Source organism: Podarcis pityusensis (genome assembly GCF_964106645.2).
Source record: "Podarcis pityusensis genome assembly, chromosome: 5".
Taxonomy (NCBI): Eukaryota; Metazoa; Chordata; class Lepidosauria; order Squamata; family Lacertidae; genus Podarcis; species Podarcis pityusensis.
The window spans coordinates 22036053-22180231 of record NC_138032.1 but is presented as its reverse complement, the minus strand read 5'-3'; the positions used below and the strand labels follow the sequence as shown (position 1 = coordinate 22180231).

General features: G+C 43.1%; 1 protein-coding gene across 1 annotated transcript; it reads left to right on the top strand.

Annotated features, from left to right (window-relative positions):
* Positions 1-77783: 77783 nt before the first annotated feature.
* MME (membrane metalloendopeptidase) lies at positions 77784-138538 on the top strand. Its single transcript, XM_081007939.1, is given in 24 exon segments — positions 77784-77882; positions 78092-78261; positions 81133-81168; positions 92330-92491; positions 94418-94498; positions 96930-97025; positions 97131-97249; positions 98534-98599; positions 101165-101299; positions 102771-102872; positions 105306-105442; positions 105549-105642; positions 110765-110893; positions 114453-114551; positions 115380-115460; positions 116373-116476; positions 117827-117885; positions 123833-123849; positions 123851-123953; positions 125522-125655; positions 128309-128374; positions 132628-132723; positions 133822-133898; positions 136499-138538. Coding segments are annotated over 23 exon segments (2253 nt in total). The 5' UTR covers positions 77784-77882; positions 78092-78101; the 3' UTR covers positions 136599-138538.
* Positions 138539-144179: the final 5641 nt, after the last annotated feature.

Genomic DNA, 144179 nt, shown 5'->3' with positions numbered 1-144179 from the left:
ATTTTCTTTTTGCTTCATTCAACCTAGTTATGAATCTGGGTTAAGGGGCAGCTTTATCAAAAACTGCACATCGTACAACTGTGCATGGTTTCTTCGTGATGGTGGTTCAGTATGTGCATCTGCCGTGAATCACAGAACACTGTGCCGCTGTATGACTCCCCACCTGCCATGCCACGGCTCCCCTCCAGCCTGGGGAAGCCCCTCAAACCCCTCACAGGTCCTCTGAGACCCACTCCCCAATCACCCCCCCCACAACAGCTGCTGGCTGCACGTTACTGTTGAATGGTTTCTTTAAATGTAAAGGTTCATCATTGTTACACTCGATGTGTATGTCTTTAAGGGGCCAGAGCAAGGGCCAGAGCAAGATAACGAGACCCAGCTTTACAGCTGTGAAACATAGCAGGTGCTGCTGAGTTGTATTGATTAAGCTGTGTCAGCATTTGGGTGTAGTATATAAGGAGCAGCACCTAGCTCTCCCATTACCCTGGGGGATGGGTTGGTGGTTGGGTCTGGTTTGTTGATGTATTTAGTGTAAATGGAGTTTTTGTTTTTCTTATTAAAACCTTGTTTAAGTTATTTTTGAGTCCCTTTTTAATGCATGGTCTCCCCAGCAAGCTCTCTACAGCGCTACCATACTGCAAATAGCCAACAGTTACATGGGGCTGGGCATTGGTGATGGTCAGGGCGGTCTTTAGCAGATGCGGCGCCAGGGTGCAAATATCCACCCAGCGCCCCCAAATTACCACAGATAGTGTTGGGGTGGCCGTAGCTGCACACTGCCAGCCATCCGGGGGGGGGGGGACTCTCCCCCGTGCCACTGCAGGAAAGCGATCCCTGCAGAGGCTTGGGAGTGAAGTAGCGACCCTCCCAAGCCTCCATGGGAGGAGAGCGCAGCTTCCCTCCCAAGCCTCCCTGGGAGGAGAGCAATCCCTGCAGAGGTTTGGGAGGGAAGCTGCGTGCCCGGCAGCCATATGGTTGGTGGGGCTCAGCTGGCAGGAGTGCAGGGAAAGGGGAGGCTGCCAGCAAAGCAACGCAGCTCCCCCACTTGCTGGGGCGTCCCTGAGAGGCTGGTGCCCTGGCGCAACACACCACTAAGCCCTATGGGAAAGATGGCTCTGGCGGCGGTGGCCTCTCTTCTTCCTCCTCCTCGCTCCAGCCTGCTCTCCAGCAGCACCTGCTACAGGCTGCCCAACAGAGGGTGGCAGCAGCCGTGGAGAGGCTTGGGACAAGTGCTGGCTAATTCTCCTTCCTGAGGACACTGGTGTCGGTTCTGGAGGGTGAAGACAGGACATTCTCAGATCCAATCAGAAGCCAGGATGGCTTGTGTAAATCTGGAATGTCCCGCTAAAATCGGGAGAGTTGGAGGGAATGATTTTGTAATCTTTGCTTTTATTTACAAATATACAGGTTGAACCTAGAAATGGAAAGAATAGAATCGTGGGAGAGGAAAGAGAAGAAGAATGTGTCAGAGTGCAAAGATGGGGAAGACAAGGAGGAAGGAGGAAGCAGAAAGATTATGGAAGGCTGCCAGATCACAAACGGAAAATGCTTTTGGAATTTAGGTGGCAAAAGCAGGCTGCCATATTATTGCACTTAAGAGGTTTCATTGTGGAACACCAGCTTGGGACATGGCAGGACCCTATTCTGCCTGCTTAGCATTTTATGTGGCCAGTTCATGGGAGTTGTGGTTTTAAATATACAGTCATACCTCAGATTAAATATGCTTTGAGTTGAGTGCGTTCAAGTTGCGCTCCTCGGCAACCCGGAAGTAACGGAGCGCGTTACTTCCGAGTTTCGCCGCATGCGCAGACGCTCAAAATGACGTCATGTGCATGCGCAGAAGCAGTGAAAAGCGATGCACACATGCGCAGACGTGCCGTCGCTAGTTACGTTTACCTCTAGATGCGAACGGGGCTCCGGAACGGATCCCGTTCGTATCTAGAGGTACCACTGTACTGTAAGTCACCCAGAGTGGCTGGGGAAACCCAGCCAGATGGGCAGGACACAACAACAACAACAACAACAACAACAACAACAACAACAACAACAACCACCCCTCTCATGCTGTAGGTCTCCAGCAAATGGTAATTAGAGGCATTCTGCTTCCGATCCTGGAAGTAGCATAAAGCCACCACAACCAGAATGTGGGTTTCCCATAGGCATTTAGGTGGCTACAGCGATAACAGGATCCTTGGCTAGATGGACCATTGGCCTGATCCAGCAGGCTCTTCTTATGTTCCTATCAGCACAGCACATGGGGAAGGGCTTCCCTCTTTCTTCCCATGCCGTAGTCCCAACAAAGGTCACCCCAGGCATGGCAGTGGGCTTTAGCAGACCTTCAATCTCCAAAGGGTCCTACCCATTACAAACCAACAAGCACCCCCACCTCCAATAGTCTCCCCCCTCTGCTGCCTCCACGGAAGTGGGCTTCATCATTTGGAGTGTCTAAGCCTCAAGGTGTAGAGCCCTTTGACTTTAGATCCATGGGCTTCAGCCTTGTGCATTGAGTAGTAAATCTAGTAAATCCATTTCAGATCTAGTAAATCCATTCCAGGGTCCTAGGCAGTGTTTTAGTGGTGGGTGGTGCCATTTTTTAAAAAAAATGGCAGTTTCCAACACAAAAGACACTTCTGAAAAACTATCTAGTGGAAGATTAGCACTCATTTCCATGTTATTTGCTTCCAGGAAAAGAAATATGTTGGCATGGCAGTTCTGCTAAATCATGGCAGTTCTGCACTGTAATTTCATGTGATGAAATCTGGTAGGCATTCGGGCAGACTGTTCTTTCCAGTCATTTAAAATTTAGTTCAACATGGTAGCAAATTGTTCAGAAAGTCAGAAGTCTGGTCCCATCTTTGTGTTCCCCCTCCCTGCCTATCTATATCTATCATCTATCTATCATCTATTTTATTTCAATGTCAACCTTTGCCTAAAGACCACAGGACAGTTTACAACACTTGGCTTTTTAATTAACACATGACTTTTTATGGTGGATCTTTGGAAAAAGGGGGAGAGGAGAGAGAACTCTTGTGCTCATCGTCTACTTACTGGTTTCCCATAGGCTTCTGGATGGCTACTGTGAGAACAGGATGCTAGACTAGATGGGTCATTGACCTAATCCATCGGGCTATTCTTATGTTCTTATGGTGGAGTCTGAAGACTCCTGGACTCCCCCCCCCCCCCAGTTTGACTGATTCCCTATTTTTAACAACCATTTGTTTATAAATATTCTTATCCATCATAACATCTCAGGTTGCATCAATAGAAAAACAATTATAAAAACAGATAAAGGGTGGAATTCAGTGTCACACTATGATAAATGTGGCATTTCAGCTTGCTGCACACCGTTGAGCCCCCTGACATGTTGGGGGGGGGGGTCACATGGAGGAGGAAAGGGGGAAAACCTTTTCCAAAAGTTGAAGTCCTAGACTTCCACTGACAGGGCTGGTTAGGTGAATCCCGCCCCAAAACAATACAATTATAAAATAGATGGAACAGTTGTTGGATCTTCTGTAAAACACGGGGTGTTGAAGCAGTTGACCAATTTATGCATGTATTTTCAACAGCATTGTGCTAAGAAGCCAATGCCCAAATCCCATTTGTGGTGTTGGAATTCTACCTCTCAGTACAGTGCTTTGAATATTTTATTCATGAATCCTCAAGAACAGATGTTCTTTCTCCTACAGCTCAGGGGGAGCAGAGTTGGGGGAGCTGTTACTATCTCTTGTAGCAAGATGGAAATAAGGGGGGTTTCCAAATCAATGGAACTTCTTTTGCAAGAACACAACAAAAACTCTTTCGACGAAGCAGCCTTTATCCCAGGGGAGGTGACACCCTCAATGGCAGTTGCAGAAGAATCTGCTCTGAATGGCTATAGAAGCATTTTCCAGAGAAATATACTTGAGAAATATATTTCTCATTGCTGCTCCAGAGAAGCGGACACGGAGCAATGGATCCAAACTACAAGAAAGAAGATTCCACCTAAACATTAGGAAGAACTTCCTGACAGTAAGAGCTGTTCGACACTGGAATTTGCTGCCAAGGAGTGTGGTAGAGTCTCCTTCTTTGGAGGTCTTTAAGCAGAGGCTTGACAACCATATGTCAGGAGTGCTCTGATGGTGTTTCCTGCTTGGCAGGGGGTTGGACTCAATGGCCCTTGTGGTCTCTTCCAACTCTATGATTCTATGATTCTATGACTTACCTTTTCTTTCTTATATCATGATTTTGGGTATAAGAGTTTTGCAGAGGTGCACAAGGAAGAGACCTTGTTTACACAAAGGGATCATCAGGCTGTAATCCTGCCCTGCCCCCCCCCCCGCGCATATGAATAGTTCTGACAGTTTGTTGGCTCACAGTCATGCGGAGGAAACATGATAAGTGAATCAGCAGATTATAAACACAACCAACAGCAATTTTTATTGCTTGGAAAAGTGCTGCAGAAATTGTGGCTTTGTTATATCTATGGCCAACTAGTACACACACTATGTTTCTCATGTGTGGTCTGCATGAGCCAGCCATAGAAAGGCCACTATGGTTAAAAAACAGGACTTTTTAAAAAAAATAAAAAAGTGTAATGCAGCAAATTCAATTAATGTAAATTGTGTGCAAGTTGTACATTTCAAAATATTTTATCTCCTGTTGTTTTTAATGCAAATTGCAATAGCCCAGGTTACTAGTCAATACATCCCTGCCTTGATAGCAAGTCAATTGTTTGACTGCTCTTAGACATTTAAAGAAAGGACTGGATATAAAATAAGTAAAATAGAATATTAATACCGTATTTTTTGCACCATAACACTCACTTTTTTCCTCCTAGAAAGTAAGGGGAAATGTCTGTGCGTGTTATGGAGGAAATGCCTATGGGTGGCATGCCTACGGATTTTCCTCCTCTAAAAACTACGTGCGTGTTATGGTCGGGTGCGTGTTATAGAGCGAAAAATACGGTAATTCAAAAACGGGACTAGAGAAATGAGCACTGCTCAGGAGGAGAACTGAGTTAGACACATGTTTGCAAGTCAAACATACCATGTTTCCTCTTCTGAACACATCTCCAAGATCCTTCCAGAAATTGACATCACTGGGGTGAACTGATCCTGGGAAAAGATTTTGGCATTCTGGCCATTGTAAATGTGATGCAACTGATTTAACTTGTTTGTATCAGTTTTATTCATGTGTTGTTTTCATAGTTTTTGCTTTGGTATCATATTGATGCTCTGTTGTATTTTATTGCTTTACTTCAATTCTTATTTTTTCCCCTTGAGTGCCCTCAGAAAGAAAAGGCAGGTGACAGATTTAACAAACATATAAATAATTTTCAGTGTATGAGCTTATAGTTGCCTGTTTAAATGCTGTAAATTCTTAGGAAACTGAGCTGCAAAATGCACACAGTTTAATACATTCATAGACTTATGGTTACATGTGAAAATTGGGCATTGTTACACAGCCTCTAGGCATCTGATTTTAGGGAAACCAGCCCAATAGCCTTGTCTCATTAAGAAATCTGTTTTGGATCAAGCTGCATTAATGGAAAGCACACAAATGAAAGAATTATGATTTCCTTCAGTGGTAAGGAAGCAGCCTTGCAAAATCTTACCACTCTGAAGCTTGCACAACTTTGGAACTTCAATGGACGATACTAAATATATTTCTGAGCACAGATAGTTCATAGGTCATTCCAGTTTTCTCCAGATGTGCAAATGATAAACCAGGCGCAATGAAGATGTCAGTATTTGAATAAAGATGATTACAGGCAGGAAAACCATAACAAATGATCTATTTTATGCTCATCATTGGATTTAGAAGTGGAAAAGTATAGCCCTGTTGTACTAAGAATGGAAGGGGGCATAATTCTTTCAGAGTCTAAAATTAACTTAACTGGACTACTTTTTGGGAGACAGGGGATATAGGAAGCTGCCTCATAGGAAGTCAGGTCATTAATCCATCTAGCTGAGTATTGTCTGCACTGACTGGCAGCAGCTCTCCAGGTTTTCAGACAAGAAATCACTCCCAGCCCTTCCTGTAGATGCCAGAGGTTGAACCTGGGATACTCTACCACTGGGCTATGACCCATGTATGCTTTATCTACATAGGTCCCCATTTACATGCTCAGCTGCTTTGGAGGTCCCTCGCCTTGAGAAAATCAACAGCCCCTTCAGCTGCACTACAGTTGTGCCAACTGTTGCCTCCAGGGGTTAAACATCACATCACGGATGATCTGAGACAATGCAGGGCAAGTTTTGCCATCCTTTGGGGACCTTGTGGGCACATCTGCATACAGGGGGAACTGTTGGGATTGCAGAGTTTTGAGAAATTAAAAAACAAAGTGCGAGACTGGCTTCATTATTATCAGATAATGGAGGCATATCATTTGGACAAGAAAATTGGTTTCCAGGTGGAAAAATCAAAATTAGAAACAGAACTGTTAGAACCCAAAACTAAGATTTTGTCAAAGATGTATAACTTGCTGTTGAAATGGAATACTCAGGATGAAACGGTGAAATCTGCTATGATCAAATGGGCACAAGATGTTGGACATAACATAATGATGGCTGACTGGGAACAGTTACGGACCACAGGTATGAAGTTTACGGCATGTAATGCCTTAAGAGAGAATATTATGAAAATAATATACAGGTGGTACATGACTCCAGTCAAGCTTGCAAAAATTTATCATTTGCCCGATAACAAATGTTGGAAATGTAAAGAAACTGAAGGTACATTCTTTCACCTTTGGTGGACGGGCCCAAGGATTAAGGCTTTCTGGGAGATGATATATAATGAATTGAAAAAGGTATTTAAATATACCTTCTTGAAGAAACCAGAGGCCTTTCTCCTGGGCATAGTCGGTCAATTGGTGCCAAAGAAGGACAGAACTTTTTTTATGTATGCCACAACAGCAGCAAGAATACTCATTGCAAAGTATTGGAAGACACAAGATCTACCCACTCTGGAAGAATGGCAGATGAAGGTGATGGACTATATGGAATTGGCGGAAATGACTGGCAGAATCCGAGACCAGGGAGAAGAGTCGATGGAAGAAGATTGGAAGAAATTTAAGGACTATCTACAGAAATATTGTAAAATTAATGAATGTTAGAATGATGTTATATAGAAATTAAGTGGTTTTCAGCTGTAATACTATAAGGGAATATGAAAAATGGATTATTAATAGGTAAAAATTTAACGTTACAATATTTTAAGATTAAAGATTAGGATAAACAAAGAGGGAAAGGATTTGCTGAACCAGCAAACTGAACTGGAATACAAAAAAGGGAGGCGTGAGGAGGTCTGGGAAATAAGCTAATGAAAAATAAGTAATGGAAAGATTGAGTTGTTTTTAGCCATTTTTATTTTTGTACTTTTTTCTTTTTTTGTTTTTGTTTTGTAACATTTTGAAAATCTTAATAAATATCTTTTTAAAAAAAAGAACTGTTGGGGACACCACACACCCTTGCAATGAAGCTCATACCACAACCAATCCTATTCTCACATGGGAGATGGAGCATGCTTGTTTTCTCCTGCTCTGGAGGGCAGGATGTGAGCCAATGCCTTCAAGTTACAAGAAAGGAGATTCTAACTAAACATCAGGAAGCACTTTCTGATGGTAAGAAGAGAAGAAGAAGAAGAAGAAGAGTAGTAGTAGTAGTAGTAGTAGTAGTAGTTTGGATTTGATATCCTGCTTTATCACTACCTGAAGGAGTCTCAAAGCGTCTCACAATCTCCTTTCCCTTCCTCCCCCACAACAAACACTCTGTGAGGTGAGTGAGGCTGAGAGACTTCAGAGAAGTGTGACTGGCCCAAGGTCACCCAGCAGCTACATGTGGAGGAGCAGGGAAGCGAACCCGGTTCACCAGATTACGAGTCTACTGTTCCTAACCACTACACCACACTGATGTAGCAGTTTGACAATGGATTGGACTCCCTTAGGTGGTTGTGGACTCTCCTTCCTTGGAGGTTTATCAACAGAGGTTGGATGGCCATCTGTCATGGAATGCTTTAGTCTGAGATTCCCTTGGGGGTCCCTTCAAACTCTACAATTCTATGATTTCATGATTCTTTCAAGACTAAGTTCTGTTGGTGGTGGGTACTGTAGGTGCCAAGGAAGGTATCTGTAAGCACATGTGCACATGTACCTTGAAGTGGGGAGTAACTTTGGCAAGTTGCTGTGGTGTGGAAGTAACAAGGCTTGTGCTCATGTTAGCAAGGATGCTACAAACTCCCATCCTCTCTCCTTTCCCACGCCTTTCATCTACCTATCTAGCATGAGTCCTGAAGTATTGCACGTTGGAAGAATTGCAAAATCAGCAGCTTCTGAAAGATGAGGAAGGAGGAGATTGCCTTCCTTCTTATTAATGCCTGCGATCTCAATCATGTCCATGCCGCAACCTCAGTTTTATTATCACTGTGGGACAAAGTGGTGGTGAAAGAGAAATGCCTAACAGAGTCTGACCCTCAAGAATCCTGAAAGCATTATGTCAACTCCCTGGATTCCAGATGGGGTGTGTGTGTGTGTGCGCGCGCGCTAAATGTGAACCGAAAATGGCCTCCTTTGCTTCCATCACGCTACAGATGGGGTCAATAGGGGCAGAACGGTTGATGGAAGTAAATCCCAAGGTAGCGAGATGCTGCTGTATAAAATGATGAGTGCTATTCTGTTATGCCTTATGTAAAGCATATAAATAGAAAATTGGCCACAAGATCTGGCTAAGAGAACACAGATGGAGCTGTCTATACATAAAATGGCAGAGAGCCAAAGAACCAGAAGGGTAATAAGTCCATCCAACTGCTGGATCAGCTGCAGACTGGTACTCAGCTGCCAGCAGAGGAGATAGAGGGCTATAAAGATAGTGCCAGATGACCCAAATGTGATCAATAAAATGGTGATTAAAATCATTCATATTTGGATTCTTGTTCCAGCGACAGCTAAATACATTTTTATGTTGCTGGGCCTTTGATCAGTAGCAGCAGATGCTAATTATACTGTTTGTCAGAGATGAAAATATTGTTGGGGAGACTATTGATACTGCTTTTAGCAATACAATTTTCATTATACAATCACAGACCCAGTAAAAGGAATAAAATCCATACAAATTTTAACATACACCCGGTTAAAATATATGGCACTGGAGCAAACCACTATGCAATTAGATTAACAAAATTTCCTTGAGGGTTTTTGCAGCAAAAAAAAATAAAAATTGGAGAAACCTAGCAACTGTAATGTATGCTTTATCAAAGAGCTATCTGGTACATGGGTCCCTTTAAGAGAAATAGCTATGAATCATATACAATGTGAATGTAGTTCCCTTTCCATCAGAATCGCTAGAATGCAACTTGTCCTGGCTATGCAATTCTTGGTAGATTGAATCCATTATTGTTGTTGTTTAGTCATTTAGTCGTGTCCGACTCTTCGTGACCCCATGGACCAGAGCACGCCAGGCACTCCTGTCTTCCACTGCCTCCCGCAGTTTGGTCAAACTCATGCTGGTAGCTTCGAGAACACTGTCCAACCATCTCGTCCTCTGTTGTCCCCTTCTCCTTGTTCCCTCAATCTTTCCCAATATCAGGGTCTTTTCTGTGGGAATGTTCTGGGGTGCAGGAGAGGATATATTGACTAATTATATCCTTATCCAACTTGTGCTAACAAGTTCCCAAAATATCAGCAGAGTTTATAAACATTCCCCTTTAAGTTCGCAACGGTAACGTGTACACAGGTTCGCTAGAACCTCTGTAATAATTACTCTGGTAATTTCCCCTTTTGTTCCCTCTTAAAATACAAGACACGACACAGTCTTTACAAAAGTATAAAAGAGTTTACTCACGTTCTGTTCACAATATGATCCCAGAAGGCAGACAGCTTAAAAAGGTTACATACATTCAGAATCTATCTTATAGCAAGATAGTCCTTTCCTCCTCTCTTGGCTGAGAGCCAAGAGAGCATCTTTAGATGCTTCCTCATCGAAGGAAAATGGCAGAGAGATAGAGATGGCTGCCTGCCCTGTGCTTTTATCATTTACCTGCACAGGTGAGGCCACACCCACCTCTGGTCACATGCGGAGGAAGTCCGTCCCCAGGAAGTTTACCTGCTTGCTGGACTGACATCCCTCCCCATGTTCTAACATGTACACTCTAGGAATGCTGTCATTGACTGCTCCTGTGTTTACATCCCACATTTTCCAGGGAGTCTTCTCTTCTCATGAAGTGGCCAAAGTATTGGAGCCTCAGCTTCACGATCTGTCCTTCCAGTGAGCACTCAGGGCTGATTTCCTGAAGAATGGATAGGTTTGATCTTCTTGCAGTCCATGGGACTCTCCAGAGTCTCCTCCAGCACCATAATTCAAAAGCATCCATTCTTCGGCGATCAGCCTTCTTTATGGTCCAGCTTTCACTTCCATACATCACTACTGGGAAAACCATAGCTTTTACTATACGGACCTTTGTTGGCAAGGTGATGTCTCTGCTTTTTAAGATGCTATCTAGGTTTGTCATTGCTTTTCTCCCAAGAAGGAGGCGTCTTTTAATTTCGTGGCTGCTGTCACCATCTGCAGTGATCATGGAGCCCAAGAAAGTAAAATCTCTCACTGCCTCCATTTCTTCCCCTTCTATTTGCCAGGAGGTGATGGGCCCAGTGGCCATGATCTTCGTTTTTTTGATGTTGAGCTTCAAATTATATTTTGCGCTCTCCTCTTTCACCCTCATTAAAAGGTTCTTTAATTCCTCCTCACTTTCTGCCATCAATGTTGTGTCATCTGCATATCTGAGGTTGTTGATATTTCTTCCGGCAATCTTAATTCCGGCTAGGGATTCATCCAGCCCAGCCTTTAGCATGATGAATTCTGCATATCAGTTAAATAAGCAAGGAGACAATATATAGCCTTGTCATACTCCTTTCCCAATTTTGAACCAATCAGTTGTTCCATATCCAGTTCTAACTGTAGCTTCTTGTCCCACATAGAGATTTCTAAGGAGACAGATGAGATGATCAGGCACTTCCATTTCTTTAAGAACTTGCCATAGTTTGCTGTGGGCGACACAGTCAAAGGCTTTTGCATAGTCAATGAAGCAGAAGTAGATGTCTTTCTATAACTCTCTAGCTTTCTCTATAATCCAGCACATGTTTGCAATTTGGTCTCTGGTTCCTCTGCCTCTTCTAAATCCAGCTTGCACTTCTGGGAGTTCTCGGTCCACATACTGCTTGGGCCTTCCTTGTAGAATCTTAAGCATAACCTTGCTAGCGTGTGAAATGAGTGCAATTGTGCGGTATTTGGAGCATTCTTTGGCACTTCCCTTCTTTGGGATTGGGATGTAGACTGATCTTCTCCGATCCTCTGTCCACTGCTGAGTTTTCCAAACTTGCTGGCATACTGAGTGTAGCAGCTTAACAGCATCATCTTTTAAAATTTTAAATAGTTCAGCTGGAATACCATCACTTCCACTGGCCTTGTTATTTGCAGTGCTTTCTAAGGCCCATTTGACTTCACTCTCCAGGATGTCTGGCTCAAGGTCAGCAACCACCCTACCTGGGTTCAATGAATCCATTAGGATACTTAAATGTGCTCCACCTGAAACTGAGGGAAATGCAGGTCAGCCCAAGGATTAAAACCCAAAGAGGAACATGTTTGCATCCTTTACTGTTTCCAAACTAGCCTGTGCCTTAATCAGACTCAGTTGGCACTTAAAGAGAGAGAAAAATTGCATTGCATCATTCCTGACATTAATGCCATCCCCGTTCTTTGGTTCCATGTGTATAATAAATGACTTCCACATGTTTCATTTTTAATGAGTACATCAAAGGATTTCATTGTCACAAATAATTACCTTGCTATTACACTGAACAGTTAAAATCTCTACAAATCTGTGAAGTGGGAAGGAGGGAATGGAGGGTCCAGGATGGTAACCCATTAGCACTTCTTTGAGGGCTGGGAATTGGAAACTTCCATGTTTTATTCCATTGGTCTCACATGTATTTCAAAAAATATTGCCTTTGGGGGCAATAAACATTTCATAGGATATTTGTTTTCTTGGAATCACCCCCCCCCCCACACACACAAACAATAAAACTTCCCTGGAACATCTGCAGGAAAAAAATGTGAAGCAGAAGAGAGATCTGAAGAAGTCCTTGGACCTTATTCTGCCTGAGAAGAGCAAACACTCTAGGAGCAGACCTAAATGTAGGTTGAGAGAGGCCCGGGTCTCTTGGCAAGCTGAACACCATTTTCTTTGCTCTCTTCCCTGAATTCTGAATGAATGGAATGAAGGAGGACTTAACCCTTTCTTTCCCTAATGAGGGAAAATACCTTATTTGTAGCTGCTACTTACATTGAGACGACACCATCCCCAGCTGATACTCGCTTCATTATGGAACACCTGCCCGTATAATTCAAAGATGCATTTAGCATTATGTTTAGTTTGGCCCTCAGTGGTAAAGCTGTGGGTAGATTCCATGGTAAAGCTGAACAAATCTCCCTGCCTAAGCCAACAAGTCATTCCACATTTTTTTAGTCCAGGTTCATCATACACGTGATCTTCCCATCACCACCACCCCTCCAGTGACTTATTAAAACAATTCAAAAACAGCAGGACACAAACAAAGAGCTGAAGATGCCCACAGAGCAAATGTCTCTACATTATTTTGATACATTATTTATTCAATTTCTAGGCCACTTTACCACCTGGTTCTCAAAGTGGTTTATACGGAAATCAAAATAATTATAAAAGTGATGATACGAGCAAAACAGCCAAGCCTACGCTGCAGAGGATTCAGAAATGAAAACAGTCTCTTCATCCAATCTGACCTTTTGGAGAATTCCTTCCTAAACCCAAATTTCTTCATTCATCCTGTTCCAGGTCCTTTTGAAAAAAACAACATTCCACTTGTGATCATCTTTTAATGGTCATTTTTTTAATTTTATGATTTTATTTATTTCTAAATAATTCTCTACTATCAAAACACTTTATATATATATATATATGTATATCAAGGTGATGAATGACCTAAAATCAGTAAAATATTACATTAATAAAACAAACAAATTACTGAATTACTCAACTAAGCTGAATCACTTCTCAGGGAAAGTCTGGGTGAACAAAAGTCTTTTTCTGCATGAGATAATGGATACAAAAGCCAAAATCCAACAAATCTTTTGGCAGTATGGGGGCTTGTCTGATATTCACTTAGGTTGTATCCAACTAAGTTCTGCTCTGAATAGATACCTTCAGAAATGCAAGGAATGGCAGTCTGGGAGGCGAATTTCTCAGTGGCCTTCCCTAAATTGTGGGATTCTTTCCCCACAGATTATCTTCACCATTCTATTAGGATAAATTGCTTGGAAAAAATGTGTATACTAGTACATAAATATGTTTATTAGGAGAAATTTGCACTGAAACACCAAAAAAAAAAAAAAAAATAATTCCAGGGAGATATTTTTGGAGATTGCTGCAGAAAGGTGGGTAACTGGATTTATAGGACTGTAATGGTAAAAGAATATGGAAAAATTGGATTTTCAATAGGTCAAAACTTAATGCTATAATATATTAAGATTAAAGATTAGGATAAAATAAGGAGGGAAAGGAATTGCTGAACCAATAAATTGAACTGGAATACAAAAAAGGGAGGCATGAGGAGGTCCGGGAAACAAGTAAATGAAAGATAAGTGATGAAAAGATGGAATTGTTCTTAATTGTTTTTTGTTTTTTTGTATTTTGTATTTTTCTTTTTTCCTATTTTTCTTTTTCTTATCAATGTAATCTTTTTTTGAAACTTTAATAAATATCATTTTTTAAAAAAAATGGAAATGGAGAAAGTGAGAACCAAAATTGACAGCTCCTTCCAACTCTAGCTATGACTCATGATGGACTGCACCACCTCCAGTATCATAGGTAGTCTTCTGGAGAACAACAACTGATAGGACTATTGCATCCATGCCCTCTTTGTGGGTTTCCCACAGGCAACTGAATTGCTGTTGTGGGAAAGAATGCTAGACCACCAGACAGGTCTTTGGTCTGATACAGAAAATTCCTTCTACAGTTCATGTTATATTCTTCTTAGGCAAGCAGTGCTGAACTCTTACTCCCACCCACCAGTTCTTCCCTGCAAATCCCTAATGGACCATTTACATTGGTTTATTTATTTATTTTTAGCTGGGTCGCAAACTGCAAGTAAGCCTACCTGAAGGAAACACTATCCTTGTGGAGCATTTGCAGAAGACAACTGGTGGAAGGCCAAATGCTAACCTGCTATTATGCCAAAGCCTGTTGTGGCAAATGCAGGCTTTGGAATGCACAGTTGCTGATACAACATCTAGTAGTTCTACCCTAAGGCAATATCAACCTTTCCGTTCAAGCTTCATCTGGCTCACTCAAGTCACAATGCATTCCCTCCCCCACCCCACAGCCACAAGAAACTCTGCTATAACTCATGCTATAGCATAATTCTGTCAGCAAGTATATTATAATCCTGCTTTGTGTCCTTGCTAGTCATAGGATTCTTTCACTCTCTGGTGGAATGAAACCAAAACAGCCAGGCAGCTTGCTCACCGGGTGGTCTGGTCTGGTCAATGGGAAATCCTTGCACATAAGATGTCATTTCTCTAATGTAAACCAGATTTCAAGTGACTGGGAATCAGCTCAGAAATATTCCAGTTGTATATATTTTATTTTTATGACAATAATAACAAGGCTGCAGCCTGAAGATGAATGGACAGGGAAGAAAAAGAATGAAATCAATAAATCAATAAATCAATCCATATCGTTCCTGGTGGAAAGGCCACATCTGTTTCAATATTATCTGTACTTGGGGAAAACCTTGGATTTGCTTCTAAATGGAGGCTGTGTGTTATACTAATGACAGGGAACAGGTTGTTAAAACGTTGGTATGCAGCCAAAAGAGTAACCCTATTTTGATTCAATTAGAGCCGAGAAGAAGCAGAATTGTACAAACACAAACTTTGACACAGGTATTTGCTTCTCATTTGATACGAGACTTTGAACGGGGGAGTTTTGAATGCAAACCAGTACCACCTCGTTGAGAACTAGGATGGCTATGTGTACTACTTGACAGAGGACCACCCTCTCTTTAAGGGACTCCTCGGTTTGGAGGGTTGTCTAGTCCAAAAGAAACAATATGAAGGGAGTGCTTTGGAGTTGCCCATCAACAGCTAGAACCTGGACAGCAGACTGAGCTAGTACAGAGGCCATCTGATCAATATTCCACTATTCATCTTCATCGGATGACTCCAGGTTCTAGTTTTCAGAGATGATCCACTATTTCCATGCTGTTTCTAACCATCCCTTGCTCTCTAGCTGATATCTAGGAATATAAATTGACCAAGATTTCCCCCTGCCTTAGTGGGGAAGCAGCAGGTTGGAAACTTCATGTTCCTCTCACAATGATATTGTTACAGGTTTATAAGTGCTAGGATTTATTTGAGGCTGGGGTGTTGGAACCGGGAAATAGCAAGACCCATGTGTATCTAAGGTGTGTGTTAGATGCTGTTAATCCTCTGCTATTAGCATATGTGAAGCATTAATTAACCTAGGCAAGCTTCCTAAATTGTGTATCAGCCACCCCCTTTAATCCTAGGCAATCAACAAATGTGAAATTTCCTTTGCGGTTATAGCCTGGGGGCAACGAGTCATTTAGCACATCGACAAGTGGGGACTCTTAGGAGAGACCAGAGTTTAGATAAAGACAGAGGGTTTGAGTTATGAAACAGAGTTACTAAGCAGGAGGCTGGAGAGAGAGTCAAAAAGCAGGATGTTGGTGTCTGTTTTGAATCCAATGCTGTGGCTGTGGGAGAAGTCAAAACCATTCAGGTTGTATATATGTGTAAATAAACCATATATCATAAAGACACCATATTCTCTGCTGTGCCTCACTATCCTGAAAGAAACACAGACCCTGGTAAGAGCACCTGGTACCCCTGGGATACTGCACTGCTCAGAGATTGGGGTGGCAGGTAACTAGAGTTCCACGCTTGACTAGATACCTTGGTTGTTCTAATGAAGTTGTTCCACCCTAAGACAGCTCCAGCCCTCTGTCTTTTCACCTTGACCTGGCCCACTCAATCACAAATGTGTATCTTTGTTCTTCACCCACCCTCACCCCAACAAAGATTAGAATACTGATTTATGTTCTTTCTAGTCATGTTACGGCAGTGCCGGATTTACATATAAGCTAAACAAGCTATAGTTTAGGGCCCCACTCTCTTGCCCTGCCCCCCCAAAATATACTTCTTCTTAACGGTATTTCAGTTCAACAATTACTTTGATTTAATACATATTTCATTATGTTCAAATGGCTTTAGAAACCTATTAGGTCCATGAATTACCATATAGCATATATTCAACATAAAAAACAGCGACAATTTGTTGTTGACAAAGGACAGCTGGACATATAAAGGGCCCCATTACCTTCAGTAGCTTAGGGCCTCATCAAACCTAAACCCAGCCCTGTGTTACGGACCCAGGTTATAGCGGAATGGAGACTTCTCCTGCTGCAGATCAGACTATTTAATTGCAGCAATTGTGGTCTACTTGCACATTACACAGAAAGGCCATTTTATATTTACTAGCAGAGTTTACAAACCACAAGTTAGAACTCTGAAGGACATCAAAATACTCTAGTTTGTCCATTTTATCCCCCCCCCCCAAGCTTGCATTTATGAGAAAGGAATGCAGCCAGAGGCCTTGTGTATCTCTCCCCCACTGGCGGAACATAAACTGTAAATCAGAAATCCCAGGGAGGCCTTCTTGGTTTCCTCTTGTCCTCCTGTGACTTTATCTCCAACAGCACAAATCCTGTCAATGCCACAGTCGGAGCTATGAGCAGGGCCGTCAAGCATGCAACACTGGAGCAAGCACTTTTACAGGACAATCCTAAACATGTCTAGACAGAAGCAAGCCCCACTGGATTTGGTGGGGCATATTCCCAGCTAGGGACAAAGCAGTTTTGTTTTGTTTTGTTTTGTTTTGTTTTGTTTAAATCCCAAACTGGTGTGAAAATGTAGAGAACAGAACTTTTTTAAAAAGAGAGAGAGAGAAATGGAGAGGAATCTAAATTGACAGGTTCACTCATCTCTACTTCCAGGTACATGGGTAGGATAGCAGCCTTAGTTCATTATCCCTGGCCTTCCCAAGTTATTTAAGAATATGATTTTAAAAAATTAATTAATCCTATTGATGTACTGCTTAATAAAAGAAAATAAAACATCTTAACTTGGTACACAAAATATAAAATATTCATTAAAAACACAGATAATATCAGACTTTAAAAGTACAATGGTACCTCGGGTTACATACACTTCAGGTTACATACGCTTCAAGTTACACACTCTGCTAACCCAGAAATAGTGCTTCAGGTTAAGAACTTTGCTTCAGGATAAGAACAGAAATCGGGCTCCAGCGGCGCAGTGACAGCAGGAGGCCCCCATTAGCTAAAGTGGTGCTTCAGGTTAAGAACAGTTTCAGGTTAAGAACGGACCTCCGGAACGAATTAAGTACTTAACCCGAGGTACCACTGTAAGTAATAAAGGTAAAGGTAAAGGGACCCCTGATCATTAGGTCCAGTCATGGCTGGTGGGTTAAACCACAGAGCCTAGGACTTGCCGATCAGAAGGTCGCCGGTTTGAATCCCCATGATGGGGTGAGCTCCCGTTGCTCGGTCCCTGCTCCTGCCAACCTAGCAGTTCGAAAGCACGTCAAAGTGCAAGTAGATAAATAGGTACCGCTCTGGCGGGAAGGTAAACGGCGTTTCCGTGCGCTGCTCTGGTTCGCCAGAAGTGGCTTAGTCATGCTGGCCACATGACCCGGAAGCTGTATGCAATACAATTATCAAAATATAGATAAAATCAGCAGTTTGAACTGCAGCCTGACAGCCATGCAGTATAGCAGAGATGGTGGACCTCAGGCCTGTCCCCCAGCCGTACATTCCACTGAGACTCACCCCCACAAACCCTGCCGTGCATTCTCCTTGACTGTTTTTGTGGATCGAGAACTTATACAAATGCTTCTTACTTGCCTGTACTGAAGAAAGAGAGGCATGTGAGAGTGTGTGTGAAAATTCTCCTACTGTACAAAAGTAAAATTCACCTTAGTTGCTTTGCCAGACTTTATGTCTATGCCCCACCACAACTGATATGTAACTTCCAGAACGTTGGCCAGGAAAGAATGTGGTGCTCAGCAGAAATGCCAACACCATTTCCAGGGGCTGGTACGCTGTGTGTGAATTGGGTCCCCTGCACACACATTCTGCAATCCAGGAATCACCCCCTTTCTGAATCCCAGGTTTATGTGATCAGAATACATTCTTCTGATTGCTTAGCAGCAGTGATTAGATATCCTTAACAATAGTGCTGCCTGCTGAGCACCAGAGTCTGAAGAGTTGTCTTCACATTTTGTTTTATAACTTTACTTGGAAATGTCCAATTGACTTTCTGGGCATGGGGCCTGAGCCCTGGCCCTCAGGTTGAAAATGCTTACCCTTTCCAGGTGTCTGAGGACCTCTCTCACCCAGATTGTGTGTGTGTACGCACACACACACACACACACACACACACACACACTTTTTCCAGTCATGAGCAAACAACAGGCTTATGAAGCCCCTGGAAGGCCATGCTTTTTATCTGATAAGTTGTATTGGTTAGTCATATATTGGGTAGTCTCATTCTGTCCCATAAATAAGGCTAGCTGGCCCCATATGCCTAAACGGCAACATACAAATAGTTTGGTCATGTGTCCTACTTCACAAAGGGCGGTCCTCTATTTTGAAGGGCTGACAGAGGATAGCGCTCTGTTTGAAAGTGCCCCCTTTTTGAGGGCTGTCTAGTCCACTTCTGGTTAAAAATTAAGAAGCCATAAACAGGGAGATCAGGAGCCTTGAATTCACCCATCAACAATCAGCAGCACCTAGTCAACAGACCGAGGAGACTCACAAATCACTTGGTATCTTTCCCATTACAATGAGATGTATTTTCTACTTATCTTTTAGTGGGGTTGATTTGCTCTTCTGTACATATTACTGCTGAACATCTTAGGTTGTTTTTACTCTTGTTTTTATGTTTCTTTTTGTAAGTTGCTTTGAGTTCACCTTTCTGGAAAAAAGAGCCTTGTTGTTGTTGTTGTTGTTGTTGTTGTTATATTTCTGTTTAAGTTATACTTTTTTCCACATTTGTGTCTATACACATGGAAACATAAAGCCAATTGGCTGTCTCGTTTGTTCCCCTTTTTGGTGATGCAAATCTCTTTTGTTCCCGTTTTTGTGATGCAAATCCTTTTGGTGAAGCCCCCCTACATATGATGAGTATTTTGGGTTTGACCAATGTTTGCATCTCTGACACCTCTAGGAGTGATTATCTAACAACTTTACACAATACTCAGTGGGCACCATCAGACCCGAAATTCTTTTCTCACCCTCATTTTGTGGCTTTCAAAGCACTCCGTTCTATAACCACGACTGAAAAAGTAGACCTACAGGATCATTCTTTATGATTGCAATCTAGCACAAAATTATGTAACTGGGAGCTGGACTGCAGCCAATGCTACACTGCTTTATGCAGTTTCTGTCACTAGGCTTTGAAAGAGTTTTGCATAAATCACTTGAATTTTTAAAAGGAAGGGGATTATGGCTACAACAGTTTCCAAAAGGGTAGCAAAGTCAGTCTGTTGTAGCAAAGCAATCAAGAGTCTCATAGCACTTTAAAGATTAACAAAATTATTATGTCATGAGCTCTTCTGAGCTTTCAGGTGCATAAGGTGTAATTCTAATTTGGGTATGTGTAAAAGGATGAGGTCAGAGGGAAATTAAATGCAAAAAAAAAAAAAAAAAAAGCAGACAGTGGCAATTACCAGAAAACAACATAGCTACAGTGACCAATTAACAAGGCAGGAAAATGATCAATTAACAACACAACATTGGTGGTAATACAACCATACTCATATTGGTCAAAAGCAGTGTGGTTTTAAAAAAAAAAACCCACTGTGTACAGAGATACAGCCATAGAAGAAAGAATTGCCAGATATATTATAATTTAGTGACTTTCCACTGGAGTTTTCCTGTGAGTTCCTATGCCCAAAAATGACCACCTTCATGACAGTTACAGTATGTCCAGGGAGGCTGACATGTTCTCCTGATGATCTCTGGATATGACTATTTCTTTTTTCCCCCATATCATTTTTATTAGTTTTATAATAATACTTTCCATTGCAATATCTCCTCTTATATTATACATTTTGGCTTTTTAGGGCCCTGACTTCCTTCAAACCTTCCTTATGATTTTCTATCTTTCATCTCAAATTTCTGCATTTTCACTATTTAACCACTGCTTTAAAATAAAAAACATTAAAACATCATACATTCTTATTCTTATCTGCAGTGGTTTTTGTATCTTTCCTTACAAAGCTTCTTGCAATCCTACCAACGTATTTGATTGAATACAATTGTCTTTCAAATAATTTACAAATTTGGTCCAGTCCTTGATGAACTTTTGGTCCTGCTGTTCTCGAATTCTTCCCATCATTTTGGCCAGTTCCGCATACTCCATTAGCTTCAATTGCCATTCTTCCTTTGTCGGTAATTCCTCTTGTTTCCACTTCTGTGCTAATAAAATTCTTGCTGCTATTTTTGCAGGTAAAGGTAAAGGGACCCCTGACCATTAGGTCCAGTCGTGACCGACTCTGGGGTTATGGCACTCATCTCGCTTTATTGGCCGAGGGAGCCAGCGTACAGCTTCCGGGTCATGTGGCCAGCATGACTAAGACGCTTCTGACGAGCTAGAGCAGCACACGGAAACTCCATTTACCTTCCCGCTAGAGCGGTACCTATTATACTACTTGCACTTTGACGTGCTTTTGAACTGCTAGGTTGGCAGGAGCAGGGACCGAGCAACGGGAGCTCACCCCGTCGCGGGGATTCGAACTGCCGACCTTCTGATTTGCAAGTCCTAGGCTCTGTGGTCTGTTAATTTCTGTACCTACAATTCCCAGTAGAAACGCTTCTGGTTTTTTAACATATGTATATTTCAACATTTTCTTAATCTCATTATATATCATATCCCAGAAGCCTTTCACTTTCTGGATATGACTATTTCAGAAGCATTTCCTACTGGGACTGACCACAATCCATATATCTGAAAGGAAGGCAATTAAGTTTAGTTTCATTGGTAGCTTGCACATCTTAAAAGTTGAGAGCATTGGACTGGGTGGACCATTGATTTCACCTCATCAAAAGGAGCACCTGAAATCCAGTGAAGGCCTATTTATTAGGGCTATGCCCCTCCAACCTGTCATTCACCAAGCCTATTCCTGCCAGTCTCCTTACTTAAAACCAACCCAGGGGGTGGAACTAGCTGTCAGCTTTATCCCCCTTGTAGATCTCAGCAGAGAGGATGATGGGGATAAAACTAGAATTATATGGCCCTGCCAGTCATTGGCTCTGGCTCCATTTACTGTGGGCCTCCCTCCCTTCTGCCCCACCAGTGCCAATGAGCACCAGCCCCTACTGCTGATAAGCCTTACATTTTACAAAACAGGTATTCTCTGTCTTTGGCATCATATGCTACAATTGCAGCATCATATGTTACAATTACCCCCCCCCCCAAGGGTTCTGCCTGATTTTGCACAAAACCACACCACACACTGCTGTTTTTATTTTATATGGAGAATATATGGAAAGAGATACCTTGACACCAGAGGAGTACATTTCAAAGCACTCCTTGCTGCAGGCATGGCCACCGTGAGCAGGGCCAGATTTAGGTTTAATGAGGCCTTACACTACTGAAGGTAATGGGGCCCTTTATATGTCCAGCTGACCTTTGTCAACAACAAGTTGCCGCTGTTTTTTTGTATTGAATATATGCTAAATGGTAATTTATGGACCTAATAGGTATCTAAAGCCATTTGCACATAACAAAATATGTATTTTATCAAAGGAATTGTTGAACTGAAATACAATTAAGAAGAAGTATATTAATAGTGAAATACAATTAAGAAGAAGTATATTAATAGTGAAATAATTATTAAGCTCTAACTTAATATACCTAATAAACAACATACTTTTATTTTATTTTATATTTTGGAAATGTACATCCATGTGGTTTTTTTCCTTTAAATTTTTTTTGGGGGGGCCCAAGAGAGAGGGGCCCTAAGCTATAGCTTGTTTAGCTTATACGTAAATCCAGCACTGACCATGAGAACAAATTGCTTGACTAGATAGACTAGTCTAATCCTTGGCTTCCTCCTCTGAGGTCAAGAGGATATTAGCCCAAGGGTATTAGCAAGCGGAAGCAACTTCCCTCTCAGCCTCACTCACCTCACAGAGTGTTTGTTGTGGGGGAGGAAGGGAAAGGAGAATGTTAGCCACTTTGAGACTCCTTCGGGTAGTGATAAAGTGGGATATCAAATCCAAACTCTTCTTCAAGCAGAGACAAAATATGCACAACTCCTCCACAAAACACACACAAAGGGGAACGACCATACATATTGTTGCATTCCACTCCAAACTCCAATTGCTGTGAGATTCCAGGGGTTCCAGGTGCTTATTCAGAGTTTGTGTTTGCTTTCGGAAATAAGGCACGGCAGAGACTATGGTGTCTTTAGGATATATGGTTTATTTATGCATATACACAAACTGAGTCTGTGATTGAGGGGTCCACAGCAACAGCTCCCCAAAAGGGTCTTGCTTGTCCCATCATCACAGCCTTGGATTCAAACAGATATCAAACACTGCTCCCTCCCTTTATGTTTTCTCCCAGCTTGCTGCTTTACATCTGGCCCAAATCATGGAAAACTCTAAACTCTGGGTTTGTCCTTCTAACTAACTGCGAGCTGGGAAAGGGGTCCCACCCAAGGCCGGATTTAGGTTTGATGCGGCCCTAAGCTACTGAAGGTAATGGGGCCCTTTATATGTCCAGCTGTCCTTGTCAGCAACGAAGTGTTGCTGTTTTTGTGTTGAATATATGCTATATGATAATTTATGGACCTAATAGGCCCATAAAGGTAAAGGTACCCCTGACCATTACTTCCAGTCACGGATGACTCTGCGGTTGTCCGCTCATCTCGTTCTATAGGCCAAGGGAGCCGGCATGTGGCCAGCATGACTAAGCTGCTTCTGGCGAACCAGAGCAGCGCACGGAAACGCCATTTACCTTCCCGCCGTAGCGGTACCTATTTATCTACTTGCACTTTTTGACATGCTTTCAAACTGCTAGATGGGCAGGAGCAGGGACCGAGCAACGGAAGCTCACCCTGTCGCAGGGATTCGAACCGCTCACCTTCTGATCAGCAAGCCCTAGGCTCTGTGGTTTAGACCACAGTGCCACCCGCCCATACACAACACAAAACCCCGTTGCAGTATGTAGGTTTTATTTTATTTGTTTTTTATCTTATATACTGGAAATGTACATCCAGGTTTTTTTCCCTTTAAATTTTTTTTGGGGGCCCCAAGAGAGTGGAGCTTTAAACTATAGCTTGTTTAGCTTATGCGTGAATCTGGCCCCACCCATTTCCTGTCTCTGCCATCTTACACAGAGTCCCTTTCCTTTGTTTCCCTTAATGGCCCATCACCCAGGCTATCATCTCAACCCAGCAAGATAGCCTGCCTTATATTTTAGCACCTGCTGGATCCAGGAGTTAGAAGGGTCTCTCACACAGCCTCCCCCCTCCCAAACTCATAACAATGTGTTGTTTCTGTACATCCATGTTTAGTGTAGTCTAGTGTGTGTTACTGCTTTTTATTTCAGTTCCAAATGCGTGCTTCTGAAAGAAAGAAACAGACACAGCACCACAAGGAGCCAGCTTTTTGCAACCAGATCATTAATATTAGTATATGCCAAGCCTTGCTCTGAATGTGTGGTCAGCTCATAAATATTACAGGGAGCCCTGGGATGTGCTGTTTTCTCCCAGTGAATTCAATAAACAGGAATCATAGTAAATAGAAGTGTGAGTGTGTGTGTTATATGAGGTCCATAGAACAAAAACGTGTAATTCACCTTCTGGCTGCACTTGAAATGGGGGAAGGGGGAGTCCATAAAAGTGCCTGAACAATTGAGCCAAACTGATGTGATTCCATCATCATCTGTTTTGTTTTGTTTTGTTTTGTTTTGTTTTGTTTTGTTTTGTTTTGTTTTGTTTTGTTTTGTTTTGTTATGTTATGTTTCCCCCTCTTTTCTTTCCAGATATTGATTGATGTTAGGATTCTAAACCTTTCTCGGGAGGTTATGGCACAAGCAATGAGCTAGAAGCCATGCACTCACTAGGCAGCCTTAGGTATGGTGTTCTATGTTGAAGGCATGTTGGCCGTCATTACAGGGCTATTGTGAAATTTGAGATAATGCACAGTATTAAGACATGGGGTTGGCTGAAGAGCAGACCTGCAAACCTTTCTTCTGCCCACTAAATCTGTTTCAAATCATGCTCACTCCATCCACTCACAGGTACCGTATTTTTCGCTCTATGAGACACACTTTTCCCCTCCTAAAAAGTAAGGGGAAATGTGTGTGCATCTTGCGGAGTGAATGCAGGCTGCGCAGCTATCCCTGAAGCCAGGAGAGCAAGAGGGATCGGTGCGTACCGATTCCTCTTGCTCTCCTAGCTTCAGGGATAGCCGCGCGAAGCCTCTTCAGGGCAACGGGAGGAATGCTCCCCCTGCCCTGAAGAGGCTTGGTAGAGCTATCCCAGAAGTCAGAACAACAAGAAGGATTGCTGCTTTCGCTGCACAGCGATCCCTCTTGCTGTTCTGACTTTGCTTTGCTGGAGAGGCGCTGTGCAGAGAGGGGGAGAATATATTTTTTCTTGTTCTCCTCTAAAACTAGGTGCGTCTTATAGAGCAAAAAATATGGTACTTCTCCATCCCAAGGTGGGCATCTTTGTGGAGGGTCATGGAGAAAAGAAGCAGCAGTTAGAAAACACGTTAGAGATCCTGTTCTCCGATGCTTTTCTGAGTTGTCCTCCCCAAAGCTGTTCTTTCTTTCTTTCTTTCTTTCGTTCGTTCTTTCTTTCTCTTTCTTTCTCTTTCTTTCTTTCTTTCTTTCTTTCTTTCTTTCTTTCTTTCTTTCTGTTTTGGAATTCTGTGGCCTGTGTAGTGAGGCCATGAGACCCACCCTAAACATGAGGAACGGCGGGTTATAAAACAAGGAAAGGGGATAAATAAACAAAAATCTTATGTTAATTTCTTGTGTGGAATGTGACTTAGTTTCCGTAAAGGGGTGTAAATGGTCATATTTCAAACGAAAGGAAAGATTGTTAGTAAATCGCCATATTGTGGTATTGTCCTCAGATCTTCAGATTAGAATCCTACGATAATTACACCTTTCGGAGGAGAGTAGTTACACTGCTGCTCATTAAATCTTGTGTGTGCAGCACATCATGCACCAATGCAAACCACAACATAATCAGAAAGAAGAAAATAAGGGGAAAATGCAATTGCCTTCCTCCTTAAACCACTTAATTATGCAGCTGGAATTTTCCATACTGATGAGTCTAGCTCCAAATAAAATATCAACAGACAACCCTAGAATTATACCGAGTCACACCACTGATCCCCCTAGCTCAGTACTGTGTACAGTGACCAGTGCAGATCTCGAGAGGTATCTTTCCCAGCCCTACCAGTGGATGGTGGGGATAAAATCTGAAACCTTCTACATGCAAAGCAGTTGTTCCACCATTGAGCTACAGACCTTGCCTTAAAGGGAAGAATGGAAGGCGAAAGTTGGCTTTGGAATTGCTGTTGGTTAGAGCACATTAAAAAAACACAGATGTCAGCCTCTAATAAAGTTAGAAATACAGTATGTGTCACATGTAAATATGTAAAAAACCCAAAGCTTTTGTCTATAGATGCAAAGGGACCAGGCAGGTATGCAGTATGTAGTTCCTACAAGAGTTCCTGAATGGGCAAGTAGTTATCTCTAGGAAACCCCCTGGTAGGGCATGGATTCATTCATTCATTTAATCCAAGGTTAACGAAATAACTGAAACGTGACTTGAGGAGAAAAGCTGTTACTGAAGCAGCAAAGGGGGGTGGGGTGTCGCTCTCACAAACTGAAAAGGAATTTTAAGTGCTTATTGCACTTTGGAGCAAAGGCCAGAAAAAGACATTTACAACAGCAATATAGACAAAATACTCGGATGAGGAATCCAGCTGCAATGTTCAAGGGATAAGCTGTGATGTAAAATGATAAGGCAGTAGAATTCCTGGACAAGACTGTGAAAGGAAAAAGTCATAGAATTTGCTACCAGTTAGCTCATTCCAATAAAGATGCAAACCATTTTTCTGGCACAAATGTTTATTATTTCCACATTTGAATGTCCAGCTCAAGTACAATTATGATATATAACAATGATCTATAATTTGGAAAATGTTGTGCAACATGGGATCTAGAGCAGGGGGTAATATGACTGTTTCCCCCTTTAGCAGTGAACATTTGTGTGTGCCTATCTTATGTTTTTGCTTAGGTAGAAACACCTTTCTGTTGCTGACTCCAGTCAAGCTCATACATCAAACTTAACATCAGACCCAACTGTTATACCCAAATGGGTTTGTGTGGAGCCATGTGTGTGAACTGGAATTTAAGTGAATGATATATACAGCTGCCCACCTGTTCAGAATGATGGTGGCTGGGGGGGGGGGGGTGTGAACTCATACCTTCAGAACATGAGGAGCTGTCTCAAAAACAAGAAGGCAAAGCAGGGGCCTTGAAATTGCCCATCAACAACTAGTTGCTCAACAGCAGACCTAACAAGAACACACTTCAGCTGATCAGAGTCTTCTCTACTATGGTAAGATGTTTTGTATTGTATTTCTACATTTGCATCAATACATATAAAATAGCTTATGGAAATCACTATGTTCTTACTGGGAGAAGCATCTCCTCATTTTTGGCAAGGCTTAGGCAGATGATAATAATAATAATAATAATAATAATAATAATAATAATAATTTATTTATTTATTTATTATTTATACCCCGCCCATCTGGCTGAGTTTCCCCAGCCACTCTGGGCAGCTTCCAATCAAGTGTTAAAAACAATACAGCATTAAATATTAAAAACTTCCCTAAACAGGGCTGCCATCAGATGTCTTTTAAAGATAAGATAACTGTTTATTTTCTTCACATCTGAGGGGAGATGTGAAGCCTTCACTACCGAGAAGGCTCTCTGTCTGGTTCCCTTTCCCTGTAACCTCACTTCTCGCAATGAGGGAACTGCCAGAAGGCCCTCAGCGCTGGATCTCAGTATCCGTCCCTGCATAAGACTCTTCATTGAATAATTATCAGATTATTATTATTAATCATGCAACATAAATGACTTATGTTTTCACCATGCTCTGTAGACCCTGTCAATTTAAGGCAGGATGCAAATATGGTATGGAAAAGTACCATCTGAGCACTGCTAGTGTTGTAATGGTGACAATGGTTTGAAGAAACCAAGATCGTTCCTCATCATCCCTTTGCAGGTTAATATTTCAACTGTGTAGGCATTGGTTTCCTGGTGCAGTTCAACAGAATTAATTTCCAGTTTTTCATCCATCAAAGTCTTGGTCCACAAGCGCTGGACCAGCAGCGGCAACAGAATCAAAGAGAGCAATGAGGTATTTACAAAAATGCTCAGAACACGAGCCAAACACTTATCATGTGTTCTTGCCAGGTACATGTTCTTTTTTATGTTGATAGATAAAGTGTGAAGACAGCTTGGCCTGCAAGGAGAAAGCTGGTTACCTTATAAGTCAAAGTAAGATATAGTCCTCAGTCAAAACGTCCACATTATGGCCAAATACTTTGTCAGCCAAATACAAGCTTCACAGTCTGTACCAAACCACACAATTTTGAGAGACTTTTTGGAAAAGGCTGCAGGCACGCTGATTGCCATACAACCAAGCCGATTCAAAACAGACTTGTGTATGTAATGGAGATCAAAGCAATATTTGCTTCCCAGAAACATTTAATTTTTTTATTTTTTTCATTTATTTTTAAATCCTATTGCCTCTTCCCCTTCCCTTCTCCCTTTGCATGTCTTTCACAAAGCTGTATACATTTTGTTGTCATTCTGCAACCTCAACAGGTAAAGATAAATGTCCCCTGGACTGTTAAGTCCAGTCAAAGGCAACTATGGGATGCAGCACTAATCTCGCTTTTCAGGCCAAAGGGGGCTGGCGTTTGTCCACAACCTCAATAGCACAGATACACACACATACACTTTCTATTCCAGCATACTAAAAGCCTTGCTGAGTGATTTGCTGGAATCACTGGGTGTGGGAATTTAAAATGGCAATGGGAACAAAGGAAAAGGAAGGGGGATGTAATGGGGAAAAAATGACTTAGATCCTAAGGCTGCAATCCTATAATCACTTACCAGTCGAGCTTACTTCTGAATAGACATGCATAGGATTGTGCTGTGCATTTTTGCTTTCTGAATGGAAGCTCTCTCTGAGAGCCAGTGTGGTGTAGTGGTTAAGAGCGGTAGTCTCGTAATCTGGGGAACCGGCTTTGAGTCTCCGCTCCTCCACATGCAGCTGCTGGGTGACCTTGGGCCAGTCACACTTCTTTGAATTCTCTCAGCCCCACTCACCTCACAGAGTGTTTGTTGTGGGGGAGGAAGGGAAAGGAGAATGTTAGCCGCTTTGAGACTCCTTAAAGGGAGTGAAAGGCGGGATATCAAATCCAAACTCTTCTTCTTCTTCTTCTTCTTCTTCTTCCCAGAAGGCCAGTGCCTGAAGAATGGCAACCTCCAGCAACTTCCCCAAGTGCAATGATACTAAGGCATTCCCAAAAGATAAAAATGCTTTTGAAATAAAGTGATTCCTTCTTTGAGTCAGTCTGCATCATACTCCTGTAAGATTTGTTTTAAATAAATAGTTGTTGGGCAAATCATTAGAAAGTTTTGCCACTGGTGTTGTGCAAAAGTACTCAGAAATCATATAAATGACCAAAATTTGGCAAGAGCAAAACTCTTCAAAAGAATAAACTCCATCCAGTCCTCATATTGTGCTTGTTTAACCTTTGAGGAAAGGAGGAGAAGCAATGTGTGTCTCAAAGCATTTTCTAACTCAGCCCAGTGAGAGATTTTGCCAGCAGAGTTTGACTTACGTCTACTCAATAAAACTAGGCATGGTTTTAAGGTCAGAGTGTAGCACCCTGCTTGTGGTTAATGCTTAGCTGGAATGAAATATTCAACGCAGCAATAGAGAAATTAAAATAATAATTTATTTGTCAGACAAATAAATGAGAGACACAGTGGTATATGGTTACCAAAGCTCTGCCCACTCCAGCCCTGATGGCCAGCACTTATATTTCCTCAGCCCAGCCCCCTTGCTCCTCCTTTGGCTGCCTCTGTCCAATCAGCCTGGTTGAAATTCCTATTGGCTGTTTGCTAGAACCAATCATAAAAGATACACCCATTTCCTATTACCTTTTATGGGAGACAAAGAGCTATATTTCCTTCTATCCATAAATGGCAGACAAGTAGCCATATATCTTACATTTGCCTCGACTAGGCACCTTAATTACCAGATAACCTTTTTGCCCTATTGCCCTATTACCCTATTGCCCCTTCACTTCAAAACAGATGGCTAAAACAGATGGCTCATTAAATTTTATCTTAAACAGAGATCTTGGGTTCACCTTCTCACACACCATCAATGAAATAAGAATCTAACATAAGAATCTAACATTTCTTACTTTCTAAATCCTTTGCATAATTACATTTAAGCCAATATATTTCATACATTAACATATATAGCTTTTTAGAAGGAAAGGAACTTAGTAAAAACCGTTTCCAAATGCAACCCCTTAAATTTACACACCCCTTTCAAGCCAGCTGCTGTTGCTATTAGCTCTTGCCCTTTAACCTTAGGAAGATGTGGCTCGAGTCTGATGGGAGGCACATGGTATTTCTGTTAAACAATAAATCTCACTATTTACCAACTCTTAATTGTGTTTTTGCAGCTTGATTGTATTCTGTAATTTGTATGGTCAATATGACCTCTGCTCCCAGCCTGTAATTTCCTTTTACAACCCTGAGGTACTGCTATAGATCAGGGGGGCCTTGATCAAGAAGATAAACAACTGCCAGAGTACTCAGCCGGCTGCTTTATGTCTGGCATAAAACATACAAACATTTGCAAATATATTTGTTAAGCTCATTTTAAAATGCAGACCTTGATCTGATGCCTCAAGAGAGCATCAGAATCGTCAGCAACTTTTGAAGAACAAATTATTATTAAGACTAGCCTCGGGCCTTAAATTTATTGCCTGGACAGGTTTCAGTTGTTTGCTTTTCAATGGCTTATTTTGATGTGTTCTTCTTCCTTTAAATTCCTGCGTCACCTATGGAACTTTCCTCAGAGAAATACCCTTGTAAATCTTAAGAAGCATTTTTCATGAAAAGCTGGTCTTTGTGTGTCTTACGTAACCCCACAAATGAAGGGTCCTTTTTTGCTGTTGTTAGAACAAAATGCTTCTTGCTCTAGAACACTGGTGCTGTGCTGGTCCTGTGAGCAGGCTCCAAACATCTCTATGGTGCATACCATTGGACAGCAACATACCCTCCAACATTTCTCCAATGAAAATAGGGACATACAATGAAATATACTCGGAGTGGAGAGTGGATTTCATGCTCTTTATTCAGCTCGTAGTGGTGAGGAGGAATGGAAATTCCCCCAGAATGTCGACTTTATATATATTATTTACACAATGGGCCCCATGTGATTGGCTAATTCCGGGATTCTCCAGTAGGCCAATCAGGTTGCGGATTCACTTCCACCTGGAGCTGGATTGGGTGGCTGCTGTGGACCAATCAGACTGCTGCATTCTGGATCCTATTGTTCTAGGACCAATCAGACTGCTGCATTCTGAATCCTATTCAACTCAGTACATAACATACAACAACAACAACTTTATTATTTATATCACACCCACACATCTGACAGGGTTACCTCAATCAGATGGGCCCCTTTCAACATGTATAGAAACATAATAAAACATTAATCATTTTTTTTTTTTAAATTCTCTATAGAGGGCTACCTTCAGATGTCTTCTAAAGGTTGTATAGTTTCTTATCTTCTTGCCTCGGGGGTTGCTAAACTCCACACCCTCCAACATTTCTCCAATGAAAATAGGAATGTCCTAAGCAAAAGCTGGATATTCTGGGATCAAATCAGAAACTGGTATGGCTCCTGCAAATCTGGGACTGTCCCAGGAAAATAGGGACACTTGGAGGGTCTGCAGCAAATATGGTATGATGGTGAATCTCACACCAAGGACTATCTGGGCAGGGCTCCTAGATGCTGAGTAATTAGTTCCTTGGAGACCTTTCTGTGCGTGTAACAAGGGACTAATAAGTTCAAATGTTACTACTACTACTACTGGCAGCGATACTGCATTCACATTTCCCTTTCCTCAATTTGCAGCAGCTAGTGAAGTGAAAACATAGATAGCTCAGGAACATTCCTACCTCTTCCCATAGCATATTACCTGAGTCACAATACCAGGCATATACCTCCAGTCAGCATGACATATCATCGAAGTTTAATCAACAAGGCACATCTCCTTATCAAACAGCCTCTTGAGAACTTCACACACTATCAGTAAGTTGCTGCTGCTGTGGTGTGGTTTTCATGTTTGTTCAGTTTTTCCATCTCCATTAAACTTAACGGGAAAAGGATGAGCATTGAAGAGATTTTACAACCTCAATCAGTTGTCCTCAGGAAGATGGCACAATCTAGGAGCACATATGTTTTTATCTGTATGTCTCTGCCTCACAAAAACATCACACTCCAGGTTCTCATTTGGGAAAGGAATGACTCAGAAGTAATTGTGTAGTGTCTTGTTTCCATTTTGAGAAACTACCTATTTTGCATGTTCTTTTCTTTTCTTTCAAAGAGTTAAATGAAACACAGCTATTCTTTGACATCCTCACTTCTCTAAATGTTGTGATGAAGTTCTCTAGCCAGAAAAATGCATACAAAAATGGATATATTGGGGCGAACTGTGCATTAAAATACATGCATTATTGAGAATAATATATTAGTGGAAAGTGCTTCCAGAAATGTGTCCGTTATTCAAAACTGCATTTAAAAGTGTGTACATTAGGAGAAATTCTCACTGATGAATTTTCATGAAGATTTTTTTGAAAAAGCAAAGAAAATTGCATTGAAAACATGGATAAGTGAATTTAACACTGGAAAAATGAGGAACCCAAACCGACAGGCTATGCCACCCCCAGCAGTCTCATCATTTCAACTTTCACAAAAAATGCTTTTTCATATCAGTTTCAAACGTTAAATATTCAAGCGCAATATTAAGAACAAAGATACCCTATCTGAATTTAAAATTTAGCCCATTTCAATAGTCGTCTGCTTTCTTAAGTACACTTTAAATCTGACGGCCAATCCTTTTTCTACATCTGTGTTATCAGTTTCTGTGGTTTGGTGTTTTGCAAAAGAAAGAAAGAAAGAAAGGGGATGAAGAAAGGGGCTTTATTGTACTTCTGCTCCAACTTTCAGGCATCTACGCTTAAACAGTCACGGAGCCATTACAAAAATCTACTGAAAAGCACAATGGAACAGTGTTGAAGTGAAACCAAATGCTCAAGGGAGCATTTTTCTGCATTATGTTTCCTACTGAAAGGAGAAGCATCTGTACATAAGAGAGAGAGAGAGAGAGAGAGGGAGGGAGAGAGAGAAATGCAACAGCACGTTTGAATACAATACATAATAAAGATGATGGACTTGCAACACAGTGCTGCAGTGTGGAATGTTCCTGTTCACTGATCCAGCCAGCCATGCCCTCATCCACAAGACTCCATTGTATCCTCTCTCCCATCACTTTTTCCATTTTCTTCTCCCAAGAGTCATTCAACATTTCATGGCCACTGAGGACCCTCACTGAGCTGTTTTTGTGGTATCCCATTAGGCGCAGGGGTGTCCAGACTTTTTTCAAAGAGGGCCAGATTTGATGAAGTGGAGGGCCATGAGGGCCAACCAAGGGGCCGACCAATGTTGTTGAGATTTTTTGGCTTGAGGTTGTTGAGCTTTTTTAACTATTTTACCCCAGGGTTGAGCTTTTTTTGAGATTGAAGTTGTTAAGCCTTTTTTAAGGATTTTACCCCAGGAAATAAACTGTTTGTGTGTGGTGTCATCTCGACTACATAAGCAATGGCTCTCCTTCCTGAGCATCAGACATAGAGAGGATGAATATTGCACTGAAAATGGACGTGAGACTCAAGATTGTGTTTACAAGCTTAACAAGCCATGTTTCGCTGTGGTCAGTGGAAATATCTAGTTAAAACACCACGTTTCACATCTTTTGCTGCCGCCCCCCCAAAAGTAAAAACAAACGTGAAGGTGGAGCTCTTGATGGAATTCTTTTTGTCAAATGGAGAGTTATGTCAAAAACACACATACCTAAGGAGGTATTGCAATACAATATTCTGTATATCTTCCTTCCTTGACCAGTCAAACAAATAAGTTCAGGACTGACCTGTAATTTGAACTTGATACATAAAATAGTGTATTGAATGTGCACGACAGCTTTTATTCTGATCTTAATCTTCAATAAAGATATTGCATGACAAAGTTTCTGGCATTTCCAGTCTCCCCTTATTTAGATTCTTAGCAGGCTGTTCTTTTTAAAGTGCCTGAGGCCATCACCTCACCTTACCTCATGAGTGGGCCTACCCTGATATGCACATGTGTCAGCTTCCAGTTTTTTTAGAATGCAAGTTTGTGCATAATCGAAACTCACACAAACTCAATTCTATAATCAAGTTAGCAGAAATGAGAGGAATGGGAGACTGCAGGAAGAGAAATTGTGGCTTGGAATGTACATTGTTTCTGTTCATCACAAAAGAATAGCATGCATGATAATGTAAAAGCGGATGGAAGGCCCCTTTTTCACATGTGGTGGCCTTGTAATAAGGTTAACGCTTACTGGGAAATGATATATAATGAATTGAAAAAGATGTTTAAGATAACATTTGTAAAACGAAAACAAAAACCCAGAAGCTTTTCTCTTGGGAATTATAGGATTAGAACTACCCAAACAGTATAGAAATTTATTTATGTATGCAACTACAGAATGCAAGAATGTTATTTGCCCCAAAGTAGAAGGATGAAGAGGTCCCGACGAAAGAAGATTGGATACAGAAACTAATGGAGTACGCAGAAATGGCGAAACTTACAGGAAGAATAAGAAATCAAGACAACAAACTTTTTAGAAAGGAATGGAAGTGGTTTACTGAGTATTTACAAACAAACTGCAAACAAATCAAGACATTGGCAGGATTATTGTAAAAACCTGCAGTTTAAAATATATATATGAGATATATATGAGAATAGACGATTAAAAGAATAAGTTAAGGCCATTTGGGGTATGCAAGAAAGGATGAAAATAAATATAAGGAACCACAGAAAGAGGGGGAAAGGAGTTGAAATTGAAAATATTAAAACTTGGTAAAATAATTGTTGCAATGTATATAAATGAAAATTATAATTTTATTTAAAAGATAATGTAAAAGCAGATGAGAAAGGTTTTCTGTCAGGTTTTGGTAACTCCTGGCAGGTGGGCTGCTTCACACCAGGAAAACATGGGCAAGCTGATAAGCCATTCACAAGAGGAAACTCTCAAGGATCACCCATTACAGTCAGAGAACCATGCAGTTTCCAAGACTAAAAATAATAATAATAAAAGGCACATGTTCTGCTTTTGAAGTATATTCATACAACAGCTTTTTGAAAACCTTTTCAGTCAATGTGTGTGTGTCTATGTGTGTGTTACCTCATGCTATGGGTAGATAACCAATTCATGTGGTCTGATCTTCACATGGATGCTCTCGGCTACAAAGCAAAACCTTATTCTGAATAACAAGTTTCGTAATAATATCATTTGCCGCACTTCACTGGCACTGATTAAAAACTTAACTCTGCAGATTTCAGCAGGGCCCAGTTGAAATGAAAGGCACAGGATCACAATAACCTTGGCCTTATCTTTAAGATTCATGAGTCTCCCGAACTCTTTTGCTGAGCCTCCTGTGGCTTAATCATCCTTTTGGCTTAGCATAATGACGGTCTTTGGGGGAGGCTGAATGCAAGTGATAATAGTTTAGTACTCAGCCTATGCCTTTTAAGTTAATTACTTGTTTACCTTGGCTGATGCAGATGTTAAATTCATGGTGGGAGTGGGGGGAAAACAATGATCTCTTACTGACATAAACCAAGGCTTTGTGGGCGAAGCAGAAATGACTAATTCAGACCACATGAGGTGAAAGGTCACGTTAGAGCAGATTCGCTGGGTTTGATAGACTTTGCTTCTTACAGAATGTCTTATTTGTCTACAGGGTTTTTTAAAAAAATAAGTAAATACCAAATCTGTACTTGCCCTCTTTATAGCACATTTATTGGAGTCTATTTCCAAAATGGATGGTTGGTTGCGTTGTACAATTCGGATTTGCTAAATGGCACATGATAAGCTGCCTTATGCTGAGTCAAGCTTAGCCAAGATGGATGCCAAGAGGGGGGGACTTGCCTGTTCATCTCCCCTGACCAGAGACAGTTATTCATCATGGTCTGGATGAATAACTACCCCAGAAGGGGTGAGCCAAGATGATGCTGGCCAAGTTTCTAAGAGCTCAACGAAAGCTGAGGAGAGCTTTGACCCCAGAGGGGAGAGTGCAGGAACTGTGGTTGTTGGAACTGTTGGTGTTCCTGAACAAGGTGCAATGGGTGTTGCTGACAGGGGGAGGGAGGAACGGAGTTCTAATTCCCCCACTGATGATGCTACTGGGAAGCATGGAGTAGCATTGAGTGCTGTCCGATGCTACAATTGTGGACAGACTGGGCATCTACAGCGAAACTGTAAGAAGCCGCGCCAGTCAAGAGGAGCAAAGAGCAGCTCTACGAAGCCTGAGGCGTCAGGCAAAAGCCGTACCAAGTGCCAGGTGAAACCTGCAAAGGCTATGATGGCAAAAGGAACCACGCCAGATGTTGGGAACTCGTTCATACTGGACACGGGCGCCACGGTTCATATGTGCCCGCACAGAGGACTATTTTCGACGTTGAGGAAGCAAAGCTTCACTGTGAAACAAGCCAACGGTCAAGAGTTGGACGCAACCGGAATTGGGACTGTGTATCTTGAGAGTCTGAACTTGACTATAAGTGATGTTTACCTGGTTCCAGAACTGAGATTTAATCTGCTGAGCGTGTCGCAGATTGCGAAGAAAGGACTGAAACTGTCCTATGATGCTAAAAGCTGCAAGATCTACAAAGATGGAGAACTGTTTCTTACTGCCAGAGAGAAAGATGGACTGTATTTGTTGACTTTTGATCAAAGTGATTACATGAAATGTAATTCTTCTGTTTCTAACGAAATCTCTCTTGCAGGTGTGACCAGTGTGAGCACCAGGAAGGTGACGAAGAAGGTCGACAGAGCATTTCAGCGGGTGTATGCTGATGTGATTGGTCCTCTAGAACCATCTAGAGGCAGTGCAAAGTATTACCTTTTATGTGTGGATTGTTTCACTAATTATTCTTGGGTTTATATGATGGAGAAACCGCAAGAAACTTTAGAAAAGTTTCAGGAGTTTTGTGACAAGGTTAAAAATATGCATGATGCTAACATTGATTGTCTTTTCACAGATGAGAAGCAAATTTTTCTGTTACAGAAGTTTCAGAAGTTCCTGGATGGAAAAGGGATAGACCACAAAGTTGCAGTCTCGCAAGAAGCGTGGAACAGGGGGGTCTGTGTGAGAGTGAACAAAGAATTGCAAAAGGGGATGAATGCGCAATTGCTGAGTTCACATTTGCCACATGAATATTGGGCCGAATCGCTAGCGTCCTATCTTCATGTGTGGCTGAGAAACGTCTCAACAGAGTTGGGATGTTCTCCTTTTGAGAAGCTGTTCAATAGAAAACCTTCTGTAGCCTATTTTAAGGTTTTCGGGTCTCGTGAGAACAGAAGCTCCAGGTGGAGTAAAGAATGCCAGAGGCATTTTTGTGGGTTATGAAAAGGGTCTCTACAGAGTAATTTTGTCTGAATCTGGTCAGGTGATTCTCACAAAGTTCCTAGAGAGTGCTCCAGAGCAAGAGCGGGTTGTAGAACACACATTTCCCACAGGTGACAATTCAGATGATGATGATGATTTTTCTGATGTCACAGATTACAGTGGTACTGATGATGATGACAGTGATAGCTCAGAGAGTTCAGTTGTAACAGTCATTGAGAGAAAATCTCACACAATGGATAGACCTTCACAGGTGAAGGAAGAACCACTGATAGCTACTGGTTCTCAACAGAATCCAAAGGTTGAACCAGTGAGCACAGAGGATCAGAACCTCATACGCAGGTCTGAGAGAGTTACAAAGGGTGTACCATCAAAGAGGTACTCAAAAGAGTTTGCTAACTTAGCTGTTGCGTGTGCTGCTATTGTTAACAACTCAAAGCAGGTTAAAGCAGTGTCTAAGTCAGAGACAAAGACACAGCAGAGAGTAGCTAGCCAAGGTAATGCAGAAGAACTCATTCCTTGGAAGCCAGACAACCAGAGAGGTACACTGGTGAAACCAGTGGTGGGGAGTTCCAAGGGTGGAACTGAAACAACAGGGGACTGTTATATGTATAACAACTGTTTGTTCTCTTCTCTGGATCATGTTTTGCCAATTGATGCTTTTGGGGGAGGATGTTGGGAAAAAGCACCAAGGCAAAAGCCAGCTCCAGATGGCTGGAATGCAAAACAGCATATTGTGTTTTGTAGATGTACTGTTGGAGAAAAGGTGGAGCCTATTCTCTGTACTGAGCACCGGATGTTAGCTCAGAGTGTCATATGACCTGTACTGGAAGTACAGGGGAGGAGTTGTGACTCTTCTGATGGAGTCTGAAGGGAACAGTCACATTTCTATGTACTGTTGAATGACAGGAATAAAACATGTAGAGAGGACTCCTGTCTGTCTCATTTCCCCTCCCTGGGAGAATGCAGGGAGGGAGGAAGCAGAGGGTGTGTCCTGCTCACGTTTGAGGAGGATCGCCGGGTTTGTTTACCTAGCCTGCCGGGAGTCGCAGACGGACGGTAAACAACAGTATCTCGCTCAATTGCCTCGGGGGAGGCCAGGTACCTCTGCCTGTGGGCTGATGATACCAACAAGAATTGCTACGCCAACCTTTGCCAACCTGGTATGCGCCAGATGTTTCAGATTACCACTCCCATCAGCCCCAGCCAGAACTGGGATAGGAGTTGTAGTTAAAAATAACATCTAGACAATGCCAGGGCCTTTCGTCTGCACTGAAAAGAAAGGATCTTTCCCAGCCACAACTGGAGATATCAAGGATTCTCAACTAGGACATTTTGCTTACAAAACATGCGCTCTACCACTGGTCTACAAGCTCGTCCATGAAAGGCATGGGTACTAATGGCAAGTGAGAGTTATAAGGCCAGAGTCAGCTCTACCAATAGACAGAATAAGGTGGCAATGCTGGTGGTCAAGTAGAAAATTGGGAAGATGCAGTGGACAACAGAACTGTATGTTTTGGGTGGCCTCTCCTGCTGTCCTCAGGTGAAGTGTGCTGAATTTGACTTACGTCTACTCAATAAAACTAGGCATGGTTTAAGGTCAGAGAGCATCAGAATCGTCAGCAACTTTTAAAGAACAAATTATTATTAACACTAGCTCCAGGCTTTAAATTTATTGCCTGGACATGTTTCAGTTGTTTGCTTTTCAATGGCTTATTTTGACATATTCTTCTTCCTTTAAATTCCTGCGTCATCTACAGAACGTTCCTCAGAGAAATATCCTTGTAAATCTTAAGAATCATTTTTCATGAAAAGCTGGTCTTTGTCTGTCTTACGTAACCCCACAAACGAAGGGTCCTTTTTTTTGCTGTTGTTAGAACAAAATGCTTCTTGCTAAATTTAGCAAAAAGTGACGGCATAATGCAAAATTAACGACAGTTGTTCTTTCCGCGTTTTCCAGAAACAGGGACAGGCAGGCCATTTGCCACTAGGCTTGAGAACTGTGCCCAGGACTTCAAAGACAGATAAATGGCCAAGCACCTTGAAGTGTACAGCAGATGGCTGGTGTTCTGCATTTGGTGTGGAATGTAGAGACTGAGTTTGCTGGCTTTACATCCTCTGAGCCAAGGCGCTGATACACAAGAGTATAGGATAAGAGCTCTATATACACTGGTGCTGTGCTGGTCCTGTGAGCAGGCTCCAAACATCCCTATGGTGCATACCATTGGACAACAACATACCCTCCAACATTTCTCCAATGAAAATAGGGATGTACAGCAACAACAACAACAACAACAACAATTTTATTATTTATGCCCCACTCACCCATCTCACTCTGGGCACCTTTCAACATATATAAAAGCACAATAAAACATTAATTTCCTGCTGTCCTCAGGTGAAGTGAAGAACACTCTTCAGCAGCGTTGATGCAAGATTCAGCTGCCAGCCCAGTTAGCTTCTCTACATGTAATAAGGGTGTGTTTGTCTTCTTGTCTTTTGCCTCTGGCTCAGATACCTTGGGTCAGCTGTGATTAAGTACCATTATGCATTACAGCCCTTTCTCCTAGGAGCAATGTAAGAACATACATGCGTAGCCAACAGTTGCAGAAAGAAGGCCAGACAGGCCAAAGCTCAGAATGAGTGAAGGTTTGCATAGATGATAGATACCTGGTTTCTCATTGGGGCAAGATGGGTTGAGCATATTGCACCCATCCTGGCCCAACTAATAAGCTGAAAGGTGTACAGAAGAGGGCAACCAGGATGATCAAGGGTCTAGAAACCGTGCCTTATGAGGAATAGTTGAAGGAGTTAGGTATGTTTAGCCTGGTAAAGAGGACACTGAGTAGAGATATGTTAGGCATCTTCAACTATCTAAAGGGCTGTCACATGGAGGATGGAGCAAGCTTGTTTTCTCCAGCTCCAGAGGGTAGGACCTGAATCAATGGCTGCAAGTTACAAGAAAGGAGATTCTGACTAAACAACAGGAAGAACTTTCTGATGGTAAGAGATATTCAGCAGTGAAACAGACTCCCTTGGGAGGCTGTGGACTCTCCTTCACTGGAGGTTTTTAAGCAGAAGTTGGACGGCCATCTGTCATGGAAGCTTTAGTTGAGATTCCTGCATCGCAGGCGGTTTGGACCACATGACCCCCAGAGTCCCTTCCAATTCTGACATTCCTGTTGCCATACCAGCACCATACTGAACCCCCTGCCCATCCCCTGTCAATAAACAGCAGTGGCACTTGGCATTGGGAAGCCCGGTGTGGGATGCCAGCCTGCCTGCACATCACACTAAACACTGCAAGACAAATTCATGGAGGGTAAGTCTATCAACAGCTTTGTTCTACCTCTATTATCATAGGCAATACGACTATGAATTATACTCTCTGCAAATCAGAAGTGGGGAGAATGCTGTTGGCCTCAGGTCCTGCTTGTGGGCTACTCATGAGAATCTGGCTGGCCACAGTAAGAACAGGATGTTGGACTAGATGGGCCTTTGGCCTGATCCAGTCAGGCTCTTGTGTTTTTTGCCTCTGCCGTTTCTCTGAGATTCAGCTCCACAGTTCACATTATTTCTTCCTTAAAAACCAATGCCCAATTCTCACTCAGCCTAATGAAGTGATATATGTTATCTAAAGCCTTTGTATGCTCATCAAAATACCCTTGAAGAGCGAAATTGGCAGACTGAAAAGAGAATACATCTCAGTGCCATGAGAAAATATTAGTAAAGTGAGATTTTGGTTTGTGGCTCTAGTTTGCTGAAAACAGAGAAATACAGCCGATTTCTCAAGACCAACTCTGACACTTTTTCCATTGCTTCAAAGCAGCCAGAGTGGCAGCGGCGGAGTTAATATGATTGTGGAAGCAGCCCTGGGAAAGGGAGCAGTTTCACATGGTTTTCTCACAGTAAATTATCCCTCCAATCCAAAAACTGACTTCCCCCCTAATTGCAACTTTGGAGAGAGGAATATTCTGATATGGAGAAAGACACGGGGAAAATAGTTAAAAATTCCCCTAGTGCAGTATCCCTTATCAAAGTATGCCTAGTTTTAAGTAAAGAAAATGACATGCACCTTTGTAGTTAAATATGAGGAGGGTAACTTCAAATTCTAACATTAATTTAACTTGGCAGTTATGCCTACTCCCAATGATTTTCTATGACAGTACTTGCAAGTACCACCACCTCTGCTTTTGCTGCCTATGGCAGTCATTTTATCAATCTCTTTTATCAAGATATGACTACTGTCCCCCCTTTTTTTTCAACCAAAGAAACACTACCTACCATATTTGGAAAAGCAGATTGCTAAGGCCCCCATAGCAAAATTCTTCTCTTCCAGCAGCACCTGTAACTTACAAGTTTCCAACAATGTTTGTCTTGGACCCAGTGGTGTAGCGTGGGTTGTCAGCACCCGGGGCAAGGCAAGTAATTGTGCCCCCTAACCCGTGGAGCCAGGTAGGGGCAGAGAGCTGCGAGTGCGAGCGCGCGTGCCCCCCCCAGATGTTGCGCCCGGTGCGGCCGGCCCCCCCTGCACCCCCCACGCTACGCCACTGCTTGGACCATAGACATATTTATTCCCTTCACCGGATCACCCCATATATTCTGTGTAATCATTTCCCTACATTTGGAGAGAGTTCTTATTCTAAAAAACAAATTTGCAGAATTGCATTAGAACTGTATTACAGATTTCACTTGCCAGCTCTGTGATTCACAGAATAATATTTCAAAAATCTACAAAGAAAGCCATTCATTCATAACCCAAAGTGGTATATTCTGATGTTTTATTTATAGCAGCCTCTGAGAATGAATTTATTTGCACTTCAGCAAATCCATTTTTTAAAGGCCATTGTTGCAGATGACAATATATGGGTGATGCCTTGTGCAGTGTAGGGCTGCAATCTGGAGGAATTAGAAGCCTTTCTCATGTGAGACAATGCTAGAGTCATTGATCATATCTTTGAAAAGATGTTGAGCATCAATGAAAGTCACTTCCCGGAAGAGCAGCTTTCTTTCTTTTCATTTTTTAAAGGGGCATTGGAAGAAATACCCCCTGATAAATAGGATATCTCTGAATGCAGTTGGAACAAATTTATCTGAGCAGCTTTCATTTTCAAGGCCAGCCCTATCATTAGGTAGACTGGCATGGCCACTTCAGACAGCTGTTTTGGGGTGTCAGGAAATGACCTTAAATTATTAGCCATTTGATTGATTGATGTTGTGATTCTTAATGCCAGAGAAGGGGAGAAGCACTTGGAAGGCTGCCTAAGGTGTATTTGGATAGCTGAGAACCTTTTTAAATATTTCTTTTACTTTCTCTCTGAAGTTCTGTATATTGTAAACACGCCTTACAAAATTGTCATCCTTTCTATGGAAATTTAAACATTTGGTAGGGGAAATCCCACTTCATTTTATCATTTAATTAATATGTTTTCAGTCCATTTTTCCTTCAGGAAAGTCAGGCAGGAGTGTCAGCTTGACCCCATCACAGTGATTGCCCGGTGTTGTGGGTGCCATGCAACATACATGGCCATGGATCTGAAATTTGTGGATGCCTGTCCCCTTCATGGAGAATTCTGTAGGTGCTCGGGCGCCCAGGGACCCAGGGAGTTGGCTCCTAAAAAGTCAGGATAGACTACCTGCCATCTCCCCTACCTCCCCTTGCTCCCAGCAACATTCCTGGGTCATTCCATATCAAGTGATTCAACTTTTTTTTACCTCATAATTCAAACTCATAACTTTAACCTCATAACTCAGCTCTCATAACTCAAAAACTGGATGAGATGAAAAAATTAAATTTTTAGATTTAAATGTAGTTTTGATCACTCAACAAGTGTACAAAATATGAAGAAATTTGGATGCCACGAGGTAAAAAAGTTGGATCACTTGATATAGAATGACCCTCCTGCAAGGTGTTGGCTTTGAGATAGTGACCGACCCAATGTAAGGTGCCCATTTCTTATGCTATTCACCATATAACAAGACACAAGGCAGAGGGATCCGACATTTTAGATTACAGTTCAAGTATGTAAGTCCCATCTATTTCAATGAGAGAGAACCCAATTTCTGTGGGCTAAGAATAAAAAAATCCTGTGTGTGTCTACAGATGTAGGGGTGGAGGAGAAATTCAGTTTGCTCCACATTTTAATGCAACCCTATCCAATTCACACTTCCCTAGGTTATATGCAAACCAAATCACAGGTTTCCTTCAAAATTTTCATCAGAGTTCTCTAGTCAAAGAATGTGGGCAAAATGCATTTATGCCAGGGGAAAGTGTGCATAAAAGCACAAATATCAATGGCAATAACATACAAAAATGCATTTTGTTAGGAAAAAATACTTGCAAAAAGTTCCGTGTTGGGCAAAAATTCATATTAAAAGAAAGGAATGCTAAAATGCTGGTGACTTTTCTTGATGGCTTTTTTTTAAAAAAAATGCAAACCAGTGTGGAAAACGGAGCTTCAGATTATAAAACCGAGATACTGGGAGAAACTAAAACTGAGAGATTTGTCCATCCCTAATGTAAGTTCAGCTGCATTAACTGGACTCACATATAGGGGCATGGGATTGCAACTTTCTACCGGCTTAGTCTGCATAGGATTGTGTGGTTATTTTCCCATTGCCCCAAAGTTGCAAATGCAGCATGTGTGTGTTATGTTTTCTCTCCCTTCAAGAGTTGAGAGGGTTGTGAAATTTCAACATGGCATGCCGCACTGATTTGGGGACAAAATGAAATAGGATGCTTTAAGAAAGCCAGGCTTTCCTTCCTTCGCTTCCTCCAGACTTGCCTGCTGCTCTTATTCCTCCCCTTTCTCCACAATGGGATGTCAGATTGTTTTGGCTGGGAGTTGAAGTTGAACAGTTGGTACCACCTGTTGCAGATTCTTTGGTCCCTGTTATCTCAGCAGCAGCTAGCAGCCCTTGGCCTTTCAAAAGCCAATTCACTGAGGAAAGATGGAAGGGGGAGTGTGCACTTGATGTTCAAACGGAATTTAGAAACTCTTCCGATTCATAGTTGGAAACTACATAGGAGATTTCTCAGCGAGATGCAATCATTTGCTACTGGTGTTAGAAATATAATATCGGTCCAATTTTGCTTTCTGTTATGGCTAAGATTACAAAAATAAAATTCGGCAGGCGGGCAGGCGGGTGGGGGGGAAACAGCCTCCTTGGATTAGCCAAGTCTGTGTTATAATGAAAACGTTGGAAATCTCTAAGTATGGGGGAAACTGTCAACACTCACAGAGGGTGGGAGAATTTGAAAATAAGTAGAAACTATGTGAGTTCTGTAACTTATATAGATTAAAGAAGTGAGATTATATATCTATCTATCTATCTATCTATCTATCTATCTATCTATCTATCTTTGGTTTAAGTAATATTCCTTGTGGATCTGCTTTTTAAACTATCATTAAAAACGAAGATGAAATAAAAAAAATATCTAGGTAACTAAATTGTATGTCTGGGCAGGCCTGAGAAACAAAAAAAAGTTTTCAGGTGGTTTCTAAAAGAAGATAGCCTGCCGAATGTCAATAAACAGGGAGTTTTAAAGGTGCTGATGCCGTAAAAGATAAACCGGGCATTATGTGGCACTTGTAAAAATGTGAGTTCCGTAGATCAAAGTGATCAGATAGGCATGTATTGGGCAATAAGATGCCTTATGTCAGTGGTTTTCAATCAGTGTGCCCTGATACCTTGGGGTGCCATGAATGATGGTCAGCGGTGCTGTGGACAACACTGTCCCTCTTTCCTTCCCTCCCTCCTCTGATGCCCTCTCAAGTCTCTGCCTCCCAAAGACTTGCACAGCTGTTTGTTGCAGCAGCCCTGGCTGCAAGCTCCACAGGTGAACAGTGCCTCTGGGGCTGGCCAGGGGCTGCTGGTTGCCAGGAGCTGAGGTGATGTTGGAGTAAGCAAGCAAGCGGCTGAGGGAGGCCAGCCAACCAGTCCACCAGCTCTTGCTGTTGGGAATGGACAGACAAGTCCCAGGCCCCTGTGGTACAGTGTGAGCAGGCACCTCTCTTTGGGATGGGGTGGGGGCAGTTCAGAGACCAGGCTTGGCAGCAGTGGTTGCCCAGAGGACTCTCAAGGAGAGGGGAGAAGAGAGGAGGCTGAGGGAACACTTCATAAGGGAGGGTGTTCGTAAAAGGGGTGAGAGGCTGCCAGCTCTGCAGGCAAGTGGTGACATAACTGGGCTCCTGAGTCCCACAGAGGTTCTGCAGAAAGAATGTAGTTGGTCATGGGAGCCGTGGACTCAGAAAGGTTGAAAACCTCTGCCATAAGTAAACGGCTTAGATAAAGGTTAAGATCTTTATATATTTTCAACAGAAAGCATTTTGCTTATTCATTTAATGTTGATCCTGTTTTTCGGTATGCAGCTAGGTCTGCCAGAGCCCAGTTAATACTCTCAGCCTGAACATGCAAGGGCAAAAATGTGTAAGGGGCATGGTGTGCACATCTGCCCCACCCTAAATATATCTATGGGTGCTAAGTTTACTTATTCCGCCCTTGAACTTCCCATGTTGAGAGGGAGGGTCTGAAGGAGGCATCTATTAGGGTGTGGCTGAACCTGACTGGAAGCTCTGCTCAGCAGTCCTGATAACGCAGGACTCCCAGTTCAGGGGAACATACTTAGAAGTTTTAGAGCACTTTTGGAAGGAAGATACATCTTTACCTGCTCCACACCTGACATCGGGCGTACGGAGCCTTTCTGGTTTCTCAGGCCAGATACTTCTCAGAATCCACCTCTCAGGTCAAATTTGAGAGATGGGTGAGGCTGCTCACCTATCAATCATTTTGCAACATTATGGCATCACATGATTGACAGGTGGGCTAGGTGCCCATTTGTCAAAATAATTTTTGCTTAAAAGGAAAATAGGAGGAGGCTTCCAAAAGCCTTTTCGAATCTCCTCGACTTTCAGAACAGAGGGTTTTGCAAGCCTCCCCTAATTTTCCTTTTTTAATTATTATTATAAGTCACTTTGGATGGGTGTTTGCCCAGAAAAGTGACCTGACTTTATTTAGACCATATACCAGTCAATTAAATCACATTGGTCTATTCCTCTCCTTCTGTTATGAATTCTGCATTTAGGACACTTTCTGCACTCTTCTATTATATTCAAGATAATTTCTAAGTAATAATAATAAAAAAATCATTTCATGTTTTCTACACTGCTAAGGTCCATCCATCTCTTTCAGCTTCTTAATCTTTCTGATTTTCAGTCCCCATTATTGACTGCATTCTTTGATTTTATCTCAGTTGGATTATTATAAATCCTTAGTCAACTTGCCCTTATCTCATGTTAGGTCACCCATTCAGTCTTTCATTCTTCGCCTTGTCTTACTTCTTAGCCTGCACATTTCATTATGTCACTCCTTGTTTGTTGTCTTGTCGTTGGGAAACTCATCCCTTCTGCATTCCATTCAATATTGTGTTTGTTCTAAAAGGCACGCCTCTCTATGTGAGGCGTGAGAGCAGGGGTGCGACATGGCCACTCCTATGTAGGGATGGCTCCACCTGACCATTTGGGTTGCTCTCAGTTTCTCTCTCTTTTTAGTATATATATATATATATATATTATTTTTTACCAACCACCAAAACACAAACAGTGAAGCCCCCCAGGCAGCTGATACATTGGGTAGACAATATTCAATAATATACATATTCAATAATAACATATTCAAATTAACCATATGTACACTTCTATACAGTGGTACCTCGGGTTAAGTACTTAATTCGTTCTGGAGGTCCGTTCTTAACCTGAAACTGTTCTTAACATGAAGCACCACTTTAGCTAATGGGGCCTCCTGCTGCCGCTGTGCCGCCGGAGCACAATTTCTGTTCTCATCCTGAAGCAAAGTTCTTAACCTGAAGCACTATTTCTGGGTTAGCGGAGTCTGTAACCTGAAGCGAATGTAACCTGAAGCATATGTAACCTGAGGTACCACTGTATACCTTAACACTCCTCCTTCCACAAGGTTTATTTAACTTTTAACATTTTAATTGCCCCAAATTGTTCAAACCTACTCAACCTGACCATTTGAGTTGCTCTCAGTTTCTCATTCTTCCAAACTTTAAAATGAGTTCTCCATATTTCCACAGCAGTTTGCAATATTGTTATATATATATATATATATATATATATATATATATAAACCCACAAGAAATTCAGCTGCACTGGCTCTGCTTTAAATAGCACCTTGACCCCAATTGTTTCAAACAACACTAGATGGGAAAGGAATGGCATATCATGGAAATCAACAGTCTGTTAGCAGAGAAACAGTGGGGAACATGTTACAGGTCTGGTCACTGTTCCAGTCAAACTGCTTCATCACCCCACCCACAAATCTAACCAGACAGGTATTGATCTCCTTGAACTCTTTCTGACATTTATTATGAAATTTGCAAGCTGCCAAAGGAACCTAGGGTGGCATTTGTATATTTTGCTTCAGCTTTGCTTTTAAGTCTTGATTTGTTTGCTTCCACGCAAGTACTTGAAAGGTGACAGGAAAAGAATGTGTTTGCATGTACAGTGGTGTTATGGGGGGGGGGGGAGCAGCAACCAAAAAATGGAAAACGAGTGAGGTCCCAACTGAAGAAGAATGGCAACTTAAACTGATGGAATATGCACAGTTTACAGACTTAACATATAGAATAAGAGAACAAGAGCAACATACATTTAAAGAAGTTTACGAAATGTTTATTGAATATATGGGGGAATTGTGTACACTTGAAAACGTTGGCAGCATTAATATAAATTCAGCAGTGTAAATAAGTTTTGACGGATGTAATAATGGAATACTGAATGGTTTCGTTTACGTAAGGGATTTATGGTATGCAAAATTAACCACGGAAAGAGAAGAAGGGAAGTCATTGATACTTTAAGGTTGTTTAAATGAATGTTCTAAAATGCAAAACAGAAATTTAATTTAAAATTATACAAAGAAATGGGTGTTGGGGGCAAGGTGGTGGTGAGGTTGTGGGGGGCAAGCTCTAGGTCTGTGGCGGTGACCCTACAGGTATGTGTGGCACCTTCAGGACTGCTGCCAGCAAGCTAAAGTTCCCTGGACCTCACCACTACCCCTGCCCTTGCCCTATCCCCATTCTGGCAAATACAGTGTGACCACCATTGTGAGTGGACCATTGCCCCATGCCTCTCTCATGTGCCACTATTGTGTGTCTCTACGTATGTTTGTGTAAGGTAGCAGAGATTCAGCAGGCACCCTTTCTTCTTACTTACAGGCATCTCTTGAAGACCCTGGCCTTTGTAGCTGTTTGGTTATTATACCCCACCCATCTGGCTGGGTTTCCCCAGCCACTCTGGGTGGCTTCCAGCAAAATATTAAAATATTAATATACAATAGTCTATTAAACATTAAAAGCTTCCCTAAACAGGGCTGCCTTGCTGCCTTCAGATGTCTTCTAAATGTCAGATAATTGTTTATTTAATCTGATGGGAGGGCATTCCACAGGGTGGGTGCCACTACCGAGAAGGCCCTCTGCCTGGTTCCCTGTAGCTTTGCTTCTCACTGCGAGGGAACCGCCAGAAAGCCCTCGGCACTGGACCTCAGTGTCCGGGCAGAACAATGGGGATGGAGACGCTACTTCAGGTATACTGGACCGAGGCCATTTAGGACTTAAAGGGTCAGCACCAACACTTTGAATTGTGCTCAGAAATGTACTGGGAGCGTTTTTATTAGCCAGTCACATTAATGATTATCTGTATTGTTTTAATGGTGTTTGATGTTTTAATGCCGTACACATGATGAGATATTTTATGATGCAGTGGTATAGAAATACTTGAATGAATAAACAAACAACAAACTCTGCCTCCTCTCCTTTCTTTTTAATGGTGTTAAAATACCACCCCTTTTCTTGATTATCTTTTTTACATTGCTGTTCTTGAGAAACTGCTGTGGATTAAAAGTATCTAGAAGCTTTCCATTAAAATAAAAAGAAAAACCTGAGGCTCAAACCTGAGCAACAAGAAAACATAAAGCATCTTAGCATCAGTAGATATGTATGTCTTCATTTAATGTCCTGCTTCCTTCCAGCATCTGACAAATTTGATTTCCTACCAATCCTCTCTTTTAACTCTTACGTTGCAAGCAATGAAAGCTCCTTACAGTTTTGTGCCCTTACAGCAGAAATTGAGGGAAAGTGGAGAGGTTTTGAAAAGAATTCCTTCAAAGGTAAAACCAGATTCACTTTATTTATTTATTTTCACAAGAGAAAAATATTGGGTTAAATTTGCCTGACTTTTCTGTATGATGTACAGTGGTACCTCAGGTTACATTCGCTTCAGGTTACATACACTTCAGGTTACAGACTCCGCTAACCCAGAAATAGTGCTTCAGGTTAAGAACTTTGCTTCAGGATGAGAACAAAAATCAGGCTCCGGCAGTGTGGTGGCAGCAGGAGGCCCCATTAGCTAAAGTGGTGCTTCAGGTTAAGAACAATTTCAGGTTAAGAACAGACCTCCGGAACGAATTAAGTACTTAACCTGAGGTACAACTGTACAAAGGAGGCAGCAATGCTGCTGAATGCCAGTCGCTAGAAACCGCAAGAAGGGTTTCCCAAAGGCATCTGTTGTTGGAAGTACAACAGGGATCATTAAGAGTTAATTCTGTTATTGGTCCAGCAGATACCAGACTGATTCTAGCTGGCAGTTCTAGTCAGTTGAGAGTTAGCTGTCAGCAGGGGGGCCAACTTGAATAAAACATTGGTTGTTGTTTTCTGTGTTGCCGCATCCCCTCCTAGAAATCAATTGTTAAAATTAAAAACTCCAAATGCGCAGGCTTTCTTGCCCAAACCTCCTATTGCAACAAAGTCCCCTTGGATGTTGATTTGAGCTCCTTAGATGCAAACTATGCTTATTCACTGCATTGGCACTTTGCATGGGTTCCCAGGCATCCTCTGTATGAATACTGCATGTCTTCTAGATTCGACTGGGTTCTGGCTCAGCTTCAGTTTCTTCCTCTTTTATCCTGGCTATTCTTTTGTCAAAAGGTTTGTTTCTTCTCTGTTCAGCTAATAATCAGTGTGAGCTGTGCTTATGGAGGATATGAGGTCAGCGAGAGACACACCTCACTTAAGTGCAATGTATAAGCTTTAGCTATTTAACGGAAAAGAATAGTTAAGCCTTTAATGGAAAACATGTCCTTTTTGTTGCCTGTTGTTTTAAGGAAAACAGGCTACAGAAATGCTGTTTCGTCTCACTTAATATGCACCCCTCACCCCCCCCAAAAAAAACTGTATTTGAAGCATGATTTATTACTTGGAAGGACATCAACCAGCAATTGCTAATTACAAAGAAAGACAAGACTTAAGCATTACGTGAGTTGTAATGAAATCCTGATGTTCCTTGCATGTACAGGTGCACCAGTTATTGTTATTGTTGTTGACCTTCATTGGCATAAGAAGTGCACCAGTGCTTAGGTGGAATTTCCTTCCATGATGGGGGCTGAAGCTCCACAGCTGCATTCTCAGCATGGAGACCTCCTAACACTGACAAGACTGTGCAAACGTCATTATTAGCAAAGCAAGTATGGCGCTTCGAATCTGGGGCATGGTGTTCCAATGTTCCTTTTTAAAATGGCAGACGCTCAGCATTTCAGCAGACAGATTCCAGCACCTCGCGTTAATTACGTAATTTTAATATGTCACAGCGGAGCAATCAGGCACAATACTAAGCACAATCTCTGGTTGTGGAGCAGGAAATAAGGTGGTAATATAGAAGCCAAGTCAACCACAGCACAATAACAAGGGAACAAATGCGTTCTTACCATGCCAAACATAATAAAATAACAGTATCGGGACCATCTGTAACTCGACATTGTCACAAAGCACGTAAGCGCTGGCAACCAGAGAGATTTGGGGAGACAGACAGTCCTGTAATAGGTCTATAAAAGATAGCATCATGAGCATAAATAAATTAAAAGATGCTCTTTAATGTAAGCAAATAAATTGCGATTAAGATGGCGCCCCAGTAAAATACATGAGGAGAATTCAGATGGTAACTAAATGGAAGAGCCGACTCCAGCTATTTTTAGTGTGGATTCTGCATATTACAGTGTGATGCTGCGAGTATAAATAATGTTGTGGTAGCCCCAGGCTAGTGCTGAAGTACAGAAGACACCAAAAAAAATCCCACCTAACAAAACAGAAAGAAAAAAAGATGCTGGAAATCTCTGCCAAATGTAAACCACATATTATGCAAGTGATAGACTTGCTCGGCAGCCAGGCCAAGCAAACATTTCCTAACCTATCTTCTTGAAGCAGCAGAAAGAGAGAGAAAAAAATAACAATTCTTTGTAAAGTGCTGGTTCACTGTTTGCAACCCTTCAGAGCTAGTTGAGAAAGCTTGTCCCAGGTCCTGCAAGTTCACCCGAACCACAAACTCCAACTGCCACTCGCTGACTCACACCCCAAACCACAGGCTTGGAAAACTGATAGGGACATGAGTAGAGATTGCAGCGAGAGCCAGAGAACTATCAGTCCACACTGACAAAGGGCTGCTGATTTTACCCCTAGAGAACATGCCCTGATGAGAAGCATCCAAGAAGAGTCAGCAGCAACCCTGCTGAAGAACTGGTTGGAACTGAGTGTCAAATGATCCACTGAAAGAAAGGAGGTTCTAGGCAACCCCACCTCCTGTATAAGGATCTGCAGAACACACTTTCAAGGCATAAGCTGGGATCAGCTTACTGCTTTCATTCAAGCTGTTCTCCGGGGTGCTGGTCCTGAAGACGCAGGGTGTACCTCTGTCCACATCCTAGGACTTCACTTCTAGCCCAAAGCGAGCCCAGCTGTAACAAGACCCTAATGAGAAGCAGGTAAGTGAATGGGCCCCATGTCTTTCACTGAGGGTATTTGGGTGAAAATCTCTTCCTTTAGGGGGACTGGGTGGTGCTTGTTTGTTACAGTTGGTCAACAGCAGAAGTTCACAGACAGAAAAGAAGCTCTTCAGCTGTGACATTTGTTAGGTATATATCTCAGCTTATTTCAGTTTAAAGCTAAAAATGTAGGATGTGGATGTAACCAATATGAGCTGTATCCAGCTTTCTCATTCCATCAGTGCAAGGATTTCCATTTGCACAATGGAACTTTTCCACCTCCTCCATCCATGGCCCTCCAAAAACTGTTCTGGAGGTTCCACCAATCCTCCAGAACAGGGTAGGAACGGGTAAAGGATGTGTGCAAGGAGATTGGGGGGGGGGGGGAGTACCATTGCACAAACAGAAATCCTTGTACTGAAAAAGTTACTTGGATACCACCCTAAGTTTATAATACACATATTGTACGCTTGGATTAAGTGTTGTTTCAGGACTGTTCCATTATTATTATTTTACACATTTCACAATGGCTAAATAGACTCCCAAACAATGGGGATTGTTATGATCTCAAACTAGGTGATCACAGGGTTTGAGTATGTTTCTCTCAATTATGCCCCAAAGGTCATGAGCAGCTTTTCCTGAGACTCAGAAACTACAGAACAAATTGGTGCTGTCATGGTGGCCAAAAATGACATCAAAAATGTTGTGTAGAACAAAGTTGATGTATTTTTCTCCCTGGATCTGTGCAGCTGCACTGAGCACAGAAGCACGTTTGTTTTTTAAAAAATCACAAAACATCTCTCATGCATGCAATTCAGAGATGTTTTAAAACCGCATTTTATAATAGCAATGTAAAAATAACAGGTGGTGCTTAAAGTTCTCCTTACCCAACAGGTAGCCAATTGACAATTCTTGACAATTCTAATAACCTTGATAGAAAATGTCAGGAATCAGCCCTGCTTCTCTGACATATGAATGTCACAAGTCATTTATTAGCACAGGGGTAGCCAACATGGTGCCACCCTGATGTTACAGGACTACAGTTCCCATCATCCTTAGCAACTGGCCATGCTTTCTGGGGCTGATGGGATATGGAATCCATCAACAGCTGGAAGGCACTACATTGCCTCCCCCTGCATTAGTACCTTCCACAATACTGCCTGCACAACCAGAATTATAAATGTGACAGCAGACAGGAAAGAAGTTCTGTTTTTCACCATAGCAATCTACTTTGGGGGATGGCATCTACATAAACTTTGTTATGAAAGCATCCTCTTTTTATGAGCATAGTAAGCAGCAGAATTAAGATGACAGCAGCAATTATTGCTGAGTAACAAAAATCATCAATGAACTTCAAAAGCCATTCTAAAGAAAGAAACCCATTTACCTAGTAACTAAAAGCATGCAAAGGTGGAGGACTGCTTTGGAACAGAGTGGCACGGCACTGGTGGCACTGTGTTGAGAAAGTATGGTACTGCACAGCCACCCCATGTTCCTCAGACAATGGGGGGCACATAAAGGAAGCCCTCCGAGAATGATTCTAATGCATCAGTAAGTTCATGTGGGAGAAAACAATATGTAATGTGCTCTAGAATTTAAGTTGCCCATATTCTCTGATGTGACAAACTGTATTCTGATATAACTCAACAGCTCCTTTTAGAGTGCCTGCAATCTGGGAACTCTTTGGGGAGCTCTCAACAGTTAGGCAACTTGCGTTTCTTCTCCAATAAACATTCTGAGGCTAAGGTACAATGGTATCTTGGTTTTAGAACAGCTTGGTTTATGAACAACTTGGAAATAGAATACTGCAAACCCGGAAGTAGATGTTCCGGTTTGTGAACTTTGCCTCGGAAGCTGAACATGTTCCTCTTCCTGTTGAGTGTGTTCCCTTTGTAAATTGAGTCCCCAGCTGCTAATCAGAGGCTTCCTGTTGAGTCTGTCAGCTGTTGAGTCCTGAGCACCTACGCAACACAGAGGTGATATTTGGAGCTTTTGTTTTTGCTATTTTAATTTTTTTTGCATTTTTGTTTGTGTGGCTTTTTCGTTTTTTTGACTGTGACTTGTTCTTTGTTTTATGGGACTGACTTGTGATTGTGGCTTGTGACTTCGTTTTTGTGACTGTGACTTGTGACTTCATTTTTGTGACTGTGGCTTGTGACTGTGTGGAACCCAGTTCAGCTACTGATTGATTGACTGTGTGACTGTAGAAATAGATAAAAGGCCCCCTCCCCATCTAAATAATGACTATCCTCAGTGCACGTAAGAATTATTATTTTTTAAAAAATTATCATCTACAGTACTGTCTTATTTATTTTATAGTACAGTACATTGATTATTGCTTTCATTTTATGGATCAGTGGTCATGTTAGATAGTAAAATTCATGTTAAATTGCTGTTTTACGGGTTGTTTTTAAAAGTCTGGAACAGATTAATTCATTTTGCATTACTTTCTATGGGAAAGCAGGCCTTGGTTTTAGAACGCTTTGGTTTTGGAACAGACTTCCGGAACGGATTAAGTTTGGGAACCTAGGTACCACTGTAATACCTGAACTAGTCAGGTGTCTTGGTCCCTGAACCTAGTCCCATAAACTACCCTGAGGGAGATACAAGTGAGGTGGAATTATGTTGCCTCACTTAAGAGGAAACATTTAGTACCCCTGCCCACAAGCTCTCCCAAACTGAGAATGCAGCTGTCCTGCCTTCCTCAGACTTGGTGGACAAATCCCTTTCAAGTTGTGAAAGAAAACACCTGGGAAAAGGTCAACACAGATAGCTTCTCAAGAAGGTGGGTCCAACAGCAGTATATGCCTTGCTAGGCCTCTGTAAGGCCTGAGAGGGCCTGAATGCTTTGCTGAGACAACATATTCTAAGGCTTAGCAAATGGAATCACTGGGAGCTACCCAGGGTGCTGACCTGCTTTTGACATAACTGCCTTCAGCTTTTGCCCAGACTTGACTTGACCTGTTTCTTCCTTCCACTTCCTTTGTGACAGCAGAATGGAATATAAGAACTGGCTAGCTCTTTTTAAAAGTGCAGAATCGTGAGTATGGATGTGGCCTCTGAGCAAAATTCTGATTCGCCGCACCACTGATTTCAGAAGTGGAGCATATCTCACCTGCTGGACAAACCATACAAAATGCCAGCTTTTACTTATTTCAGATATCCATAAAAATGAGATTTCCACAGACTTGGTCGCTTAGGAACTAGCCAGCCAGGTAACTATTCTCCTTTCACACTCAATTTGTACCTTCCTCGCCCTCCCCACAAATAAATAAATAAATCCAGTTTCTTTCACCCCTCCGGCCTGGTTCTTTTACATTCATTCCTTCCTCATCTTTGTTCCCAGTTGACTTTTCATGATAATAATGTAAATGAGTGTTTTATCTCTCAAATTTCCTTCAGCACCTCCTCTGGCCCTTCCCCCTCACATGAGGGACAGCTCCTTTCCACACCTCAGTCCTCTGGGTTTGTCTAGCTCACAAATACCTTTATTCAGCATGCGATGAGTTGTTGGCGCTGGCATTAGTCTAACCAAATGGCGACAGCATGGTTTAGGGGGCTGGGCAGGCAAGTGAGGAGGTCCTGGGCAAGCCATGCCACTGAAGCCCACCTGAAAGTGGCCCAAGGCCTACTAGGTGTGAGTGGGGATCCTGGCTCACAGTTTGAGAAACCCTACCCTAAGAAGAAGAAGAAGATGACGACTTTGGATTTGATATCCCGCTTTATCACTACCCGAAGGAGTCTCAAAGCGGCTAACATTCTCCTTTCCCTTCCTCCCCCACAACAAACACTCTGTGAGGTGAGTGGGGCTGAGAGACTTCAAAGAAGTGTGACTAGCCCAAGGTCACCCAGTAGCTGCATGTGGAGGAGCGGAGACACGAACCCGGTTCCCCCAGATTACGAGTCTACCACTCTTAACCACTACACCACTCTGGCTCAGGACTATTAGGAATTATGGAACTGCTCCCCCCCACCCCGTCATATTTCCACAATTAAAACAAAATACTGCTATATTCATTATCTCTGTACATTACCTCTATTCTTATTTTTGCTTACAATTGGGCTCTGCAAATAAATGTGACCAAATTACAGCTGTCCTTTGCATGACATGACCTGCTAATCGAAGTCATCCCTTTACGGCTTTGTCAAAGTGGGCTATTGTCAACAGAAACTCATTTCGCCCATGGTGCGTTCGTGAGGCTCTAAGGTGCCACAAGGGCTCTCAGCTGTTTTTACTGCGATTATGTTACCCATGATTATACACTGTGGTTGGAATAAGGCTCTTGATGTCATTCTCATTTTGTCCCTCTGATGTCATGAAGAGCAAGAGTATTCATAATTTGCCATTATTTAAAGTGGATGATAACTGTAAAAAAACAAAAACAAAACAGCACACCAAAGCAACCTTCAGACACGATGTGCATTGCTGTTCTTAAGTTCATCTTAAGTTCACAAGCATTCAGTGATGGAAAATGATGTCATAAAAAGCAAACTTGCAGCTCCAAAACCGAGGATGAAGACAGATGCTGTGCCAGAGCTATGTTCATGTATGAACACACAATGTTTAAAATAAGAGCAAGCAAGAGCAACCAGAAAGGTTTTTTAGAACTCTGGTCTTCATTACGTTCTGGAATGACATATAAAGGGCAATATTCAACCATATAATGTCTTTGCTCTGCTGTAATATTGCAGTGTGTGTGTGTGTGTGTGTGTGTGTGTGTGTGTGTGTGCTTGTATAAGGTTTTTAAAAAAACAAAAGTGGGGATAGAAGTATGCACAGAAGTCCTGCTCTAAGCATCCCTGGTGTAAAGGTAAAAAAAAGGTAAAGGATCCCTGGACGGTTAAGTCCAGTCAAAGGCGACTAGAGGTTTGCTGCGCTCATCTCACTTTCAGGCCAAGGGAGCCGGCGTTTGTCCACAGACAGCTTTCCGGGTTATGTGACCAGCATGACTATACCGCTTCTGGCGCAACAGAATACCATGACAGAAACCAGAGCACATGGAAACACCCTTTACCTTCCTGCCACAGTGGGACCTATTTATCTCCTTGCACTGGTGTGCTTTTGAACTGTTAGGTTGGCAGGAGCTGGGACAGAGCAACGGGAGCTCACCCTGTTGCCTGGATTCAAACCACTGACCTTCTGAATGGCAAGCTCAAGAAGCTCAGTGGTTTAGACCACAGCACCACCTGTGTCTACTATTCTATGCATAGGTCCCAACCTTCCTGTGTTGAGCAGAAAGGTGTCCTTGGTTGCATGGAAAGACCTTCTTGCATTCAAGTGAATGCAAATAAAATCTGCCTACAGACTATCCCCATGGGCAGGAAAAACCCAAAGGGGCTCACCTACAGAAGAAAGAAATCACCTGAGATCATTTTCCCCAGGGCCACTTTAAACCCTGGGTGGTGATGGTGAGGTATCCCTTGAAGCATGAGTAGGCAAACTAAGGCCCGGGGGCCGGATCCTGCCCAATTGCCTTCTAACTCCGGCCCGCGGATAGTCTGGGAATCAGCGTGTTTTTACATGAGTAGGATGTGTGCTTTTATTTAAAATGCATCTCTGGGTTATTTGTGGGGCATAGGAATTCGTTCGTTCCCCCCCCCCAAATATAGTCCAGCCCCCCACAAGATCTGAGGGACAGTGGACCGACCCCCTGCTGAAAATGTTTGCTGACCCCTGCACCTGAAGCAATAGTTTTATAGATAATATAGTTTCTTCTTAGACTTGCTTGTCTCCCCTGTTTTTCTCTATGGTTTTCAGATTTCATAATTCCAAGTGTTCTTTATGTACTGCTTTCACATGGACCAACCCCTGATGGAATGACTACTTCTGTGAGTTGGTATCTTTGTCATCAGTCCCTTGGGAATATCTACTGTTCTTTCTACCCATTCCCGCTGTAGGAAGTACCTGGAACCTGGATGGATTATGACAAACTGAAAAATCCTGCAATATATGTCTCCAAGCATCCACAATAAATCATACCTTTTTGGGGTGGGGTGGGGGTGTTAATTGTAATCAGTCAGCATGTAAATATTAAATTACTTCTTTCGTAAGTGTTTTATTTCCCCTTTTTTAAAGAAGAAAAAATGGCTTGCTTTTCCCTTTTACCCAAGAATATTAGAAAGTCTCTAATACTGCCACAATTGTGTGTGTGGTTATTTGTTATTGTTGAGTGGAAGGGGGTGAGGTTGAAATATACCATTCTTCTGCTTATCAATGGATATTGTTGATACTTGGTGGATGGTTCATACTTCTTCCTTCACATCACAGGGTTAAACTGCACATGTGTATTAACAACCTATTTTAAAAGCATTTAGTTACAATAATTTAAAAGCATTTGTGCACACATGCCTACTATGAACATGATGGGTTTTTTAAAAAAAGAAAAAAGAAAAAAATCTGAAGGCAGAATCAATTCCTACCCTCCCCTTACTCCATGCATGGATAATTCCAATTATACACTATACAGATTTTCAATGACCTTCTTCCCCCCACTACATTCTTGTGTACAGGCAGTACTATTTATTATATGACAGGTGTGGAGTTTTTAAATCATCCCCCCCCCCAAATCTCTACTAATTTCAAAAGACACACTCTCTCTCTCTCTCTCTCTCACACACACACACACACACACAGAACCAATATACATAAATTTGGAAATCAGTGCAAACAACACAATTATCTGAATGAGTTAATTTGTAACACTGTGGGGACAGAATCAGTCATCTACTTCTGTAAACCAAGAATCAGGAAACAGTGCTGGGTGCCTTTAAAGTTTTTTTTGTTTTTGTTTTTAAAGAAAAACAGAATATCTGTAACTTTTTTACTTTGGGGAGAAATTGGATGGCATTTTCATGCCTGGGAACCTCTCCTGAAGAGATTCATCCTGCCAAATTTCAGAAGGAAGGCTGCAGTGATTTCCCCACAAACTAGGGTAGCCATGTGTCCGGATTTTTCCAGACATTATTAGGATTTCAAAGGGAGAATTGGCATCTGGTAGAATGTCCCAAAGTGGTGGTTTGTGCTGGATCTTAGGCAAGTCAATTGAAAACAACTTTGGGGTTTGTTTGTGTGTGTTTTTTTCAAAAAGCTCAACTACGTTTGGGGTGTCTTGTTTTTAATTTTTGAAACATCACAAACGCTGCTTCTACAATTTCAGAGTGGGTAAAAAGGTTTCACTTAATCTCCCCTTGTTTTCCCCCAGTCAATTAGCCTGGAAATAGCTGACATCGGGGAGATGCTCCCAGGTAAGAAATTTACCAGACAAATTAGTCTGGTTGTTTTCCTGCTAGGCAACTTTAAAGTAGATGTGGTTGGGGAGAGAACCAAAAGAAGATTCACTTTCCATTCCCAAAAACACCGGGATTGGAGAGTCTGAGTAAATCATTCCTTCTGATTACAAGTTTGACTAATCAGCTTTCCTCCTCCCTCTCTCCACCTGGGTTTTGCTCTACCTCACCCCCACAACCCCTCTTGCTGTCTTAGGGATGTTAGTTTTGCTTTTAGCAGAGTTGTCTGTAGTGTTTGTTACGGATGTTCAGGTTGCCAAGGCACCATGAAGTGCTTCAGGAAACCTGTTTCAGTTGTGAGTGACAGATTCCCAGTTCACTTTAAACAAGCCCTGAATCCTTCCCAAGGACCTTGCTTCAGAATCACCCGAACAGAAACAAAAGCCACATAGCCACTGGTTGGAAACAGTCATATACAGAGCAGCAGTTATGGCAGAGATGAAGAGGACAAATTCATCTGCTCATAGGTGCTTTGGCTTTTAAGGAAACTTTTGTTCTTTTACTACTCAATTTCTCATGGCACACTAGCAGTTGAAAACGGTTGCCTTGGGTATATAACGGAGAAGCAATGCACCTAAATAAGTGAACTAACGGGAACCTGGCATTTAAAGCACAACCCAGGGACTGAAATCCATGGATAAAAGTACTGAGCAGTGGAATTCAGGTCCAATTATTTCAATATGTCTTAGGCAATCTTTCATACATTGACTTGCGAGTAAGCTCCATCAACCTCACTTGGTCTTACTTCCAGGTAAAGGTAAAGGAACCCCTGACCATTAGGTCCAGTCGTCACCGACTCTGGGGTTGTGGCGCTCATCTCGCTTTATTGGCCGAGGGAGCCAGCGTACAGCTTCTGGGTCATGTGGCCAGCATGACTAAGCTGCTTCTGGCGAACCAGAGCTGCGCACAGAAACACCGTTTACCTTCCCGCCGGAGTGGTACCTATTTATCTACTTGCATTTTGATGTGCTTTCGAACTGCTAGGTTGGCAGGAGCAGGGACCGAGCAATGGGAGCTCACCCCATTGCAGGGATTCGAACCGCTGACCTTCTGATCGGCAAGTCCTAGGCTCTGTGGTTTAAAACACAGCACCACCTGTGTCCCTATTTCCAGGTAAACATGCTTGCAATTGCACTGCTGGGCATGTCACATTTCTGAATCGAACTCATTCAGCACCCTCTTCTGCACGTCAACTCAAAAGGGACTCCATCTATGTTCCAAGGGGTTTACTGTTGGCTTTTTGCAGTATGGTAGCACTGCAGAGAGCTTGCTGGGGAGACCATGCATTAAAAAGGGACTCAAAAATAACTTAAACAAGGTTTTAATAAGAAAAACAAAAACTCCTTTTACACTAAATACATTAACAAACAAACCAGACCCAACCACCAACCCATCCCCCAGGGTAATGGGAGAGCTAGGTGCTGCTCCTTATATACTACACCCAATTGCCAACACAGCTTAATCAATACAACTCAGCAGCACCTGCTATGTTTCACAGCTGTAAAGCTGGGTCTCGTTATCTTGCTCTGGCCCCTTAAAGACATACACATCGGGTGGAACAGTGATGAACCTTTACATTTAAAGAAACCATTCAACATTTACAGCCAGAATCCCATCCTTAAAGCCCGTTCCTTACTCTGCAATGGATTTTCAATGTGACTTTTTACAAATCAAGAACTATAAAGGGCATTCCTTTAAAGTTATTGGATTGATAATGATTCGGGACCCCCCCCCCAAAAAAAGAAAATCAATGGTATTAGGGACAAATTAGATGTGCTGCTAAGTACTTTGTTAGCAATGATGTCTAGGACTTTTTATTTAATAATAGGTGGCAGGGAGGACAATTTTAATTGAGGCTGCAATATGTGGGGAGGAGAAGTGTAACTCTTTATCCCAAGCTGTGACCCTTAGAAAAATTGCCTCCTGTGTTGCTGTTACAGATAATTCCTCTATTTTTGTGATACATATGTAGGCACCTCAGGACAGGAGGAAGTGATGTTTGGAGAGTACTGTAAAAATAATTCCCCGGCAGGGTGCGTGTTTTAAAGTTGGTCTTGGTGAAGACTTTATTATTATTTATTAAATTTCTTTATTGCCCTTCATCTGAGGATCACAGGGCCTTGGCATAGGAAAGAAGAGGAGGTAGCGCCTATTGATATTCTACATATGAGGCCACTGTTAAATAATATTTTTTATTATTTTAATGTAAACTGTTTAGAGATCTTTATTACATTAGCCATTAAATGAAAAATAAAAATAAAAGAAGAGGTCACTGCTTCTCTCTCTCTCTCTCTTGCTTTTCTAGTCATATTCTCAGATAGATTTCCATTTCCCTCTTAAATCTATGCTGGATTTCAAAACTAAGTTTTTATAAATGGAAAACTTTTTGGCCTATGTACTGACCAAAGTGGTTTTCTGGCCATTAAACGTTTCCCCCTCACTGCGTATAAATTAGAAAGCTGAGAGTGATAATAGGGGTAGGGTCTGGGGTTGGTTTTTGAAGCCGCATTAAAAAGGACATTAAGATGGGCCTTTTAAGTAGATGGGTTGGTGTAATAAGTGAAGTAGCAGTGCTTGAAAGAACCATGGTGGGATATATATAGATATATATATATAGATATAGATATATATAGATATATATATATATCGTATATATAATGTTGAAATTGAGATGGCTTGATTAATTTGGGGGCCATTTCTCCCTCTCCTTTTTGAAGGCAGGGATCATGATTGTTGTCGGCATTTATAGCTTTATTAGCAGAGAATGAGATATGAGCGCTCATCTTCTTAATGGAGACATTTCGACACACTGTGGGATGTTTTTATTCCTTGCTGTTCGGTATATGAAAACGTTTTGTCACTTTTCGCACCATCCTTTTTCAGGAAGCGCCATATCAGGCTTCTTGACTTAATTGCTGTCTATCCATCTTCATTTCACTGATGTCCATTCTGGGTCATTTGCTCATCATATCAGGAATGAACCCAGAGAACCCTCACCCCATTTGCATTTCTGAAAAAGCAAATACAGTGGTACCTCGGGTTAAGTACTTAATTCGTTCCGGAGGTCCGTTCTTAACCTGAAACTGTTCTTAACCTGAAGCACCACTTTAACTAATGGGGCCTCCCGCTGCCGCTGCGCCGCCGGAGCACGATTTCTGTTCTCATCCTGAAGCAAAGTTCTTAACCCGAGGTACTATTTCTGGGTTAGTGGAGTCTGTAACCTGAAGCGTATGTAACCTGAAGCATATGTAACCCGAGGTACCACTGTAATGGAATTTGCTACACTATATACTTGCACTAGTGATGGACTCGTGTGGTTCCTTTGTCTTTTTCAGTGGGGTAAGGGACACTAACATGGCTTGCGTGGCAATGCTTACCTCTGTCTCTGGCCCTGAGCCTCACACAGATGGGGTCCTTGATTGTGTCACTGTGGATAAAATGATGATTGCCCCCATGATTGAAGGAGTCAGCACTATGCAACCTGCTGATGTGTCACACGTGTGCACGAGTAGCATGAGCACATTGTGTGGCATGCACACACATTGTGGGGGATATTGAAGGGGGCCTGGTCCCCTCCTTGAAAATTTGGGGGGAGGCTTCTTGGCCCCCACTAGATGGTGCCCCTGATTGTCCTTGCCACGCCCATCACCCTTCAGCATCTTGGAAGGACCTGAGAAAAGTCTATCTGGATAATAAAATAATAATAATAATAATAATTTATTTATACCCCGCCCATCTGGCTGGGTTTCTCCAGCCACTCTGGGAGGCTTCCAACAGAATATTAAAATACAATAATCTATTAAACATTAAAAGCTTCCCTAAACAGGGCTGACTTCAGATGTCTTCTAAAAGTCTGGTAGTTGTTTTTCTCTTTGACATCTGGTGGGAGGGTGTTTCACAGAGCAGGTGCCACTACCAAGAAGGCCCTCTGCCTGGTTCCCTGTAATTTGGTTTCTCGCAGTGAGGGAACTGCCAGAAGGCCCTGGGTGCTGGACCTCAGTGCCCAGGTAGATCGATGGGGGTGGAGACGCTTCTTCAGGTATACTGGACCGAGGCCGTTTAGGGCTTTAAAGGTCAGCACCAACAGCCCATCTAGTCCAGAATCCTGTTCTCATTGTGGTCAACCAGATGTCCATGCAAGCAGGACATGGGCGCAGCAATCCTTTCCCCCTTTTGTAATTCCCAGCAAGTGGTGTTCAGAGGCATGCTGCCTCCAAGAGTAAAAACAGAACCCAGCCATCATGCCTAGTAGTCTTTGATAGGCTTACAGTCCATGGAATTTCCCAATTCTCTTTTAAAGCCATCAATAACTACATCTTGTGGAAATAAATTCTGTAACCACCCACTGCATGAAGAAGGAATTTCTTCTGCCTGTCCTGAATCTTCCAGTGTTCATCTTCGTTGGATGGCCCTGGGTTCTAGTGTTCTGAAAGAGGGAGAAATATATCTCCCTATTCTTTCTTCCATTCCATGTAGCTGGTGTAAGGTCTGGGTGCGTATCTACACCTGCCTGATAATGTTGCAAGTGGGCACATACCATCACTGCCATCACCACTTCCTCCATCATTCACCTGGACCATGTACAAAGAGGGAAAGGCATGAATAACCTAAGCAAGGGAAGGGATTTCAATTGCATATCAAGTAACCAAGCCCACTCTTGTGGATGGCCAATTCTAGAATAAATATCAATTGAAAGCAGCATGTTGAGGAAAAGCATTAATAATAATAATAATAATAATAATAAATTTATTTATATCCCACCCTCCCTGGCCAAAGCCAGGCTCAGAGTGGCTAACATCATACAAATAAGACAATGCATAAAACAAGTGATCAAGATACATCCCACAGTTAATTCAAACAAATTAAAATGAAAATGGGACAAGTGGCAATCTTCAAGTTAAAATTGAAGGCAGTTACCAACTGTTTCCACTGATATTATAAGCACCTGTGAGCGGGCTCGGAACCTCCTTCGTGCTTGTTCTTATACAAGGAGAAAATGAGTCAGACTGAACCCTGACCAAAGGCCTCGCGGAACAGCTCCGTCTTGCAGGCCCTGCAGAAAGATGTCAAATTCCACAGGGCTCTAGTCTCTTGTGAGAAAGCGTTCCACCAGGCCGGGGCCATGGCCAAAAAGGCCCTGGCTCTGGTCGAGGCCAGTCTGATCTCCCTGGGGCCCAGAATCTTTAGGATGTTGTTATTTGCAGACCTTAAGGTCCTCCATGGGGCATACCAGGAGAGGCGGTCCCATGGGTACAAGGGTCTTAGGCCATATAGGGCTTTAAAGGTTAAAACTGGGGAAAGCTACATGCAAATGAGTTAACAATTACTGTTTACCCAGCCTCAACAGCTTTGTTCTACCTCCACTGTCAGAGGCGTTGTGTCTCAGAATATCAGTTGCTGTGAATCGCAGACAGGCAGAGTGCTATTGCCTTCATGCTCAGCTTGCAGGTTTCCCACATGTTGGCCACTGTGAGTACAGGATGCTGGTCTTAAATGGACCATTGGCCTGATCAAAGCAGGGCTCTTTGTGTGCTCAATGGGAGTTGACGCTGTAGGATTTATGTGGAAGGAAGCCCCATTATCCTCAGATGAACCTATTGGAGGGTGTTTCAGAGGGTCAGTGGCACTGCAAAAGTGGTCCACTTATCCATCGACACTCGATGGCAATCTGCCAGCTGTGGAATTACCAACAAGGCCTTCTACCTGTAGTTACAGAGAGAGATCAATAGCACAGCTGTCAACCTTCCCTTATTTTGCGGGAAATTCCCTTATTCCAGCACCATTTCCAGCTGCTATCCCGGATTGTTAAATATCCCGTAGACTGTCCCCAGGGCAGGTGAGGCTGCTGATCCCTTATTTTCAAATCTGAAAGTTGACAGTTATGATCAACAGAGATATGTAGGGAGAAAATGTTAACAGTGGGGCAGAAATACCATGAAACGCAAGAAATTCAATCTGTGGCAAATAAATTTCACAGATGTGCACAAAATGCATGGAAACTTATACCACAATAATGAATCATAAGAAAGGGAAATTAGTGTGTGCCCATAAGAAGAAGAAAAACCATCCAAAATCCAGTTATAACCAAGTGAAAGATCGCCATCACTTCACCTTGACCTTGGGTTCACTATAGTCCTTCATAGTGGTTTGGTGGGCTAACATTTGGCCACACCATATTTCACCTACCCGTGATAGATCTGGTGGAGCCTTTGAGGAAGATCCTTTGTGAGTTAGCCAACTCAGCACAACCAACCCAATTCTTAAAAAAATAAAATAGGACAGTTGTTTTTAAACTACTCTTTCCCAAAAAGTGGACTTCAAGCAGGCTCCCAGCAGAGCTCTCCCCCTTTGCATCAGAAGCATGGTGGAGAGGCCTCATACCATTGGTCCACCTAGTAAGTGTACTGTCTGCATTCACTGATGGAACCTCTCCATGACTTCAAATGTGGTCCTCTCCCAGCCCTACCTGGAGATGCTGAGGATTAGTCCTTGAACCAGGGGTGCTACACCACTGAGCTATCGTCCTTCACCCCATATGTATGGACAAAGTCTTGCCTGCCTGTTAACGTGAGGGCATCTCCCATTCTTCACAGGCCATGGGACCAAAGCCAAACTGGAGTTCGTACTACCTGTGGCAGGGGTGCCAACTTCAATAAAATATTTGGGGGGGGGGGTTTTACAGGTAAGCTCCATCCTACATAATCAATCACATGATGTGATGCGTGGCAATGCCTATCAACTGGGGGGAGGGTGCGACCTGCTCATATATTTTATGGAAGTGGGATGAAGACCTCTTGGCCCCTAGGAGTTGGTTTCTATAACCCGTTAGGTCCCTCTTTTTCTTGGAGGGCCTGGCTAATCTTGTGGGGATAGGAACCAAAGCTTCCCTTCTAGCCTCATCTGGGTTTCCCCAAAGCCAGAGAGAGAGAGAGAGGAGGAGGAGGAGTTGTGCGTTTTTCCTGCCCCCAGCCCAGTCTCTGCTTAGAAATCAGGATAAGAGGCAAGACCTTTTGAAAGTCCGCAGGAACAGCGGAGAGGCTGGATCGCAACCAGCCAGCGCAGCTCGCCCCTGCCTGCCTCTCTCTCTCTCTCTCTCTCTCTCTCTCTCTCTCTCTCTCTCCTGCAAGGGAAGAGTAAAACCCACTCTCTCCTTGCTCTCTCTCTCTGATCCGCGGCTGCCTCGGCTGGTTTGGCAATGCCTGGGTGGCTCTTCGCACGACCCGCCGCCTGAGTCCAGGGGGAGCGCCGGGAGCGCAGCGCCTGCCGCCGCCCCCTCTCCGCCCCTCCATCCCGTCTCGCGGACCTAAGCGCCGCCGCTTCCCTGGAGGCTCCTGCCGGCTGACTTCTTCTCTTCCTCCTCCTCCTTCCTGGGTCTTCCCACGGCGGCGCCTCTCTCTCTCTTCCCCCCTCCGCTTGCGCGTTCTTCTCTCCATCGGTCGGTGATGTGTCTATTTACATCAGCCCCGAACTTCTCCCAGGAACAGCTCGGTAAGTCTAGAGAGACCGGAGAGGTAGAGTTGGCGAGCCGTGGAACAGGGGAGTGGGTGGGGACAGATGGTGAAACCCAGAAGCGGGATCCTGACTAGAGAAAGGCGAGGGGGTAGAGAGGGATGGGAAGGAGGGCAGTCCCAGCATGAAGAGCGGGGCATCACTTCTCCAGTAAATCTGAGCGCAGCTTCTCTGCAGAGGAGGGAAAGCAGGAGAGGAGCCGGGCAGGTATTGGGCTTCATTCGAGCCAATCTCAGCCCTTTCATCACTGCGCAGTGCCAAGAATGGAGAAGGGTACCTCTGAGCATGTGTTGAGTGCTCCATATATCCCCCCCTTTCTCCGTGGGCTGCATCTTTGCAGTCACAATCAGCCCCCCCCCCACGCCCTCTGGGATTTGAGAGCAGAAAAGGGGTCTCTTCTTAGCACACTGGAGCCTCTGCGTTTCTCTCTTTTGGGAGGGTGCAGATAAAAGGCATTGTTTCCGCCAACTTAGGTAGCTTCTCAAAGCACCCCATGTTTTCCTCCGGCTGTTTAGTAGCGACCTGATTCTGATTAACTTCAGCATGCATGTTGCCTCAGAGGTAGACTCATAGCATCTAGCTTACCTTCCAAACTTGGTTTCCGTGTATTTTTAATAGCGTGCGTTTCATCCCGAGCCTTAAGAGCAAGCAGAGAACTAAATTTAAGGCTTTCATTTCATTGATACCTCCTTCTTTTTTACATTTTTCCAACAGCATCAGTAAATTAACTGCAGTGTACACGTTTTAAACTTCATTGTTTCAGAGCCAGTTAAAATAAGCTCTAAAACGCTCTGTGCGGGGAGAGAACAGCACTGTTTGCTTTGTACATTGTTATATTTCTGTAAGCATGAAACTTTGGCTGTCCAGCCTCTATTGTCCTAAGGCTCTAAGTTGTTGGGAGAGTTTTGGAAGAGTGTGATTGCTCTGTTTGTCCCAGAGAGCTGGATGAGCTCTCTCACCTTGCTGTGCAGTTGCTCATAGGAGTAAAAGTACATATTCACTTCTCTTCCGAAGCAGGCTTGTGTCGGTTCAAACTCAAGTTTGGTTAAAATGCAGCAAAAGGTTAGATTTACACATACAATTCCAGTGGCTATTTTATGTGCAAAGTGGAACTTCTCATATGTCGTGCTGATATCTAGTGCATAACGCCAAGCTGATAGATTCTTGGTTAACCTAGAATCAACAGGCACTGTCCTGTAAGTGTGACATAAGAATCTGAACCAGCGGCAGATCCTGGAATTATTTATAATCATGAAGTTACTCTTCATCAATAATGAAACTTTGTTTTTCATACTTTTATTATAAATGTTTAACCGTTGCCAATTTTTAAAAGCAATCATGTACTACTTAGAAAATAAGCATTACTAATTTTTTAAAAATTGCTTCATTAACTCAGTACTAAATCTTTTTATAACAGCAACAACATATGGGCTGTTTAACATAACTTTTTCAATTCTCCCCCCACCCACAAACATTTCACTGCTTGTTGCATCATTTACTTGAATCCTATTCTTTGAAGCATTTTATAGAATTACAATTGCAACCTTTACTGTGGCTTTTAAGGAAATATGAAACGTGCTCAGTCACACAGCTATTTACAAAGAGAACAATAGATGGTTGTGGTTCCTGAAATATCTGATCACCAGAGTTTACTAGTGTGTGTTTAGAATACTTTATCCATCTCCCTTACCCTTGATGTTTAAATTTGCCCTGGCAGAACCCCACAAGCCGATGTTTTAATTTCCCCACCAAGAAACCTCTCGCTCTCTTTCTCATTTTTGCAATTTATTGCCTTGCCATTTGTATTGTTCTTGTTGGGTATCATATTTGAATGCATGGAAGATGTTACTGAAACAATACTAATTGGCCCCCAGAAGTCTTGACATCTTTTTACCCAGTCTTGTTAGTGGTTCACTCTGCAGATAAGCTTTCAGGAGAACGCTGAAATGAATAAAATCTGAAATCCAGGAACAGGGAAGTGTTGCTGTGAATGCATTATCTGTTTTTATCAGTAACAAATTCAAATATGTCCTCTAGCAAACTCTATGGGAACTGTAGGTGTATGCAATTATCTTTGCTTCTTTGAAAAGTTGCCACATAACTTTCTATCAAGGGATGGTGTTTTATTTCAGAAAGTCGCTGGCCTGTTTTACTAAATCATCATTCCCCCCCCCCCCCATTTATGAGTAACACCAGGAAACCAAACCAGAAATGCCTCTTATTTTCAGATACCAATGTATTTGCTGAATGAGAACACTCCAAACTAATTGTGTCTCCTAAGGTGTCACAGTTCACAGGTCTTCTCTCAGAAGTTGTTACATTCAGTCAATGTTTGCACCTTAGATGCAGGAAGACTTGCTTCCATGCATTTAAATTGAAAGGTGAGAACCACCTTAGATTCCTGTTTGACAAGTCAATTGATGACCAAGGACTGCAATCTGAATCTGTCACCATTTCAACTCTCCCAGTAGCCATACCCTTTCTCAATGGAAGGAGTTTTTTTCAACTTTTTTGTAACAATTCATGCCATGACCTTAATTGTCTTAGAAAGTTTCCGTTTTGGTTAGATACCATTGTATGCCAATTTCATGTCAATTTCACATTGAGACACCACTTTCCTGCAAAAACGTTTTCTCTGAAATGAAACCCACACACCTATCTGCTATGTATGTCTTCAATACATGTCAATATGTGGCCAGAATAAATGCATTTTCATAAACTCTGAAATGTATGAATGCACACCCCAGGTACATTTTTGTATACACAAGCTATTCAAACAAATGGGATTTTCCCAGAAGCATATTACACAGCTTATGCTACCTTTAAATGTTTGACCTAAGCTTGAAACTTGAAATAAATTTTATGTATGCAGAAACATTGTAAATGGCTTATTTGGGTAATAAACGCGAGGCTGCAATTGCTTCCCACTTGCAGCCAGACATGATTCTTGGCATCTTATAATGGAGAGTGTCCTGCTGGCAGGGATGACTAAACAACAATAGGGAGCAGAGAAGCACATACAGTGGTACCTTGGTTCTCAAACTTAATCCGTTTCGGAAGTCTGTTCCAAAACCAAAGCGTTCCAAAACCAAGGCACTCTTTCCCTTAGACAGTAATGCGAAATGGATTCATCCATTCCAGACTTTTAAAAACAACCCCTAAAACAGCCATTTAACATGAATTTTACTATCTAATGAGGCCACTGAGCCATAAAATGAAAGCAATAAACAATGTACTGCAGTCACACAATCAATCAATCAGTAGCTGAACTGGGTTCCACATAGTCAGAAAAACAAAACAAAAAGAGCCGCAAAAACAAAAACACAAAATAAATAGCAAAAACAGACAGACCTCAGCATAACACTCAAAACAGAAGTGTGGCACTCAAAATGGAAGTGTAGCACTCAAATCGGAAGCATAACACTAAAAATGTAGCCCGTTCAGCTTCCGAAAAAAATTCACAAACCCGGAACACTTACTTCCGGGTTTGCAGTGTTTGGGTTCCAGGTTGTTTGAGTATCAAGGCGTTTGAAAACCAAGGGACCACTGTACTTTCTTCTGGCTGGTTCCACATGCCTTGATTGAGTTTGTTGGCATCCATCTGCCTCAAGAGACAATGGAGTACACCTCCGTGAGTGAAATCAAATCGCTGTGTTAGCAGCACCCAAATGACCTTCTAAGGGAGCAAGCTAGCATATATGGAGGTCCTGGGCTGCCCAGACAACAAGGCCCCACTGATGTGTCCCAAAGGAAAGTAGAGCAATACGTTTGGTATCATCTTAGCTGCAGGAGTTGCCAGAAGGAGACATACAAGGTGCCATCCAACCATCTTAAGGACTCCATCCCAGATTTGTATAGGGTTAACTCCTTAGCCTCCCCCCACAAAAAAAAAAGATACAGTGGTGCCCCGCAAGACGAATGCCTCGCAAGACGGAAAACTCGCTAGACGAAAGGGTTTTCCGTTTTTTGAGCTGCTTCGCAAGACGAATTTCCCTATGGTATGGGCTTGCTTCGCAAGATGAAAACGTCTTGCAAGTTTGTTTCCTTTTTCTTAACACCGTTAATACAGTTGCGACTTGACTTCGAGGAGCAACTCATAGAACGCAGTGTACATAGTAGCCTTTTTTGAGGTTTTTAAAGACTTTGGTGATTTTTGAAGCTTTTCCAAAACTTCTTTTGCAGCCATTTGGTAAGTTAAGCTTTTAAAACTTTTTTTGGGGGGGGGGTTGGATTTTGGGTTGGGGTGTTTGGAATTCAAGGACTTGGTGTTGGGGAGGGGTTTGCAAGAATCTGGAAGCTTGTGTGTTTTTTTCTGCATTTTTATGATTTTCTGTGACCATTGGGCCACTCTGCTGTTTTTTTAAAAAAATTCTGGATTTGAATTTCTGTGTGCTGGGTGGCTGGGGGAGCAGTTGGGGAGGGGTTTGCAAGAATCTGGAAGCTTGTGTGTTTTTTTCTGCATTTTTATGATTTTCTGTGACCATTGGGCCACTCTGCTGTTTTTTTAAAAAATTCTGGATTTGAATTTCTGTGTGCTGGGTGGCTGGGGGAACAGTTGGGGAGGGGTTTGCAAGAATCTGGAAGCTTGTGTGTTTTTTTCTGCATTTTTCTGATTTTCTGTGACCATTGGGCAACTCTGCTGTTTTTTAAAAAAAATTCTGGGTTTGAATTTTGAAATGCTCTTTACAGTATGTGTGACTTTAAAGAGCACTTAATAAACTCTTGTTGTACCAAATTTGGCTTTGTTTGGACTTTTTTTGACCATAGGAATGCATTAATTGATTTTCAATGCATTCCTATGGGATTCCGTGCTTCGCAAGACGAAAAATTCGCTAGGCGAAAAAATTCATGAACGAATTAATTTCGTCTTGCGAGGCACCACTGTATCCCACAAGGCACCTGGACTGAGTAAGGAACTAGGAAGCAGGAGCCAACTTCAGCCTCAACTGCCAATGCAGTGTTTGGAATCATCCATTGCTAAGGAAATGCATTTCTAAACGAATTAACCAAAAGGAATAGTGTTTTCCCCCACCCCCCAGCAAGTCCATATCACCTGGTCTGGCATATTTCAAAGAAGAACATGTAGGCCGCTCCAAGAAGTCAGATTGAAGCAGGTGGACTGAAAATGAAAACTGAAGCTCAGATTGTTAATTTCCATTGCTGCCAAACATAATAATTGCAGCTGCCTGTTTTGTCTACACTTTCGAGGGCAACTGGGGGAGAATCATTGCAGCCCTCAGAGAAATAGAACAGAACTCTAATACCTGAGCTCCTGTCTGCTTTAATTATGCCCAGGTCTTGGTGGTATAAATGAATGATCACATAAATAGACCTTTGCTAGGTGGCCTATAGTGTTCGCTTGTTTTCTTAAAAAGCTGCAGGTAAGAACAAATCAGTGGGATGCCTTTAAATAATGGAAACACTCCAGCAGTAGTATAATAAAGACTATCTCCCTTGGGGAAGTTATGCTGTCTTCACAAAGCACATTTGCATGTCAAAGCGGGTGATTCTTGGTGTGCTAATAAATTGCAATTTAGGAACATTAAAGCACTCACCAAACTAAGAAGCTGAGGCATTTTCTAATTTTGACTTCATGCGCCTACAAAGTTTAAGGACTACAAAGTTTAAGATCGAACTTTGTGCTTGACTGGCATATGATAAGGACAGGTTTGGCCGTCTAGCAACGCAATCCTATACATGTGTGCTCAGATTTACGAGTTCTTGAGTTCAGTGGGGCTTACTCCCAGGTGAGTATGCATACACAAGAACCATTTTAAGCCTTAAATCTTCATGCTTTAACTGGGAGATCAGTTGCCTAAAGTTTCAGCTACTTTGTCAGTGAAGAGATTTTAAAAGTGAACATCTGATCTGTTGGGTTGAGATTCAAGGGCACACTTGATTACCTTTTGAAGCAATTTTATTGTTATGGCTTATCATAATTGAGAAATAAGAAAATGTAAAAGGTGATGCATCCTTCTAACCACATGGGCTACCTTTTAAAAACTGAATTGTCAGTGATTTTGTAAGTGCTCCCCACATCTGCCTTGATGGCAAACTTATCTGAGGTTATGTGATTAGATAATTTACCCATCACACTTTGAATTTATGTCAGCTTCCTCCAATCTGGTGCCTTCCAGACATATTGGACCACAATCACCATCAGCTCCAGCTAGCGGTCAGCAATGATTGGATCTGCAACCCAAAACTAAGAGGCACCAGCATAGAGAAGGCTGATTTATGCAGTTGTTTGGGGTGTGCAAAGTGCTTCACATACATTCAGTAATTCTTGACAGCAACTGCTGTAAAGCAGGTTGCTATGATTATCCATACATTGCAAATTAGGGTGGCCCAACTTTGACTCAGATACTGTATGTTCCAATTCAACTTCTTAGAGATTATGTGGTCACTAGAATCTGGGTATTTAGAATCCCATCACATTTCTACTTTCTATCACCAGTTAATAGGTGTGTGTGTGTGTGTGTGTGTGTGTGTGTGTGTCTAATAAAGTCCCCCTGTAAGCTCATGGATTTCCACCTGTGCAATGGGACTTGACTTCTTCTCCCCACATGCCTCTGGTGCCCTCTCCCCTGTCCAACTCTCTGGAGCAGGTTTGAGGGGGTGCAGGGGATACATGCAGAGAGGAGAAGGAGTCTCATTGTGCTGATGGGATGACTTCATTGGATTCACCTCTTCTGATTCATCCAAGTTCCTTAGCTAAACAGCGGCTGCACTAAATGAACACTGTTTATGAGAATTCTGTAGACTTAACTAAGTTATACACTTCCCTGAAGGGGTCACAAGACAGTACTTTACTTCAGACTGTGAAATTTTAGACGCATGGTGCTCAATGCTCATGTGCGTAAAGATACATTTACCATGCGTAACGAGGTCATTTTGGTCCTGGAATAATTGAGGCTGAATTCATATGACTAGATCACACTGGACAAAATTGGGCCTAAGTTAAAAAATTCTCATGCCCAGTAGAAGACAGTCTGGCGGGGGGGGTGATCATCTCAGCAAGGCAGGACTCTGACACAGTGGCAGAATTGTCATTTACTGGGATGGGGCAGGGCATGGGAGTGGTGAGATTGGGTCTGTGCAGGCACACTGGAGGGAGAATCTGATTATCTCTGTCAGGGCAGCCTCCACTCACCCTCACCCCTGCCCTATCCCATCCCCACACCATCTCAGTGAGCAGCAGAGATGCTGATGTTGGGAGGCCAGTGATGCATCGCTGCTCAACTGCACTCCCCCCTCCTGCTTTCACAGAATGGGAGCCAATGCACATAGACCTCCGAAAGCCGCTGTCGCTCATCGGGACCCCTCAGAGCGCCGGCAATTATTATATTTTCAACATGTGAGCTTTCGTGATCCATTCAGGTGGCTGGAATATTTCACGCACAATAAAAAGGCTCATAAAAATCACCGTACGGTTAAACAGAAATGCCAGCTTTTAAATGCTGCCATGCAACATTAAAGCAGCAGTCAGGGCATGGACAAGTTGTGAAGAGAGGAAAAGCTGGAGGTGCTGTAGCAATGGGTGGGCTGGACCGGTCCATGAAATGATGTTTTTTTTCAGAAACGTTAGGTACGTTAGGATAATGGCAGGGGCAGCAAAGAGATGAGCAGAAAATGATATGAGAGTCCTTATGTTTTCCCTCACATGGCAAAAAAAAAAAAAAAAAGCAGTTTGGAAGTGGAGGAGGAGTGATTTTGAATGCCTCTGGCAACAAACCAACCAACAAAAACTTGCCGGACGTTAATCTCCCTCTTCTCTCCCCACTCTCCTCAGTTATCAGTGGGCCCTTCACTCAAGACTGCAGCCTCTGCAGCTTATTTTGGATAAATACAAAATCCAAAGGGGGGAAACATACCCAGCTGAGCACCATGAGAAGTTCAGAGATCTTTTCTGTTTCTTCCAAGCAATCATAGTCCCACTTACCTCACTGAATTCAACAGGATTTACCTTGGGGTAGTGCTGGAATGTGCAGTTCTTGCTGTATTCAGCTGTTGCTGATTTTGAAGTGATGTTTTTGATACCGTTTTTATTGCTTTTAATTTTCTTCTCCCTTATTTTTCTCACATTCATCATTTTCAGTGTGCTTGTGTGTGTGTGTGTGTGTGTGTGTGTGTGTAGTGTTGTACGCCACCCCAATCACCAAGTGCTACAAGATTTCAGGGGTTCAAGGCGCTTACCCCAAGTTCATGTTTCCTTTGGGAATGAGGGCACAGCGAAGACTGTGGTGTCTTTATGATATATTTTTTATTTACACATATAGACAACCTGAGCATTGGAGGGGTTCACAGCATTATCACCCCAAGAGGGCCTTGTTTCTCCCATAGCCACAGCTTTGGAGTCAAACAGAAATCAAACAATGTTCTCTCTCCAATTTGCTGCATAACTCTCAATTTTTGCCTTTGCCTTTTTCTAACTACAGTGGTACCTCTGGTTAAGAACTTAATTCGTTCTGGAGTTCCGTTCTTAACCTGAAACTGTTCTTAACCTGAGGTACCACTTTAGCTAATGGGGCCTCCCGCTGCCGCCGCCACACGATTTCTGTTCTCATCCTGAAGTAAAGTTCTTAATCTGAGGTACTGCTTCCGGGTTAATGGAGTCTGTATCCTGAAGCATCTGTAACCCGAGGTACCACTGTATCAGGCAACCCTCCCATTTGCCATTTCCCACAGATCCACTTCCTTTGTTCCCTTAATGGCTCATCACCCAGGTGATCACCTCAACAGGAAGCTTTGTTGTTGTTTAGTCATTTAGTCATGTCCGACTCTTCGTGACCCCATGGACCAGAGCACACCAGGCACTCCTGTCTTCCACTGCCTCCTGCTGCTTGGTCAAACTCATGTTAGTAGCAACAGGAAGCTTATATTCTAACACTTGCTAGATCTGGGGGTTTAGGAGGTTCTCTGCGTACAGCCTATTTCCCCCCACCCTAAAGTCATATATAATATAGATGCATTTACTGCTTTGTCCATTCAAAAATTTACAGTGCAACTGGCATCAACAATAACAACAAGCACTGGAGTGTTGTCTGTTCTACATATTCAGATGAATCTGCTGTGAGGCCCATGCATCGTAGGAAGCCTGACTAGTCATTCTTCCTCATGAGTGTACATCGCCCCAGTGAAGCTTGTGTTTTTGTGATGGCATCAGTGGAGGCATTGCTTTAGCAATGTGTAGAATGAAGGGCGTCCATATGACAGCAGATTTGGGGGTTCTCTGCTGCATACCCTCCAACACTCCTCAGCAACTGACCCTCCTTGACCCCCCCCCCCCATTTTTGCACACTGTCAGGCGTCAGGAAATCTGATCCCCCCAGGGCAGGTGGCCAGGAACAGACAGACAAAGAAGCTCTGACCAATGTATTTTATTCAATATTCACAGAGAGAGGCTGAGAAATGCTGCCTCTTGGACTAATGGTGTTGCTCTGAGTAAATCACCAACACCATCCACCTTATGGTGGCCGCTTAGGGCCATTTGCCTACAAGCCCTTTGCTCTCCTACTTTCAATGCCCGCCAGATTCTGGGAGAAGAGGGGACTGGAATGCTTTCTAGTGATAACGTGTCAGCCACCTGCTCCGGCTCTGCTTCCCTCAATTCCTTTCCCATTATTTCCCGACTCTGCTCTTTGTCTGCTTCTGACCTTCCTCAAACCACTGCTGTAAATCTATACTGTTTTCCTCTTCTCTGGAAGGTTCAGGAGGGGGAAGTGGTCTCCACCATTTACCACTTCACCACTGGGACACAGCACACACACCTTCCACTGTCCTGAGAAAACCCCTCAGTCCCAATTTTATCTTATAATTCTTTGGTAGAGTTACAAAAAGTAAAACACACACCAATAAATAAATGTGTGCTGGGCCCGAGGGTAACCTGTGAAATGCGGTCCAGGACCGGTCCAGAATCTGAAGGTTCTGCTGGGAGTCAGTCTGACAGGGCCAAGGCAGGACACCAGGCAAGGACAGGTACAGGATCTCAGGCAGGATCTAGCATACAACAATGTTGCTCCCACAACTTGGGGCAGGGTCCGGCAGCCTTTTATCTTTGCCGGGGTAACAGCCGGTCCTGATCCCCAGTGACTCACCTCCCTGTTTCACCCAAAGGTGAGCACTCCTCCTGCAAGTACTCAGGTCTCTCCTTCTCTCAGACCTTAGTCTCTGCAGTTTGGGAGATGTCAATGGGTTACTAGACCCAGAGGCCGCCTCAGCCTCCCCTGACCAAACCGGTAGTGGAGCAGCTGTAAGTGATGGCCCAGCTGAAGGCAACGAGGTAATCCCCGCATCTGGAGCCAGGGCAGGCTCAGGCCCCTGACTTGGCCCAGCTGGTGTTGGTTGAAGGGGAACCTGTGCAGACTGGGACTCTTCAGGATCAGGCCCCAGACTTGGTTCAGATGATGCCTGAGGCAAAGGATCCGGTGCAGACTGAGACTCCTCTGGTTCCAAGTCCGAGCCCAAATCCCAGGCCATCACAAAATGTTGGAAATGGGCAAGATTAGATGCGGACGCACAAAGCAATTTTAAATACAAAAAATCAAGTCTACTTGTGCTCTGCTCTGCTCTGCTCCCGTTTTCTTCCCTGGCCAGGGTGGCTCTGCACTTTCCTTGCCCCTCAGAGCCAGTGTGTCACATGGAGCTGGATCGCAGTGGCTGCAGCCTATCCTCCTCCTTGTCCACTTTCCAGCAGCTGCTGTGAGCTGCCCAAAGGGAGGAGGCCAGCAGCAACAACCATGGAGAGACAACTGCCACTCAGGGCAAGCGCTAGTTCGGCCTCCTCCCAGCAACACCGGCAGGGGAAATGGGAACATTCTAGGATTAAATCAGAAGCCGGGATGGTTTCATAATTCCAGGACTGTCCCTGGAAAACCAGGACACTGGGAGGGCATGCTGCTGGCCCTGCAGTGTTGGACGTTCGCTCCCACCCACCCATACAATGCCATTTGCCAGACTTGAGTTCAGAGGGAAGAAGATGTTCCCTCCCTCAGTTACTTTAGGAGTCATAAATTCTTCAGTTATTAATTGTTGAAATGACTTGAAAAATGCCAGAGAGGCAAAATGGAACACTTTTGATCATTGGCAAAGGATCAAAGATTGAAAGGTTAGGTTAATTTTTATTCAGTGAGTAAGGGCTGCATTTCGCTTGCCTGTGAACTCTTGTGGCAGAGGAGTGCAATTAAAGTAGATATGTTAGCAATAAAACCAAGTGTTCCTTTGTTTCCATTCCCTTTTTTAGCTGTTCTTCGTGTGTGTAAGGACGACATTGTTCTGTGGATTGTAAGTGGCAAAATGTCAATTGGACTGTCATTTTTTTTTTTTTGCCGTCGTGACTAACAGATGTATTTTAACTTTTCTTCTTTAAAAAAACACCCAATACTTCCTCTTCCCTACTGGAACAAAAAAAGGGTCTTAGGTAAAAGGAACTTGGAAGTTTCCATGCTTTAAGCATTTCAGTCACTGCTCTTTGTTCTCTTTCTTCGTCCCAGACTCTAGGTTATGGGCAAGTCAGAAAGTCAGATGGATATAACTGAAATGAACCTTGCAAAAGAAAAGAAAAAACTGCGATGGAGCGCACTGGAAATTGGGCTTGCCGTTGTCGTTGCTCTCCTTACTATCATAGCTATCACCATGATCATTCTGTATGCGACCTATGATGGTGAGTAGAAGTGAATCAAGCTACTACTTTTGTGGCAAAAGTTCTTTTAAGAACCTGAAGTTTGGGGGGGGGGGGGGCAAAAACCACAAACACAAAATTTCATTGCCTTGAAAAGGGGTTGATTAAAATACCCTGGTAAGATGCTTTTAAGCACATCTGAACTTGTTAGCTGGGATGTTGCTGGATGTTTTAGCTTCTGTATTTAGAAGGAGTCAATGCCCTTTTTGGGGGAAGCAAGTTGACTTAAAAAGCTGTGTTGTGCTTTTTGTGTAATAACTATATGCCTAAAACGGTTCGACAAACCTTTGTTTGGGACTGGCTTCTCTGAGATCGTTTCAGGAGCCCGTGATCAGCCTAAAAGGTATATATATATACGATATCTTTATTGTCATTGTCCCATGCAGAACAATGAAATTGAAAAACTACATAAAACATTCAAAAACCCCTAACCACTCTGAAACCCCATTTTAAAATACTATAGAGACCGCTTATGCTGCGTTTAGAACCAGAATTGCATTTGCGTAGAAACTGTTTCTCAGGCAGCTAGTCCTGGCCTTTATAACCCTATACTGTACCTTCTTCCAGAAGGCAGAAGTTGAAAGAGATAATTTCCGGGGTGCGTACTATCCCGCGCTATCTCTGCCACTTTCTTATGGCACCTGACAGCATAGATTTGATCTAAGGTGGGAAGAGTGCACCCAATTATTCTCTCTGCAGTCTTTACAACCCTGGACAGCATTGTAGAAAATGAATTTGCTGACTTACATGCTTGTCCTATTTTCCCAAGCACTGTTAAGCTTCCTTCGGAAGGAGTCACTGGAGGCTTATGCCAGATTGTAACGGGTATTCATGTTGTATTTGTATATTTGCAAATATACGAATTGATCATAGATGGTGGCCCTCTCTTTATGCATTCCATCAGGAAAACTCATTGCCCAATATCAGATCATCATAGGGAGACAGTACACACAAACAGTATGTCCCAGAGCATGTGATACCCTTCTCTCTCTCTCTCTCACTCAAAAGCATTCCCCAGTGATGCAGTTAACTAGAAGGTTGGTGGTTCGAGCCCACCCACTGTGAACAAGATTGCAGAGCCCTCAGGGTCCCGTCCAACTCTAAAATTATATGATTCTTTGAAGCTCTGCCTGGTCTCTGTTGCTTTCCACTCACACCTCGATTGCCACTTCCTCATAGATAGAAGGAGAGTGGAATAAGGATGACTCATCTTCTCCAATCACCTCCTAGCCTCCCATGGCCATTTAGCTGCAATTTCCCTAACAGAAGGTATGTCTGGCAACTTTGCCACTGGCTACTATCGAACATGTGCAGGGGCATTCTCACCCCAAACTTTCCATCCTGCACACAGAGCTGTTAAAAAAAAAAAAGAACAGCAGCTCTTCCTGTGAAAGCCATAAACGATCATAAAAAATGTACACAATTAGTAAAACCAAAGCTCAGTCTTACATGATCATTTCTGCTTTTACTACTGCATATGTCAAAGTGATTCCCTTTTTGCAGTTTCTATTCAAATCTCAATTTATAATCCACAAGACCAGATGGAATCAGCAGCAGAATTCATTCAGGTTTCCATCTCTCTCTTTTTCTCATACAAAAAAAAATTAAAAATAAATCAACAATTTACCATAACTTGGGAAATGTTCAAGGTTACGCCAAGCAAAATGAAGCTCAAGACTTTGGGACACCCGAGCCAAATTTTCCTAAGGTGTTTTCCGTTCCCGTTCCTTTTTTTTTTCCCCTTTTTTTTTCTGGTGGAAGAGTTCTTACTTTATTTTTATTTTATTTTGTTTCGCTCTTTTCTTTTCTTTTTTTTCTTTTTTTAAGATATTTATTAAATTTTCCAATAAAAAGAACACATCAATAAAAGATTAAACATGAAAACATAGAAAAGAAATACACAATTTCCGTTCCCGTTCCTTGTAAATTGCTTGTCCCAAATGGATAAACTGTTAAAATATTGTTATTTTAAAATTGTTGTGACCTGTCCTGGGACCTTATGGTGAAGGGGGGTTAGTTAATTAAATTATTATTATTATTATTATTATTATTATTATTGACATTGGTTTATTAACTGCCTTCTAAATCACCATCTATGAAGGCAGTTGCCCTCCCAAGGTAGAGCTGGTGTCTGTCTGTCTCCAGAGACAGTGGAGGAGTGTGCCTTTGGGGGTGAGGTCAAACTGTTGGAAGGTTGCAGTGCTTGCTGTGGCTGTAGAAACCGATGCAAGAGAGACATGTTTTGTTGCAGCTGGGGCAGATGAAGGCGTCTGGTTGTGCTGATGCAGAAGCACCAGGGCGTTTCTTCTCTCTGTGCTCCTCCCAGTGGTCATTTCTCCTGTGGTCACTGCTGAGGATACATAACCTGACTGCCTGTCCCGGGCACTCCATGGCACCCCCAGAAGAGAAAACCATAAAATTGGGGAGGGGGATACAACAGTATTTTTAAACATACAAGAAGTTAAAACACTAAAACAGATTAAAATTCATACCAGCATTTCTAAGCATCTGAGTAGGCTTGTCTAATCTAGAATGTCTCTAGCAGTACCGAAAATAATACAGTCTGGTTGATATCGATAGGCTGGGAGTTGCCAAAGTGCAGCTGCTGCTACACTAAACAATCAGGTTCTTACAAATGCGAAACAGGTATTATGTGGCACCAATTCTGCCAATCCATGTGCCAGTTGAATTGGCAATAGTGCCAACTCTGCCAACTGAAGCTGTCGAATGGCCAAGTATGGGGTAAGGTGATCTGTTAGGTAAACTGGTCCCAAGTTGTTAAGAGGTTTTTTAAGTTTATTAAGGGTTTTAATAACAATATAAATGTGTTTATCTCCCCCCCCCCCCCCGCAGATGGTGTTTGCAAAACTTCAGATTGTATAAAATCAGGTAAGATTTACAAAGCTTTTTTCTTTTTACTGTAACATTTCAACTTGTTTTCCTGAAAGTAATGTATCTTGGGGATATGAATAAAACGGGCTCTGGGTTTGCATTTCTTGAATTACTGCCTTCCCCACCTTCCACTTCCATTCAATATAGCAAACTGCTTTTAAAACTGAGATATGGTTTATTTATTTAGAATGTTTCTAGGCTGTGAAAACCCTCTCAAGCTGCCGTACAGTAGAGTGCAGCACAATACCTCTATAAGATCTTATTTAGTTGAGGAGGCACACAAAGAAGGGCCTCAGAGGATGATCTGAGGGTCTGGGTTGGTTCATATGGGGAGAGACGGTCATACTGGAGATAATGGATTGCTAGGAGCTAACAGGGTGGAGATTTTTCTAAATCAGGCGTTGGTGCTTTCTTCACACACAAAACGTAGATGGATTAATTTGGTGTGGCTTGAGAAACATCAGGTTAGCACAGGGTACAGGGTCACAAATTGAGTACCATACATACAGCTATGTCTCCAGATCATTTGTTCGTTTTATTAATTCGTACCAATGAGAATTGTCTCTAAAGCTGTGGGTTTGAGAAGTTTTTGTGTGTGGAATTTGTCTGGGAAGGAAGAGATAAAACTCTCCTCCTTGCTTGCTGTGGTCACTTGAAGAACCTGGAGCCCATTCTCCCACTCTTTGCACCTGTAATTTATTAAAGAAAATTCAAAACACTACACATTTTGCATGATATGGATGGGGATGGCACATACTCTGAACAGACTTCAGCAAATACAGAACCTTGTGATGAGATGTCACTAGAAACATGCAACTCCAAGCAGAGCTGATAATGTTGCCAAATGTGGCTGATGTCCATTTTTATACCACATAGTTTTATATCCATGATAATAAATAATAAATTTTTATTTATACCCCGCCCTTCCCGGTTCAGAAAACTGGGCTCAGGGCGGCTAACAACAAATTTAAAACACTTAATTGGTGCTACAAAAAAACAGCATAAAATACGGTATAAAACGTGAATAACAATAAAATAAAAAATCAGTTTAGGGGGAAAATCCATCCAATAAACATTAGATGATCACCAGGGCTAGCTTGCTAAATTAGTCCTATTTGGGCCAGCGAGGAGACCAGGGGAGAATTAGCTGTGGGATCCCAGAGCGGGTTATCTTCATAAAAAGGGGAGGGGGAGGGAAGAAAGGGAAATAAAAGATCAGACTAAGTTCAAATTGAAAGCCAGGTGGAATAGTTCTGTCTTACAGGCCCTGCGGAAGGAAGTTAAATCCTGCAGGGCCCTGGTCTCATGGGACAGAGCATTCCACCAGGTCGGAGCCATCACTGAGAAGGCCCTGGCCCTGGTGGAGGATAATCTAACTTCCTTAGGGCCCGGGACCTCTAAACTATGATTATTCATGGATCTTAAGGTCCTCTGCGGGACATACCAGGAGAGGCAGTCCCGTAAATACGAGGGCCCTAGGCCACAGAGGCTTTAAAGGTCAAAACCAGAACCTTAAACCTGACCCGATACTCCAGCGGGAGCCAGTGCAACTGGTAAAGCACTGGGTGAATATGCTCCCATGGCAGGGACCCCGTGAGGAGCCTCGCTGCAGCATTCTGCACCTGTTGGAGTTTCTGGGACAGTTTCAAGGGCAGCCCCACGTAGAGCGAATTACAGTAGTCAGATGGGTCTACATGGGGTCAAAAGAACCACTGATGATTAATACCTTTTAATCTGAACTGAGACAGCAAAGCTGGATCTTGACTATACAAGGTCACACTATCAGGTTTCCATGAGTCAATGGGACATAGTTGATGTAGGTATTATGATTATTTTGCTTATTAGGGGAGCTAATCTATCTGATAAACTAGGCTACTGTTTAACCTAAATTAATCTCTATCAGGGATACAAACTATTTGAACCTTTTCAGCTGTGTAAACAACTGATCAATAGGTAAATGATTGCGAATGTTTCTTTAGGACAGGGGTCAGCAAACTTTTTCAGCAGGGGGCCGGTCCACTGTCTCTCAGAGCTTGTGGGGGGCCGGACTATATTTTGGGGGGGGGGGGAATGAACGGATTCCTATGCCCCACAAATAACCCAGAGATGCATTTTAAATAAAATGACACATTCTACTCATGTAAAAACACGCTGATTCCCGGATCGTCTGCGGGCCGGATTTAGAAGGCGTTTGGGCCGGATCCGGCCCCTGGGCCTTAGTTTGCCTACCCACGCTTTAGGACTTCGCAGCCACTCTGTGCTTCCTGATCTGAAAATTCCTCATGGGAAGAGATGTCTCTCCTGATGTGTCTTGCTCAGGGTTTTCAATTAAACTGTGGCACCAAGGAAGGCTGCCGAGTGCAGACCACTGGCAAAATACTTTGTAGGGTGAAATAAAGGAAACTCATCACAAACTCCCTTCAGCTGCCTAAAAAAGCAAGGAAAGGGAAACAAATAGCCTGAACCCCAGTCACGAGAACTTTGCCAACATTTTTTCTCCCCTTTAATAATGTTGCACACCACTGCAACCCCAGTCTGTGCAAGATTCCAGGGGTTCAAGGCACTCACCCAGGGTTCATGGAAAAGGGACACCATGTAAACTGTGGTGTCTTTATGATATATGGTTTGTTTACACATACAGTGGTACCTCGGGTTAAGTACTTAATTCGTTCCAGAGACCCATTCTTAACCTGAAACTATTCTTAACCTGAAGCACCACTTTAGCTAATGGGGCCTCCCGCTGCCACCATGCCGCCTGAGCACAATTTCTGTTCTCATCCTGAAGCAAAGTTCTTAACCCGAGGTAATATTTCTGGGTTAGCGGAGTCTGTAACCTGAAGCGTATGTAACCCGAGGTACCACTGTATATGCAACCCAAGCCTACAATGGAGGGGTTCCCAGCATTATACCCCAAGACGGTCTTGCCTCCTCCATAAGCACAGCACTGGATTCCAACAGAAATCAGACATTGCTCTCAAAAGTTTCTCTGACTCTTTCTACAGCTTGCTTCTTTACTTCTAGGGTCACTGTCACTGAATCTCGGCTCTAAACTCTGCCTAATCCCTCTGCCTTGTTCCTTTTCTTTGTTTCCCTTAATGGCCCATCACCCAGGCTATCGCCTCAATACAGGAAGCTAGCCTGGCTTATACTTGCTGAATCCAGAGGTTAGAAGGAGCTCACATACAGCCTTCTTCCACCACCACCCTCTCCCAAATTCATAACAATAATTTTTGAATACAATTTCCTCTCTCATTAATTGATGGGTTTTTTTTGTTTTGTTTTTTGTTTTAAAAGACATTTCCAGCACAGTACTCCATTAAACTGGTTACAGCTTGCAGCGATAATCTAGAGGCATTCAGCAAGCTCATATCACAGATTCCATTTTCCTGGAACCAGTGCAAAGTGAAGCAATCTACAAAGAATTGGATAAATTCAATGTTGTGAAGAACCACAGCATTTGCTAAGTAATATATGAAAAACCCGACAATGGCGAATAATACCAGGATTTCAGATTGTGATCCATGTTCTTCTCCTTCTGCAATTATGGGGGTTTAAATTGGATTTTTTTTTTAAAAAAAAAAATCAGCTTACTTTTCTAATAGCCTCTTTGAATACTATCGGGCTGCAGATGGGAGTGACTGTTCCACTGGTTAAGATTCATGTATTTCTTTTCAAGAGCAAACTCAAGTGCTTTTCAGTCTGGAGGTGAAGCTAGGCAACTCAAAAATACAGGAGTGGTACTTAGGGGGTTCCCAGGGATGCAGAAATACATACATTAGGAGCTCAGCAGCATGCGGGAGCAGCACTAAGTGCAGCAGATTGGCTGCACTACTGTGCCGCACTATGCCAAGTGCCCATTGGCAATTGGCTGCAACGCATGGCAGTGGCGGAGCTTCATACTCCAGCACTGGGGGGCGGAGAGCAGGTGGGTGCAGGGCTGGTGCTTGTCCTGGGGGCGTGGAGCACATCCTGGCGTGTGGCGTGCTGCCTGCGGGGGCGGGGCGCCCAGCGTGGGCGGGGAAACAGCCGCAGTGGCACCCTGCTTGGATCGCGCTGCCGGGGGCAGTGCGCTCCCCCCGCACTCCTCTTCCTCCGCCAGTGATGCATGGTGTCTGTGCAGCCTTCTGGGATGCTACTAATCACAGCCAAGCTAAATTGATGAGACTTATTCGTTCCCACCATGGGCTGTTTTTCTTTCCTTCCTGGGAGAAAAAGGAGGGGGTGGCACAAAAATAATGAGAAGGCAAACAGTGAGAACGGATTGATTAAATGTGTTGCTTAAGCTGTTAGGGGCTGATTTCCTTTCTGTCCTCAATTTTCCTTCTCCCATCATCCCACACTTATTGCCATGTGCCTCAGCTGGACTTTGGGAGTGTCTCAGGATCACTCTATTTGTGGCTGTCATTCTTGGAACCAATTCTCCTGGAAGGAAGCTCTATAACACAGGAATTGTGTGATTTCCCCCCCTTTCTGTTTACTATTTTAAAATAAGCCCAAGCCGTATGCCGTAGAGGGATTGGACAATGTTGTTCTGTGCTGAGTAATTGAAAAATGAGAAAGAGATATTTGAAGCTCTTGGGTAGTTTATCGAGAAGTATGACAGTTAGTAGAGATAAATTAGAAAGTTATTGGAGAGGCATGCTTCTCTCTCTCTCTCTCTCACTCACACACCCACACCCCACCCCACACCCCACATCCTCCTGTTTTTTGTTTTGTCCTGATGTCAATTTTTTTTGGGGGGGAGGGATGAAATCGAGAGGTTCTACACCTCTGACATAGGCAGCTTGCCTTCTCTGCACCTCCGCGAGGCTGCTGGGACCCTGCTTAAAGAACTCAGGGCTTAAGCCTATGGCACAAATTTGCATAGATTTTTCATATGATGATTTATACGTATAGATGCAAATGCCGGCAAAATTTCAGAGGGAAAGCCACCCTTGCGTGCAAAGGATAACCTGTTTGCCTGCTCAGTCTGCTGTCCAGCTGCTAACTGCTGGAGAGTGTCCACCTCATTGAGCTACAATTCCCAGCACCCTTAACCAGCTGGGAGAAATAATGTGCTTTAAATGTATGGCGTTCATGCAGGCATATCTGCAGATTTACGTTTTGACCTCCAGCTGTTGCCTTGACCATTTCTGATTGGATTTTCTGTGATTGAAACTGTGCCCGCCCACTTCCTACTCCTCAGATCTGAACGTCTTTTCACAGACATCTTTCTTCTCACCTTTGACATTGCCAAGCATATCTTCCTTTGACTCCCACCCTTATATCTTATTTGGGAGGAATCCATGTTCGTCATGGAAGAAGAAGTGGGGGGGGAACCACCCAAAAAACCATGCCTGCCTTAAAATACCTCCCTCAGTGTTATTTGTTGTGGTCTCACAGAATTAACATCTTGGCAACGTCAACCATAAAGCTCATAAGCCATCTGTCTGCAGCTGTCTCATCCGCAGAACCCTCCACCACAGGTTTTCCTGTTGTTGTACTTAAGATAGAAGTCTTTGTAACTTGGATGAAATAGAAGGCATAGCTATTAGCTAACCAAATGTGGATGCTAGACTGAAGGTGCTTGATCCTCTACTTAAATTGCCTAATAGGTGGTCTGCAAAGTCTACCCAGCAGTGACATTTTCTTTGTTGGGACATTTTCTTTGTAGGCTCCATGATTATGAGAGAGATTTGCCTAGATATAGCCTGTGTACGCACTTACTCCTTTGTAGCACTAAGAAGTAGTGTTTTCTCAATGCAGAATCCAACATGCTGCTTTCGATTTAGATTGATTCTAGATTCTGCCATCCACAAGCCTGGGTTTGCTTACAGACACCCCTCCCCTTGATTAGGTTATCCATGTCTTTTCCTCTCTGCACATGCTCCAGCTGAATGAAAAAGGAAGTGGTCACTACAATATTGGTACATGCCTACCCACGACATCACTGGGCAGGTGTGGATGCACAGCCACCTACATTGCCAGGACCGGACCTCACCTTATATGTGCATTTAGATAGGAAAAGGAGAGAGAGTAGGAATGTCTCCATTTGTTTGATGGTCCTAACAGGCTAGCCACTATTCTAGCAGGTATTTCTAATACCTTATCTGTTCCATGCACTACACCTGTGATGGCGTAGATAGGTAGGTAGGGGGTGCAGGTGGTGCTGTGGTCTAAGCCACTGAGCCTCTTGGGCTTGCCGATCAGAAGGTTGGCAGTTCAAATCCCCGCGACGGGGTGAGCTCCTGTTGCTCTGCCCCAGCTCCTGCCAACCCAGCAGTTTGAAAGCAGAACAGTGCAAGTAGATAAAAAGTTACTGCTGCAGCGGGAAGGTAAATGGTGTTTCCGTGCACTCTGGTTTCCATCACAGTGTTCCATTGCAGTGGTTTAGTCCTGCTGGCCACATGACCCAGAAAGCTGTCTGTGGACAAACGCTGGCTCCCTCATCCTGAAGTAAGATGAGCGCCGCAACCCCATAGTTGCCTTTGACTGTACTTAACCATCCAGAGGTCCTTTACCTTTACCTTTACCTACCTAGGTAGGAGCTGAGAAGTATTTTAGTGGCCCACTATATTCAAAGTTGGGACACGGGTGGCACTGTGGTGTAAACCACTGAGCCATGGGCTTGCCGATCAGAAGGTTGGTGGTTCGAATCCCTGTGAAGGGGTGAGCTCCCATTGTTCGGTCCCAGCTCCTGCCAACCCAGCAGTTCGAAAGCACATCAAAGTGCAAGTAGATAAAGAGGTACCACTCCGGCGGGAAGGTAAACGGCATTTCCGTGCGCTGCTCTGGTTTCGCCAGAAGCAGCTTAGTCATTCCGGCCACATGACCTGGAAAAACTGCAGACAAACGCCGGCTCCCTCGGCCAGTAAAGCGAGATGAACGCTGCAACCCCAGAGTCATTCGCGACTGGACTTAACTGTCAGGGGTCCCTTTACCTTTACCTTTTTTTATATTCAGAGTTGAGATGTGAACCCATCTGCTGCAGTTTTTAATTCAGTGGGTTAGCCACTGGAAAAATGCCCCCTTTCATAGTTATTGCCCTCCTTCCAACATGAATTGGGAGTGCACTGGCCTGAGAATACATGGTGGTACTAATGGGACTTCACATGCTAGCATTACCCATGATGCCTCCTTCCTCACCGGCTGTAGCTTTCCTGTGTTGAGCGTGAAGGGTTCATCAGGACATGTGTAGAATGTTGCACATAACTGGAAACCCTGCATGATCAGAGTTCCCAAACCCACAGAAAATTCTAAACACTTTCTGTGAAATGCTCAGAGAGTCCCCCTTTCAAACCAATTCAATGCATGAAGGTCAGAGCTGGAGCCATCAAGGATGGGGATTTTGGAGATGGATGAAGTTCCTTCAGCTCTACTCTCCTCCTTCCATTCATTCTGAGAATGCACAGTGGTGAACACCTGAACCAAGGCAAAGATCCTTTGCAGAGAGAGAGGGCCAGCCATGCAAACTTTTTAATTTGCTACTTTAAAGCAAATCCCTAGTATTCCAGCTCTTCAAATAGACATCCATGGGTAGTAAGGCTCATTACTCTCTCTTCAGATGCATTCGGAAATACCTTTCCATCTCCCGAGAGAAAATCACAAAATAATTCAAGTCACATTGCACTCCATGAAAGAAGAGAGTCCTTAACTATAATTTAAAAGGAAGAACCTCATCTTGACAATTTGACTGTAGAGAATAGTATAAAATAAATTAGTTTTCTACAGGCAATGCTGTGCAGCAACCCAGAGGTGCGAGAGTGACAGACCCCTTGCCTAGTATGTTTCTAGGATTTCCCAAGCATTAATAAATGGGTAAACTAGGAAACCATAAAAATTGTTCAGTGTATAATTTCAAACAGGTTCATGTGTAAAACAGCAAGGCAATCAAGAAAGAAAAAAAAAATGCAAAACCAAGTAGCAGAATAAAACCTATAAGATTTCCTACAGTTTAAATGAACTGAGAGAAAGAAAGAATCTTTGCCTGGTACCAGAAGAGATGCAAGAGGAGGGTTGTGTATACACCGTACATTTAAAGCACATCCCCCCCCCAAAAAAAAATATCCTGGGAACTGTAGTTCACCCCCACAGGACTGCAATTTGCAGCATCCCTTAAAAACTACAGTTCCCATGGTTCTTTTTTGGGGGGGGTGTGGGGAGATGTGCTTTAAAGTATGGTGTGTATGCACCCAATGTACAAGATAAACCTGGAGACTTTGTTTCCATGGCTGGAGTGAGCAGTTTGTTTGTTTGTTTGTTTGTTTGTTTGTTTGTTTGCTTGCTTGCTTGCTTGCTTGCTTGCTTGCTTGCTTGCTTAATTTCTATACCACCCTTCACCCAAAGATGACAGGGCGCTTTACTATATAAATGGTTTCTCCTTCAGGTGCACACTACTGAAGGCCAGCTAAGGTTTGTTTGTTTTTTGGCAGAAATTCCTCCGATAATATCTTCCTTGTAGTAAAAATACAACAGTAATAAATTAAGCAAGTAACAATATGCTGCCCTTTCACAACACTCAAAAATCAGCCGCCTGAGGCACCTGCCTCACTCTGCCTAATGGTATGGTTGGCACACTGTTCTACAACCATTACTTAACCTCTGGAGACTGATTCTGAATATAATCTTGGTCTATGGGCAAGTTTATGTGGGAAATTTAACTTCTGTATGAAACGATTCAAGCCACTGGCAGAATTCAGAGTCAAGCATACATTTCCTGGAGCTTCCAATTGCTTTGTCTTTTGAGCACCTCTACAAACTCGCAATGTTCACTCCTGTTATCTTGGTACTCAAGCACTGCTTTTGTGAAGATGGGCACTTCATTAACAAAGGTTTTCTTTATAATTACAAGTATATGCAGGTTACTCATTACCTGCATCCCCAGCTGGAATCCTCAAGACCAGGCTTCCTCAACCTCAGCCTTCCAGATGTTTTGGGCCTACAACTCCCATGATCCCCAGCTAGCAGTACCAGTTGCCAGGGATGCTGGGAATTGTAGTCTCAAAACATCTGGAGGGCCGAGGTTGAGGAAGCCTGCTCCAGACTGTTTGTAGAACAAATTCAATCATATACAGTCATACCTCGTGTTGTGTCTTTCCACGTTACATCCCGCAGCAACCTGGAAGTACCAGAATGAGTTACTTCCAGGTTTCGCTGCTTGTGCATGCGCAGAAGCGCTAAATCATGCTTTGCTCGTGCACAGAAGTGACAAATCGCACTGCGCGCCTGCGCAGACGCAGCACTTCGGGTTGTGGGCGTTTCATGTTATGGGTGGGCTTCCGGAACAGATCACGTCCGTAACACAAGGTACCACTGTACTGAAACATTAGTTTTGCACAAGTAAAGTGGATTAAAGCATTCTGTTGCCCCAAAACAGCAAATCCACTTATTTCAATGAAGGAAACATTGTTTTCCAGTTTGGAGAGTGACAAAGCAATAGATTGAAAAGTGTGGGGTGAATGAATGATTAACAGAAAGACATGTAAGTGTCCTGCAAACAATGAAGGATGAACCATCATTGTAATATAAGCAAATCAGAATGTTTGTTTGCTATAGATCAAACTCTAAGCTTTGTGCAATCAAATCAGGATGAATGAAGGAATGAATGAGCAGATTGTCTGGAAGAGCCCTCACTTTGGCAATCTCTCCTCAACTGCCAGATGACTAACCTATTCTTATTTAGAGCTCTCAGTGAACTCCAAAAATTTAAAACAGGGATGGGGAACTTGCTGCCATCCAGATGTTGTTGGACTACAACTCCCATCAGCTCCAGCCAGCATGGTCAATGGTCATGGATGATGGGAACTGTGGTGCAGCAGCATTTGGAGGGCTGCAGGTTCTCCATCTTTGGTTTGAAGATATACTATCATCATAGCTTCATTTGAAAGACCGTATTCCCTGCTCTGAACTTTAACCATGCAGTGTGCGGAGTGTTCTGCCTGCTGCTTCAAAGTAATTTTGAAGTACTTGGCTCACCAAAATCCTGTCTTACAAACCCTCTTCATGTGTTATACACCTGAAAGGTAGGAGCCAGTCAAATTCCTGATCCCAAACAGAACTGGGATGATTTAAGCAAATTTCAGTTCTAGCTGGATTGCATTGAGGCAGTCCCAGATCACTGCCGATCAGGTTGGAGTTATCCAGGGCAGTTTGGCTGTTTGTGTGTGTGTTCCCCTCTGGAAACAGGCACATAGAGGCAAAGTGCAGGGCAGGGCTAAAGTAAAGGGACCCCTGACCATTAGGTCCAGTCGTGGCCGACTCTGGGGTTGAGGCGCTCATCTCGCTTTATTGGCCGAGGGAGCTGGCGTACAGCTTCCGGGTCATGTGGCCAGCATAATTAAGCCTCTTCTGGCGAACCAGAGCAGTGCACGGAAATGCCGTTTACCTTCCCGCTGGAGCGATACCTATTTCTCTACTTGCACATTGACATGCTTTCGAACTGCTAGGTTGGCAGGAGCAGGGACTGAACAACGGGAGCTCACCCTGTCGCGGGGATTCAAACCGCCAACCTTCTGATTGGCAAGTCCTCGGCTCTGTGGTTTAACCCACAGCGGCAGGGCAGGGCTATTGAAAGCTTTATTGCAAACAGCCCCATTCAGCTTTTTGCAAAGCCTGCCACCTGCTTCTCTTTCTCTCCCACCCCCCACCCCAATCTCTTGACACTTCCAAATTGCTCTGAGTGAGCTGACCCAACCAGGGGCAACCAGGGGCTGTCTCAACCTGATTCAGCCAGATCCATCTGAATTGACCTGGTTTGGTTTGTGATGTGGGCATCAGCCAAATCTGGTGCCACTACTTGTCATCTTTTAAAGTGACCCAAGTTCTGAATCACATCAATCAACTGTAAAGTTCCCCTCTATGTTCACAATCTTTTTCTCAGGGTAGAATGGAAGAAATTTCGTAACTCTGTAACTGAGTAGGTTCATTGTGTTCAGCATGAAAGCTATTCCCCAATGTAGGTACAAACCAATGAATCAATCTCTGCTTGGAAGTATGCTCCACTAATTCTCAACAAAGCGTGTAGTTGCAAGGCTACCAAGATCTATAGAAAAACTTTACAAAAATGCAACTACATTTCATCCCTTTTGTATTAGTAATTCAAACATTGTCTTGTTTTTCTTCCATAAAAACCCTCATTTTTATTTTTTAAAATTTCCTTGGTGTCTGTTTCTTGTGTCAGCTGCCCGAATCATCGACAACATGGATGCTACTTCAGAGCCTTGCAAAGACTTTTACCAGTATGCCTGTGGAGGGTGGTTAAAGAAGAACATCATTCCAGAGACGAGTTCCCGTTATAGTAACTTTGACATTTTGAGAGATGAACTCGAAGTTGTTTTGAAAGGTCAGTGGGATATAAATTTGTGAACGAAACATTTGGAACCATTCGGTCTTCTCTTCTTTTCCACTCCTCCAACTTTGTGTCAGGAGGTCATGCGCTTTATAGAAGTTCTTCCATACTCCAGGCTGCCTAAAATCACCCTAGTCTGTTTTCCTGTTGTGTGGACACAAGCTTAGGAATTGTTCTCTTGTGTCTGGCAAAAGCAAACAGAGACCGTTTCAGACTCGGGTGAATTTCGGCCCTAGTCTGAAGGAAGAGCACAGCATTGCATTCTGACTCTTTGAACAGCTGAATCCACTGTCCTTGTGACCCTGAAAGAGTGGGCAGCTGTCCTAGGTGTGAGAAGTAGGTGGGTTTTTTTCAGGCCAACTCAGCCGGGAACGATGCTAAATTTACTGGCAGCAAATGTTGGCCCACCTTAGGTACAGTAATCTAGGTATTTTCTAAACATAAGCATATGGCAACTCTATCAAGCTATGTATCTTTTCAAAACATAAAAAAGGAGGAAAGTAAATTCTGGCTTGGAAGCAAACACTGTATTGGTTTGCGTCTCAAACTTCTCTTTGAACAGTGCTTTCCCATTTTTTTCCAGGCCACCACCTGCCTAGTTCCATAAACTCACCTCCAGTACCTGCTACTTAAAGTATTGTTCAGAATGCTGAACATGCATGCAATGTAATCAATAAAGGGAAAAGTATCTAGGATTTGTAGGAAGGAAGCTTCCATTATATACAGTTTCTGAAACAGGCAGCACGTTCATAGTTAGTTGCATATGTTGAAAGAAGCCGCTAAAGACCAAAACAACTGTTGCAGAGAAGAAGAGAGCACAAGAAGGAGACTCTAGCAAGTTACTTTGTATGTTACGCAGTGTAATTTGACCATGTAGCGCACTGGCGGTGTTTGTAAATGTTTTATAGGCGCATAAATATGATGTTTCTAGTGCATCTGGTTACATGCATATTTTTTTTTTAAAGAAGAAAGAGCAGCCTGCATTCCAAATTAGATAAAATAGTTCTAGGAACACTGTCCGTGTTACTTATAGATGTGACATCCAGTGAGGCTGAGAAGAGAGGCTAGATAAGAATGCGAAGTGGACCTTAGAACATTTGCAAACTTAAGAGGCTTCAAATTGCGCTCTTTGGTCGAAGTTGTCTGTTATTGTTACTGAAGGTGCAGTGTGAACCGATGCCTGCAGAATGGAACTGAAATATAATCGGAGTCAAGTGTGGATTTCATGCTCTTTATTCAGCTCATAGTAGCAAGGAATGGAAGTTCCCCCAAAACGTCTGCTTTATATACATTATTTACACAATGGGCCACGTGATTGGCTAATTCCGGGATTCTCTTGTAGGCCAATCAGGTTGCAGATACATTTCCACCTGGAGCTGGATTGGGTGGCTCCTGCGGACCAATCAGACTGCTGCATTCTGGATCCTATTGTTCTAGGACCAATCAGACTGCTGCATTTTGGATCCTATTCAACTCAGTACATAACAGGAACAATTTAAATTACATTATATCAGGAGTGGGGAACCTTTTGAAGCCCAAGGGCCACATTGTCTTCTCGGCGGCCTCCCAGGGGCCACATGCTAGCGGTGAGCAGGGCTAGAGACAAAAGTGATCAGAACAACACATGGGAATTTGGCCTTGGGCCGTAGGATAGTTTCTGTGCACACCCCACTTTATCCTCTGCCCCAGCAAAACATGATGCATGGTCCAGATTCCAAGATGCATTTCAACCAGGCAAAGACACCCTAGGAGGGTGCAGAGCAAGGCAGTTGAGGAGTATAGCTTGGGAGAGCAGGTGTGGCAGAGGAAGGGGGGCAGTCATGAGGACACATGGAGACACCTGGGGAGGCTGCAGTTGGCCTCTGGGCCTGAGTGTTCTCCAATTCTAATTTACGACATTTGATTCCCCCTTCTTTTCAGACGTCCTCGACAAGGCAAAGAGTGATGATATAGAAGCTGTCAAGAAAGCAAAAACACTCTACAGGTCTTGTGTAAACGAAAGTAAGTTCCTTTGCAAATTGCCACATGGGAGAGACACAGGCCGCCCAAGTGTCCCTGTTTCCCAGGGACGGTCCCAGATTTACAGTTTCTGATTTGATCCCAGAATGTCCTGCTTTTCCTTAGGACGCCCCCTATTTTCACCGGAGAAGTGTTGGAGGGTATGGTAGGATGTCCCTGTTTTCATCAGAGAAATGTTGGAGGGTATGGAGTTATCCGACCCCCGAGCCAAGGAGATAAGTAAATATACAACCTTTAGAAGATGTCTGAAGGCAGTCCTGCAAAGCAAAGTTTTTAGATAGTGTTTTGTTATGTTTTTATATATGTTGGAAGCCGCTCAGAGTGGCTGGGGTGTAAATAATAAAATTATTATGATGGAATAGGACATCCCTCTTTCCATCGAAGAAATGTTGGAGGGTATGGAGCTCTGTTCTGTGTTCTTGCAGCTCCCAGATAACACCACTCTGTAGCAAAAAATATTCCATTTGGCTCTGTGGCACCCTGGTAGGGTCAATATAAAGACATGTATGAATTGTGAGGGGAGACAGACTTTCTGTTCCATATGAGGCAACAGCTTCTTCACCTGCCTTGCCCCAGACTATGACTTTGAGAACAACAGCAGCTGCTGTGAAGAGAGGAGTTCTGGGATATTTTTTAAAAAGTTTTATAAGTTGTGCTTCTTTGTTTCTCAGTTTGATCCTTTTACATGGTTTTGTATGCTTTGCGGTATTTTATGCATTGTGACTTGCTGTCACTTTTATTGATTATAGATTGGTAGTTCTTTATTGTGGTTGAACTGATTAATTATTATTCACTGGTGTTTAATTTTACTGCTTACTATTAGATTCTGATAAATTGTTGAATGTTGCTTTGTTTGATATAAGCTGTTTATTTTAAAGTTATTGCAACTTTTATATTGGATCAGATTGTTACTATTAATGCTTGATGTTTTATTATGTTTTTATGTCTTGGAAGCCACCCAGAATGGCTTGGGCAACCCGCCAATATTATTATTATTATTATTATTATTATTATTATTACTACTACTACTACTACTATTATTACTACTATTATTATTAGTTGCATTTATACACCGCCTTTCTGCCAAGGCACCCAAGGCACTCTAGAATTTAAAATATTAACAGGAACAAGTGGTGCAAAGTATGATCAGACTGGCTTCAGGAGCTGATGAAAATAGAGGTGTCCCAGCAGTCCTATGGCTGTTGATGGTCCCTGGGTTTTGCCGTACAATATGATCAGTGCAGTACAGTAGAATCTGTTTTAAACTAATATTAACAAAGGGATTGGTTTATCTTATTCTCTCCATGCTTCTTTATTTTATTTATTTATATACTTTAATTTCAACATATTTATTTATATACTTTAATTTCAACATATTTTATTATTCAAAAAAGCAAAAAAAACTTTTAAAAACTATTCCTATAGAATATTATGATATGTAAATATTCTGATTGCAAATTTCAATATATCCTAGCAATATTTAGGGGGTATTTGTAAAGGCCAATAGAAAATTTTAAAATAGCTCTTTCAGATTCTGGCATCTCACCCGTTTTGTGGTGGCTTTCAATCACATACCAGCAAATTCTGGTTGCACATTTGAAGCTCTTGCACAGCAAACCCACTTTCCCCACAGGTCAAACTTACTGAGATAAAGGAAACTGATAGGAAAGTGTGGAATACAGCTTGCTTTGATGCAATGCCATCTAACCTCCATGCAAACAAACCAGGATGAATGCTCACTAAATAGCCAACTTTCTCTAATTTCCCTGCAAACATTTCCCCCCTGAAAGAATTCTGGGCACTGTAGTTTGTTAAGGAATGCTGGGAATTGTAACTCTGAGATGGGTAAAGTACAGTACCCATAATTCTATGCAGGAAAGTATGTGCTTTCAATATGCTTTAAAGGTATAGTGTGTACACAGCCTTAGTTGATGGATTTCCCATGCAAGTAGCTAGCAGGATCTCTTAGGAGGGTCCTGCCAACACCTGAAAATGCATTATTGTAGGAATCCACTCAAAACACACGGAAACAAGCCACAATAGAAAAGAAGGGACTGCAACAACTTAGCAGATATATCCATCCAGGATGAGAGGAGAGGAAACAGTAGGGGATAAATTCATATGGAAATTAACGTAAGACTTAAGTCTTAAATGGGATTAGAATGGATACAATTGAAAGGAAGTGCTAAAAAACACCATAAATTCTGTCATATTTTATCTGCTAGATATCATTTCCCTTTTTGCTTACCAATTTCCTCACCCCAGCCCCAAGAACTTTGGTCTCAAATAAATTTTGCCAGGGGATAGAAGGCCTCTGCAGAAGAAACGTGTGTATTTAGGCTTATTTCCATATGTCAGTGTCATGTGCTTTTGAGACAAGTAACTCATGGAAGTTTTTCCCTCCACCCACAAGCCACTATTGATAGCAGAGGAGGCAAACCACTCATTGACATCTTGCCAACTTTTTCTGATTGGCCTGTGGCATCAGACTCCTGGGACGCCGATTACGGTAGGACTGTTCTTCTCCAGCTCCATTTTCAAATACTGTATATTCATGAGGGGTAGGGTTGCATGTGTCAAAATGCTGAGTGTGAGCATGTTTTTGCTGTTTTAGGCGCCTCATGGAACGCAGAGAAGTCTATCGCAGAATTAAACTCTAAGTATGGAAAGAAGGTCATCATTAGCCTGTTTGTTGGTACAGATGATAAAAACTCCACGCAACATGTAATCCATGTGAGTTGATCACGCTTCGAAAGGCCTTGCAGCTTCACACAACCACAAGGAGGTGTGAGTTCAGTAGTGGCCATCTATCTTTCTCCTACAGACAGTTGTGTGGCAGTCACTGAAGGAGTGCCATGCATATATACAACTAGCTCATGCTCTGTGAGCACATAGGCATAGCCAACGTCTTGCTCTCCAGATGTTGACTCCAGCTCCCATCAGCCCCGGCCTGTGATCAGATATGATGGAAGTTGTAGTCCACTGTGGAGTGCACTGTGTTAGCTACCCTTAGTATTTTTGTTCATTTTTCTTGTTTAGCCATATTTTATTATTAAGGGAAACCTGTTACAATCAATCATTTCATTTCAGGTTTCACGTAATGTCAGACTCCCATTTTCCCTGCAATGTACGGAATATACTTAGTCAGGCTAAGTCAAGATGACATGATCTTCTCTGAGAATGCTGTTCAAATTCTTTAACAGCAACACCAATACTCTTACCCTGTGAGAGTTGACTTTTAGGTGAACAGAATGTGTGTTGCCTACAATGTTTTTGTTGTGGGGGGCATATAAATACTAGAAAGGTGTGTGGGTCAATGCCACCTCCTCTGCATTTCCTTTTCCCCATGTCTTAGGATAGGGATATGGAACCTGTGGTCCACCATGTGCTGCTGGACTCCATCAACCCAACCCCAGCCAGCATGGCCAATGGTTAGAGATGGTGTCTGTAGTTCAACAACATCTGGAGTGCCACAGGCTCCCCATCTCAGACTTAGGTTCTATATTGCCTCCTTCCCCACTCCCAGTGGTAGTCCACAAAAGAGTGTGCCATGGAAGCACACAGCTTGGGGCTGACAATCGCAGCCCTGTGAAGACTTGGGATCCATGTCTTGGGACCCTACATGATGCTGTCTCCTATCATTGATGATGTCTCAAAACATAGCCCAAGGTGGTCCCGAGAGGAAGGGCATCACCTCACATCCGGCCTCCCATCAGCTGCATCACATTGCTTACTTGGCAGGAGACAGTCAAGGCGCAAGGAGGTCAGCGCAGGGCTGGTGCTATGCTTGCACCAGATTGACTCTGCCCTTGCACATGCACCTCCCCAACAGCTCATCCCTACCCCTCCCAGTAAGCACAGCGATATAGTTGAGGGGACGATAGGTTTGTGACACCAGTCCTTCCCAGCAGCCATCTCTGTGGGAGAGGTAGGTGCCGTGGTCCCCAAACATTTATCTGCCCATGGATTGCCATTCTTTCTGAAGCCTGTGAACATATTTTACAATTGGTTTTATAGATCGATCAGCCTGGACTTGGACTCCCTTCCCGTGATTACTATGAATGCGCTGGAGTATACAAAGAGGTACGCTGGGACAAGGATCTCCTACAGCTCTCTCTTGAAAAGAGAGGCTCCAAAAACTGCTCGCTTCCTAACTAATTCCGAAGCCTCACTGAGGCTAATATGCCTGTAGTGGATATCAGAAAGGCGGTCTTCACCACCTTTCTGATGTCCTAGTTTCTTTATATCTTAATTCCTTCTGTATTTAAAATGAAATTGTCCCATCACATCTTGAAATTCTTTACGTTCATATTGTCACATCAAGTTATGCCCTTTTGATGCCTGGCACAGGAAATTCAAGGCAACACTGCTGGCCTCATTCACATGGGCCCCATTGTGCAGGAACCTACCCTGCATATAGATGAGAAATGAGCCTGCATATGAGCCAGCCCCCAGTGTGGTGGAATTGGTTGTGTTGACCTAAATCTGCCTCTGTTCTGCTAGTCAGTGTAGATAACGCTGAGCTAGATTGACCATTTGTCTGACTCAACAGAAGGCAGCTTCCTATGCTCACTTTGGGAGTAGAATCTTTGATAAGAAGCAGAACATCCATCACAGGCACTGCTAACCCAAGTCATTCTGCTGCTTGAGTCCAAGGGCAAGATAGCACCCTTTAATTTCATACGTGGAATCCAACTGGACCCACAGTTCAGTTGTACTTCAGCACTGGTGATGGGACAGCACCTCCCATCCCAACATTCTGCCTCATGGTAGGGCTGGCTCCGATCACAGAACTTCCTACAGATACCTGAAGAAGATACACTGGTTATGGTGGTGCCCCGCAAGACGAATGCCTCGCAAGACGAAAAACTCGCTAGACGAAAGGGTTTTTCGGTTTTGCGTTGCTTCGCTAGACGAATTTCCCTATGGGCTTGCTTCGCAAGACGAAAACATCTTGCGCTTTTTTTTTTAAAGCCACTTGAAGAGGCGCAGTTGCGACGGACCGTGCTTCGCAAGACGAAAAACATCGCAAGACAAAAAGACTCGCGGAACGAATTCTTTTCGTCTTGCGAGGCACCACTGTATTTGACTACACAGGAATCATTGTTCCTGTAATGAGTATATGGTATCAGCTCATCCGCTTGATGCCGCAGTCTAGAAACCACAGTTTCAGAAACTCTAATTAAGTAAGGTGCTTAGGAAATCTGCAATTTATGCAGTAGGTTTTAAGTACACATTAGGAAATATGTAATTATGCTCATAAGGAAGGACTGGTACAGCATTGTGATTGGTCTTAATTAGAGACATATAACCATTTGCCAGTTGGGTTTGTTATTATTGTTAACATTATTTTGACATGGATTGTTGTGAGGCCCTCCCACCCACACCCTGAGCTAACTATTCATTTTCCTTTTCAATAATAGTAATTTAACAAAGCTGTGACTGTTTAAAAAGATAATGCACAAGGGCAAAGAAAAAAGGGTGCATGTAAAAGAAATTATTGTTCAGGGAAAGGGTAAAATAAAGTAGAATGGCACAGCACACTGAGAGTCAAACCAGATGTCATGTTAATCCTGCCATGGGAAGTTGGACTTCCCATTCACTCAGATGGGAGTTTTTTCTCTCCTGAAAATTGAATACACAAGAGGCCTGATTCAGCTCAGGATCACAGTAGGGGACAAATGGCTAAAGTCCCTTAGGCCAGGATCCTGATCCATATTGAGCCCCCTTTCATTGACTATTTCTGCAAGAAAAATCCTGCACTTAAGAACAAATGTCATGATTAGCATCACATCTAGTTCAGTCCTCAGTGCAGGACTTGTGCAGACAGCAGCATCCCTAGAGCACATTCTCTCCTCCCCATCGTATGTAAGTTCACTTACCCACAAAAGGGACATCACCAGATTGTGCATTTCCCCATCCTATTTAATTAAATGAATGTAAACTCCTGGTGGTTAATTTGGGCACGTTGTGTTCTTGCACCTTTAGTCTCGTACTTGTCTTTTAATGATAGAATTACAGAACCTTAGAGTTGGAATGAACTGCAAAAGTCATCTAGTCCAACACCATGCAATGCAGAAATCTCAGCTAAAGCATCCATGAGAGATGGCCATCCAACTGCGGCTTAAAAACCTCCAAGGAAGGAGAGTCCACCACCTCTCATGGGAGTCTGTTCCATTGCTGAACAGCTCTTACTATCAGAAAGCTTTTTCCAAATGTTTAGCCGGAATCTCCTTTCTTGTAACTTGAACTGCACTGAGCTAGGTTGGATAGATTGTTATTTTTTATGCTTGTTTTTCGTATTTTGCAGAGCACTTTTTTAAAAAAGTTGGAGAGTATTGGGACTGGAGAGAAAAAAATGTGGTGGTTTTTTGGGGGTTTTTTGCAGAACAGCTGCTGCTGTTGCAGACAAAGGGAGGGAAAACCATGTCATGAAATTCTACACAATTCATGGGAAATGTGGAGAATCCAATACAGGCATGCTGGTTTGGGTGGCAGCCCCATGCCAAGTTTATTTCTGCCCGAAGCTGCAAGAAAAAGACAGTGCCTACATCGCACAAGTATCAACTTGGCTGTTCTGCATAACATCCAACATGCATTTGCAAAAGTGTTTTTTCCCCTCTCCCCTCCTCCCCTCCCCCTTTACAGGCATGTTTAGCCTATATTGAGTTCATGATTTCCGTAGCAAAGCTGATCCGCCAGGAAAGAGGTCTTGCGATCGACGAGAACCAAATTTCCATAGAAATGAACAAAGTTATGGATCTGGAGAAAGATATTGCAAATGTAAATAAGCTCTTCTGTTTTCATGCACACAATTAACTGAGATTAAGGTTAAAATGTTTAGTGTGGGGTTCTTAAGCTGTTCTTGGAGGGTCACCCAACCCACTGAAACTGATTTTCAAGGAGAAGGTGAAATTGGTCAAAATGCCCTCCCCACCTTTTTTGCTAGTGGAGCTGATGAAAAGCCCTTCTTTAATGGAAGGACACAATTAGATTCAGCCCTTTTCCTTCTCCTTCTGCAAACTGATACAATCAGTGGTGCAAATTATGGATCTAATGGTCTTATGTGGGGTTGGGTGGCTCCTTCTTTAGATGATAACATGTATTGGTTCACTCATTTCAAACTGAAAACCCAACCCTGCTGATTCTGTTGCACGGGCATTTTGACTCCTGTCCCAAAGTCATGCCTTGATGACACCTCTGTGTGGGGTGTGAAACACAGAACAGTCAAATACAACATTCCTAGAGTGGACATGTTTAGACATGAAGAGGGATGTTTGTCCAGCCAGTAGATAAACTTCCTGTTTCCTCCTGTGCTGGGACAAACTTTCTCTACATGTGACCAGAGGTGGGTGTGACCTCACCTGTGCAGGTAACAAAAGCACAGGACTGGGCACCACATCTCTCTCTTCTCCATTTTACTTTAATCAAAGAAGCATCAGCCTGAGATGCTTCCGGCCAAGAGAGGACAAAGGAACTATCTCCCTGTGGGATAGATTCCAATTGTATATATTTTGTAACTTAAGTCTGCCTTCTGGGATCCATCTGAGTGCAGAACGTGTGAGTAAACTCTTTTATACTTTTATATAAGACTGTGTCATGTCTATTCCTTTTAGGAGGGAATAAAGGGGAATTACCAGGAAACTTATTTTAGAGGCTTAAGCAAGCCTGGCAAAACATTATCTGCTGTGTAAGTTTTTAAAAAGGGAATGTTACTCTGCTAAATTGTAGAACTTGTTAACACAAGTTGGGACGGATATAATTAAACAATATATCCTCTCCTGCCTCCCTGAACATTCCCACTCAGAAGAAGAAGAAGAAGAATTGTATACTTGCTTTAGTAGACTGAAGATGCTCACAGCTACCACATGGGATGGGAGGGCAGAACAGATGGCTAAGTGGGGGAGAAGATAATTTCCTTGCTGCGATTGTCTCTCTGGGCTCCTGGAGACAGCATCCTCCTATGTTCTCGGGGACGCAGCTTACAACTGAGAGCCTAGGAAAACAGATCAAGGGGGAAAGAGGCAGATAACTTTTCAGGATATCTATTTTTCAACAACATCATTTGACTAATAGAATTAGCTAGCTATGTGATTTCTGATTTCTGCCATATTTTAACAAGACAGCTTAAGCACCTTCAATTATATGATTTAGAGATCTTGGTGCCTATTTGTTTGATGCTTCTATGTGTCTCTGTTTTTGCTGTTGCATCCTCAAAGAATCTCCTCTGTCTCCTGCTAATTTGTTTTTCTAGGCTACAACCAAAGCTGATGACAGAAACGACCCTCTCCTGCTGTACAATAAAATGACACTCGCCAATGTCCAGAAGAACTTCACTTTTGAAGTTAATAACCAGGTAAAAGATCAATAACAGGTTTTTTCACCTTCAGTGACTGGCTATAATCAATGCAGTGGTGTGACATGAACTCATCTTTTGAACTGAAAATGATGACCTAAATTTGTCAGCCTGTTGTATTCTGCCGTGAAAGCAAGAAAAAAGACAACGAAGGTCCTGATCCAGTGGTGTGCATGTGGTGCCCTTTGAAACAATTGATGATCACGCTAAATAGTCAGAAGTGGTTTGTCCAGCAAGGCAGGGCTTCATTGCTGGTTTCCCAGCTGCAACATGGCTGCTGCTTACTAGAAATGAAGTGGTGCTGAGGTTAAGCCTGAGCAGAGCCAGTCCAGTGATTTCAATGGCGCACTCATGCAGCCCCTACCTTGCCACAGCATCATATCTCTGGAAAGTGGGAGCAGGTTTTTTGTTTTTACTGGAACTTATGGGATCTAAAACATACAAGCACCAAGCCAGATTAAGAATGGCTGAAGCCTTGGAACTATGCTAATTAATGAGGCTCTTTCGCCATGTATATTTTGCTGGGTAGATCAGGATCCACAGAAAATATATCAAGTGTTTCATGTAGTTGACAGCTAGACAAAGTTTACTGGTAGGTATCAAAAATGGTTGAAGTCTAGCATATATTTATATTTTTAAATCACAGAGCCTAGGGCTTGTGGTTGTAGGTCAGCGGTCTGAATACCCGCGATGGGGTGAGCTCCCATTGCTCGGTCCCTGCTCCTGCCACCTAGCAGTTCGAAATCACGTCAAAGTGCAAGTAGATAAATAAGTACCGCTCCGGCGGGAAGGTAAACAGCGTTTCCGTGCGCTGCTCTGGTTCACCAGAAGCGGCTTAGTCATGCTGGCCACAAGACCCAGAAGCTGTACGCTGGCTCCCTCAAGCGCCGCAACCCCAGAGTCATCCACGACTGGACCTAATGGTCAGGGGTCCCTTTACCTTTACCTTTTACCGTTTATCTAATACGCATTAAGGAAAGATGATTAATGTGACAGTTTCTGTAAGTCCAAAGGCTGAGGTCCTTGGCCTTTGTGATCTATTTATAAGCCTGTCAGTTGATTAAGGGACTTTTGTGTCGGTGAACTTGCCTTTCAACCTATTAATCATTTGGTTTGGTTTGTTATGTGTTTATATGCAAGGGGTGGGGGACATTTAATCAAAAATAGAGAAAATATAAAACAAAACTAATATTTCATGGGTCTTGGACATATTACAATACTACCTGCCGGTACAAGTGTGTGGCCCCAACTTTGCTGCCATCCCATTCTGGCCCCATCCAGGAAACCAACAGTGACTTTGGGGGAGGGAGGGTGGCAAGCTAAGCAGATTCATCAGATCAGGTTTGGAACTAAAATGAATTCCTATCCCTCAAAAACATCAATATTCCACATCAGCAACAGTTAGCATCTAATAGCTAAATAGCAATCTGTATTTGGCAGTATACACAGCTATCATGTAGTAGTCAATATTGGACATGATATTTGCAATAACGTTCAGTAAATTTCATCCATTCTTTTACCATTTGGCAGGGAAATTGTAAACATGTTAACAGTCAAATATGAATTTTTTGTGCCAAATTCCAGTTCTCAAATTCAAATATCAAATCCTAAAAGAAAAAAAGAAATATAAAATTGCTTCCAATGTTGATTAAAAAAAAAATCATTGGTTTGAAACAGGGTGCCAAAATCAACTATGGTTGGATCATGTCCAACAAGTCCCTTTGATTATCAAGATTGTAATCACAACATAAGGGCACTTAGGATTGTTTTACAGCTCATTAACCTTAATTGAAATGAATTCAGCTTAGTTTATTGCCTATTGGCCAAGAGCTTCCAAGACACATTACTGGACAGAGGTTTGTTGTTATCTACCAAATGGGCTCCCCCTCCCCCCCTGTTATGTATGAGGAATTTGTTTACAGCAGCAGTCTGGCTGTGGAGAGCCAAAAGGCAACAGGCAAAAGCGAATGGCACTTTTCATAAATGATGAGGACAGTTTTAATTGGCCAGCACTGTTTCCTTTTAAAAATGGTTGCTTTTTCAAAATTTCAATTTTTATATAATATACTTCTGATTTTCACTAGATTCCCCACCCCACCCCAATATGTAATATTAGCTTGCTATTATAGTTGTGGCAAGTTATTTTTGCTTGTGAGCCATCCTAGGTGAGGTTGGCAAGATGTAAATCCAATATATCATTAAGGAATACAGAACACAACAGGCATATGCATGTCTACTTATAAAAAAAAGTCTCAGTGTGTTCAATGATACTTATGAGTGTAGAGGATTGCAGCCTGAAATCTTCCCAAGGCACACAAGTCACTCAGCACAAGAAACCATAAAAGAGTTAATGATCACCAATGCGTTTTTCTTACGCTTTTATTCACATGTCGTAAGTTGAACCTGCTTAAAGTGCATTCATTTTTCTTCCAGCAATTCAACTGGTTAACATTCATAAACCATATCATGTCAACTGTGCAAATTAATATTGGCGAAACTGAAGATGTGGTTGTTTATGCTCCAGACTATCTCAACAAGCTAAAAGCTATCCTTAATAAATACTCTCCCAGGTATGTATGCAAGATACATTTTAAAGTTTTGCTTTTTACATTGCTAATACGTTCCACTGTTTAAAAAGAAAAGTCACAAGATTCTACTTCTTGTTTTATCATTTAGAGAAATTCAGAACTACATGAGCTGGAGATACATAATGGATATGGTAAACACTCTAAGTCGTAACTACAGGGACACAAGGAATAATTTCCGTAAGGTGCAGAAATTCATATTTTGTTTTATATTTAACATTTAAGATTTGCAGTGTCTAAACCATGGGTAGACAAACAGTACTTCTGTCTTGTCAGGATTCAGCCTCAATCTGTTAGCTGCCATGCATCCTCCAGCTGCCTCCAGACACTCACACAGGACCTTCACTGCCTTCACTGGTTCTGATTTGAAAGAGAGGTAGAGCTGGGTATCATTCACATACTGATGAACACCCAACCCAAACCCCCTGATGATCTCTCCCAGCGACTGAATGTAGATGTTGAAAAACATGGGGGAGAGGACAGAACCCTGAGGCACCCCACAAGTGAGAGCCCAGGGGTCTGAATACTTATCCTCCACCACCACTTTCTGAACATGGCCCAGGAAAAAGGAGTGGAGCCACTGTATAACAGTGCCCCCAGCTCCCAGCCCCTCTAGACAGTCCAGAAGGATGTTATGGTCGATGGTGTCAAAAGCCACTGAGAGATCCAGCAGAACTAGGAAACAGCTCTCACCTTTGTCCCTAGCCCACAGGAGATCATCGAGCTGTGCAACCAAGGCAGTTTCAGTCCCATGACAAGGCCTGAATCCCGACTGGAAGGGATCCAAATGGTCCACTTCTTCCAGGTGTGCCTGGAGTTGTTCAGCAACCGCTCGCTCAATCACCTTGCCCAAGAATGGAAGATTTGAGACTGGGCAATAGTTGGCCATATTGGCTGCATCTAAAGATGGTTTTTTAAGAAGCGGTCTTCACTTAAGGATATCAGAAATGCCTCTGCCCAAGACCTTGAAGAGCCAGTGTCAGTGTAGACAATGCCAAGCTAGATGATTCAGTATGAGGGCGCTGTAGGTGTTCATAAAGTGTATTGCTGGCATTCATACCACTTGCTGGTAATGCAACCAGGTCTATGCACATCAAACCTAATATAAAATGACACCATTGGCTGTCTTGTTTCCTTTTGGGCCCAATGCACGCTGCAGCTATTTGTCTTTAAAGCCTAAATGGCTTGGGTCCCAAATACCTGAAGGGAGCACCTGTCCTCATGTAAATGCATGTTTTTGAAAAAAACAAAACAAAACATCACATCCCTATCTATGCTCTGGCACATATAAATCTGAGTGCAACAAAAACTGCATTGGGACAGGCATGTAGAATTGATACGGGTGAGCCAATATTTAGAAAACAGATTTTAAAATGGTCTCTGAAATCCCAAGGCACACACGTACCATACAGTTTTGAGACCTACACAGGTGTCTTCCTGATCACAGCTCTTGCAAATCACTCAAGGGAAAAAGCAGACAATTGTTTGTTTACCTTGCCTTTTCTCCAAGAAGCTCAAGGGCTATGAGGTTTATATAAGTCCAACTTGTCCTCTTCTTGAACTGGATAAACAGGTTTCAGAATCTATAGAGGTGAAAGTACATGGTGATTGTTGGGGGTGCCCAGACATTGGCTAGATGGGGACGGGCAAAAGCTGGTTTGTGGAAATGTCATTGTGATTAGGAGCCATGGAGTTGGGCCAGCACATCTTTAGAAGGAAAGAAAGGTCAATATAGCTGGATAAACAAAGGCAGAGCCAGGAAACTCATGTGCAATTTCTCTTCTGAAAAATGCACTGTCATTGGATTGGGACCATGCATGTTTTCAGACAGCGTATACAGAACGGTAAACATTACCTCTAATACAGCCTCCCCCAACTTCTTGCCCCAGGTTGAAGAAAGTTGCTCCACTAGTTCTCTGTCCAGCAAACTGAAGTTTATTTTGTTCTTCTTTAAACAGGAGATTGCACCCATAGGAGAATTGTGCGTGGTGTGTGAGTGTCTGCTGTAGTCTGTGTTTTCCATAGCCACTAGTGAATTGACCATAGCAGATGGGTTCTGCTTATATTATGTATTCGATTTCTAGCTTGCTACTCCATCTTTAAGAAAAAGTGCCCAAGGCAGTTAATGAAACATAGAAATACCAAATCCAACATCACTATATGCTGCATTGTGTTACAAACAAAGGGCACAATCCAACCAAAGTTAAGTCCCACTGATTTCAGCGGGGAAGCATACATGAGCTGAGTTGTCCTCTTGAAATAAGTAGGCCAAAAGGAGCTTAACTTTGACAGGATTGCAGCCCATGTTGTCTTTATTTCGGGATCTGAGATGTCTATATGAGTGTTTGTAGGGGTGAAACAAATTAGAAGTCGAAACTCTGAACTCTGTTCAGATATTCCTTTGCAGTGCTAAATCACAGGCCCGTTGAAAAGAAAAGGGGGGGGGGAATTCTGAAACAATGCAGTCTTCAAGGGAGTTAGACTAGAGGCAGGCTGTTCTTTTCTTCCAGTTTTACTGATAACGCCTCCTCTCTGCCTCGTTCTTTATGCACTTATTAGGACCGAAAACAACCTATTTTTTCCCAGCGCCTTTAATTTCGTCCAAAGGGTGGAATTCATAAATGATTACTTAGAACTTCAGACACAAGGTCAAGTGAACTGGCAACTGTGGAGAAAGATACAGAAATAACTATTTCAGTAGTGAGGGAAAACGACATCATTTTTGCAACCTTGCTAGCTTAATTCACTGTCCACACACTAAGCTGTAAACCAGGCATGGGCAATGACCAATTGCTGCTAGACTGCAGCTCCCATCATCGCAGACCACTGGCCACGCCAGATGGGGTGAACAGTTTTCTCAGCATAGACCATGTTACCCCCATGTAGTGCTGGATATATTCATATGGAAAGATTCTACCGTGATCAATGGAGGTTTATTGAAATGCACAGGTTGTTGGCAACATGTGTGGCTGATAAAGTGGGCTCCACACAGACACACTTTTGGTGCTGTGCCAGAGATGGTAGTGGCAGCAGAATGAACGCTAACGCCTCCGATTGTGGGCGCCCTTTGCGGGACCGCGCACAGCACCCCTGAGCCACATGAGACTTATCAGCTGGTTGTGCTGGCCCACCTTCCTTATGTCACAGTAATTGGGGGTTCCCGCCAAACCCCAGTTCAAATAATCCAATCAGTGGCTTTGGTGAAGGTGGAGCCAGCCAAGCAGACCACAAGTGAGCAGGCTTCAGAATCACTCTGTATCCAAGCAGAAATAAGCAATAGAATTCCAAGAGTTCCCTCATACACTGTTTCAAGGTCTTGTGGTGAAACCGGACCCCAAAGAATGTTTTTTCTTTTGACAGCACACTGATGTGGTAGGAGATAATGGGACCTTAAAGGTTATTGTGGGCTACAGTTGAAAACAAAGCAATGAATGGATTCACGTTTGTTTGTCTTAAAATTAAAAACTGGCGAATAAAAACTGCATTCCAGAACATAACCATGAAATCTTCTACACTGCCATCACCCCAAAGCCAGTGTCTTTCTGAAGTCAGAATAACTTTGAACTGACCCTTCCGTAATAATATACTTCTTTTCAAAATATAAAGCAAGAAAACCACTGTGGTGGGCCGTGGAACGAAGAACTCAGCTTGCCAGAAGATTGCTTTGATGCTTACTAACACGACTGTATCAGATTTCTCTACCATAGCGTAGTTCTTAAGCCTCGGCTTCTTCTCACCTAGTGCAGCAAGGTCACTGAAGGTAGAATCTGCACAGCCCAAGGATACTGCTTTCTTTGCAGGCAATAGAAGGCACATGAAACAGTAGTAAGTTTCACTGAAGCTTCAAAGTTTCATCTAGCTCTAATGGTTTGCATGCAGAGCTGTGAAATTGACTGGGAGCTCTTTCTGCAGGGGAGAGATATGACAGTAATCCGTATGGCACTTGCAAACCGGTTCTTCAGGAAATTCCTCAGCCCACCTGTTGCTGAGCCCTGCCAGCTGAGCCCTGCCAGCTTTCTCACAGGAACATGTAAACAGATGAAGCTGCCTCATAATGAGACAGGTCATTGGGTCATCTAGCTGTTGTCATGGCACACTCTCCATGACTATGACTCCCATCATCTCCAACCATTTGCCATGCTGGCTACAGTAGATGGGAGTTGGAATCCGGCCATATTTGGAGGGCACCACATTGAATACTCCTGGTCTACAATGACTGGTAGTGGCTTTCTAGGGTTTCAGACAGAGGACATCTCCAGCCCTACCTGGAGATGTTGGGGATTGAACCTTGGACCTTCTGCATGCAAAACCACTGCTCTTCCACTGAACCACCTGCCCCCAGCATCCTTTGTCATTTGTTGTTGTTTAGTCGTTTAGTTGTGTCTGACTCTTTGTGGCCCCATGGACCAGAGCACGCCAGGCACACCTGTCTTCCACTGCCTCCCGCAGTTTGGTCAGACTCATGTTTGTAGCTTCGAGAACACTGTCCAAACATCTCGTCCTCTGTCGTCCCCTTCTCCTTGTGCCCTCCATCTTTCCCAGCACCAGGGTCTTTTCCAGGGAGTCTTCTCTTCTCATGAGGTGGCCAAAGTATTGGAGCCTCAGCTTCACGATCTGTCCTTCCAGTGAGCACTCAAGGCTGATTTCCTTCAGAATGGAGAGTTTTGATCTCCTTGCAGTCCACAGGACTCTCAAGAGTCTCCTCCAGCACCATAATTCAAAAGCATCAATTCTTCGGCGATCAGCCTTCTTTATGGTCAGCATCCTTAAAGGACACCAAAGGGAAAGGAAGGAACTCCTGTTGTATCAAAAAGTAGTACGCAACGAACACAGGCAAAGCCAGCTGTTCTGCAGCAGTCTAGGTCACTTTGATTTTCATAAGGCTCATTCCCTGTAGGATGCAGCCTTGAATGAATGGTGTCTCCACACTGGGCCCTCCATATTACCCAGAAAGTGGGTTTATATCCAGAAGAGGCTCACTGGTTGGGGCAGAGCCACTACTTTAGCTTTCCCGCGGGTGGGTCACTGTCATTTACTGAGGAGAAGAGGAGGAGGAGGTTGTGGCCAAGTGGAAGGTGCAGTGCTAATGAAATGGCAGGAGCAGCAGATGGGTGGGAGAACATTTCATAGCTGCAAACAGGAAGATGCAGAGAGAGTTGCATGGGCTCACTTAACCTGTGTTCCTGTTTAAATATCACTTAATGTCTATTAACACCAAGCCCACGAGATTAATTGAAAGCACCTAGTGATGCTACAAAGTCTCTCCTCTTGCTTGTCACTAATTTCTCAAATGCTTATGCTTAACAGGTGCTTTACGGCACAACCTCGGATGCTGCTGTCTGGCGCCGTTGTGCAAACTATGTCAATGGCAACATGGAGAATGCTGTGGGAAGGCTGTATGTACAAGAAGCATTTGCTGGAGACAGTAAACACGTGGTAACACTCTTAGATCATTAACTGATTATTTATTTACTGGGTATTTAAACAGACATTAGCTTTGGATTATTGGTGGGAATGGCAAAAGCAGTGATGTTGTTGCAGCACAAAATACTTCAAGCCACTCCCCTCCCCCCCCCCCCCCCAGTGCAGTGGTGAATGAGGATGAAGTCAAAAGAGATCACTCTCTCTGTTTGGCACTCAGTAGGACAGAATTCTGCTGCCAAAAGCAGAGATGAAACTTTACATCTCACACACTGAGGTTTTTTTTGAAAAGTAGGCTTAAGAAGCTGGAAGAGACATATTTTGGCAGACAGGCTAATGATGGGATTATGTGTCTCTTCCTGGACTGTAAGCCAAGTTATTAGCTAATGATGCAGATTAGAAGTCCTTGCATGTTGTAGAGTGAAGGTGCTAAAGAACAGTAGATTACAGGAAAGGAAATTCAGTTTAATACACTTTGCTGAAATTGGGGAGGGGTGTGTTAATTGATTCCCCCCCCCCCATCTTAGAATAGATTTACAAATACCATTTTATTTTTATTTTGTCTAATGCTTCAAAAGAAACCATTGGGGTTTGCAGCCTTCTCCACAGGAGAAGTGGCCAGTAAGGAAACATGTCAATAAGAATAATGTATCCCAAGCTAATCATGAGTCCTCATTTAATCACAATTGCCCTGGATCTATGTATCTATGAAAGAAATGGTGATCTGCAGAGCTCTGTCTTCATCCTGCTGAACAGATGGTCAATGGAAGATGGGAAGTTTACTCCCACAACTGGGGGTGGGGGTGTCTCCATAAGCAGAGCAGCAGGTATTGCCATCTGGCCCTGTACCTATGAGTTTGTGGCTGGAAGGATTATATTGATTATATGGGCTTCCTGATGCAGGCAGTTACCCCTCCACCCATCTTATGGTGGGTGAATCACCTGCATTCAGAGTATTCCTTGCTGGACTGGGAGTTTGGTGAATGTGTTCCATCTTCACAAATTTCAGCAACCAGTTAGGTGACTTGCCAAAGAGTGGAATCTATACAATGGGCATACATACACCTAGAGAAAGGCAAGCCACAAAGATGATTAAAAAACACCTTTGTATACATGCGTGCAGGACCGGATTTGGGTTTGACGAGGCCCTAAGCTACTGAAGGTAATGGGGTCCTTTATATGTCCAGCTGTCCTTTTGTCAACAACAAATTGTTGCTGCTTTTTTGGGTTGAATATATGCTATATGGTAATTTGTGGACCTCATAGGTATCTAAAGCCATTTGCACATAACAAATAAGTACTTTATCAAAGCAATGATTGAACTAAAATACAATCAAGAAGAAGTATATTAATAGTGATAGTGATATTTTAGGGAGCAGGCTAGCAGGCGGGGCCCATTACTTACATCATAGGAGCTTGCACAACACAAAACACTGTTGCTGTATGTAGTTTTTATTTTATTTGTTTTTTTTATCTCATATTTTGGAAATGTACATCCAGTGTCTTTTTTCTTTAATTTTTTTTTGGGACCCCCAAGAGAGTGGGGCCCTAAGCTATAGCTTGTTTAGCTTATACATAAATCCGGCACTGCATGCATGTGTGCGCCAAAGCAGCAGGAGGCCATACGTACATGTCTCATTATTAGTCTGCTGCAGAGTGAGGTGTCCCTGGGTCTACCATATGAATAAGACGGAAGCAGCTCAAGAAGGACTGGTGATTATATTTTCATAAAGGAGACTTGGAGGGTCACTTAGGACCAAACTAGATGTGACTCCAATCCTGAGAATGCACGTATTGTTGCATTAATAGCAGCTGCGGGGAAGCCTAAGCAGCTTTGCAAATGGTGCCAATGGGGAATTTCTCTTTACATGGAGATGAGAACACAGGAAGATGACTTATACCAAGAAAGATCATTGATCCATCCAGCTCAATGTTGCCCAGTAGTTGTCTGTGTGGTGTCCTGCAGACTCCCTTCGTCCCTGACCTTTGGCCATGCTGGGTCAGGTTAATAGGAGGTGGAACCATAGATGTGCACTGCTTTGCATTAACTGGCAGCAACTCTCTAGGGTTTCAGACAGGGGACATTCCCAGTCCTACCTGAAGGCACCAGGAAGTGAACCTGGGACCTTCTGCATGCAAAACAGATGCTCTACCATTGAGTTACTGCCCTTCCTAAATACAAATTGTAGCATTGGAATGGTGATTCTAGTCAGGACCACAGCAGGAAGAGAAAGAATTAAGCATCCTCAGCCCTCCTGCCCTCACAGTTATGAGGCTCTTCAAGCTTCCCAGCTTGGCTCCTGTTTATGTAACCAAAATGTGCACATTATGGGCTTTCATGCGAGTCACATCTTGTTTGGCTCTAAACTACAAGCTGCTACTGCTTTAATAGTATTCACTTCTCACTAAGGGATACGGGACACGGGTGGCGCTGTGGGTTAAACCACAGAGCCTAGGACTTGCTGATCAGAAGGTTGGTGGTTCGACTCCCCGCAATGGGGTGAGCTCCTGTTGCTCGGTCCCTGCTCCTGCCAACCTAGCAGTTCGAAAGCACATCAAAGTGCAAGTAGATAAATAGGTACCGCTCCGGCAGGAAGGTAAATGGTGTTTCCGTGCGCTGCTCTGGTTTGCCAAAAGCAGATTAGTCATGCTGGCCACATGACCTGGAAGATGTACGCCGGCTCCCTCGGCCAATAAAGCGAGATGAGCACTGCAACCCCAGAGTCGGTCACGACTGGACCTAATGGTCAGGGGTCCCTTTACCTTTAAGGGATACTAGCATCTATGGGACACGGGTGGCACCTTGGTCTAAACCATTGAGCCTCTTGGGCTTGCCGATTGGAAGGTTGGCAGTTCGAATCCACACAATGGGGTGAGCTCCCATTGCTCTGTCCCAGATCCTGCCAACCTAGCAGTTCAAAAGCATGCCAACACAAGTAGATAAATCGGTACCACTGCGGCGGAAAAGTAAACAGCATTTCTGTGCACTCTGGCACTTGTTACAGTCCTCCATGAACCAGTAGTGATTTAGTCATGCTGGCCACATGACCTGGAAAGCTATCTGTGAAAAACACCAGCTCCCTTGGCCTGAAAAGTGAGATGAGTTCTGCACCCCATAGTCACCTTTGACTGGACTTAAGCATCGAAAGTCCTTTACCTTTTTTGTTACTAGCGTCAGTGGTTCTGTTAGGAGGAGGCTAGGACCACAAATTCTCAGCAACCTCACCAAACTCCCCTTTCCAGGAATCTTTAGTGGAAGCCATGGCAGATGAACTAGTATTTAAACCAATATAAGTCTGCAGCATAGATATACCACTATATTTTCATTTGAAGGCATAGAAATGTTTTAAGTAACAAAGGTGTTTTTTTTTTTCTTTTGCAATAACTCCACTCCTTGGTAACTTTGGCTTTGCCATGATTTGACCTTGAAAAATAAAAATAGTCGTTGTCAGTCTATTTTGAAAAACAAAAGCCAATGCTTCCATCAGTGGCAACTGGGATGCAACATGCCAGAATGTCACCCATGTATGATAAAAACTGAATGATTTAATCTTGTTGTGCTGTACATCCTCAGGTGCAAGAGATGATCACTCAGATTCGTGAGGTTTTTATACAAACACTTGATGAGCTCAATTGGATGGATGCAGAAACCAAAAAGAAAGCAGAAGAAAAGGCAAGTTTATAATATATATATATATATATATATATATATATATATATTAGAATTTGAAATTTGGAGGCCAACGAAAGCCTGTTACTTTCTTTATCCAAAAGAGAAGATCAGAAATAATTCATTGCAAAGAGTGGAACAGGTAGAACATTCTTCATGTAACACAGGGTTTCCCAAACTTGGGTCTCTAGCTGTTGTTGGACCAACTCCCATCATCCCTAGCTAGTAGGGCCAGTGGTCAGGGCTGATGGTAATTGTGGTCCAAAAACAGCTGGAGACCCAAGTTGTGGAAGCCCTGATGTGACATATGGGCTTATTTCATTGTCATAGCAACATAGGAAGCTTCTTCATGCTGGTGCAGCTAGAACAGTATTGTCTGTGTTGACTGCCAGTGACTTCCTTGGGTTTCAGGCAAATTGCTCTCCCAGCCCTTCTTGGGTGATATTATTATTATTACCTGCTCTTCACTAGCAGGTCAGGTTACAGCCATCTAAAATTCAACATGAAAAACAGTTAAAATATATCACAGTCCCAAGAACAGAGCCATAAAAATACATATCTCATGTGTCTGAGGCCATGGCAAAGAAGAGCAGCTTCAGGATACAACAAGGACAAGGAAGACTTGAGTTTCCCAACGCTTCCAAAACCACTTTGGGAACTGGTATCATAAGCAAAGTAGCAGTTGCCCAGACCACCACTCATTGACTGGGCCTGGTTTGCAAAATCTAGAAGAGCAAATTGAAAAGCCTGTAGATAACTTCTCGCCATCCCTATGATGTCTGAATGTACAACTTGATTCCAGTTCTCCAGTGACCATGGTTTATTTTTTAGGCCATAGCAATCAGAGAAAGGATTGGCTACCCTGATGAGATTCTGACGGATACTAATAAGCTGAATGCGGAATACAAAGATGTAAGTACATCTGAAAAACTATTTTGGACAGCAGAGAGTGTTTAAGATTTAATGGTAGCAGGTACCAAGTGTCTACATTGGAGGTATAAGTGAAAAGCTTTATGCCAGTGTGGTGAGGTGATTAAGAGTGGTAGACTCGTAATCTGGTGAACCGGGTTCACGTCTCCGCTCCTCCACATGCAGCTGCTGGGTGACCTTGGGCCAGTCACACTTCTTTGAAGTCTCTCAGCCCCATTCACCTCACAGAGTGTTTGTTGTGGGGGAGGAAGGGAAAGGAGAATGTTAGCTGCCTTGAGACTCCTTCGGGTAGTGATAAAGCAGGATATCAAATTCAAACTATTATTATTATTATTATTATTATTATTATTATTATTATTACACAGTCCACACAGCAGTTCCTCTATTCCAGCTGATGGGAGCCATAGTCCAAAACATATGGGGGGTGCGAAGTTGGGGAAGAATACTACTCGAGCAAAAATGCTCCTCTAGTTTTTCCCTAAAGGTAAAGGTAAAGAGACCCCTGACCATTAGGTCCAGTCGTGACCGACTCTGGGGTTGCAGTGCTCATCTCGCTTTATTGGCTGAGGGAGCCGGCGTACAGCTTCCGGGTCATGTGGCCAGCATGACTAAGCCACTTCTGGCGACCCAGAGCAGCGCACGGAAATGCTGTTTACCTTCCCACCGGAGCGGTACCTATTTATCTACTTGCACTTTGATGTGCTTTCGAACTGCTAGGTTGGCAGGAGCAGGGACTGAGCAATGGGAGCTCACCCCGTTGTGGGGATTCGAACTGTTGATCTTCTGATCGGCAAGTCCTAGGCTCTGTGGTTTAACCCACAGCGCCACCCATGTCCCTAGTTTTTCCCTACCCTCCAGCAAATAACACGAGCATTTCTCTCTCTTTCCTGTAAGCTGCACTACAAAGAAGAAGAATATTTTGAGAACATTATTCAGAACTTAAACTTTAGCCAGAAGGAAAGGCTGAAGAAGCTTAGAGAAAAAGTGGACAAGGAAGAGTACGTATTTAAATGGTTTACACTGTGAATGCAGTACTTAAAAAATAATAATAATCTGGTTCTGGCTATTTGCAAAAGTGGCACCTGTTAGTAGCCAGAAGGGTTCATCTTAACTTCATGTTAAAGGAGATATCTTTGCCTTTGCACCAGGTCTCATGATTTTAAAACAAAGTTGGGGAATCTTGAATTCTATTGCTAGTGTGACAGCAATCAGGAATTGAAATACTATACCTCATAATTTCTTTGTGTGCACTGTTCTTATTAAAAGACTGGAATGGAAAACTCTTGCAGGGAGGGCAATGCACACATATTCTCAGGATCAATTCCCCTAAACTGTCCCCCCATTGACCTTAACTGCGCTTCAGTGGTATGTCAGCACCAATGTGACCTGTGATTAATGCTAACTCAGGTTCCCACTAAACCAGAGCTCCTTGCAAAGGTCCAGTAGGAGTAAAACTGAATCCATGTGCTAGGGAGCAGCGTCTGTCATGATCTATGGGCATTTGTTAGCATGTCGGTAGGGAGCCTCCATGGGTGCAGTGGCCTTCAGTCATGCTGCCCACCCATTTGCCCAGCTGAGCTGACAGGCAAACAAGCATACCAGGGAACTGAATGCTGAATCAGGCTTTCAGTCTTCTATCAGTATGGTGTAGTGTATTCCTCTATGGCACCCATTCATTTCAATGAGACTTAAAATTCATGAGAACATGCCAGTGGGATTTTGTCTCCTGTGACACATTGTGTCAGTGTATCCAGCTGTTAACCAGAAGGTTGGTGGTTCGAGCACACCCAGGACCCCTGCATTGTAAGGGGTTGGACTAGATGACCCTCAAGATCCCTCCCAACTCTACAATTTTATGGTTCTACTTTACTGGGTGGGGGGTTTCTTTTTTAAAATATGAGATTCAGATTTAGAGAGATTCAATGCCTTTCAGTTTTCTCCTCTTGCTGATGCCATCCAGTGCCAGATTTACATATAAGCTAAACAAGCTATAGCTTAGGGCCCCACTCTCTTGGGGGGCCCCATTTTTTAAAAAAACAACCTGGATGTACATTTCCAAAATGTAAGATAAAAAACAAATAAAACAAAACCTACATATAGCAACAGTGCTTTGTGTTGTGTAGGCTCCTATTTGTTATGTGCAAATGGCTTTAGATACCTATGAGGTCCATAAATTACCATATAGCATATATTCAACACAAAAAACAGTGACAATTTGTTGTTGACAAAGGACAGCTGGACATATAAAGGGCCCCATTACCTTCAGGAGCTTAGGGCCTCATCAAACCTAAATGCGGCCCTGATGCCATCCATCATCAACATTTCCATGTCTCTTCAATTTTTCATAGGTGGATAAGTGGCGCAGCTGTCGTCAATGCCTTTTATTCAGCAAGCAGGAATCAAATTGGTAAGCTGAGTCTCTCTTAGAAACACTTTCTGGCCATGTGGTGAGAAACGGGTTATTTCTTGTCCCCTGTCTCAGCTCAGATCAGGTCAGAAAGTGGACTTTTTCACTTGTTCATCTCTCTGGTTGTTTCAACATGGTAGTTTATTCTGCTTTCCCAGTGTTTCCCTAACTTTTGATTTCTGCACTCTGTTTGAGCTCTCACACAATGTAAAAGCCGCTTCCAGAAATATAGCAGAGTATAGCACAAATTTAGTATCCATTTCTGTGTTATATGCTTCTGGGGGGAAATATCTTCGCCGCCCCCCAAATAACATGTGAATGAGCTCTAAACTCATGCTATAATCCGCTATGTTTACAGAAGCGGGCTTTACAATATGTGAAAGCTCAAATATAATACAGAAATTAACAGTTAGGGAACGACCAGGGAAATGCAATAAATTGCTGTAGGAACATACAGATTTATGCTGTACTGTAGTGTACAATAACATCAGGGACTCCAGCTCCCATCAGCTCCAGCCGGCAAGTCCAGTGGTCTGGGATGATGGAAACTGTAGTCCAACCACATTTAGAGGACGTTGCTACACCATGCCATACTATAATTTTGGTGTTGTGTGTCCTTGACCTGCAGCAGGCAGTCTTGTTATCCAAAATGCTGTTCTACTATAGACGTTCAAAAACATGTTCTGGTTCGTAATTTCCTTGGTTTCTGGTCCTATTGACATTGGCCAGATGCTTTAAAGATGAGCTGCTTTAGCAAAGGAAGCATCTTTTTCATTCTTGCTTCCTTTGGAAAATATGAGAGTATCGACTTGACACACTCAACAAAGCACAAATCAAGTTGGAGGGGGATAATTTCAAAGCATTTTACTGGAGCATGTGCTTTTGCTGAATTAATCTATTGCTTATTTATTTTGTATTCATTATACTGATGCAGTCACTACCGCCAACTCTCTGGAAGAATGGGGGAAGCCTGCAGCCTGATTCAGTGCTGGACTAAACTTGCCTTTCCGTTTTATTTGCCTCATTCTTCCATTGAAAAAAAGGGGGGATTTCTGTTCATTTCTCTGGATAAGGGAAAATTCCAAGTGTGGGAGGCTGGCTTACTTACTTACAAACAAGATGACAGGGGTGGGGTTCCCCCTCCCCGATGCTTGGAAAGAAAGCATCAAAGTTCTCTGTCCCTCTGCAATATGTTTTCTCCACAGACCACTAGTATTAAAAGTAATATTTTAGCATAGCCCTCTATACATGAAGTGCCTGTGAACCCAGAAGTCAGCCATGTATTTATTATTTACTGCTCAGTTTTATTTGTGAGATATAGCTTTACTTTGTTTTAATATTGCATTTAGTTTTTATCTAGTTTTGAGGGAATTTTATTGAATGTCATTGTTGCTTTTTTATTTTTATCTAAAACACTTAGACGTTATTATTATATTATACAATATAAAATTAGGATAGACAGTCCGACAGACGGGCAGACAGACAGACAGACATAGAAGAAAAGCATGAGTTGTGACCCTGCAGTCCTTGCCCAGTAAAAGTGAAATTCTTTAATGAATTTTTCTGGTTTTAAGCTAAGCATTCAGCCAGGTTCAAACCAGATTGCAAGTCTTGCATGTTGAACTTTCATAGCAGGGGTGTAAAAAGAATGATGTCAGTTTTTGTGCAAGATGACCTTGCCAGCAGTAATGCTGAAATGAAAGTGATGGTTTGCAACTATTCTGGGACCATATTTTCACACTTTATTAACACGACAGAAAGTGGAATTTACCCTGAACAAGGACATCTGAGTTCACTGTGATGGACTTCTTCTTTTTCTTTGGCAATTACTCGTAGCCGAGTAAATTTGTCTTCCATGAACAAAGTTTTAACAGTAAGTCTGTAAGTGACTGTGGAGGCCAATTCTGGATCCACAGGTCCTTCCACAGTGGGGATATAGGTTTCTGGGTGGGAGTTGATTATGGTGAGAGTTTGCCAAACACACCTTCATCTTAGTACGTTTCTCTCTTTCTCCCTTTCATCCTGAGTTGAGTGTCTTCAAGTCTATGATACGTTTGGTAAAGGCTGTTCTCCAGCTGGAATGCTTGCAGGCCAGTGATTCCCAATATTTGTAGACTTGCCTTGAGAGAGTCTTTAAACCTCTTTTGTTGACCATCAGCATTACACTTTCCATTTTTAAGTTCAGAATAGAGTAGTTGCTTTGGAAGGCATCCGAACAACATCGCCAACAAAATCCTACACTGATTCTTCCATGCACCAAATCTAGCTGCATTGGAGTCAGTGAAAATACCTATGAATGGAGACAGAATCAAGAAAGTAAAAGAGTCTAGACTAGGGATGGGGCAGAAATTCAGTTCAGTTCCCACTGAAAGGTGAATCTACCTAATTTGCACTTCCTGAAACAAGTGAACCAAAATGAAGCCATCCTTTAAAATTCACAGTTCTCAGAATTTTGCAATGCAGTTCTGCAGTCAAGGATTAACTGGGACAGGAAGTCTTCTTATACTCCTTCCTGTCCTGAAGGACTCAATGGACATTATGTGTGGACAGACTCTGTCTAGGTCGGACCTGAAGGTACTTCTCCTTGGAAGCTGCCACATGCAATTCCGGGGCTGACCATATGAAGGAGCTGACCACAGATCCCAGCAGCTCCTGACGCTTCTTCACACACCAGTTTTAGGCCTCTGGTGTCATAGGCCTAGAGCTGTTTTCTTTCTGAAGAAGAACAAGCAGAATATCTTGCTTGAAATCATGGCTAAGTGAGGACAACTTTGACACAGCTGTGGGAAATTCATCCTAGTCACAGTTGGTGTGAAATCTGATGGACATTGAGGAAGAGAACTTGGCCCTGTTGGAATAAGCTGAAATAGGTTGGAATATACTTTAGGTCAAAATGAAGCCACAAAACTTTAGACAGCCATGAAGGGTTCTAGTGCAGCACAGCAAAATGCCGTGCTATGCAGAAGCAAGACAGAACGAAGCAGCACATTAGCAGGAATGCTTACTCATCCATTAACAAAAAGAGTTAGTTCCACCGTGCCCACATTCAGTGCATAAATATATTATGGCAAAAGTCTCTGTGGACATACTCAAGTTACAAGAATTTAGGAAATTTGGATTCTATTCCTGGCAGTCTTTAAATGGGCAGCCGGGAAAAGAATTGCAATTCCCTCTTCACAGCTATATGGCTCATGGATATGGGCAAATGTTTTACTAGTTAGGAAGGGGGAGCCTCATAGGAATAATTCTCATCTCTCTGGCATTGCTTGAGATTGCTCAAGTTTTGCAAATGTTATAAGCAAGCATTGGTTTGCTATGAAGTAGCTTAGAATAAACATCTCATCCATTAGAGTTGCATTTCTCTAACAGAGTTAATAGCAGAACGTTTTGACACTTTCAAGGGCTGCAATGCAAAGTGAAGCAGTTCATAAAATTGCAAAGGAAACACAATAAGCCTATGTGTAGGGAATGGTGTGTTTATTTTTGTGTGTACTTTTACCCTAAACCAATGTGTGGTGGAGGTAGTATGGGATTTAACCTCAAGTCAATATACCGTAATTTTATTCCCTGAGGCAATGGTCACCTTCTGTTTTTCCTTGGTAAGCTGGGTTGCGCTTGCCAATCACAGTCTACAATTTGTAAAAACCGTGGGAAATGGAATGCCTCCATGGTGTATTGTCACAAATTGGAATCAGCTCCCTTTCCTATCTAAACAACCAACAATGGCAATACCCTAATTTTTGGAGGGCCACAAGACAACAGATGGTTAGCGTGACCTTAGCAAAGGGTTGGACAAGCCAACAGTTGCTGGCTGCAATATCTGGACCAGTTCCTCTGAGGGTTGGGTGATTACGGAAGAAACATAATAGGTCCTGTTAATCAGATCCTGGAATTTCAGCTTGAAGCATCGGAGGAAAACTTATGCGAGCTATGGGACAGGAGAACTGCAATTTTGGAAAGCAGGATAGTTGGAAACAAAATACAAAACAAAAGAGTAGGCAATAGGCTGAGAAGTGGGGTTGGAATCTGGGAAGCAGTGGCGTAGCGTGGGGGGTGCCAGGGGTGCCAGCCGCACCGGGCGCAACACCTGGGGGGGCGCGAGTCCAGAGGGAAGGGACAAGCAATCGAGGCTTGGTTGGGGTGGGGGGTCGTCGTCTCCGCCACTGCTTCTGTTTTCCGCTGCGCTGAGGCGAGCTGGGCGCGGCCAGGCATGCAAGCGCAGCGCGTGGCCAAGCGCTGCAGCCTGGGGAGCCGGCGCCTTAGCGCCTCGCCGTCGGCCGCGCAGCCGTAGCCCAAGCTCGACAACTCGTGGAGGGCGCCTCTCTCTCTCTCTCTCTCTCTCTCTCTCTCTCTCTCTGCCTGGAGGGGAGGGGCTTTCCCTGCTCTTTGTTCCGTTTGAGCAAACACAGCAACGAAACAGAGCTGGGTGGGCAGTAAGACCATGAGGCAGAATGCAGGAAAGCAGCCACTTCCTCTTTTCAGGTTTCCCTTCTCCGGTACCTACCCACCCACGTTTATTGCGAGGGAAATCTAGCTGACTGCAGGGAAGGGGTTGGGTGCATGTAATGTGTGACAAAGGCATCAGGTGTACGTCTTGGGTGGAAAGGGTATAAGGGTGGGGAGGTAGAGTGCATTTAAAAAAACCAAAACATTGTGGATTTAAACAAGGAAAATGTAGCATAATCTACTGTTTGTAAGGGCCCTTTGGGATTGGTTTTACCCATCTCAGACAGTTAGCTCATAGTGTAAATAAAGATGGCTGTTGTTTACATTTTTTTAATAAAAGCATCAACAACGATCCTTTTGCACGGTCTGTTGTGCTGTGTTGCAGAACTTTTTGCAGTTGCAGGATTAGGGATGGTGTTCTGTGCTACAGTGGCGTAGCGTGGGGGGTGCAGGCTGGGCCGGCCACACCGGGCGCAACATCTGGGGGGCCGCGCTCCACGGGTTAGGGGGCGCAAAATCCACGGGTTAGGGGGCGCAAATTACTTGCCTTGCCCCGGGTGCTGACAACCCACGCTACGCCACTGCTGGGAAGCGGAGGAAACTGAAAGGAAGGGGAGGGATGGAAAACTCATGTTGTTGAGGGGAAACAGAGGGAAAACCACACCCATGGCTTATGGACAGGAGAGCCATTGTGCTCTAGGCAAGAAAGGAGTGGGTGGGCTTTGGAAACTGATGTGCCCTGAACCTGAAGGCCCAGAAAATAGCAACTGTTTCAGCATCATGCTGACTTAGGGTAGAAGGGCACATCCATAAATAATATGACCTTGTGGTCAGTGCAGATCATGTAGGTAAAAGATAGTATTGGACTCCATCAGCTAGCATGACCATAGACAGGGATAATGGGAACTGTAGTCAATAACATCTGGGGGGGGCACAAATTCCCCAGCCCTGCCCTGGTATGTCTCTCTCATTTTCATAGGAAAGACTTAGGGAGGTATGCAGCTACCGTGTCCCATTAGAGCAAGGATTTCCTCTTGTACGTGGGGGTGTTCCCACTCTCTTCCCCACGCATATGCTCCCCAAATGTGCTCCAGAGGTCCAGAGAGTTGATTTGGGGAACTCCTAGAGCAGGTTTAAGAGGCAGGTGAGGAGAGGAGAGGGACAGAAAAATCCTTGCACTAATTGTGACATTCAATTACATCCTCGCACCATTGGCCCTACCTGCAGGGGTCACATAATTCACAGCTGCCCCCCCTCCAGCCTTGGATGGCATCATGCAGTTGGATCCCATACAGTTGAGCGTGCATTTGAAGGGCATCTGGTGATCAAAGAGCAAGACAAATCAGGTTGAAGGGGAAGGAGAGGTAGTTTGAATTAATCAGCCACACCGTTGGCTAAAATTTCCAGGGTGTTTATTTAATTGAGCTTGTGTTTTTGCAAATAGTTTGAGCTGGTACAAAAGATTAACTTGTCATCTATGGCGTCATATCTCTTTCTGCAGTCTTTCCTGCTGGCATTTTTGCAACCACCTTTCTTCAGTGCAGCTCAGCCTAAATCCTTGAATTATGGTGGCATTGGCATGGTCATTGGGCATGAAATCACTCATGGCTTTGACGATAACGGTAAGAAAGAGAAACTCATGTTTCACCATTGGTATTACTTTACCCGATCTGTATGGTGCATGGAGAGAGACAATCCTGATTTAATTTAATCAAGCCCTGTTTCTTGTGTGTGGCAGTGTGCTTTGCACCAGAAAAAAATATCTCTATTATTCGTTTCCCAGGGGCTAAGGGTGGCTTTACATATTACCAGAAGCACCAATTATTATTATCTCGTAAACAGCAAGGCCCTTTCTCCTGTGCTTCTTGGCATTTCTTGCATTAACATGATACTACCCATAAAACAGGGATGGGAACCAGTGGTCCCTATATATTGTTGAACTCCAATTCCCATCAGCAGCAGACAGCATGGCCAATGACCAGGGATGAGGGAAGTTGTGCTCTAGCAACCTCTAGAGGGCCATAACTTCCCCACCCTTACCATAAAGCAAGAACCAAAGATTTATGCCAGCAACATAACATTTCATCATTCACAACCAGCACCTTATTAACAAAGCAGCTGAATGAAAACATCAGTCACGCCATGATGCCAAATATTCCTCTTTCCCCACCCCCCCTGCACCTTTCCAAGAGGGATGATCTTGTGGTCCTGGCCAGCCACTGAACCGATTCCAAAGGAACGGTGAATGTGCAAATGGCAGCTTCCTGCCAACCGCTGGATGAGCACATCATTGTCTGCATTGGGAAACATGCTTGATGAATGTTAAGGTTCCTGAATCAAGCAGAGCACCTGGCTGGAATCAGATTAATCCATCAGAAAAGTCAAAGACCTTCATATTTTGTCTGATGTCACCATACATTATGATATAAAGGTAAAGGGACCCCTGACCATTAGGTCCAGTCGTAACCGACTCTGGGGTTGTGGCATTCATCTCGTTTTATTGGCCGAGGGAGCCGGCATACAGCTTCCAGGTCATGTGGCCAGCATGACTAAGCCGCTTCTGCTGAACCAGAGCAGCACACGGAAACACTGTTTACCTTCCCGCCATTTATCTACTTGCACTTTGATGTGCTTTCGAACTGCTAGGTTGGCAGGAGCAGGGACCGAGCAACGGGAGCTCACCCCATCGCAGGGTTTCAAACCACCGACCTTCTGATTGGCAAGTCCTAGCCTCTGTGGTTTAACCCACAGCGCCACCCGCATCCCTTACATTATGATATAACATTATACAAAAAGGATTGGCGATGGTGCTGAAAGTAAGTGGTGCTTGAGTCAAGCACTGCACATTCTACTGATGTTGGCTTGGAAGTGTGTGCTCATGGTGCAAACTCTTGTTGCTAGGCAGAAGACTATCACTCAGTAGCAGATCCCCATATCTGACAATGGCCATGCATGCTGTGGCTGTTGGTATTGGAGTTCCAAAACATCTGGAGGGTAAAAGGTTCCTCAACCTGGTGTGTACGATCCTAAATTCAGTCCTTGGGACTTTAGCTTGAGGTCATGGAGAGCCTTTCTGAGTAGGCAATATTGTTCCATGGACCAATAGTCAGCTACAGCACAAGGCAATTTCATATTTTCAGTGTCTTCAAGACTATCATTGCAAATTTCTTATGTGTATATTTTATTTCAGGTAGAAATTTTAATGAGAATGGGGACCTTGTAGACTGGTGGAGTCAAACATCTGCAACAAATTTTAAGAAGCAGTCTGAGTGCATGGTAAACCAGTATGGAAACTTCAAATGGGATCTGGCTGGTGGACAAAATGTATGTCCCTTCTTTCTTATTGAAATGCTTACATTTGAATGAACATTCTTTTATTTTATTAGATGAAACATATCCCACATGGTAATGGAGGGAGATGTTGAGAGACTGAATAGCTTCAAAAGGAAACTTAACCATGTGAACAAACCTGCTGGAGGCCAAATGTAGTTTCTATTACTATTTGTATATTTATTTCATTTATGAATTCCTCCCAATGAGGCATCTCAAAGCAATTTACAATATAATGGCATATATAAAACAGTTATGTAAAGGCAATTGCATATAAAAACAATTAACAATTATAAGTCTAATACCAGGTTAAAACAACAGGTCAGGTCAGGTTCAGGACAGGTCCCAATTGAGATAAACATTTTTGAAGACTTGTTGAAAGAGGAACATATTTAGCAGGTGCCAAAAGCCAATAGAGAAGGCAGCTGTCTGTTATGCAATGGAAATTCCAAATGGCAGGTACGAGCACACTCAATGTCCAATTCCAACATCCTGCTGATTGGACATCCAGATAGAATGGTACCTGCATAGGATGGTACCCTAACCTTTGGTACCCTTTCCTGCAAAAAGCATTGCTTGGTTAGGGTGAAACAAATTTTTTAGGTATCCTGGTCCCAAGCTCTGTAGGGGTTTGCAAACCAGTGCCAGTACCTTGAACCTAGCCCAGTAGCTAATTGGCAGCCGGTGCAATTCATTCAGTAGTGGCATGTTGTGACAGTAGTTGAGCCACCACACTTTGCACTTCCATAGAAGAAAGACATGTGCATAGGTGCAAATAACCCCTTACATTTAGATGACTTGTATTCCTAGAGGTGCCTTTGCCAAGGTTCACAGATAAAGCTGAAGAAAAAATGCTGCGGTTCAGATATATCATTAAATCATGGTCTAGTGTTATGTCTGTGAGCTTTTGGTTGCACATTAAGCCCTCCCATCTCATCTTCCTGTAAAGCCAGGATAAAGAGATTGGCAGCATCCACTGGGCAAACCTCTCTAGGTTATTCCATCACTGAGAAGTATAGAAGTATAGGGTGACCACTAGGAAGACGATCTTCTCAGTGATGGAATAACCCAGAGAGGAGATCAAGGCACTTGGAGCAGGATCTCTCTAGAGGATAAGTTTCAAATAGGTATATGCAGGAGAAGGCAATCTCACAAGTAACCTGTTGTTGTTTAGTCATTTAGTCGTGTCAGACTCCTCGTGACCCCATGGACCAGAGCACACCAGGCACTTCTGTCTTTCACTGCCTCCCGCAGTTTGGTCAAACTCATGTTGGTAGTTTCGAGAACACTATCCAACCATCTCGTCCTCTGTCGTCCCCTTCTCCTTGTGTCCTCCATCTGTCCCAACATCAGGGTCTTTTCCAGGGAGTCTTCTCTTCTCATGAGGTGGCCAAAGTATTGGAGCCTCAGCTTCAGGATCTCTCCTTCCAGTGAGCACTCAGGGCTGATTTCCTTCAGAATGGATAGGTTTGATCTTCTTGCAGTCCATGGGACTCTCAAGAGTCTCCTCCAGCACCATAATTCAAAAGCATCAATTCTTTGGTGATCAGCCTTCTTTATGGTCCAGCTCTCACTTCCATACATCACTACTGGGACAAGTAACCTAATCTCAAGCAATTAAGGCTTTTAAAAGTTAAAGCCAGCAGTTTAAATTGTACCAAGAAATGAACTGGGGAGCATCAGGTGTGATATAGTTGAAACACCCAGTCCCAATCAATATATTCCTGGCCCTATTCTGGACCAATTTCAGTTCCTAGACTATTTTAAGGCCAACACACACAGCAATAGTCTGAACAGTAGGTTTCCAGAAAGTGTGGCCTGCTCATTTCTATCCAGTTATGGTGGTTCCTGGTGTATCAGCCAAAGCGAGTTAATTTAGAACAGGAAGCAAAAGCTTTCAATCTCCTCCTCATGGCCTCTCTGAAGGGAGGGAGGAGAGGGGAATGTGCACGAGTCAAAGGCTCACTGATAAAGCTCAGGCTAACTGCTGCTTGGGCACGTAGCACTAAACAATGGTTCAGTGTTGCATTCAAAGAAAGCCAATTTGTGGCTAATGGGACGTGTGGATCCAGAATTGGCCTTCACAGTCACTTACAGACTCACTGTTAAGACTGTGTTCATGGAAGAGAATCTTATTCAGCTCCAAGTGATCGCCAAAGAAGAAGACGACTCAAAATAGAAAACGACAACTACAATCAGTAATTCAGAAAATCCTGTTTTGCTGAGGCTGGGGGTGATTGGAGGAAGTGGTAGCAGATCTCCCATGAAACCAAGACTCTTCCATAAAGGTCATGTCATGTAAAGTCTCAGTGAGGAGGGTCACATCAAGGTAAAAGACGGGTTCAGGATAAAGTAGCTGGACTTGGCAAGATGCGACCAGATACAGTCAGGCCTTAACAGCACCATGGAGAGCTCCCACTGAGCTCTGCTGGTTGTAGCTCTCCCCCTGTTGACAGTCATAGCCCTCTGGATGTTGCCTTGTAGACTTCATATTCTACATTTCACATCTAGATGGTTGGGAATAATCCATTTTCTGACCTTCAAGCCATGACTCATTGTTCTTCCAAGAATTTCATTCCGCACTCAGGCAAAAAGAAAAAGGATAAAAAAGTTAGTAGCATTTTCATTTCTTCCTTTTTCTCTGCAGCTCAGCGGAATCAATACCCTTGGTGAAAACATTGCCGATAATGGTGGCATCAGACAAGCATACAGGGTAAGAAATGCCCATTTTCTCTTACTTCATATGATTGTTAGTTGGTGCAGATTCGTTAAAATGTTGGGTTGTTTGGGGTTTTAATTTTTTTAAATATATATATATATTTATGTGCCGCACAAGCTGCTTTGTTAAACCCCTGAAGTTTAGTTACCTGGTCTTCAGGGCCTAATCTGTACTCATAAGAACATAAGGACTGGACCATCTTGTCCAGCATCTTGTTTTCACAGTGGCCAACCAGATGCCTATGGGAAACCCTCAAGCAGCACTTCAGTACAACTGAACTCTCCCTTCTTATGTATGTTTCTTCCCTTCAAGACTACAACCCTCATTTCCCGCTTCATCTCCAGTCTCCCTCTCCTCTCCCTGTCCTTCATTCTCCCTCTTCAATAGAAAACTTTAGAAAGAAAGTTAGGGAAGGAGAGTTAGGGAATTGTAAAGCACTCTGTGATCCTCAAATCAAAGGTAGTATCCAAATTTAATAAATATCTATTCATTTATTGCATGTGCCACAATTCACCTGTTTTCCTGGGAGGAAGGTCCAGTGGCTGGACAGGGAAGGAAGGCAGGGAATGGGAACCTGTGACCCTCCAGACATTGCTGGACTAAAATTCCCATAATTCCTAACCATTGGCCATGCTGGGTGGTGTTGATAGCACTTGTGAGTCCAACAATATCTGAACCAGATTCTCCATCCCTGATATAGATGTTCCAGCAACTGGGGTGAGGAAAGGGTAGATTTGGATCTACAGGTGGACCTCTGGGTGATCTGCAGTAGATCAACAAGTGTTTTTGACCACCAGTTGATTAACAATAGCAACAACAAAATGACTCCTCCTTTGCCCTAAAAAACCCCACCGTTGAACACAAGAAAACTTGAGGTGATGACCCACAGTAGAGTTTTGTGTTGAGGAACAGTGAGTTCTGTTGAGTTCTGGTACTAAAACAAAAGATGCCACCAGGTTCCTGGCCTCACAGTTCTTTAATTCTAAGTGTGTAGGTTTGTGCTTTTGCATCAAGCTCTGGTTCAAGGTTCCGGGAGAAAGGAGGTAGCTCCTGCAAGCCTTCAGTCTGCCTAGCCCTGATTCAAAGCAAGGGTGAGCAGCACAGTGCCCAGGTGGCTTGTTACAATACTGAAAATCCTAGATGTTTTTTAAAAAAATTATAGTTGGTTGCATTTGTAAATTTGCAAATGCAACATAAATCATGAGGGGAGAAAGGGGGGCAGAAGCCAAATGAGTTATGCTCCTCTTTCCCCATTGCCTCAGAATTTCCACATCCATTTATTGGCAACTCATTCATACCATGCCTCACACTTTCTGTCCTTCTAAGCTACAATTATGCTTCTTTTGTGGGATTTGGAACGCCATAAAACAAAATCACCAAACGTAATTTTGATGAGTCAAATCAATAGGGTCCCCTATTGTTGTCCAAAAATGAGGACTATAAGAGCCAACTTCTTCTTCTTCCTCTTCTTCTTCTTCTTCTTCCTCCTCCTCCTCCTTCTCCTCATTATCATCATCATCATCATCATCATCATTATCACTATGCTTGTGGAAGTTGCTTTTAGGCTTTGCTACTTCAATTCCAATTCCATGTAGACTTGCTGAGACCCTTCAGAGCAGACTTCCTCAACCTCGGCTCTCCAGATGTTTTGAGACTATAATTCCCATCATCCCTGACCACTGGTCCTGCTAGCTAGGGATCATGGGAGTTATAGGCCAAAAATATCTGGAGGGTCGAGGTTGAGGAAGCCTGCTCCAGAGTATCTAAATCTAAAAAGCAAAATTGTGTGGGTTTCTCAGGAAGAAATGAGTTGCGTGGCTATTCCCTCCCCCCCCCCCACAGGTGGAATAAATAAAGACACTGGACACAAACGTTTTGGTTAATGGGCGAAAATGGCCACAACTTTATTGATTACAGGTAAGAAGGGTATTGGCTTTAGGCATTGGCCCCTAACCGACTATCCGGTCTAACCGGGAAGGGTTAAACACCAACAGGGGGAGCCCCCGAGATGCACATCCCTAGGTGCTCCCCAAGGGGTTACTGCTCGGGAGCGCGCTTTAGGCCCTAGCCTCCGTAGGTTTCGGACGAGGCGTCGCCCCTCGGAGTCCTTTAACGAACTACCCTTCAAGCATTGGGGGAGGTGATGGCGTTCCTCCCCCCCAATCTCATTTGCATGACAATACCCCAGCCAATGCCTACCGCCAAAACCGAGGGAGTTGTGACGATTTGCTACGAGGTAGGCGAAAAAACCAAGTGGCTCCGAAAACCAGCCAATTAGCCAAATGGAAAAACTCCTACCAGGCCCCTTGCGGCGACCAGCCGAAGCCCATAGCAAAGTCAATGGCAAAACCTAAAGGGCGGGTGGGTGGGAAACCGCGTCAGCTGCAAGGGAGAAAAGGGGCAAGCCAAGGGCTGCCCCGACCTTAAGTGGCCTCTGGAAGGCCCGCCCCTGCCGCCAGCCGATTGGCTGGCGCTGCGGGGGATGCAAATTAAGGGAATCCTTGCTTCCCGCGAGGCTGGCGCCAGCCTTGCGGGAGTGTGGGCGGGGTCGTGAGCCCGCAACCCCCCCTCCTCCTGAAGTTTGGTAGTGGCATTATGACATTTCCATAAACTAAACTACATGCACACAACTCAGATTTGACATGAACAAGAAACAGGGTGGTATTCAGCTAAGTTTTATTCAGAGTAGACCCCCTTAGCATGAATGGACCTAACTTAGTTGTGCGTCTCGGGAAGAATGTTTCTTAATGAGGTGGGAAGCTTGGACTTTCACTGTGGCGTTAAGCAAGAATTGGGCAAATGTTGTGGTAGGTGAATAAATAGTGCTAAAAAATAAGGAAAGCAAATTCTGTCTGTGAAATACAGTTCTGATGTGAATCTTTCTCAAGGGCAGCCATGGAAAAAACAGTTCCTCCCTTCTATTCTTGTTATCTTAATTAAGAGTACAGAACACACAGTAATTATTAGCCCAATGTCCAGGACAAAGTACATTCTAGTAAGAACCACACTGTCATTCTTTGCTTGTACTGAGATTATGGCTCTTTTATCTTTCATTTACGTTTTTCAGAAGTTTTCCCAAGTGCGTAGTCACAGCAAAGCAAGATGAACTATCCCAACATAAGAGACATAAAAGCCATCTTCCTTCCATGTGGTTTTTATACTAGTATAATGTGATTCCACAGCATACAGGAAACCATTTTTACTAATGGGTCCCAGTGCGTTGTGAGTCATGCGATATCTTCCGCAAGGGGAAACTGACTTGCTTTTAAATTTCTCTTTATACTGTGCTGGAGGAGTTGTGTGGCATCCACATATATTCTGAAGGTGGCACTGTGCCATCTTCATGCTCACGTTGTGATCCCTGCACTCTGAAGAAGCACCCAGCAGGGATGAAGTATCTGCTCATCAGCTGATGAACACAGCTGTTTTGGAATGGTCATATTGCTTTCTTTCTGTATGTTCTGTTCTGTAACTTCCTGCTGAAATCCCATAACCTTTTCATACCATGTTGTCTCTGTCTTTGTCCTGCTTTCTTTGTGCTATAGCCCACCCCCACCCCCCTGGCCGACAAAAATGTGGCAGCTTTGGAGAAGAATTGTAGGGCAACTAATAACGCATAATAATAATAATAATAATAATAATAATAATAATGGTAAAGGTAAAGGTAAAGGGATTCCTGACCATTAGGTCCAGTCGTGACCAACTCGGTGCGGTGCTCATCTCACTTTACTGGCTGAGGGAGCTGGCGTACAGCTTCCGGGTCATGTGGCCAGCAAGCCGCTTCTGGTGAACCAGAACAGTGCACGGAAACATTGTTTACCTTCCCACCGGAGCGGTACCTATTTATCTATTTATCTACTTGCACTTGACATGCTTTCGCACTGCTAGGTTGGCAGGAGCAGGGACCAAGCAACGGGAGCTCACCCCGTCGCGGGGATTCGAACCACCAACCTTCTGATTGGCAAGTCCTAGGCTCTGTGGTTTAACCCACAGCACCACCTGTGTCCCTCAAATAATAATAATAATAATAATAATAATAATAATAACCACTAATTCACTATTATTGGGTCAAGAACACGTTGGCATAATGTTTCTGGAGGTGCCCAAAGACAAGGACATGAAGTGGCAGCAACCAGAAATCTTATGATTTCTCCTTCCCTAGTTTTGCGCTTGATTCTCATTGCAGTTCGAGCTGGTTGGATTTCACGGTGGCCATCATCTCTCTTCCCTTCCTCTTCCTTTGGCAGGCCTATGAAAAGTTTGTAGAGAAGAACGGAGAGGAGAAGCTGCTCCCCGGACTCGACTTCAACCATAAGCAGCTGTTCTTTTTGAACTTTGCACAGGTATTATACTCTGCTTGATTGAAAGCTTTGGAAATTATTTTGAGTTGCAATTTCACAGTTAAGTTGGAAACAGCAGGCTGGCTTTTCTCCTTTTAATGTGAACTGGCAGAATTGCTAAATCGAGCAGCCTTCATGGCAGCAGGGCCGAGAGGAGAGTGGCCTGTCAGATTAAGTTAATCGCAGCTAAGTGCACGGAGGCATCCAGGAGGTGAGTCTGTAAAGCGCAGTTAACGTGTGGTCATGTACTAGTGCTGAGATGGAACCTGCTCTCTGATTTCCTGAAAGGCTCCTTCCCCGGAGCAAAATGGTTCTGTTTCTCTTCCTCATTCTGGGGGCTCTGTAGAATGTCTTTATGATTTCCATAGGTGCTGAGCTTCCCTTTCCACTGTGAGGTGGCTGAGGGTGGTGGGTGGGTGTTTTTCTTTCCATTAAACGTTTATCCCAGTGCCTTGCAGCGTCCCTGCTTCCACTGTTACATCATGACATATTCCTCTGGGCTTTAATTGAAGTGCAGGAATCTACATAGAATCATAGAATTGTAGAGTTGGAAGGAATCCTGAGGACCATCTAGTCCAACCCCCTACAATGCAGGAATACGCAGCTGCCCCGTATGGGAATCGAACTTGCAACCTTGGTGTTATCAGCACCGTGCTCTAACCAACTGAGCTATCTATTGCTAGATAACAGAGGCTGCCTACTGAACTCCTGAAGTTGATGCACTTGCTGGTTTTGTTTCTCTAAGCTAAATAATTCCTTTTAATTTTTTGAAAAAATCTGTACTGAATTTAAATGTGTGTGTGTGTGTGTGTGTGAGAGAGAGAGAGAGAGAGAGAGAGAGAGAGAGAGAGAGACTTCACTTTAAAAAAACAATTAGAAGAAGAAGAAAAGCTGCATGGGACACAGCCTTCCCACTTCCCCTCTACAGGAAAATACAGCTGAAGCTTATGCCACAATATGTTTTGTTAGTCTTTGAACCGTGTGGCAGGTAATGTGCTACAATTGCAACATGACTAATGCTCTGGAAATCAAAACTAACATGTCACTGCTTTTAAATAATCATTTCTGCAATATATTTTTTATGTGTGTGTTCTTTTAAAGGTATGGTGTGGGACATACAGGCCGGAATATGCTGTCAACTCTATTAAAACAGATGTCCACAGCCCAGGCCAATTCAGGTTAGTATTTTAAAACATCCATTTTCTTAAACAGTGTTTTTTTTAAAAAAAAATACACACACACACACACACACACACACACATACAATGCACACCTTTCTCACAAAAGTCAACAGCATAGTTAAACATGTTAATCTTTAAGACTGTTTGTCATTCAGTACCGTATTTTTCCATGTATAAGACTAGGTTTTTCCCCTAAAAAACAATGTCAAAAATTAGGGGGCGTCTTATACTCTGGGCCATCTCCCCCCCCCCCATTTTCTTAAATTTGAGTCCCCCAAAATAGGGGGCGTCTTATACATGGGGGCGTCTTATAGACAGAAAAATACAGTGATTGTTAACTGCCCACAAGAGAGCTTTGGGGAGGAGATGTGAGGGCTCTGAAGGGGTCACAGAATCCTCTCCCCTCCTTCCCAGAGCCTAGTGAGCACTTTCCCACCCTTGGGAAGGATGTGTGAAGGCTCTAGGACCCTGCCAGAACCCTGTGCCTCCTTTCCAAAGCCAGTCACCTTCTGACCCACCCACAAGGGCTGGGGGGGGGGATTTGGCCTCGCACGTGGCACCATATTACCCAGGTCCACCACTGACACATTCCCTGCATTCTAAGATGCTTGTTTCTAGGGCAGAAGACATGGGTTCAAATGGCTTCCACCACATGTTTTTTAATGTCTGCTTCCTGGAACAATTTGTGTTTCATCATAGTGTGGGAGAGCAGCAACTGTCTCCACCCTTTCAACGGTACACAACAGTACTACTACCACCCAAACAGCAAATGTCTCTTTGGGTAGCAGTAGTACTGCGGGGAGAGCCACACAAAAATTTAGCCTTAGAAATGTGTTCATCGTACCTGAACGGGTTTAAAAAAATCCAGTTTGCAAAGTATACATTGATTACCCATCATAAGGCATCGGTTTCTCCATCCTGTTCTGAGTTCACAGGATGGTCCAGATAAATATCGTTTGAGAAATGCAATGTTCTATTAAATCAAAGTGGATTAATAATGGAAAATATAAAGATATTGTGATAGATGAGTGAATGCCTTTGTGCTGCTATTATACAATTCTGAGCCTGTGCTTTTACCTACCTGGTATACTTCTCATCAGTATTCCTTTTTTTTCCTTTTCGTTTTTGCAAATGCTCACTTTATCAGTATACCCTGCATAACCAAACATTTATTGAATGCATCAACTGTTCCTGAAGCTGGCCTCAGAATGGTATTTTCATGTGGGTGTGCTCTCAAGGCTTTGTTGTTGTTTTTCCAGGAAATCTGCGACTTTCTCCCTGATGCAATTATATTCCAAAATCCTACACTCAGCTGAATTTCTCAGCTACAGTGTTTGCTTTGGATGGGGCAGTTCCCAGGACATTTGCCTGGTGTGCCTTTTATCCACTTGCATTGCTGATTCATTCTTTGAGATCATTGTATATCTTTTGTTTGGACACGGTTTAGCGTTCCGTAACAAGCACTGCATTTCATTACTGACGAGACAGCTGTAAATATATACACTCCACTTTGGACAACTCATTCAGCCAATAGTAACTGTTGCAACCACTGGGTAGTAATTCCTAGTGGTGAGTGGGAGGGCATCATCACTTAAGCATTGTGGGATAGCAGCGTTCATTTCCTTCTTCCTTGGTAATCTATGAGAAAGAAAGAATGCGCAGGTCTCCTGGCCTGCCTTTACGCTATGTGTTCCAGTTCCCAGTTCCTAGTTGCCTTTCTGCAAAGACATTGCCCCGTGCACAGTGAGAACCAGCTCTGGGGGGAGTGGTTTTGCAATGACAGCCACATTGCAAAGAAGATGGTTGCTTTAAAAAAATGTATATTTCATGGAACTGCTGCATACCAAGTCAGACAACTGGTCCATCTAGCTCAATAGTGACTGACAATAGCTCTCCAGTTTTTCAGATTCCTCTCTCCCAGCCTAGGACCCACGTACCTACGGGACCGCCTCTCCTGGTATGCCCCGTGGAGGACCTTAAGGTCCACAAATAACAACACTTTGGAGGTCCCGAGCCTCAAGGCGGTTAGATTGCTTTCAACTAGGGCCAGGGGCTTTTCAGCACTGGCCCCAACGTGGTAGAACGCTCTGTCACAAGAAACTAGGGCCCTGAGGGACTTGACATCTTTCCACAGGGCCTGCAAGATGGAGCTGTTCCACCTGGCCTTTGGTTTGGACTCAGTCTGACGCTTATGTTGCCCTCCCCTTATGGTCTTGATTTATCAGCTATTTTAAAATGAGGCTGCATTTGAAATTGCATTTTAAGCTGTATTTTAAATTGGGGTTTTTTTCCCCTCTCTTTTTCCCCTATTATGTTTTTACTGTGATTTTATTGGTGTTAGCCGCCCTGAGCCCGGCTCTGGCCAGGGAGGGTGGAGTATAAATAAAAAAGTATTATTATTATTATTATTATTATTATTATTATTATTATTACCTGAAGGTGCTGAGGACTGAAACTAGGATCTTCTTCACACAGTGCTAAGATGCCATAGTCGTCTCCCTATAAACTGTATGCTTCCTGAGCAAGCAGCAGAAGTTGCTACCCTGGATGTAGTTATTTATGAAGCAGAACTAACATATTCTCATCTTGTTTTAAAGGGTCCTAGGAACACTGCAGAACACAGCAGAGTTTTCTGAAGCCTTTAAGTGTACCAATGCGGAATACATGGACCCCGTGAAAAAGTGCCGTGTTTGGTGATGAAGCTACATAGAGTGGACTCGAAGGAGGAGAAGCTTTCCAGAAATTGAGAATGTTTTGAGGATGGCCGGAGTGGATTTGTCACAAAAAAAGGAACGATAACAGAGACATACCAAGCGATGCATTTTCTAGAAAGGGAGGAGGAGAAAACCTCGCTAAGGCAGCGACTGCCAACAATTACTCTGGCGAAACTCGGGAAATGATAAATCACTGCATACTTAAGGGTTCTTCATTTCTTTCCCCCACAATGATCTTACCATTTTAATCCTGCTTTCCATTTAGCCTGCAGATTCTATTTCATGTTTTACCCTTTCCATCACCATGTTTTTCTGTGAAAGTGAGTCCCACCGATTCCAGTGAAACTTGTTTCCAGGAAAGTTCATTCAGCCTTAATGACCTGCCGTCCCGTGAAGGTGTTCCGATATTTATAAATCAGACGAAAGAAGGGAGCACCAAGTCACACATTAGCTTGGACATGTGTCAAGTGAGTCAAAAGCCTACGATGTGGTTTCTCACACATCTCCTCCTGCTTCACCAAATGCTTGTGTCTCCCAATGTGGCCTTGGGAACTGCAGGGCCTAGAGGAAAAAAGAACCCTATAAGGGACCCTAGCAATTTGCCATTTGTAAATGCTCAAAACTCAGTGCAGCCTTTAAAAAAAAAAGTGATTTGCATCTAGACAACACCAATGGCCCCAGCCATAGTGGCAGAAAGCTTGTCACACGTAAGGAATTTCTGTATTTACAACAAAAGACGTGCACAATCAGCAGGGAACAGGTGAGCGTTACAATACAGGTGAGATGTGGAACCATCTGTGAGATGGCAGTGCTTGCCTGCAAACATCTGCTTATGGGTGGTGTTTCTTGAGAGGTTGTAGTTGGCACTGTCCTGTGCTCTGTTTTGACATCCACAATCACTGGATGAAGGCAAAGCCACCAAATAGATCTTCTCTTTCCTCACTGCGGTTTTCATCCTCATGGGAGGCAGGTAGTGGTACAAAGCGCTTCTGACTTACATATTACTTATGGCACCCTTGCCCATACAAGACGTCTTCAACCCGTGGACTCGTCTCCAAGCTTTCTTCTGTTCCTTTTCATTTTCTTTTTTCTTTTTTTGTGAAGCCATCTTCATGAGAACAACCCAAAGACGAAAGTGTAATCTACTTAAGGGATTAACTGTTGACCAAATTTATTGTTTGCTGCTTTCCAGCCAAAACCTATACTGTAGATAATTTATGAAATTTTTTTAGCGTATGTTGTAATCACTGCAGTTGTAATCAGAAACTCCTTCATGTTTTTTCTAAGATTTTCCTGCTTTTTCTCAAAACTTTTGTCTTTTTTTTTTTTCCAAAGAAGAGGATGAAAAAGTATTTGTAATAATATATATGACCATACTTTTTATATTTAATTCTGAATTATACCGGACATGAATTGTTATATATTATTACAATGGGTGCATTTTGTTAGAGTGCCGAGGTACAAACCATTCAACAGATGATTAAGTCTCAACACAGAGATCTTTACTAATAAGATATACAGACTGACTGACTGGTTTTGAGAACTTCTAGAAATTCTACAAATGTTAGGACTTTCAAATGTAGCACAAAAGTTGCTTGTGATTCCTTTGAACCAACAGGACATTTTGCTTCAGTAATAATGGTGCATACATAGGCATTTACATTATGTGGACCCTTACTAGTGATAAGTCTTTTAAATCTGCTACAATAGTTTTCAAATGCCCTCCTGCAAGTGGCCAAGGAACCTACTGCTTCTGGCACTGAAACACACAGATCTTTCCAAATAAATTACTACTTGATACCTCAGATGACTCGAATGGGTCCATTTCTGAGCATTTGAGGACTGCCTGTGCAAATTCTTTCTTTTCAAGTTTGTCATCTGATAAAGCATTGTGATAATTAAATTTAAGCCACGTGCCTCTTATTCCCTGTACTGTTTTAGCACATCTTTGCTTGGCATGGAAGGGTGTCACACACACACCACACACACGCACACTCATTTGACACTATTAAGTTGGAGGTAAGTGGCTCTTGGAGCGTGCCCTGTACATGGGATTACACAGTTTTCTTTGGTGGAAGAACGATGATTTCTGAGATTTAGAAGCTGAAATTCCACATGCCATCATAAATCTCTTCAATGCGCATTGAGTGATGATTTGGAAAATTTCAACTTCTGCTTGCAGTGAAGGTGTCTGGTGACCTGCTTCTATGGCTGCCCTTTTCTTTCATTTTCTTTTTCAGGCTCCAGTGTCATCTCATTTTGTCAAATTGGCATGTTACACCTCTCCAGCAATACTTAGTGTGGGGTGCATCCTTCGGTCTGAACTTTTCTAATCTCCAAGGACTACCTGTGCCACCTTAGTATTGTTTTGTTTGATCCTCATGCCTGTGGACAGAAACCTTCTGAGATCAAAGGCAAAGGATCCACCTTGCAGACCAGAATAGTCACTGGGGTTAATGTGTTTCAGTAATCTGCTTTAGCATAAGTTCAGTCACATCCAAAACAAGTTAAATAGCATTTATAAATGGGCAGAGGAACTTCCCACTAACAGCACCTCTGTCTGGCATGCAATGACCTTCAGTTTATTGAGTTGACACAGGGAACCAGGTGCATATCTTAAGAATGCCCACCTCCCTCCCAAGTTTCAGACCAACTCCTCATGAGTAATTATATTTCAAGCCAACTCTATTTTAACACACTTGTGGCTGAATGTCTGATGATTACATTGCTATAGTAACCATCAGGCAAAACATGTCCTTGAAACTCACTGTATTGTTCCAATTCAACCTAATAAGACCTAAAAAAATTATTTATTGGATTAGTTCTAGAAATTATATTTGTTAGATTCAATTCAATCCAAGAAATGACTCTGGTCACCTTCAGACTCTCAGTATTTTGTGGGCTGAAAATTGTACATCTGCACAATTAAAGTGCATTATTTGTGTCACCTTGGCACAGAAAATCCACTTTATTTTTAAAAACAACAACAACAAAAACCCAGAACCTTTGTGGTTAGGAAGGTAATAGTGAAATACACTAAAAAGTGTGGAAGGAACAAATGATTAATGAGAGATCATATACATATTCCTTGATCACTAGTCTGGGCAGAATGATTGGCTCTAAGATAAATTAATCTGTCAAATTAGGTTTCCCTCAGTTTCTCATTTTTCCCATCTTAAATTCAGTTCTTCACATTTCCACATCATTAAAAAAAAAACAACAGTTCTTATGAAAACTCAGCAATGTTTTAGGGTGAATTTCTCCCTCACATACACATTTTTGTATGCAATTGTGCCCAGTAGGCACAATTATTCAAGCCATTTCCCCATATATATTGCATTTTTGTATGTTATTTTCATGAATATATGTGTTTCTATGCACACTTTATCCTAGTATATGCACTGTTGTACGCACTGCTTGGCTGGAGACCTGCACTGCAAAATTCAGAGAAGTGTGAATTTTGAAGGATGGCTCTGTTGTGGTTTGCACCCTGTATCAGGAAGCGCAAATGACATAGGTTCACATTTAAATGAGAACCGAACTAAATTCCACAGGGTGCTCATTAATTCTGGAGGAAAAGTAACAAGTGGGGTGCTGCAGGATTCTGACCTGAGCCCATTGTTGTTCCAACATCTTTACAGTATAAATGACTTGGATGAAGGAATTGGGTGGGTGCTCATGAAATTTGCAGATGACACCAAACTGGGAGGGGTAGCTAATGCCACAGGAGACAGATTCAGAATTCAAAATGACAGGCTGGAACGTGTGCAGAGGAGGACAACCAAGATGATCAAGGGTCTGGAAGCCAAGGCTTATGAGGAACAGTTGAGAGGGTTGAGTACGTTTAGCCTGGAAAAGAGGAAACAGAGATGAGACATTCTATCTATCTTCAAATATCTAAAGGACTGTCACACACAAGATGAAGCAAGCTTGTTTTCTCCTGCTCCAATGGCTTCAAGTTACAAGAGATTCCAACCAAACGCCAGGAATAACTTTCTGGCAATAAGGTCCCTTCCAACTCTACAATTCTATGATTCTCCTCTATTCCTAGACATGATGGACCTCAGAGGGAATGTTGTTCAGAGTGCCTTTGAGTACTTTGTTCACACTTTCTAAAATAGAGATCCAAAAGGTTCCTATCAGGACAAGCAACCTGCTGAGGGGAAACATGGAAGGAGCACATGAGCCTTGCTTCATGGCCTGGGCCTTTCAGCTGCTCTGTTTCAAGTGACCCTCAAAGCCCAAGGTTGAGGACTTGAAGAGCCAGTTCATAGACTTCAGCATGCTTATTTTCTCCACATGATCTCATACACAGACTCACAGAAGCCATTTGCAGCAATGCTGGTGTGAAGCAGGTGGACCACCACACACAAACACTCAGCCAGCAGCTGCTTCTGAAATTGCCACTATATTTTCCCCAAGCCATAAAGACAGAATTGGCTGTGCAATTACGGTAAATCCACTTAGTGACATCAACACTTTTCTCCACATTGTTGGTTATCTGCGTGCAAAACAGCATGAACAAAATGTGTGCATATATGAACTAGACTGGATCTAGACACATAAAAAAAGTTTCAGGAAAACGCATTGTATACCTCATAAAGGGAAATGACGTTGCCAAAAAATGGAACTCCACACCGCTATCTGGTGTCACAATGTTATAACACGTTTAAAACGCTTTTTCTTTACTAATGTAGCTGAGTCCCTAAATGTAAATGCCACCAACATATGGAAACTAAAGAACCATTCTGCTCTGAAGTGCAGATGCCGCGTTTATTGGATTTTCATGATTTGGTGAACTTTCGTGCAGATGAAAACAGTGATGCAACGAGACAGCAGGAAAAGCTGAGAAATCAACCTTGGTACTGAGGAACTCAGACAAAACTTAAGGAAGTAAGGAAGTACTTGTAGTATCAGGCCAAAGGTCCATTGACTCCAGCACTCTGTTCTCACAGTAGCAGGAGGCGTGCGCTCTAGGGAGCATTTCCCACAGCAGCGGGGGGTGGGGGGGAATCTATGTGGATCCCAGTTCAGCTACTGATTGATTGATTGATTGATTGATTGTGTGACTGCAGAAATGGATAAAAGCCCCCCATCCAAACAATGACTATCATGAGTGCAGGTAAGAAATTATTTTAATTTTTATCACCTACAATACTGTTTTATTTATTTTATAGTACAGTACATTGATTATTGCTTTCATTTTACATATCAATGGTCTTGTTAGATAGTAAAATCCATGTTAAATTGCTGATTTAGGGGTTGCTTTTAAAAGTCTGGAACAGATTAATCCATTTTGCATTGCTTTCTATGGGAAAGTGTACCTTGGTTTAAGAACGCTTTGGTTTAAGAACGATCTTCCGGAACAGATTAAGTTTGTAAACCAAGCTACCACTGTACATTGAATTACTTAACAGTCCGTGCCATTTTTAGAATTACCTGAAGGAAAGGCTATGGCTGCAATGTTAATTTCAGTTCAGCAAATAAGCCTATCAAGAACAGCAGTTGTAGTCAAATCCAGAGTTTGTAACAGGGCAGTAGGTCCCAGAGGTGCCGGGTTGCCCCCAAGATTAGCGGGGCTGGCGCACGTTGTGTGCTGGTGAGAGTATATGTGCGACACGCAACATCGCACACGTCTCCTGACAATGTGTAGGCCAGCCAAGTCACTTCTGCTAAGTCACACCGGTCCCAGCAGCATCGACAGACACTGTGCAGGTCTGTGCAAGCTCGCGCCAGGCCTTGCCAGTCCCCATGGTGTCTCCCATGGTGCCGCCTTCTGCGATGGGCCCCTCAACATGGGGGAAGGGGGTCTGGGCCCCCTTCAAACAAATACTGAGGGGACTGAAGACACCTCCGCTCCCTAAAGTTGGTGTACCTGGTAAGTACAAACATGGGAGACAAGTGACTGAATCCTGAGACAAGGCAATCATTGCCTCTCCAACCAATTCCCACTCCCCTTCTCCTTTTAAGCTCACCCCCTGCTTGCTGCTCTGGACTACACTTTTATAATAATAATAATAATAATAATAATAATAATAATAATAATTTATTTTTTATACCCCGCCCATCTGGCTGAGTTTCCCCAGCCACTCTGGGCAGCTCCCAATTGAGTGTTTAAAACAATACAGCATTAAATACTAAAAACCTCCCTAAACAGGGCTGCCTTCATATGTCTTTTAAAAATAAGATAGCTGCTTATTTCCTTCACATCTGATGGGAGGGTGTTCCACAGGGCAGGTGCCACTACCGAGAAGGCCCTCTGCCTGGTTCCCTGTAACCTCACTTCTCGCAATGAGGGAACCGCCAGAAGGCCCTCGACGCTGGATCTCAGTGTCCGGGCTGAAATATGGGGGTGGAGATGCTCCTTCAAGTATACTGGACCGAGGTCATTTAGGGCTTAAAAGGTCAGCACCAACACTTTGAATTGTGCTCAGAAACATACTGGGAGCCAATCCAGATCTCTCAGGACCGATGTCCTCCTCACCATATTGGGAAGGCGTGGTGTGGCCTAATGGTCTGTCAGGAGATACTACAGCTTCCTTGTCTCATTATCAACAACACATTTGAAGGGATGGGTACGTTTGGTACCCAAATAATGTACCCATGACTGGGGTGGGAGGAGATGAGAATTAGTATGTTGCCACAATTGGTAAAGGCTACTCTATTTCTCATAAATAGAGATTGTCTGCATGTAGCAAATATGTCAATCGCAAATGCAGTTGTTACTGGACTTGGACTGCCTTTGATTTATTCCCCTAATTTGCAATTTAGTTTGCAATTCAACATTTGTAATTGGTATTTGGCTCGCGCCCTTTGGAGCAAGCAAGGTCACTGCTAATTAATGTATTTTGTAGGCCATTGCATGGCAGGCTAATTGCTAGAAGCATCTCTTACAACAACAGGAAGCGGGGAGTGCAATTTTGTGCCCCAATGGAGAGGCTCGCCACAGCGTGGGATGACCCCCAGATCTTCAGTGTTCTGCACACACATTTGCAAACACTTCCAGGAAATCGCAGCTGCTTCAGCTGATCAGTTACTGTATCAGGCTACACACTCAATTCTTGGTTTTGACATTTGGTTCATGCCACAAGGGCTGCCCAAACAAGCCGAGACCTTTGGAAAGCAGCCAAAAGTCACAGACCAAATATATTTACTCTGCGTCCCATTCAGGTCTATGAGGCAGTGAAGGCCTAATACTTTTCCCATGACAGGACCCGGTAATAAACACAGGGAAAATACAAACAATAGGCTGAACAAGGGACACATTTTATTAATAATAAGGGAAATGAGAAGTGCAGGAAGCTAATTTAAAACTCAACCTTGAATGAGCCAAACCCTGCCCATTCCAAGGGGCATGACAAAGTATAGCCTCAAAGTCTGGGGCCTGCTTTATGGTGAGTAGGGAGGCCTTCTTGCCCCATGCATTCCTGGAGCCCCACAACATGTAAGCCTCATGCCCTATATTCAGGTTAAAGGCCCCACAGCCCAGAGCAGCTGGCTTCAAAGGTGCCTAAGGGTGCAGACATTTCCCTTCATTAACCTTTCCCACACCTTCCTGCCAACA